Below are 112936 nucleotides of genomic sequence, written 5' to 3'. Positions count from 1 at the left end.
ACTGCAACTATAACGTGTCCCAGGAAGATGCCCTTGGTCTTCATTATATATGGGGACCGGCGCATCAGAATGTATGAGTATTATTCCTCGCTGAGGGGATGGTCCTTGATAGGGTCCATTTTCTTAGGAAGAGGGAAGGATGATATGGATTCCATCTGATGAAGAACACAAGTGTGATCTTGTGCAGCGGCTTCAATATACATTGTTGATTTGGTTGCTGTATATATATATATATTTTTTCCGTTCTTGAGTTTTTTGAGGTGGAATGGTTAGAATACTACTGTTGGATATTAGAGATCATAGAACTGGGGACTTGAGTTGCTATCCCCCATGGCGGGCTGAGGGTTGGCGGGTTTGGGTCCCGTATTTCCGCCTGCCTTCTCCAGTGCACCCTGGGGAATGATATTAGGTGTTGTTACTGGTTATTTTTTCTCTCCCCTTGGAGGGAATCTTTTTTTTTTTCTAATTATGGCTCCGGGAGGAGATGTACCTCATCGTAAGTAAATAGTATGTATTTTATCTTTGGAAACTTTGGGAATATTAGTTCATAATTTTGATATATCTTTATTGGGCCTAAGGGAAGGGAAAATGTATTATTGTTTGATGATGAAATTGTTAATAAAGCTTCTTTTTAAAAGAAAAAAATAAATAAATAAATAAAATAAATTGTCCCTTTCCCCAACTAAATAGGTATGGCCGCCATTCCCATTAGAGCCTTGCCATGATGCAATTAGAAAGCCTCTGTGCGGCCAGGACAGTATAATCCCCCACATGTGACCCCATTCTGGAAGCTACACCCCATAAGGAATCTAACAAGGGGGGCAGTGGGGATATGGCCCCCTGGTGACGGCCACATTTGGGACGTGAAAATGAAAAAAATTGTATTTTTTGTTTTCACACCACATATTCTACATGTGTGCCTGTTACCAGTGGGGTCCATATGCTCACTGCACCCCTTGTTAGATTCCTTATGGGGTGTAGTTTCCAGAATGGGGTCACTTGTGGGGGGTTTCTACTGTCCTGGCAGCACAGGAGCTTTGTAATTGCAACATGGCCTACATCCTCCATTCCAGCCTCTAAATGGCGCTCTGTCCTTATGGTGGCTTGCTCTGTGCCCATATGGCACATTATGTCCACATGTTGGGGATTTTCGTACTCAGGGGAAATTACCCTACACGTTCTGCGTTTATTTTCTTTTTTAACCCCTTGTGGAAATGGAAAAAAAATCAAGGCTAGACCAACATTTAGTGTAATTTTTTTAAAATTTTTACTCTAAATCATTGATCTTGTCTTGATTTTTTCATTTTCACAAGGGGCTAAAAGATTTAAAAAAACACAATGTGTAGAGCAATTTCCCCTGAGTACGGAAATACCCCACATGTGGACATAAAGTGCCATGCGAGTGCAGGGTAAGCCTCCAAAGGGAAGGAGCGCCATTTGGTTTTTGGAGGCTGGATTTGGCTGGAATGGATTTCGAGGGCCATGTTGCATTTAAAAGGCCCCTGTGTTGCCAAGACAGTTGAAACCCCCCACAAGTGACCCCTATTATGGAAACTACACCCCTCAAGGAATGTAACAAGGGGTGTAGTGAGCATATGGACCCCACTGGTGACGGGCACAAATGTGGAACAATGTGGCGTGAAAATGAAATATTACATTTTTTACACTATAATGTTGGTCTAGCCTTGAATTTATCATTTTCACAAGGGGTTAAAAGAGAAAAAAAAACACGAAATGTGTAGAGCAATTTCTCCCGAGTCCGTAAATACTCCACATGTGGACATAAAGCGCCATGTGGGTGCAGGGCAAGCCTCCGAAGGGAAGAAATGCCATTTGGATTTAGCTAGAATGGATGATGAACGCCATGTCGCATTTACAGAGCCCTCGTGCTGCCAAAACACTGTAAACCCCCCACAAGTGACTTCATTCTGAAAAAATATACCCCTCAAGGAATCTAACAAGGGGTGCAATGAGGATATGGACCCCTTGATGACGGGCACATTTGTGCCATGAAAGTGAAAAAATTAACATTTTCACTTTCACGTCACATTTTTCCACATTTGTGCCCGTCACCAGTGGGGTCCATATTCTCACTGCACCCCTTGTTAGATTCCTTGAGGGGTGTAGTTTCCAGAATGGAATCACTTGTGGGGGGTTTCCAGTGTTTTGGCAGCACGAGGGCTCTGTAAATGCGACATGGCCCTTGAAATCCATTCCAGTGAAATCCAGCTTCCAAAAGCCAATTGGCGCTCCTTCCCTTTGGAGGCTCGTCCTGCGCCCGCTTGGCACTTTATGTCCACATGTGGGGTATTTCCGTACATGGGAGAAACTGCGCTACATGTTTTGTGTTTTTTTTTTCCTTTTATCCCTTTGTGAAAATGAAAAATTGAAGGCTAGAACAACGTTTTAGTGTAAAAAATACTTTTGTCTTTTTTCACGCCATATTATTCGGAAAATCTGTGAAGCACCTGTGGGGTCCAGATGCTCACCGCACCCCTTGTTACATTCCTTGATGGGTGTAGTTTTCTAAATGATGTCCCTTTAGGGGTGTTTTTTAGGTTTTGGCACCCCAGAGCCTCTGCCAACCTAAAGTGGTACAGTCAGAAATGACCAAATATGAAATACAACAAGGAAAAGGGAGCTCACCTTAATTTGATATCAATGGGGGTGCGGCTTGGTGTTCAAATAAGTCAAACCAAAACACAGAAACAAGCTAAACATCATAATAGCGCACACCTCCAAAATAAAGTATTTAATCAAATTTTATTTATACATGATTCCAAAAAAAAACAGAAAGAAGCACCATAACAAACATGATTAAAAACAATAAAAAAAACCATATAGGTATATAAGCAATACAAAGAGTGAGAGGATATGATAGTCCTCTCACTACATCAGGACATCACCAGAAAAAACAAGTCCTTCCTCATGGTCAAAACAATATGTATGATAATATGCAAGGACTCTATCTTGTTGTGCAGTATAATAAAATACACAGACTGGCGTGGAAATGTTAGTAACAAAAATATAATGAAACCCAAACGTCACAACTAATTATCCAAAAATCTTCTAGTAATGTGTCAGTGATTATCACAGAAACCTCAGAACGACTGGGTGTAACAAAGTGCTAAACTATAAAGTGCTCAAGTGCTATAAACTAGGACATGGTATAAATATGCAAATGTAATAAAACGCCAGAAAGGTAAGCACAAGTATCAAGAAAGTACGTCTGATCACCCTATGACCATGAGATCCGGTGTCCTGTTGTTATTAACATTTCCACGCCAGTCTGTGTATTTTATTATACTGCACAATAAGATAGAGTCCTTGCATATTATCATACATATTGTTTTGACCATGAGGAAGGACTTGTTTTTTTCTGGTGATGTCCTGATGTAGTGAGAGGACTATCATACCCTCTCACTCTTTGTATTGCTTATATACCTATATGTTTAATGTTTAATTGTTTTTAATCATGTTTGTTATGGTGCTTCTTTCTGTTGTTTTTTTTTGGAATCATGTATAAATAAAATTTGATTATATACTTTATTTTGGAGGTGTGCGCTATTATGGTGTTTAGCTTGTTTTTGAAATGACCAAATATAACGGAGCTATTGAAATTCCCTGGGCGCTCCTTTATATCTGAGGCTTGTGGTTGCGTCAAATAGCGCAATAGGGCCACATATGGGGTATTTCTATAAACTGCAGAAATGGGGCAATAAATATTGGGGTGCATTTCTCTGCTAATAGGTTTATAATTATGAAAAATATTGGATTACAATAAAATCCCTGCACAGAAAATGTAAATTTTCAAATTTCTTACACACTTAGCTTTTATTTCTGTGACTCCCCTAAAGGGTTAAAACACTTTATGGATGTGCTTTTTCAGAGTGTGGGGGGTGCAGTTTCTGAAATGGGGTGCTTTGTGGGGCTTTCTAACATACAGTCCCCTAAAATACACTTAGCTATGTTCACACTACGTATATTTGAGGCTGTATTTGGTCCTCAAGTCAGATCCTCATAGCAACCAAAACCAGGAGTGGATTGAATACACAGGAAGGCTCTGTTCACACAATGTTGAAATTGAGTGGATGGCTGCCATTTAATGGCAAATATTTGCTGTTATTTTAAAACAACGGCTGTTATATTGAAATAATGGCAGTTATTTGCTGTTATATGGCAGCCATCCACGCAATTTCAACATTGTGTGAACAGATCCTTTCTGTGTTTTTAATCCACTTCTGGTTTTGGTTGCAATACTGCCCGTGGGTCTCCGTGCGCTCCAACTGATGCCCAAGAATAAGAGAAAGACCTGTCCATGAGTGTAATTTCGTCCCACAGTGTTGCTTTTAGATTGGAGGGTCATTTGTGACTTGTCTTGTAAGATACCACGTGGTGTCCTTGAATGTTTTTTTAATTCTATTTTGAATACCGGGGGGAAGTGTGGGGATAAAAGTTTACCAAACAGTGAAAAATTTTTTCTACTCTGCGTTCCTCAAGAATGGAGGCCTCCAGCCAGTCAATTTTAAATAAGAATAATAGTTTGTCTAGGAAAAGCCGACGTGAGGGAGGATGGGGAGATTTCCAAACTTGTAGAATGGCCTGGCGTGCAGCAGCAGCCAAATAATTTAAAAGCCTTCTTGCTCCCCAGTCACATTTATATTTAGCAGGGTCCATCCAGGCAAAAATCCCCCATAGGGCCTCAAAGGGTACAAAGGTTACCAGATATGACCTTGCAAATTTCTCCACCACCCTCTAAAAGGGTTGAATTACCGAACAGTGCCAGAGACAATGAGCTATATCCGCTCCAGAGTCCCCACATTTAAAACAGGTATCTGATTGCAGAATGCCCATCTTGAAACCCCTAGTGGGAGAAATATAGGTTCTGTGAAAGGTCCGCAAGGTCATCTCCATATAACGAGCAGAGGGGAGAGTCTTTATTGAATACTCCAAAATGGATAGAAGGTCAGGGATGTCTAGGTTCATGTTAGCTTGTGTCCAACAGGCTAAACCAGTAGTCACTGTAGGGTAGTCTATAGAAGGGGCGAAATAATGATAGGCAAGCGATATTTGATGCCTAGTGGAAATGGAAAGACGTATAGCCTTGTGCCTTGTGGAAGGTGGTATCCCACTCAGTGGGTGATAGTTTACAGATATACTTATTGATATAACTTCGAGTTTGTAGATGCAAAAAATAGAAAATGAAGTGTAGGGTAATTGACTTTTAGGGTTTGTAAATATAGGGGTTGTTTGGTGGTAGTATCTATGAAGTGTATGAGTAGACGGAGACCCCTTCCACGTCGAGATGAGAAGTGGATTATCTTTTGTCCATGAGGGTAAAGAAGAGTAGGGGGTGTGTAGTAGATTGGGCAGGGATAGTGTGGAGGCCAATTGGCAGTCCATTTTCGTGTCAGTGTGTATGTCAGTATGGTGGAACTGGGCCGCCAGCTTCAGGGAACGGATGTCTGGAAAATTGAGGCCGCCATGGTGTGTTGGAGGATTTTAAAGGAGATCTTGGATTTTTTTACCGTCCCAAATAAAGGATCTATAGAGATAATTAATTTTCCGCTCATCTTTCGGGCGCAGGTAGACCGGTAGCGTCTGTAGAAGATACAGGAGTTTTGGCACCTCGACCATTTTTAAGAGGCTAGCATGGCCCATGAACGTTATAGGGAGACATTTCCATAGCGTGAGAGAATGTTCCAAAGATCTGATGTATTTTGTCAATATTAGAAGAGTACAATTTAGCTGGTGATTTGGTGATCCCAATTCCCAGATATTTTATTTGAGAAGTGTTCCAGTGAATCGGAATGGACGTTGACCATAAGGGCCGGCTTGGACCTTTAAGAAGTAACGGCTCACATTTGGTCAGATTAAGGGTGAAACCTGAGAGGGCACCCCGAGCCTGAATGTCCTCCAACACCAGAGAAAGTGTGAGTCTTGGGGACGACAAGGCTAATAAGAGATCATCAGCGAATGCCATGATCCGGAGATCGGAATCACCAATTTTAACACCAGGGTATATCGGGGAGTTCTCAATGTGACGCAGGAGGGGATCTATGGAAATATTAAAGAGGAGGGGGGAGAGGGGACACCCCTGTCGTGTACCACGGAACAGGTCTATGAGTGGGGTGTTTTTGCCGTTTATGGTGAGGGCCGTCGCTGCCTGGCTATTATTATATGTTGCAGAAAAGAGAGGAAAGTATGGCCAAAGTTACGTTCGGAGAGGGTGGCGTAAAGAAACGGCCAGGAGACCTTATCAAAGGCCTTCTCCGCGTCCAGACTAAGTAGCATAGTAGGGGGAGCATTTTTATTTAAGGCGTGTACTGTGATCGCCACCGCTCTCTGAACGCTCCTGACCGAGTGTCTATTTAGGAGAAAGCCTTGCTGATTCAGGGAAAGAAGAAAAGGCAGAAAGGATTGAAGATGCAATGCCAAGATTTTTGTGAGTATTTTGTAATCCTGATTGAGGAGGGCTATCGGGCGATAGGATTGGGGGAGGTTCGGATCTTTATGGGGCTTGAGCAGTAGGATTGTTCGGGAATAGGCAAGATTGTTTAGTGGGGCACCCTCTTTATAAATAAGATTAAGGAGTTGGGTGAAGATAGGCATTTTTCATGATTTGAATAAGTAACAGGTGTTTTCAAAGGGTTAAATAAGTTCGGGCCACTGATCTCACACTGATAATACACAGAGAGGAAAGCCCCGCATCACATGCAAGAGAGTCCAGCCTGGCCCAAAGTGGTTCTGGGTATAAAAACTGGCAACAAAGTGGGCAGATGGGCATTTTTTCCTAGTTTGAATAAGTAACAGGTGTTTTCAAGGGGTTAAATGACTTTGGGCCACTGATCTCACACTGATAACACACAGAGAGGGATTCCCCGCATCATATCCAAGAGAGTCCAGCCTGGCCCAAAGTGGTTCTGGGTATAAAAACTGGAATCAAAGTGGGCAGACAGGCATTTTTCATGATTTCAATAAGTAACATGTGTTTTCAAAGGGTTAAATGAGTTGGGGCCACTGATCTCAAACTGATAACACACAGAGAGTAGCTCTAGTGCTCCTAAGGGTCTAACTATACATTGGAGTAAATGCCAAACTGCACCACAACAGCATCGAGGATGAAGATAAGAGACATACCTTCATCCATGGCGTCACCGCTGCAATAGGGACATATCAGCAGGTTAGATTACTCTCACCTCCAGATAGTTCCCCTTTAAGGCCAGTTCACGCAGAGTAAAATTGGCGCAAATCTGTGTCAGAACCCTCCGCTGCCTCAGTGATATACAGTCTGTCTATGCGAGGGATCGTGGGCCTCTGTTCTCCGCGTCTCTCACTCCCATAGACAGACTGTATATCACTGAGGCAGGCGGGATTCCGCAGCGGAGGGTTCCGACGCAGATTTGCGCCAATTTTACTCACCGTGAACTGGCCTTAAAGGGGAACTATCTCTAGGTGAGAGTAATGTAACCTGCTGATATGTCCCTATTGCAGCAGAGACGCCATGGATGAAGGTATGTCTCATCTTCATCCTCGATGCTGTTGTGGTGCAGTTTGGCATTTACTCCAATGTACAGTTAGACCCTTAGGAGCACTGGAGCCACTCTCTGTGTGTTATCAGTGTGAGATCAGTGGCCCGAAATCATTTAACCCTTTGAAAACACCTGTTACTTATTCAAACTAGGAAAAAATGCCTATCTGCCCACTTTAATGCCAGTTTTTATACCCAGAACCACTTTGGATCAGGCTGGACTCTCTTGGATGTGATGCGGTGCATCCCTCTCTGTGTGTTATTAGTGTGAGATCAATTTTATTTTTAAATCATAATTTTGTGTTTTCACTTTGATGCCCATTTTTATGCCAACTGTGGGGTCCTTTTGGCCATTTTTATCACCAATCTCCTTAGGGCACCTCACTTACGGTAGGTTATGAATATTATCAATTTTCTGTAAGAATAATAGCTAAAACAGGAAAAAGAAAAATCCTCTGAATAAGAAACTGCCGAATAAGAAACCAACTTCAGCCCCGAATAAGAAACTGTCCGAATAAGAAACCAACTTCAGCCTCGAGACATTGTCCCAGCTGAACAGGTCGCTGATGAAATTGCCCCAGCTCAGTGGGTTGATAAAGGGTTCAATCAAGATGACCGGGTGTCTGGTGGGAAGACAGGCCACCAGAATTGGAACCACATAGCACAAGAGGTTGCCAAAAATGGCAAGACCCATGTCAATCCTCTTCTCTCTATCCATGGACTGACGAAAATCAGAAACACTAGAAATAAACTGGCAGTATACGCAGGCAGAAAGCACAGGTAGTACAGACAGTGTGATTGCTTGTGAGACCTAAAAACAGAGAGTCTCGGGCTCTGCACCTTCTTTTCTAGGGCCCTGGGATGACTTCACCAATAATGTCACTTGATATCACTTCTTGTCGTGTTCTGATGTGATGCCATGAGCATGCCCTGACATGTTGCCATGCAACAGTGCAGAAATCTTGCCACAATCCCCCTTGCCTGCAAATGAAGTGAAAACCAACTGTCAGTACTAATGAGACAGATCATGTGACTGTGATTGAACTGAGCATGTGCGACACAAGAAAGAGGATGCCTGGTGGGCTGTCACCTAGGGTATCGGGTTATGAAACTAAGCAGCACATGGGGGATTACAGAGTCTATATCTCTGAAACAATACATTTTAAGTAATGCTTGTACATTGTAAATATGTTTCATTTAACATAATGCATCACTATAGACATGATTTTGACAAAACTCCTTTCAGGCTGCGTTCACACTACGTATATTTCAGTCAGTATTGCAACCAAAACCAGGAGTGGATTAAAAACACAGAAAGGATCTGTTCACACAATGTTGAAATTGAGTGGATGGCCGCCATATAACAGTAAATAACTGCCATTATTTCAATATAACAGCCGTTGTTTTAAAATAACAGCAAATATTTGCCATTAAATGGCAGCCATCCATTCAATTTCACCATTGTGTGAACAGATCCTTTCTGTGTTTTTAATCCACTCCTGGTTTTGGTTGCAATACTGACTGAAATATACATATACTGACTGAAATATACGTAGTGTGAACTCAGCCTAAATGAGTGAAGAGTGATCTCTAATGCTAATCAGTGATCAGTGACAGTGAACACACTCAAATTATATTATAGGTCAGGAAGGGTTAGATATCTGTGTAAGGGCTTGTATTTTTTTAAAGGAGTAAACCCATCAGGGGGAGGAGGCGGTGATCCCACAACTGCTATAAGCCACTCCCCGCGCCCCCCCCCCCCCCTTCGTCTACTACCCATGTGGCCAGAGACATAGCTATTGTCTCATGGGCCTTGGTTCAATGTCCCCTGCTGTTCCCCCCATATAGTACTAATGTCCCCCTGCTGTGCCCTTATATAGTAATAATGCCCCCTGCGGTGCCCCAATATAGTAATAATGCCCCCTGCTGTGCCCTCTATATAGTAATAATGCCCCCTGCTGTGCCCCATATAATAATGATGCTCCCTGCTGTGCCCCCATATAGTAATACCTCCTGCTGTACCCTCCATATAGTAATAATGCTCCCTACTGTGCCCTTCAATATAGTAATAATGCCCACTGCTTCTGACTGATATACACTAATTTAACAGGACACAATAGCACAGCATACCGCACTACTGAGTCCAGGTTAATTAGCATATATCAATGCAGAGTGGCCCAAACAATCTCTAGCTGACTACATTATGGCAAGTGAAGTAAATGGGGCCTTCTGCACTACACCACGCTATATGCATATCTTTGGTAGTGGCATGCTGAAAGTGTACCTGTCATTATAAAAAAAACAACAACATTTGACATGTCATAGAGACACCATAGAAACAACATCATAGAGACATGTCAAAAGTTTTTTATTCATGACAGGTACATTTAAAGGATAGCTCTGATGTGGATGGGCTGCTCTCACGTGTCTATGGTGTATGAGGGATACATAATACACACTTCCCTCTCTTCTCTGGCTGCATCTGTCTCCTTATCTGCAGCTTTTATTACAGCAAGTCAGACTCAACCCTTTGACTGCTTTCCTCCAGATGCTTATGTTAGATTAGCAGCAGAAGAGCAGTAGAAGGGTTAAACCTGCTGTAATAAATAAAGTTACAGATAAGAAGACAGGAACAGCTTGCCAGGCCCCCTGACTGGCGGCCAAGGCCATGGCTGTGACCTCTGCGATAGCTGTAGCTACACTACTGTGTGCCAAAACAGTCTCCAAACTGCATGAGCTTGCTCTGTCCTATTCCTCCTCACTCATCCTCCTTGGCCCCTCCCCCTCCATAGGTTATAATGGACACAGCAGAACCCGTATTTACTTTGCTTCCCTGCAATGTAAATGCCTGATAATGAGCAGATAAAAAGTGAGAGAGGGGGGGGGGGGAGGCTGAAAAACAGCTTTTTGAGTACAGAAGAAAACTTAAACTTAATAAAACCTATTAGAGCTTATTAAAATTGGTTATTTCTGCATGACTGCATGTAAGGCTTTATACACACATTCCGTGTTTTATGGTATATACTGCTGGGAGTTGAGAATGTCTTTGAATATTCGCTGCACTGAAATGAAGCAGCTGCACAGAACCTTACACAGAATGTGATAATTCGCCCAATCGATCATTTAACGATTTTGAAGCAACAATTTGGTTTTTATAACGATCAGCATTTAGACAAATAAATCGTTAGAAAAATCGTAAGAAAATTCGTAAGAAAAATCGTTATTGCAATCGTTTTTAAGATCGCTTAAGCCCATCTTTTACATAGGGTGAATCTTTGAAAGACTGTTTACACGAAGCGATCTGCAAATTTTTAGCAAACTATGAACGACAATTTGTGAACATGTTGAAAGATCAAAATGAACGATTTTTCGCTCGTCGCTTGATCGTTTGCTGTGTTCACACAGAACGATTATCTCTCAAATACGATCGTTATCTCTACTGTACTGTCTTCATGGAAAAGACTTTCCTTCCAGACACATTTTTAACTTCTACATCATGACGTGCAAAATCTGAACATTCAATTGAAGCTGGACAACGTATTTCTGCCTTAGAAGATTGTCCCCCTCAGCCCTAAATCCGAAGATCTGACATCTGAGTCTACTGCCTTGCAGGCTTAGGGTACCTCCACACTACAGAATATCCACAGAGACTTCAATTGGATTCCACCAGGCGGCCTCCCCTTTAAGTTCCGTCCCTTTCATAGACTCATTGATATTTGCCAGCGGATTTGCCAGCGCCCTTCGCCTAAAAAATTGACATTTCGGCAAATATCCTTGAGGCTTTGTAACAGGCGGAACTTAGGCGCCCGACACCCCGGTGGAGCAGCCATTCCCTATGGGCATTGGACTCTCTGCTGGGGATTCTTTAGTGAGCGCACGCACGACTTCTGCTGGGGATTTCTCAGCTCTGGGACCAGCACTTAGAGGAAGGGGTAAGTATAAGGGGCTACACCCCGGCAGCTGGGGTGACAGGTCCCCTTTAAAGCGGAGGCTACGCGTCGGAATCCGATTTAAGTCTCTGCAGATGTTCCATAGTGTGCACGTACCCTAAAGCAGCTGCCATGGAAAACCGCCTTTGCAGGTGAAATGTCCAATTTATGGGACTACTTGCTGGAGTGGAGAAACCTGGCATGGGTCATCCTTCCTTGTCAAGGCCTTGGTGGTTGGCAACCTAGTCAACAAGGGGAAGAACAACAGAACAAATCATTAGAAGGAGGCAGGTTTGCTAAATGATTGTATTTAGGAAAAAAAATGTGCCCTACATTTTTAACTGTATTTGTTAAAATAGGAAAACCCTGTTATCCAGGTAACAGAAAAGGTCCTACCTGGTCTGCTCTACTCCCAATCTTGTCCGGTATATTTCTGAGATGAGATCAGTAACATTTCCTGCAGGTGAAGCCGTGCCAGCACATGATGTTCAATAGCTGCCTGATGTTAGGAATGACACAGTGACATTGGGCAGCTATTGGACCTTGCATGCAGGCAGGGTGGGGGGGGGGGGTGGAGCGCCTGAGAGTGGGACAGGTAGGACCTTTTCTGCTCATGGGATAACCTAAGTCTATTAGGAAATGGCATTTATTACAGACGTTAATGTACAGACCAAAAAAACTTACTGAAGGTTTGAATGAAGCCTTAGGAAACAATAAAAGCTTATGCAATGTTATTATGCCATCTAGTGGTCACTAGTAGGTACTGATCTCTGATCACTAATGCTTAGGATCATGTGGCCATATGGATACTTCCGGGAACTGGTCACATGTGAGTGCGTCGGCGTAGGAAATGGCTGGTTGTGATGACGTCATCAATCTGCTCCTGGATTAGGGAGGCTCTAGAGTTTCGGTTTCCTGGTTATCGAGAGTACGGAGCTGCAGACCTGTCCGTCCTGGTGGATGTTACCGTGAGAACACGGGCAGACGAGGAGGGAGCGCCTGGCTGTAAGGGGGCGCCTTGTCGGCTCCTGCACTGTGATATTGTGTTGCGGTATGTAGCCGTGCACTGGTTATTACTTGTGGATAGCATGCATCTAGCTGGGACTGTGTAGACATGGCGTTCGTATATAGTAACGTATAGTGAGCTGTTCTCTACATAGTAGAGGGAAATGCTGATTTATCACGAGGCAGTGATCTGTACATTGCCATCTTACTGAGCCAATCCTTACAGAGTGCCCTGGTGACTTCCTGCTCCCCCTGTACCCACTGGCACCATATATGTCACACAACCCCTTTATATAGTCTCCCTGTTAGACGGGGGCTACACAGTCACTGGTCACATGACAAGAACATCCCAGGCTTCCATTGGACCTCACCACAGTCAGAAGGGGCATCGGACGTGCTGTTTTTTTTGTAGTAAGTCACATGTGCGCTTTTAATATTGTAGAGCGGTGACTTGCCTGCAGTCTGACTGCAATTCTTGTGTTCCAGCCAAATCACGAATTTAAAGGGGTTGGCGACTTTTGCACTACTCTTGTCTCCGGATTGGGTGGGGTTTGAAACTCAGTTCCATTGAAGTAAATGGAGTTTAAGGGGAATGTACCATCAGGCCCGGGCTGAAGCACTGGAGGCAGGCTGACCCACTCCCCGCCCCTCTATGACGCGGCTCTATTAGAATCAAAGGAGCTGTATCATAGAGGGGTGGGGATTTCCTCCCACAGGGGGTGGGTCAGCCTACCTCCAGTGCTTCAGCCCGGGCCTGATGGTACAGTCACTTTAATGGGGAACTCCGCATAAGAAAAACTTGTTTTCTATTAAAAGTACATTAAAGTTATATAGATGTGTCTATACAATGTATTACCATATCTGTACGGTTCTGCCACACTGGTAGCTGATAGAAATCCAGGATGTGAAAAAAAAATGGCCTCTGTGCCAATTCACATTGTCTCCTGCTCCTTCTGCTCTCCCCCCCTAGGAGGCAAATCTTCCATGCCTCTGTCTCACGTGTGTGTTTGCTGAGATCAGGCTGATGATGCAGACAGGGGGCAGGGCGTGATGTCCCAGGAGGCTTGGATAGATAACCCAATCCCCTGAGTGTGGTTCACCATCTCTGACCGAACAGAAGCAGCTGCTGCTATAATTTTACTCATTGTAATGGGTGGGGACTGTGATGATCACATGAGGGAAAGCATTGCATTCTGGGAAATGCCAAACCAGGAAGAAAAGAAACAAAAAACAGAGCTAACCCCCCCCAAACAAACGGATTTTTGGTAGTTTCAAAACTGGGATAGACAGGAAAGTAATGCGTTATGCTTCTGCAGAAGTTTCATTTTTTTTTAACCTCTACCTGAAGTTCCCCTTTAACCCTTTAAGTACTGGGCCAATTTTAGTTTTTTCCTCCTTGTGTTTAAAAGGCCATAGCACTTGCATTTTTCCACCTAGAGACCCACATGAGCCCTTATTTTTTGCGTCACTAATTGAACTTTGCAATGACAGGCTGAATTTTTGCATAAAGTATACTGCAAAACCAGAAAAAAATTGTGGTGAAATTGAAAAAAAACCCAAAACGCATTCTTTTATTTGGGGGGACTGTGTTTTTACAACATTCGCCCTGGGGTAAAACTGACTTGTTATATATGTTCCTCAAGTCGTTACGATTACAACGATATGTAACATGTATAACTTTTCTTTTATCTGATGGCCGGTAAAAAATTCAAACCATTGTTAACAAATATATGTTCCTTAAAATCGCTCCATTCCCATGCTTATAGCGCTTTTATCTATGGCCTTTGGTCTATGGGGCTGTGTGTGGTGTCATTTTTTGCGCCATGATGTGTTCTTTCTATCGGTACCTTGATTGCACTTATACGACTTCTTGATCGCTTTTTATAAAAATTTTTCTGGATTTAAACGACCAAAAATGCGCAATTTTGCACTTTGGGATTTTATTGCGCTTACGCCGTTTACCGTACGAGATCAGGAATGTGATTAATTAATAGTTTGAGCGATTACGCACGCAGCGATAGTAAACATGTTTGTTTATTTATTTACCTTTATTTAAAACCTGGGAAAAGGGGGGTGATTCAGACTTTTATTAGGGGAGGGTTTTTTTTTTACTAATAACAATCCTTTTTTTTTTTTTACACATATACTAGAAGCCCCCCTGGGGGACTTCTAGTATATACACTTTGATCTCTCATTGAGATCTTTGCTGTATAGTTATACAGCAAAGATCAATGAGATCGGCACTTGTTTGCTTTCGGCTGCTGCATCCGAAAACAAACGAGTGCCGAGTCGGGGACGGCGCCATCTTGGAGAGGTCCCCGGCCGGCAGCAGTAACGGAGATCGCTCCGTCTCATGTCTGACAGCTGCATCTGATTACTGTATTAGCGGGCACAGCGATCGGACCGTGCCCGCTAATACCTGCGGTCCTGGGCTACAAGCGGCACCCGGGACCGCCGCGGTTCAGAGCGGGGTTGCCGCACTGCCCTGCTCTGAACACCTTTCGGGCGCATGACGTACCGGTACGTCATGCGTCCTTAAGAGGTTAATTGCAAACCAGGCCTGAAGTGGAGACAAGAGTGGGGCAAAAGTGGCAATGTTTTTGCAGTGCTGGATAACCCCTTTAACCTCTTGCCTCTGCAGCCTGTTTTGGCCTTAATGTCCGGGGCCTATTTTTTAAATCTGACCTGTCTCTCTTTATTTAGTTATAACTCTGCTTTGCTTTTAACTATCGCGGTTATTCGAAGATTGTTTTCTTATGACATATTTCTCTTTGTTTGTGGGGTTAACTGCCCGGGGGCAGTGCGGCTCCCCTCCACGCAGGGGCAGCGGGACGAGGCTGTGTGACACAGCCTTCTCCTGCTGCCCGATCGCCGCTAGGGACAACGGGGGGGAGGCGGGGACAGCATGACATTCCGGGAACATAATTTTGTGGCAAGGGGTTAAACTAGTCATGTAACACCTAGCAGTGATAGGACAACTGTGAGGTCATGTGACTTGTCTGAGAGTTGATGACTGGCAGTCAAAGCCACCTAACCAAACTATATATGTTAGAACCAGCGTAGCTCAATGATACGTTTGTGTCTGCAATGAATATATTGCAGTTATTGTACATGAATCTAAGGCTATTGTGAATGAGGATAATGGAAGCTGCTGCCAGACAGATCTGGTGGCAGCTTACCTCACCATAGTTCCTTATTCACGGATTAAAGGAGTCACTGCCGTTTAGCATCATTTAATTGTGTTATGCTGCGTTTACACCAGGGCTGTGGAGTCGGTAAGCCGCAGCTCCGACTCCAACTCCTGAATTTTATAAAGACCAACTCCGACTCCTGCTCCTTCATAAATGGCCAGTCATATACCAGGGTAGTCATTTATCACACTGGCTCAGCAGCTTCTCCCTAATGTCCCATGATCCTGGGGCGACTTCTGAGTGAATTAAAGAATACGGTATATAAAGCAGATTCTCCTGTGTGTGCAGTGGATGCAGCCAGTCTCCAGCCTCCATGTCCTGAACTACTCAAAACTAGACTAGATAGAGCAGGTAGTCTTTTCCTGCTGACAATCTTCTATGTTTCTAACTAAATATTTGCTTAAAGTGACTGTACCACCAGGCCCAGGCTGAAGCACTGGAGGCGGCCGACCCACCCTTAGTGTGAGGAAACACTAGCCCCTCTATGATAGGATTCCATTGATTCTAATGGAGTCACGTCATGGAGGGGCTGAGGTTTCTTCCCACTGGGGGTGGGTCGGCCCGCCTCCAGTGCTTCAGCCTGAGCCTGGTGGTACAGTCACTTTAAAGAAACACTGCTAACAATGCCAGATGCCTGTAATATAGATGTCAGCCATAGTGATATAGAGAGGGGTCACACATAGTGATATAGAAGGTCACTTTGGGGGCACGCAATAGCACGCACGCACACACACAGCCTGCTGCAGCTATAGCACAGACACAGCCTGCTGCAGCCATAGCACACAGACACACACACAATCGGCTTGCTGCAGCCATAGCACACATACACATAGCCTGCAGCCATAGTGCACACACATACACAGTTTACTGCAGCCATAGTGCACACATACGGTTTGCTGCAGCCATAGTGCACACACACACACAAACACACACACACACACACACACACACACACACAGCTGCAGCCATAGAACACTGAAGAAAAACACACAATCTTCTCCCAGAGAGAAAACACCACGTTGAGGACAGAGGTTACTGCTACGCTACTTATGTCTTCTCCTCCTTCTCTATATTACACAGGATATCTTCATATTACACTGCTGCTCATATACAGTCATCCAGCATCCAGGAAGAGAACTGCACATATCTCCCCCCACACAATGGACTTTTCCAGCTCAGAAACAAACTGCCAAATAGTGACAGACAACATCTCCCCGACCACCCTAATGTAATAGGGCCAGTGTCCTATAAGAATGTTGCTCATAATATATATTCATGAGCAAAACTTGTAAAATTCATATCTAAATTAAATTCTACATTTTTTTTAAGATTCTTTTTAAAGCTGGAGTCGGTACATTTTTCTTCTGACTCCAGCCAAAACTAGCTCTGACTCCAAGACTCCTACTCCACAGCCCTGGTTTACACGGAGCTATAATTCGCCCAATCGAAGAATTAACGACTTCGAAGTAACAATGTGTTTTTTAGAATGATCAGCATTTAGACAATATATTATTTGGAAAATTCGTTATTACAATCGTTTTAACATCGCTTAAACCTATCTCACACAGGGTGAATCGGTAAAAGACTGTTTACTTGAAGCGATTTGCGAATTTTTAGCGAATGACCAATGACTATTTGAGAACATGTTGAGAGATGAAAATGAACAATCGCCACTTGATCGTTCGCTGTGTTTTCACGAGCCGATTATAGCTCAAATACGATCGTTATGGCGAAAATTTGAGCGATAATCGTTCCATGTAAGCACACCATTGCTGCATCATTTTTTTTAATACGCTGCAGTACTGTTGCAGCACCTGCTTCTGGCTGGTTAGAGATGGTGGATCACCTAGGAGATTAGGGATCCAGCTAAGCCTCCTGGGACATCACGCCCTGCCCCCTGTCTGCATCATCAGCCTGTGCTCAGCAAACACACACAATGTAAGACAGAGGTATGGAATATTTGACTCCTTAGAGGGGATAGCAGAAGGAGCAGGAGATCATGTGGATTGGCACAGAGGCCATTTTCTTCACTTCCTGGATTTCTATCAGCTACCAGTTTGGCAGAACCACACAGATATGGTAATACATTGTATAGACACATCTATATAACTTTTAATAGAAAACAAGTTTTTCTTACCTGGAGTTCCCCTGGAGTTTTTCAGTACTTATCAGCTGCTGTATGTCCTGCAGGAAGTGATGTATTCTTTCCAGTCTGACACAGTGCTCACTGCTGCCACCTCTGTCCATGTCAGGAACTGTCCAGCGCAGTAGCAAATCCCTCACCTGCTCTCCAGACTGGAAAGAATACACCACTTCCTGCAGCACATACAGAGCAAAGGTCAATCAGGGTATATTTCTGTCAGTTTGTTGATACCAGTTTTATTACCTGCAACCACTTTGGGTTAGACTGGACTCTTGGGTTTGATGCGGGGCATTCCACAAAGCATTTTGTGTTCCTGCTTTCCATGCCTATTTGTATACAAACAACTGGGGACTCCTGCCTGGTTTCAACTGCTTCACCCCAGGGCACTTACATTTTCTGGAAGAAAAAAAATTGCATAAAAAAAATCCGTAAAAATGCTGGAAATAAGAACCTGGGCTGTTTGCCTGTGGTAAACTTTCTTCCTTACGTCTGTGGCCCATTACAGCTCAGTACTTATCTGCTATGCTATGACAAAGTGCTGGTGATCATCTCTAGTACACTACCGCAGATGGCATGTGGAAGGAGAAAGGGGTACTGATGTGCTGGGTTTACAAGGTGCCATGCGAGTAGAAAGGGTGAAAGCAGCACAACAGCGCTGCTTCTTTGGCGGCAACCTTAATCTACCTTTCATTGACTGCACAGCAGGAAAATAATTTAAAGGGGTTGTCCAGCGGAAAACTTTTTTTTTTTTTTTTTTTTTTTTTTATCAAATCAACTGATATCAGAAAGTTAGATTTATAATTTACTTCTTTTAAAAAAAATCTCCATACTCCAAGTCTTCCCATACTTATTAGCTACTGTATGTCCTGCATGAAGTGGTGTTTTATTTTCAGTCTGACACAGTGCTCTCTGCTGACATCTCTGTCTGAGACAGGAACTATCCAGAGCAGGAGAGGTTTTCTATGAGGATTCATAGAAAACGGAGTTCCTGTCTCGGCCAGAGATGTCAGCAGAGAGCACTGTGTCAGACTAAAAATAAAACATTTCCTGCATGACATATAGTAGCTAATAAGTATGGGAAGATTTGACATTTTTTAATAGAAGTACATTACAAATCTATATAACGTATATATTCTGATATCAGTGAAAGAAATTTTTTTCGTTGGACAACCCCTTTAACTAAGAACTAGCCTGCTGCTGAGATCGAAGTGTAGCTTTGATTTACATTTTGTGGACAGGTGTATCCTCTGAATGACTGAGAAATACTTGGCCCAATGCAGACAGCCTTTGTATGTCTGCATTGGGCCAAATGCATGGCTAAAGTAGTTTCAAATTACATTGACCATTTAAATGGTTAAAAAGGGGCTTGTCTTAGTGAGACAAGCCGTAGGAAGGATTTCCAAAAATGTATTCAGTATGTAACACTGCAGCATGAGCTTTGTTCACATCTTGCTAAGAACTGCATTCATCCAATAGAGACCAAGTGAGTGTATATGTAGTCTACTACCGTCCTCATGTGTCTTTCCTACTGTGTTAACTTTATAACCTGCTGGGGCTGTGTTCACACTGATAAAGCAGAAAAGATTTGCACAGTTTCTGTGTTTTTAATCCACTCCTGGTTTTGATTGAAAAAAGTCTCACCAAGACTGATGGAAATACCTTATGGTGCTTTTACACAGAGAGATTTATCTGACAGATCTTTGAAGCCAAAGGCAGGAACAGACTATAAACAGAGAACAGGTAATAAAGGAAAGAATGAGATTTCTCCTCTTTTCAAATCCATTCCTGGCTTTGGCTTATAAAAATCTTTCAGATAAATCTCTCTGTGTCCACACGTATAGACTCGCAGCGGAAATCTCGCTGCGAGCTTAGCATTGAGATCCGCTACGAGTTAATTTCCTGACAGGTCCTTGACTGCTGCGAGTATGTAATACAGCCGTCCCCTTAACCCCTTCATCGGCTCCCGCTATCTGTATAAATTACCTCTCTCCTGCACGGGTCCCGGCGTCCTGCTCTCCCACCTAGCCAATCAGTGTGTTGCCCAGCCGCAGCCACTGATTAGCTGGGCGGCAGAGCAGGACGCCGGGACCTGTACAGGAGAGAGGTAATGTATACAGAGAGCGGGAGCTGGGCGGCAGCAGAAGGGGTTAAGGGGGCGGCTGCATTACATACAGACCGCTGCTAGTATGTGTTCACAGGACCTGCAAGGAAATTAACTCTTAGTGGATCTCGCTGCAAATCTCGCAGCGAAATTTCCGCTGCGAGTTGGTACATGTGGACGTACCCGAAGGGTATTTTTGGGGGGTAATAATGGATGTTATTTACATTTGTCATGTGTGAGAATATATATAATTCTTTGTAATTTCCTTTGGTTTTTCATGTCCTTTGCAGGTCCATATTGGTGCAATGAGTAGTGATCAAGAAGTCTCTCCTGAGACACAGAAGTCACATTTTTGTAAGGTAATATAAACTAGTAGTAATGGTTAGTCCTGGTTTTATTATACAACTGTACATTACTTTTTTTTTTTTTTTACGCGTTGACTTCAATAGGGAAGGGATATTATCTTTGACTCCCTGTAAGTTTTAATGTAGTATTGTAATTTTTCATTTTTGTTGCCACGTTAAAGAGTACTTGTCGTTATAATGTATATATTTAAAAAAAAAAAACAGATCCTGGGCTTACTGACAATCTTGGAATATACTGTAATTTAGGGCTGTGGAGTCGGTACACAGCTCCGACTCCTGAATTTAATCAGGACCGACTCCCACTCCCGACTCTTGCTCCTTCATAAATGGCCAGTCATATACCAGGGGAGTTATTTATCACACTGGCTCAGCAGCTTCTCCCTAATGTCCTACATGATCCTGGGGCGACTTCTGAGGGAATAAGGGAAGATATAAAGCAGCCAGTCTCCAGCCTCCATGTCCTGACCAACTCAGAACTAGATGGAGCAGTTGGTCTTTTCCTTCTGACAATCTTCTATGTTTCTAACTAAATATTCACCATACACAGAAACACTGCTTACAATGCCAGATCCCTGTGATATAGAGGTCAGCCATAGCTAAATAGAGGGGGTCAGTTATAGTGATATAGAGGGGGCACGCCATAGCACACACACACAGCCTACTGCAGCCATAGCGCGCGCACACAAACACACACACACACGGCCTACTGCACCCATAGCGCTCGTGCACACACACACACACAGCCTGCTCATATAGGCATGAGTACCTCCTCATATAGGCATCCCGGAGGAGAACAGCACAGATCCCCCCCCCCCCCCACACACACACACACAATGGACACTTCCAGCTCAGAAACAAACTGCCAAATAGTGACTGACTACTTTTCCCCAACCACCCTTATCTAATAGGGCCAGTGACCTATTAGGATGGTGCTCATAAAATGTATTGATGAGCAAAACTTAAAAAAAAATTAGAATTGAGTTTTGATATGAATTTTATAAGATTATTTTTTTTTTTTAAAGCTGGAGTCGGTACATTTTTTCTTTTTCTACATTACTTTTAAACTTGCAGCCCTGTGTCAAATTGGTGTGGCCTAGAGTGTTTATGCCCTAGGATTGCAACCCCCCTCTGTCCCTCCTCATCACTAGGAAAGCCCCCGGGCAGTATTTTTCCTCTTCAACTGTCTGAACACTGCACAGGTGCCCTAACAATCCAACAGCTGTGCAGTGTTCACACAGGTGATGAATAGGAGAAATAGTTTTAGAGGCATTCCTAATGATGAGGAGGGACAGAGAGGTGTCACAATCCTAGAGCATGGGTACTCTAGGCCACACCAGTTTAACAGAGAGTTTCAAGGATTAAAAGCAGCTGTCCAAAGGTACAAGCTGTTTGGGGGGGGGGCATATTGTGGGTACAGAGTCGCTTTAAAGGGGTTGGCTACTTTATAGTAAAATAGTTCAGTGTACAGTATTAGTAAGTGTACTCACTGCACTTACTGACAGCAGCTCTCTGTGTACCCCATAGAGCTAAAGTTGGACTGCCCTCCTCCATGCTGTGCTTTCCTGCTCTGTGGTGAATCTGTCCATAAGATGGCCGACATGGAAGCACATGTGACTATGCCCCGCCCCCTGTGTCCTCCATAGGATATACAGGCTCAGTGGTGGATACTGCAGGGCATGTTCATGTGCTCCTCCATGTTGCCCATCTTATGGACAGACCACAGCAGAGCAGGACAGCACAGCCTGGAGAAGGGGAGTTTGATTTTAGCTCTATGAGGTACACAGGGAGCTGCTGTCAGTAAGTAATGTTAATACACTTACTAATACTGTACACTAAACAATTTTATTATAACGTGGCCAACCCCTTTAAATATTTTGTCCATAGAGTGCTTTAAACCTAGCTTGTACTTTTTTACACCAGGGAGTGCTGTTTGCTTTATTTCTTATTCAATGTTATACTGGCTGAAATCATGACTTTTTTACTTGATTAGAAGAAAGAGTCGAGACACAGGAAGTCCTGGTCCCAAGTGTGTGCCCGAGCATGACAGTCATTTGATTGACAGCCCTGCCCAGTGCGCATAGTCTGTGAACTGCAGGTGCAGAAGCCCTTTCACAGACCAGAAGAAACAGCTCAGGGTGTGTGTGTTTTAAGGGGAAGGGGGGGTGGAGAGAGAGGGGAAGGGGTGTTACTGTTATTATTGAATCCCACAATGTATTGTCATTCTCTCTGCACTGAATTAGCTGCGTCATTTGATGAGTACATGACCCCCTCCCCTAGAGCTGCAGACTGCGTCGAAAATCTCCACACAGCAGAGGTAGCCCTAACTGCATGTTAACTTTAATTTTTTTAGTATCAAACAAGTCAAATTTATTAATTTGTGACAGATAGCAATGTACACAGCATACAGGACAATTTTCGGCCGTCAAATAAGAGAACAGTAAAAACAAAATATGGAAAATCACACAAATATGTCTAAATGCAGTATGACAAATAATTCACGTATAAGATACCCCAATAAATTTCAAAACATACAGAGCAATCAAGATGTGTAATAAGAAAGGTCCGTGGCGCCCAAGTCTCCTCAAATGCCTCCACCCCGTATCCCCCCCCCTAGGAGCAGCAGTCTTTTCCAACATTATACTACTAATTCGCTGAATCATGTTATCTAAATGCAATGAGGACTACTTCCAACGTGATCGAACATGTATTCTTGCTGCCAAGACAATATATTGTGGCAATTTAAAAAATTTTTTTAGGAAGTCTGGAAGGTTTAATCCCAAAGAAGCAGGCCTGAGGTAAGACTGGCCGATTACACTCCCCATTAGCTGAACAACCACAGTCCAAAAAGATTGGATTATTGGACAGAACCACCGTATGTGGTGCATTGTATCTATTGCTAAACAGCCCCTTAAACACAGCGGAGAAACTTCAGGGTTGATAGCGTGTAGTCTAGCAGGGACATAATATGCTCGATGTAAAACCTTAAGAGCTCACTACTTTTTCCATTGTAATGGAGACAGTGTAATGTGCAAATCAGATTTCCATTGGGTCATATAAGGAAGTTTCTGACTGCCTAGGGGTGAGATCAACAAAGTGGAGGGACTGTAGTGAAAATGCTATAATACATCTTATGACATACATTTATTAATGAACATACACATATGCATTAAACACAAACATAAATAATAGGTTTTTTGATTCTGCGCAAAGATTTGTGCTAGGTTACCCCTAACTGACCCTGCCTAGTGCTGAGGTGGGACCCCCTGGTTCAGGCTTCCCCAAACGACAGGATGGACTGATCCTGGGCTAGGGTTAAGTAGGTCTGTCCCGTCACAGATATTAGTCATCTTAGTACATTTAGATGAAGCAATATACAAGGTGTATAGCATAAACAAGGCAGGTATAGATGTTTTGGTTATGATTCAGATATCCCTTTTCCAACGCGTTTCCCTTGTTCTATGGCGACAAGTTCCTCAGGGAATTGTAAGAGTGTTGTAAAATAGTTTGGGATATACTTTAGTAAGAGTATCAGTCTAATCCGATGACGTTGTGGATGATAAAATGGGAGTGTCCCCTTAGTCAGCTTGTGGGGGATCACCGGTTATTACTCCAAGATTCGTCAGAGTATATGATCAATAAATCCAGGTTGGTGTATGATATAATGTGTTGTTGTTTCGATATGGCCAACTGCATATAGCAATTCTGCTGGAGTCAGACCCCAGATCGTGTTTGTAAATAGATGTAGCTTTATAGATGCTTGTAACTTCTTCTCCTGCAGAGTGATGCGCTGTGGAGCATTCACTGGGGCTGTTCTGTAGTCTCAAGGGTGCTGCTGTCTGAGAGTCAGTGCAGTCAGGCGCGTCCTAGTGTCTGGGCTTCTGTTAGTAAGTGTCGGCTCTGCCTAAGGGTCGGGTCAACAGTGAGTATAAAAGCAATAACATCCCTGTCCTGGGGAGGCGTTGTTCACTTTGTTGTTAGGAAGAAGCAGTGTGTGTTTTATGGCATAGAGCAGTGTTACCCAGCCTTTCCACATAGCTTTAGGGCTTTATCTAACTTCAGCAGCCCCCGCTAATCAAATGCTGAACGATCGGGTTCGGAATGAACTAGAGCATGCTCGAGGTTCGCTCATCTCTATCAAAGACCCTTCCCTGCTGTGTCCCCATAGTAATAATGTCCCCTGCCCAGTGTCTTGCTGTGCTTGCATAGTAATAATACCCCACTGTGCTGTTCCCCCATAGTAATATATGAGGGAACAATCTGCCGTGCATTTACCAGTGCAGGGAGGAAAGGCCCTCGGGTGTTGGCTGTATATTGCTACAACATTTAAGTATAATCTAGGTTCCATACTTACAGCCCCTAAGATTATGTAATTAGTTAAAGTGACACTGTCACCTCCTTTTTGCATTCTGACATCTCTACACAGGTGTAAAGGGTAAATTTAGCGGTTTTCATACCTTATTTTATATCATACGTCATGGTGCTTGTTCAAGTAAAAAGTAATCTTTTATCAACTGAAGATTGTGTTAAGTGGACGTGGCCTCGCGGCATTAGCGCCAATTAGCCCTGCCCACAACTGCACAGTTGGCCCCGCCCCCTTGCCGGCCATTGGAACAGGCTGGCCGAAAGGTCTAGACTCCACCCCCTTTACGGCGGTCAACCAATGGGCGTGGCCAACGGTGTTGTTGTGGGTGGGGCTAAGTGGCGCTAATGCCACACCCACTTAATACAATCTGCAGTTGATAAAAGGACACTTTTTACTTGAACAAACACCATGACGTATGATATGAAATAAGGTATGAAAAACACTAAATTTACCCTTTACACCTGTGTAGAGATGTCAAAATGCACAAAGGGGGTGACAGTATCACTTTAAAGAGAATCTGTTGACTGTAATTCATGTTATAAACTGCTGACCCTGTTAGATAACGGTTAGGTCAAGGAGACACAAGGTACCTTTCGTAGATCTGTCTGTGCTTCCAGGATGTTGAAAAATGCTTTTATTCTATGGTACAAAGAGTCAGAGGCTTTTCCAACTCCTTAAGTAGCTGCAACATGAATGTTTACTCTCTCCCCCTCCCTGCTTGATACCTGGAAACTGAGTCCTAAGCAGGGTCAGGTATGGGATGGGGGCAAACGTGCTAGGTGTCTCTCTGATCTAATAGTGTTTTTACACAGGCAGATTTATCTGACAGATTTTTGAAGCCAAAACCAGAAATGGATTTCAAAACAGCAGAAATCTTGTCTTAAAAAAAAAAAGAAAAGAAAACAAGTCCTTATACTTTACAGCTATGTCAAAGACTAGGGTTGTTGATTTATTTATTTCCCCCCCCCCTCGCTGAACAGGTTTGCCAGGTTGCTTGTCTAAATAGTGATGGTCTTCGCACTCACTACAGAGATGAAGAACATGAAAAGGTAATTTTTTTTGTTTGTTTTGTTTTGTTTTTTTTACTTTTTTTCCTTTATTTTTTATTATAATTTTCTTTTCATCACCACTTAATTTGATTTGGTGTATAGAATGTCATACAATGGCATTCTTCTCTCATAGCCTCCTTTGTAGTAGAAACGAGAAATAAAAAAGGTATACTACATGGTTGTTACTCTTTCTAGACTGTATATTTATTTTTGCTATATACTAACCTGGGGGGAGGCCAAAATGAAATTCTTTTGGCCTTAGTGGCACTAATAATGATCTTTGATGTTCCTGTTTTTTTTTTGTTTTTTACCCCTATTGCTTGTATAGGACTCTGGAATTAAGGGTGCTTTATAAATAAATAATAATAATAATAATATAACCATCTGGATATTTTCACCAAGCCTGTATACCTAGAGCTTTTCCTGGAGAACATAGGCAAATATTATAAACCTAATGTGAACATTGTATTTTCTCATAAGATTTGTTTGTTTTCCGATTGTTTTTTTTTTCCTACAAAATGTTTGAAGAAGAGTCTGGAGTTGGTAGGTCTCCCAGATAACTTTGGTATTCTTTGTCCATGTACTACGTGTGGCCCCCCGCTTGAAATTCCACCCGTCCCATAGACTCAGTGATATTCGCCAGCAAAGAATTGTCATGTCAAAAAAGTAACTGTTAATGTAGTTTGGAGTAACGTTTGAAATTTGGGTTGGGGGGAGAGTTAGTTGCAGCTCACGTTTCTCCACAAGTTGAAAGTTTTGTCGCTGGGAGCTGTATCTCTGGATTGCGACGGGTCTGAAAACACCTCAGATGTTACTGCAAATGACAGTAATGCTTTAATAGGTTTTCAAACTATGGACTTTGTAAGTCCTAGTATTACAAAGTCTCATTGCAAGTACAGCATATTCTCTATTGAACTGGTGAACAAGACCCCCGTTGTTCTTTCACCACGTAACTATCTGTCATCTGACTTTTATGAGGCCTCTTTCATGTCATAATTCTATTGTCAAAAAACCTTTAAACATATAAGAAGGATATTCACTGTGAAGGCTGTGACACCAATAATGTCAGTAGTGATATGTCCATTTTCTGTTCTGTTATCGATTTTATTTATCTTCTCTTTTATTTTCGGTGTTAATTGACTCTTTAAGAACGAAGAAGCTTTCTATGGTAAGTAAAATATATGTATATATAAAAAATTTAAGGTGTACAGTTCACTTAATGTTTTGCATATGATTTTATTTTTCTTACAGGCAAACCAGCTTTTTAAAGAATTTGGCCACTATAGTAAAATTAGTGTACAGTATTAGTGTACTTACTGTATATACTGACAGCAGCTGCCTGTGTACCTCATATAGCAAAAATCTGGCTCCCCTCCTCCAGGCTGTGGTGGTGATTCTGCCCATAAGATGGCTGACATAGAGAAGCATCTGAACACCCCCATGGTGGAGCATGGTCACCTATTCCTCCATGTCAGCCGGACACAATCATCGCAAAGCAGGACAGCCCTGGAGAAGGGGGGTCTGATATTAGCTTTATGAGGTACACAGGGAGCTGCTGTCAGTATACTTTACTAATACTGTACACTGAACTATTTTACCATAAAGTGGACAACCCTTTTAATACCTTGCCCCTGCAGCCTGTTTTGGCCTTAAAGGAGAAGTCCGGCAAAATTTTTTATTAAAGTATTGTATTGACCCCCAAAAGTTTTAAACGAACTAACAATATACACTTATTACAGGAAATGCTTAGAACATGTGTTTTTTTTTCCCTGCACTTAATACTGCATCAAGACTTCACTTTCTGGATAAAGTGGTGATGTCACGACCCAACTCCCAGAGCTGTGGCTCCTGGTCTGGCTCCCCTAATGCCCAGGGTCTATTTTTTTAAATCTACACAACCACTTAAACCTCACATAGGTAGGTCAGGGGTCACTTAACCAAATAAATTCCAAACCCACAGGCCGAAGCCCGGAGTACAAAAACCCCTTTAATTTATAACACCCCCTTTAAAATATAACTTTTATTATACACATTAAAGTAATTACGTGAACTGATTAAAACCACAGGACCCAGTATTTCCCACACTAGACTATGCTAGGTGATATCACGGGATATATCTATCCTCTTGCCTATCTCAATTACTATCACAGTCTGCAGTACTGCATAGATAAATAACTTGGAGATACTGGATACCTGCTATTTAAAATCACAATACATGCCCCCTCTCTACATGTTTTGTTGCCACAGTCATCAGGATGATATTATTGGTATAGCACAAGGAGTGTTTGGGGCGGTACTATGATGTCATTTATTGGCATATAGGTATAAATATCGGCCAGTACTAGTAGCAAGTGTTGCCTAATTTTTCCCCTGATGACGTTGCTGTGGCAACGAAACATGTAGAGAGGGGGCATGTATTGTGATTTTAAATAGCAGGCATCCAGTATCTCCAAGTCATTTATCTATGCAGTACTGCAGACTGTGATAGTAATTGAGATAGGCAAGAGGATAGATATATCCCGTGATATCACCTAGCATAGTCTAGTGTGGGAAATACTGGGTCCTGTGGTTTTAATCAGTTCACGTAATTACTTTAATGTGTATAATAAAAGTTATATTTTAAAGGGGGTGTTATAAATTAAAGGGGTTTTTGTACCCCGGGCTTCGGCCTGTGGGTTTGGAATTTATTTTTTAAATCTGACCCGTCTCTCTTAACCCCTTCCCCCAATATGACGTCCAGGGACGTCATGAAAAGCAGGGGCAGAACGCATCATGACGTCCCTGGACGTCATGCTTTCCCTGCCTCCCCCCTCTGTCCCTAGGTGAGATCGGGCAGCAGGAGGAGGCTGTGTCACACAGCCTCCTCCTGCTGCCACTGCCCGGAGGGGAGCCGCGCTCCCCCCCGGGCAGTTAACCCCATAAACGCCGCGGTCAATGCGACCGCAGCGTCTATGGGGAGATTCAGTGTCCCCCGCCGATCGGGCGGCGGGGGGAGGCTGCAGAACGCTGCCTCCCCCCACCGCCACTCAATGTGTGTCCCCTGGCCCCCTCCCCTCGTCCCCTGATACCGGCGGATCGCCGCTACTACCGTTTTAGCGGCGATCCGCCGGTACCGGGCATTACCGGTGCCGCTGATAGCTTTCATCTCCCCCCACCGTGAATCCACGGTGGGGGGAGATGAAAAATGTCCCCTCAGACCCCAGATCAGCCCCCCGATCACCCTACCCGGGCGGCCATCAGATCCAAGATGGCCGCCCCCATCCCTGCGAACAAACGATGTTTGTTCGCAGGGATGGAAATGAACTAGTGATCAAAGCCCCATGCTCTCCGCCACCGGAGGTAGCGGAGAGCATGGGGCAGTGATCGGGGACCCCCCCCCCCCATGTGGTCCCGGAGCAGGCGATCGGCGGTATATACTATATACCGCTGATCGCCTGTTCCCAGTGCTGATCAGCACTTTTTATCCCCTGTCACCATAAATCATTGGTGACAGGGGATAAAAAGTGTCACCGTGCCCCCCCCCAAGTCGCCCCCCACCCCCCAGTCACCCCCGTCCCCCAGTCACCCCCCCTTCCCCACATACGTTACCTGATCCACGGAGCTCCGTCCTCCTCGACGTCCAGGCTGATTCTGAAGTGCGCATGCGCTCCAGAATCAGTTATCTCAGAAAATGTAAAGTGACAGAGACCAATTTGGTCTCTGTCACTGAACTATGATTACTGTGATAGAAAATATCACAGTACTCATAGTAATACAGTGAAAATTAATGTATAAAGTACAAAAAGTGAAAAACATACAAAAAAATAAAACACACACTTTTTATTATAGTAATAATTGCAGTTTACTCCCAGATTACCCCTAGCCCCCCCCAAATTACCCGTAACCACCGCAGGTTGCCCATATCCGCCCCAGATTGCCCGTATCCGCCCCAGATTGCACGTAACCACCGCACGTTGCCCATAACCACCGCACGTTGCCACTAACCACCGCACGTTGCCACTAACCACCGCACGTTGCCACTAACCGCCGCACGCTGCCCATAACCGCCGCACGCTGCCCATAACCGCCGCACGCTGCCCATAACCGCCGCACGCTGCCCATAACCGCCGCACGCTGCCCATAACCGCCGCACGCTGCCCATAACCGCCGCACGCTGCCCATAACCGCCGCACGCTGCCCATAACCGCCGCACGCTGCCCATAACCGCCGCACGCTGCCCATAACCGCCGCACGCTGCCCATAACCGCCGCACGCTGCCTGTAACTACCCCAAATTGCCAGTGACCCCCTCCAGATGATCCGTAATCAGCCCCGATTGCCCGTAACCCCCCATATTGCACGTAACCACCGCACGTTGCCTCTAACCACTGCACGTTGCCTCTAACTCACACACGTTGCCAGTGACCCCCTCCAGATTGCCGTAACCAACTAAAATTACATGTACCCACCCCTGATTACCTATAAGCACTTCCGTTTATCCGTAACCACCCCTGATTGTCTGTAACCACCCCATGTTGCCCATAACCACCGCAGATTGTCTGTAACCCCCCCAGGTTGCCCCTAATCACATGTAATTCCCCCAAGATTGCCCCCGACCACCGCACGTTGCCCCCGACCACCGCACGTTGCCCCCGACCACCGCACGTTGCCCCCGACCACCGCACGTTGCCCCCGACCACCGCACGTTGCCCCCGACCACCGCACGTTGCCCCCGACCACCGCACGTTGCCCCCGACCACCGCACGTTGCCCCCGACCACCGCACGTTGCCCCCGACCACCGCACGTTGCCCCCGACCACCGCACGTTGCAGGTTCCCATCCCAGATTACCTATAAGCACTTCAGTTTATCCGTAACCACCACACGTTGCCCGTTACCACCCCATGTTGCCCGTTACCACCCCACGTTGCCCGTAACCACCCCACATTACCTGTAATCTCATTTTTTTTATTGTATTTTAGTAACTGCGCTATTCTAATAACCATTACTAGCTGCGGTTTTGCTCCAGCAAATTAGCGCTCCCTTCCTTCTGAGCCCTGCTGTGTGCCCATACAGTGGTTTATGCCCACATATGGGGTACCGTTGTACTCAGGAGAACCTGCGTTACAGATTTTGGGGTACATTTTTTCTCCCATTCCTCGTGAAATTGAGAAATTTTAAACTAAACGAACATATATTGGAAAAATTCGAGTTTTTCATTTTTACTGTCTTATTTTGAATACTTTCCTCTAATACTTGTGGGGTCAAACCGCTCACTGCACCCCAAGATGAATTCTTTGAGGGGTGCACTTTCCAAAATGGGGTGACTTTTGGGGGGGTTCTCTTCTGCGGACACTACAGGGGCACTGCAAACGCACCTGGGGCTCAGAAACTTCTTCAGCAAAATCTGAACTGAAAATGCTAATTGGCGCTCCCTTCCTTCTGAGCCCGGCTGTGTGCCCATACAGTGGTTTATGCCCCCATATGGGGTACCGTTGTACTCAGGAGAACCTGCGTTACAAATTTTGGGGTGCGGATTCTCTCATGTTCCTTGTGAAATTGAGAAATTTTAAACTAAACGAACATATTATTGGAAAAATTCGTGTTTTTCATTTTTACTGTCTAATTTTGAATACTTTCCTCTAATTTATGTGGGGTCAAAATGCTCATCCTACCCCAAGATGAATTCTTTGAGGGGTGTACTTTCGAAAATGGGGTGACTTTTGGTGGGATTCTATTCTGCTGACACTACAGGGGCACTGCAAACGCACCTGGCGCTCAAACTTTTTCAGAAAAATCTGCATTAAAAAAGCTAATTGGCGCTCCTTCCCTTCTGAGTCCGGCTGTGTGCCCATACAGTGGTTTACGCCCACATATGGGGTACCATTGTATTCAGGAGAACCTGTGTTACAAATTTTGGGGTGCAGATTCTCTCATGTTCCTTTTGGAAAGGAGAAACTTTAATCTAAACATATATATTATTGGAAAATTATATTAAAATGCTCATTATACCCCTTGATTAATTCTTTAAGGTGTCTAGTTTCCAAAATGGGGTCACTTATGGGGGTTTCCAGTATACAAGCCTCCTAAATCAACTTAAAAAAAGAACTGGTCCCTAAAAACAAATCAGTTTTGGAAACTTTCACAAAATGTGATAATTTGCTAATAAATTTCTAAGCCCCATAACAGCCTAAAAAAGTAAAATATGTTTCCCAAATTATGCCAGAATAAAGAGGACATATTGGTAATGTGATTTAGTAACTAATTTATGTGCTATGACTTCCTTTTTTAGAAGCAGAGAATTTCAGAAGTTCATAAAATGCAAAATTTTAAAATTTTTCATGATGTTTTGATGTTTTTCACAAAAAACACACAAAGTAGTGACCAAATTTTGCCACTAATATAAAGTGCCATATGTGACAAAAAAACAATCTCAGAATCGCTAGCATACGTTAAAGCATCACTGAGCTATAAGCGCATAAAGTGAGACAGGTCAGATTTTGAAAAATGAGCCTGGTCATTAAGGCCAAAACAGGCTGCGGAGGCAAGGGGTTAAAGTAGTTATAACTGTGCTGTGTTTTTAATTATTGTGGTTATTCTGAGATTGTTTGTTTTTTCGTGACATATTCCTTTTTATGTTTGTGGCATACTTTGGTTTTATATTCAAAATCCTCTTCTTAAAAAAAGATAGTCATGCCCCATAAACTAATTTATTAAAGAAACATCTACAACATGTCTACTTGTTGGTGATGACATTTCTTTTACTTTATAGGATGTTCGAGGGCTTCAATATTTTGCAGCGTTTTTTAAAATTGTCAGGAAAAATTAAAATTCGGATTTAAAGGGTTAGTGCAGCGCTAAGAAATTATTCACAAAATAACACACATTACAAAGTTATACAACTTTGTAATGTATGTTATGTATGTGAATGGCCCTTTTCCCGCGTTCCCCGCCCGTGTACCCGGAAGTGTAGTGCAGTATACATACCTGATCCGCGTCGACCGACCCCGTCTGTAATCTTGTCAAAGACGTCATCTTCGGGAGGCCGGCCGATCCACTCCTGCCGTCCCTCATGCCAGCCCCCCTCGGCCGCGTCATCAGCTGCTCAGCCGCGATTGGCTGAGCATAACTGTGCTCAGCCAATCACGGCTGAGCACAGTTATGACGCGTCAGAGGGGGGCCGGCGTGAGGGACGGCAGGAGCGGGTCGGCCGGCCTCCCGAAGATGACGTCTTTGACAAGATTACAGACTAGGTTGGTCGACACGGGTCAGGTATGTATACTGCACTACACTTCCGGGTACACGGGCGGGGGGGAGGGGGCGGGGAACACGGGAAGGGGGCCATTCACATACATAACATACATTACAAAGTTGTATAACTTTGTAATGTGTGTTTTTTTGTGAATAATTTCTTAGCGCTGCACTACCCCTTTAATTAGGGACCAGTTCTGTTCTGAAGTGGATTTGTGGGGCCTGTATGTTATCCCCATAAATCCCTCCACTGTAAAAACTGCACCCCTAAAAGTATTCAAAGTAATATTTCATAAGTTTATTAACCCTTTAGGTGTTTCACAGAAATTTAAGCAAGTTGGAGGGGAAATTTAAAATTTTACTTTTTTTAGGCAGATATTCCATTTTAATCAATTTTTTCCCTCTAACACACTAAATACTAACTGAGAAATGGAACTCAATATTCCGCTCATTTCATTGTTTCTAGAAATCCCCCATATGTGGCCGCAGTGCGTCACCTGACTCAACCACAGGTCTTAGACGTGACAGAGAATTTTGGGGCCTTTTTTATTTTATTTTATTTTAGCTATTATACCATTTCACAGAAGCCTTGCGGTGCCAGAATATTAGTGTAAGACAAGTTGACATTGGACATCTGTACCATTCTGGGGGACATGTGACACCCTGATCATTTTTATTTAAAGCGTAAATATAATTTCAGTAGCCAAAAAATGAAATTCCTCAAATGAAAAGCCCACGTGTTTCCCTTTAAAAAGAGCCCTAAACTGTGTTGATAGTGTGTACGCTCGCTGATATATCCCCAGTTGTTTGGCTTAGGAGAATAAATTAATTTTTCTCCTGGCTGAGAGAAAGTGGGCGTGGCCTATCCCTCATCTCCCTGGCTGGGTCCCTCCATCCACTAAGCAGCACCTTAGCAGATGTATCACACATAGCAGGATGAGATACAGCCCCAGCATACAGTATCACAATGGAAGATTAGATACAGAGCCCCAGCAGATGGTGTCACACACAGTGGGATTAGATACAGTCATCTGCTCTCATAACACTGTAGGGTAATGTCAGCCATGGAGGTGGGGGCACCTGCTGCAGACATTTGATAGTGAATCTTATATGTACTAGGGAAGGACTACAGCTGTGTTGTGCTGGGACTTTTAGTCCTCCCCTCAGTGACTCACCCACTCTCCCTCATGCAGTACATTGGACTCATGGTGGCACTGGATACACTTGTCCCTCCATCCATCTCCTTTCCTGTGCTGCTCCTCACACAACACCCTCAGCTCTGCTTAGCGACCTCTGTGAGGGGAGGGGGAGGAACGTGCTGCTAGGAGGTGGGGGAGGAGGTTTTGTTTGTTTCTTTCTCTCTGTGTCAGGGCTGTTATCTGATGCTGCTGTCAGAGTCCGTACACTAAGTACGGATCTGCAGCGAGGGAGCGTGTCCAGCAGGAATGCAGAAATAACTCAAGAGGCAAAGAGAGCTAAGAGGGGACTTTTGGCTTTATGTATTTAAAAAACAGTTCATTTTAGGTTATTAATGTATATTGCAAAAATTCTTATCATGCCATAAAACATCATGCTAAGTAAAACTGAAAGGTCAAAATATTTTATAGTTACTTTTAATTTTTTTGTGAGGTGGTACGAATAAAAAAACACAACTTAGCAGCTGTTTTTCCTTTTTCTTTTTCTTTTTTTTGTACACAGTTTACCATACATTACATATGACATGTTATCGTTACTAGTCAGGTCGGTACGATTACAGTGATATCCATTTTATATAGATTTTATTATAGTTTATGGCATTTATACTATAAAAGCTGTGTCTTGCATATTGTAAGAGCAGTAGTTATGAGCGAGCATGCTCATCCGAGCTTGGTACTCGATCATTAGGGTACTCGTTACTCGGACGAGCATCTCGCGATACTCGAGGAAATCATCAGTTTCCTGTAAGTTTGGGCGCTATTTCTCAGCCAATAAACATGCAGGAGACTCTTTGATACATCCTGCGATAACGTGGGACCCATACATGTCGATAGCGATTGGTTGGCCAGATCAGATGACCCTGCCATATAAAACGCGCAGCCGGCAGTACTCTCTTCAGACGCATGCTTTTTTCAGGGCTTCAAATCGTTTTTTTAATACTATTACTACAGACTACTGGCTGGGACAATTTCAGCAGCACACTGTGGTGGTCGGGTGCTGGCAGAAAGGGGACATCAGGTGTTACAGACCCTTAAGATGTGCTCAGTGTACTTTTTTTTTTTTTTGGGGGGGGGGGGGGGCTGGTGGTCCTGCTGTACTACATTGGATTGGTTGGATTTGTAGTACACCTGCATAGAACTTTACTGCTCATTGGACGGGTGATGTCAGAGAGTGTGTCTATGTCTAGCCACTACCAGATTGCACCGTACAGCCCCCCTAAACTAGTGGGTACTACACTGTATTTCTGGGATTTGTAGTACACCTGCATAAAACTTCACTGCTCATTGTAAGGGGGTATCCCAGCGTGTGTCTAGGTCCAGCCACTACCAGATTGTACCGTACAGCCCCCCCAAAACTTGTGGGAGCAAGGCCTATCTAATTTCAATCACATCACAAGTGCTTTCACAGAGTAACGGGTGTGCCTGCCCTTGCCTCCATGTTGGCTACTGCTGGGCCTTCACTGGCATCCATGTTGACTACTGCTGGGCCTTTACTGGCATCCATGTTGACTACTGCTGGGCCTTTACTGGCATCCATGTTGACTACTGCTGGGCCTGCCCTTACCTTCCTTGTCTTGTCCATTTCAAAACATAATATCTGTGGATGTCATTTTATCTTACGGGTGTCCTATGCCATTCTTTCACCAGTACCTTCTACCTTTTTTCAATGTTTTAGCCATTTTTAAGGCAGGATTGACCAGAGCAGTAATAGACATCCATGTTGACTACTGCTGTGCCAGCCCTTGCCTCCATGTTGACTACTGCTGGGCCTTTACTGGCATCCATGTTGACTACTGCTGTGCCTGCCCTTGCTTCCATGTTGGCTACTGCTGGGCCTTCACTGGCATCCATGTTGACTACTGCTGTGCTTGCCCTTACCTTCCTTGTCTTGTCCATTCCGAACCATATTTTCTGTGGATGTCATCTTATCTTAGGGGTGTCCTCTGCCATCCTTTCACCAGTATCTTCTACCTTTTTTCGATGTTGTAGCCTTTTTGAAGGCAGGATTGACCAGGTCTTTTTAATACACAGGCTGTCTCTTAGAGACTCTTTAAAGAATTGAAAGTGTATTTGATCAAATTCCGTGGCCTCTGAAGCAGACTGTATTGTTCTCTGTGTCCTCACTGCCATGCTCTGACGCCACACTACGTCTGTGGAGGAGCGGGACTGGTTGCCGGGGGCCCTCCGATCGCGCCCTCGCCAACCAGCCAGCTGTTTTTTTTATTTATTTTTTTTGTCTAGCCGTGGCCTCACCTTTTCCCGGTTGAGAGGCATCAGGTGTACCCTTGATGGTGACTGACAGCTGGCCTAGCCAGTTAACTGTCAGCACCTAGGTTTGTGTCCACTAAAAATCCCAGCCTCTGGACTCACTCCAATTTTTGGGTGGGCTCACTTGCTTCCTCACTCACTTTTAATGGTTCTCTGTGTGCTCAATGCAGTGCTGTGTCTGGCCTAATTTTTGGGAGGCTCACTTGCTTCCTCACTCACTTTTAATGGTTCTCTGTGTGCTCAATGCCATGCTGTGTCTGGTATAATTTTTGGAAGGCTCACTGGCTACCGCTTCTACCTTGTTCACTCTGTCCTTACCGCCATGCTGTGTCAGGCTAAATTTTGGGGTGTTTCATCATATGCTACCTCTGTTTTAATGGTTCCCTGTGTTCTCACTGCCATGCTGTGTCAGGCTGAGTTTTTCAGTGGTCCATATGCCTCCCTCTGTTTTAACCAGGCTGTTGCATAGAATTAGGCATAATGGTGCCATTAGGCAGCCTCAGAGGCATGCATACATGCTGAGCTTGCTGTTTCCTGTCCATTTCCGTTGTGTTTCTATCAATTTCTGAGGTTGACAGGGTTCACACAACCTTCCCTCTACCGAACTTGAGTCTCCTGCAAAAATGCTCGAGTCTCCCATTGACTTCAATGGGGTTCGTTACTTGAAACAAGCACTCTAGTATCGGGAAATACTCATCTTGAGTAACTAGCACCCGAGGATTTTAGTACTCGCTCATCACTAAAGAGCAGTAATTTTATTTTTTCGCCAATGGAGTTATGTGTATGTAATAGTTCCCTAAGAGGACTATAAAAGTGTAAAAAAAAAAAAAAAATCAAAGTTTTAAATGTCCCGAAGCCCCTTTCCTGTTGTTTAAAATAAATAAATAAATGAAAATCGAAATGAAAATACATCTGATCTAGAAAAAAATACTAATAAAAACTAGAGATCATGGCGCAAAAAATGATGCCCTATATGACCCCGTAGGTGAAAATAAAAGCGCTATAAGAGTCACAATAGGGCCATTTTAAATATACCTATTTGCAAAATAGTAAACCGTAAGAAAACCTAGTAAACATGCATATCGCTGTGTTCAGACCAACCTATAGAATAAAGAAAGAATATAGAAGATGTTATTACAAAGTACACCTGTTCCTAAAAAAAACAAGCCCTCACATGGCCTTGTAGGTGGAAAAAGAAGAGTTATGAGTCTTAGAAGGCGAGGAGGAAAAACAAAAACGCAAAAGTGACAATTGTCCATTTCAGGCCTGATCCTTAAGGGGTTAAAAATGTATGAACTGGGCTATAGTATATTCTTTCCAATAATATGGAATGAACATTATATGCCGTGTAAGTGAACAGTAAAATGATTTTTACTTTATTTATTGATTTATCAATTTTATTTCCCCCATTTTTGAGGCAATGTGGATACAGTCATGTTTAAAGGGGTATTCCAGGGAAAATCAATAATTTAGCAAAGGAAAGGGTTAACCAAGGTTAACCCTTTCCTAATATACTTACCTGTTGTTTATTGCCCCCCCCCCAAGGAGATCTCCGGTCCGGTCACGTGATCTTGCAGCTTGTGGCTCGGATCCTCTTCTCTTTCCGGTTCGGTGACGTCACCCGGCCGGCGTCGCTCTCCGTCTCCTTAGCAGCAGAGCACTGAACCCTGACTGGCTTGGTAGCGTGTAGCCAATCAGGGTTCAGTGCTCTGCATCCCCACCACGCTTCAGAGTGGGGGTCCCCTGAGGCTGCAGTAAATTATCAGGGGTCGTCGGGCTCAGTGCCGGTCGACAGTTACATGGGCCGGCACTGCACTACAGCAGGTAAATGCGGGGTCTAGCATCCATCATCACTCCGCAGAACCCCCCCCCCCCCCCCCCCCCCGTCCGAGTCCCGGGAGGGGATGCGGCGGGCGGCATTACTTCATTCATAGCTACCAGACACCCAGCTGCCCGCCGCATCCCTTCCCCCCAGGGACTCAGGGTCGGCGTCGGTGGGGAAGTAATGTGTATCGGCTGCTGATCCCCCCCCGGCCCCCCTCACTGTGTCCCTGTCAGAGATCGCTCACCCCCACCCCCGGAGCGTGCTGCTGGCCCCGATCTCAGCACTGGTCTGAAGCACCTGTACTCAGCTGACAGGCGCTGTGTACAGAGCAAGACAGAAATCTCTCCTGCCTCACTCACACAGAGCCTGTCAGCTGAGTACAGGTGCTTCAGACCAGTGCTGAGATCGGGGCCAGCAGCACGCTCCGGTGGTGGGGGTGAGCGATCTCTGACAGGGACACTGCGGAGTGATGATGGACGCTAGACCCCGCATTTACCTGCTGTAGTGCAGTGCCGGCCCATGTAACTGGTGACCGGCACTGAGCTTGACGACCCCTGATAATTTACTGCCGCCTCGGGGGACCCCCACTCTGAAGCGTGTGGGGATGCAGAGCACTGAACCCTGCTTGGCTACACGCTACCAAGCCAGTCAGGGTTCAGTGCTCTGCTGCTAATGAGACGGAGAGCGACGCCGGCCGGGTGACGTCACCGAACCGGAAGGAGAAGAGGATCCGAGCCACAAGCTGGAAGATCACGTGACCGGACCAGAGATCTCCTTGGGGGGCCAATAAACAACAGGTAAGTATATTAGGAAAGGGTTAACTTTGGTTAACCCTTTCCTTTGCTAAATTATTGATTTTCCCTGGAATACCCCTTTAATTTATGTTCATTACTTAGCAGTCTTATTGGTGGGTCATGAGTTGCTTTAGCACAGGGAGCCAGAAATACGCAGAAGATCTTACTGAACAGCACTTTGATTAAGTTGGTGGTAAAGTCTGCATTTGAGGAGTTAAATTTATACATCATCTTACAGTATTCAAGGGCACTGAAGCATTGCCTCTGAAATGTTACAGAATAGTGAGTCCTTTTAATATGCCACCTTCAGTGCACTGATCATCCCCAGCCAGTCCGTCCATCTAAAGAGTATTTGCAGAGCGCCAATCCAATGGTCACTAGGAGGGACATGCCAGCTTGGCAGTAGTTGCACCAAGGGATGTAGCGCGACACCAGTGCACCAAATTGCCTTATTAGCATTTAAATTAAACTGTTAATATCCTGAAAACAGCACCAATGGTCTATGAAGAAAGAATGCAAGTGCAGCGCATGTTAAGCCAATGCATAATGCATGCAGTACTGTTGTATGATGCACTACGATGACTAAAACCTGCCTAGCTCTGCTCAGACTGCCAGTATGGGAGCCGAACAGTTTTTCTCCCATGCGTTACATCCTATATACTGTACCTTAGTAATACGTAATATTTTGGAGAATTTGTTGTTTTGTTTTTTTTTGTGTGCAGAGCTGTATTCCTTTTGACAGCTGGCAACATTCATCACATATTACTGGTACTTTTAAAATACATTTTTGTAATTACTCTATTTTCATCCTATTTAACCGATGTGATCTTTTTTTTGTTTATATAGGCAAGTCTTAATGATGAAAAAACGTAAGTTGTTTTTGATATCTATAAATATTAATATAGTGTCTGTGTTTTAGGCAAGAAGTACGGAAAATATTTTTTTGACCGCTTGCAAGATTATATTTCATGGCCAATGCGAAAAGAACCACTCATTGGTAAGTTAATGGATTTAATATCTATTCTAATTACCGTGACTAGGCAAGAAAAAAAAACACCTACCCCTAGACCTTTTATAACAACCAGAAAAACACTTTCTTACATATATTTAGTTTCCTTCATAGATCTGTAATAAAGCACTGGCACTATTAGATGAGGGTGGTCGGGGAGAGGTTGTCGGTCACTATTTGGCAGTTGGTTTCTGAGCTGGATGAGTCCATTGTGTGGGGGGAGATCTGTGCTGTCCTCTTCCTGGATGCTGGATGATTGTATATGAGCAGCAGTGTAATATGGAGATAGCCTGTGTAATATAGAGAAGGAGGAGGAGAAACCAAGTAGTGTAGCAGTAACACCTGTCCTCATTGTATGCATACAGGAGATTCTGCCTTATATCTTTGCCTTATTACTCAGAAGTCACCCAAGGATCAAGTGGGACATTAGAAATAAGCTGCTGGGCCAGATCTTCACTGTTCAAAAAAATAAAAAAGAGCACTCAAAAAACACATTCTAGGTCTGAATGAAACATTCTCATAAGCATATTCGGTATTGCCACATGCGTAGTCGCCCAATCCTGATTTCACACCGTAAATGCGTGAGAGCAAAAAAATTCTAAAGTGCACATTTTTGATTACATCAAATCTAGAAAATATGTGATAAAAAGTGATAAAAAAGTCTCATATAAGCAAGTAAGGTACAGATCATGGTGAAAAAAATTACATCTTACTCAGACCAAAAAAATAAAGGCGTTATTAGGATGAGAATAGAGCAATTTTAAAGTTTAGTTTTTTTTTTTTTTAGTTTTAATTTTTTAAAAGCCATCAAATATGGGTAACATATCAGTTTTACCATAGGATGAATCGTGTAAACACAAAACCACCCCAAATAAAAAAATATATATATTGCGTTTTATTTTAAATTTCACTGCGCATATAAAAAAAATTTCTGGCTTTGCAGCATATTTTATGCAGAAATGAAGTCTGTCATTGCAAAGTACAATTAGTGGCGCAAAAAATAAGGGCAAACCTAGAAAAAAAGAAAAAGAAATGGCTGCACCTTACACCCATGGCTGACACTAATGCCTCTCGGCTACATTTAAAAACCAACACCAGGATATGTTGGTATATAATTTGATCAAACCATATTGCCTTATGTACCACGTGCAGGTCTTCTGGGCCATATGAGTCCCTACACTAAACCAATACCGTGTTGGTCAGTGACCGCCAACCCAAGCAAAAATAGGGGAGTGCCAGGCCTCAGAATAGCCAAGCCCACACACACACACACACACACACCCCTACCTCACCGTCGACGGAATAGGCGCCGCCAAACAACACAGGTGTGAACAAGGTGTTACCACTCACCATTGCACGAGCAGGTAGAATGGGAGAAAGAGGAGGTACTTACCATATGAGCACAGGTGCTTCCTGCTAATTGGGGTCACATGGGTCTTACAAGGAGGAGTGCTAGCCACAAAGAGAAAAGAGAACATATAAAATGCAAACCTAGAAAAAAAAGAAATGGCTGCACCTCAGACCCATGGCTGACACTAATGCCTCTCGGCTACATTTAAAAAACCAACGCATGAACGTTGGTATGTAATTTGATCAAACCATATTGCCTCATGTACCACGTGTAGGTCTTCTGGCCCACATGAATCACATGAGGGCGCCTGTGGGTCTGTAGGTGAAAAAATGCAATCGCTATGCCCTTTTAAACATGAGGTTCAAAAAAACAGAGAAATGAAAATTGGCCTGCTAGGGAAGGGGTTAAACCCTGGTTTCTGACTTGCCATTTATAAAGTCAGGAGTCTGAGTCAGTCCCTGACAAAATTCAGGAGTCTAAATCTGAGCTGAGGCTTACCGACTCCACAGCCCTGTCTATCCCCTGGACTGGGATGTGTCCCTTCATGAGAAAAAGAGCCCCTTTAGTTGATTTGTCGATGGTAGTCATACACGCATGCTGCTGCTCTATGAAACTTTCTCCTGATGAAGAAAGCTAGGCACTGTACTTTTTTTTTTTTTTTCCTCATCATAAGGCACAGTAAAAGTTATCTCTTTTCAAAAGAGCAGCAACAGTATGGCCATAAAAGTGGCCTTTTTTAAGTCAACATGACAAGTAAAAATAAAAGAAAGTCCTAGTTAGTAGTGGACACCTTTCTCTATGCTGTCTGCTCAGCTCCTCCTGCTCTATACCATAATGCCTACAGATTGAGCCATATTTTCAAGCCATGCCATTCTCAAGCCATAATAGCATGAAGCACGGCACAGAGGATGAGGTAAAGGAAGTCTGTCACCAGTATTAAACATACACACCTTTTATTCTGTGACCATGGCTACCGCCATTCTGAACCCAGTAATGCTTTGGTTATGTTAATCCAATGTGCTGTTCAAGGGAGATGCTTTCAAAAAACAATATGCTCATTAGTTCTGCTGCCACAGAGGTGGCCAGAGCCCTTGGTGCACCACCACAGTCTCCCAGCATGGGTCCCAGTAAAAGTCTTTTATGGTATGCTCACACTGAGTAAATTAGGCGGAAAGAAATCCCGTCTGTCTCAGTGTGTCATTGCCTTCTATGGGAGAGCGCACGCTCCTCCGCTGCCGTCTCCGCTCCGCTCTCCCATAGACCTGCAATGACAGGCGGGATTCTGCGGCAGAATTCCGTCTGATTTGCTCAGTGTGGACATACCCTTACAGTGGTTGAAGGCTCTTGCTGTGCAAATGCAGGATGGAAGGCAGTGGGATCTATATCAGCAGGGGGGCTCCCCATAAGCCACTGGGTTCAGGATGGCAGCAGGTATCATCACATACTAAATTTGATAGGGCAAAATTAATATAGTATTATCGCCAATACCAATAGTAATAAATTCTCTTTAAAGGGGTTGTACAGTTTAAAACATTTTTCTCCCATTCTGATCCTTTTGGCAAAGTTATACATACCACTCATGTGCTTCCAGTATAAGAATGGTCATTTTCCCTGACTTTAACTCTCTCTCCAGCTGCACAGGAAGTTCTGTAGCTCTAAAAATTTCTGAGTGTCGTCGCATACATTTCTCTGTCCTCCATTTTGTGCCAACACGTCAGAGAAGTTGTAATGTGACTGGGTGGTCTCGGCAGTTATAGTCTTTCCTAATTGGTCCCCTTCCTCAGGGCTAATTTAAATATGTAGGTGTATGAATTCCTATTGGTCTTGTAGACTTGTGTGAGCAGCAGGCAGATTCTAACCAATGTAGAATAGCTGACTACAACTGTAATGCCTGTACTGTGATCTCCCTGTATATACATACAAGCTCTAGTGGATTACAGCGTCTTCCTGATGTAGCAGAGCTGAGTTTCACTACGGTGCTGCCATGTTCCTGGAGGTAATTTTGCTCCAGGAACATGGCAGCTCCTTAGTGGAACTCAGCTCTGCTACATCAGGAAGATGATGTAATCCAGCAGAGCTTATATGTAGATTCAGGGACCTCACTCTGCCCGCTGCCACCTTCCCCTGGATGCCGCCATCCCCCAGAGCCCCCGCTGGCCGGGACATCATCCTGCCCCCCACCACTGCCCTCTCCGGACGCCCACCGTGCCCCGTACAACCCCTTTAAGACACTGGGAACCTTTTGTTACTTGGGCAAAGTTTCCATGACGAAGACTTTTACAGTTCGTCAACCTGAGCGGAAAGCCACTGCAATTGGTTAGCAACACTCTCTCTCTGTACTCACGTTGCTGCCTGAGCTGTGCTTAGGCAAAACATTTAATATTTCCTCCTTGTGTCTGCGCACAAATCGGGATAATCAGTAGGATTGGTCGCTTTTTTGCTTTTTGTGCTCATCATTTGCATACACTTCCCTAGGTTCTGGATTAGGTATTCCTCTCCTTTTGGAGTTTTGCAATATTGTGCGGTCAGTGTTTTGCAGGTGGCCTTGAATGCCATGATAATGTGCTACAAATGCTAGGACCAATTCTTGGCCTTTTAGTCAACGTGTCCTTATAAACAGGGCCAAAGTTTGTGCACTTGGTTGAATGGTGGTCTAGAAGTAAGTGTTCTTTCTAAAAGTGTAATCTAAAGACCTGGAAGATCATGATTGGTTTTGTTTTCTATTTTACTTGTAGCATTAAAGTAGATCAATTAATGACAAAAAATGTAGAAACTACAGTGATCATTTTCTGTTAAAAACTTTTTTTTTTTTTTAGGTTTGCAATACATAGTTCAGCTATATCCTGAAGTTAATTGCGAGGATGCTTTCAAGTGCAGTCTCTGCAGAGTGATAGGTCCCCTGTATTTTATTATAAAACATATAGAAAGCTTTAAGCACAGAAGAAATTATTTGGTGAGTATTATGAGTTTTGTTATTTCTCTTATTAAAATTTAAATCTTAAATGCACTACACTTGGTCTGATATGGTTCCCTCGGCGGGATGTCTGACAAAGAGATAGGCCAGTAACAGGCCTCCCTGCCTTTCAATCATCCCCTCCGAGCGCGCTGACAGGCAGTAAGCGGCAACTAGACACTGGCCCAAATGACTACCTCCCCACCTCTGCCTGCTGCGCGCCCAGGTAATAAAACTTCTTTTTCTTCCGTATAAAGCTTCTTTTGCAGCCACGGCCAGTGCGTGCCGCAGGCCGGTCAGGAGTTTTATACTTTGCTCCAGGGAACCATATCAGCCCAGTTGGGCTGATTGGTTCCCTTTAAAGGAGACCTGTCACCCCCTGTGCCGGGGTGACAGGCTCCCGACCCCCAGCTAGATCCCCTTATACAGACCTCATCTGGCCGAGTCCCGCTCCCGGAGCCAGTCCCGGGACTGAGATAACCCAGTCAGAAGCCGGCGCGCGCGCTGTGGAGACAGGTACGGTGTCCATAGAGAATGAATGGAGCCGGACTTATCTCTGCAGTGCGTGCACGGCTCCATTCATTCTCTATGGACGCTGGACCTGTCTCCACAGCGCACGCTGGCTTCTGGCCAGGATATCTCCGTCCCTGGACCGGGAGCGGGACGTGGCCAGACTAGGTCTGTATAAGGGGATCTAGCTGGGGGTCAGGAGCCTGTCACCTCGGCACGTCCGTGACAGGTCCTCCTCTTCTTTTTTTTCTTTTTTTTTTTTTATCCAAACTTATTTTATTGAAAAGGTTAGTTAAACATAAACAATAAGCATTAAGGAACACGTAGGTCCTTGCTCTGAGATACAATCAGTTTGATATATAGAGTGACCTCATTTTTTGAAAATTTTCTGCTATAACAAGTTATGATACATGTACTTAAAGAAAAATTACAGAGACCACGTACATTCCCAATGTTCTAAATGAACTAAATAAAGGCGACCAGTTGGGAAAAAGCAGAAAAAGTGTAATAAAACAAATTAACATAAGGTATTTGAATAAAAATGAAAGTGTACCAATAGCCCCTACGTTTTGTACTATAACGGAATGACCATATGGCATAAAATAGAGAGAAGAATATTTGTTGGCTCTCAATACGAGCATTCTAAGTCCTGTCTAGGTAGAGGTGGAGGATTGTAGATATTTTTTGTAATATATGTTCCACTGTTCCCACATAGTGAGGTACTTCTCATGTGTGCCAGATTCCCAGCTGCATAACTCTTCTAATCTTGGTATGAGTTGAACTTTTTCAATCCATTCGTTTAGGGTGGGTGGAATATCTTCTCTCCAGTGCAGTGGGATTAGCAGAGTTGGAAGGTGGTTTTTAGATGGTGTAAACCTCTGGTTGGGGACCCATAGGAGTATTAGTAATGGGTCTAAGGGTATATCGCTTCCACAAATTACCAATATTTGTCGGGTAATTGTCTGCCAAAAATTTGTTAATTTAGGGCAATTAAGCCATATATGAGAAAGCTTACCTGAGCTTGTCATGCTAAGTCACAACAAGATGTTAATTGTTTAAACCAGTGCTTCTCAAACTTTTCCTACTGGAGCCTCACCCAACAGACCAAGGCAATGTCTGGGCCTCACCAGACTGACCAAGAGGGTGCCTGGGCCTCACTATCTGTGGTGAAAGTCCATTTAAAAGCTGAAAATAATGCTAGGGCTACCTTTTACCCATCTCCCAAGCTCTATATACTAATAAAGTAAGTACAAAATAAATTAATAATTTTGCTAAAATGGAGATTTTTGCAAACAGCAAAAGGACTGTGCAGATGATAGTTACTTTTGTGAAAACTGGCTCCCCAGCTGGGCCTCACCAACAACTAGGGGGCGCCTCAGTGGTGAGGCCCGCCTCACAATTTGAGAAGCACTGGTTTAAACTACAATATGTATTAGAAAAAACATGCAAGCACCACATTAATACAACCAAAGTTCTCTACGGAGATTCAAACCACTAGGGACAGTAGTGTTTAGATGAAAAATCCAATACGCTTCTTTTTTAAAGAGAGCGTGTCTAATATCGCCCCCTATGGGTGATGGATGAACACGATCTATGGCAAAAGCCCCGAATGAGTCACTATTACTGTCTAGGAGAGCCTCCACCTTGAGTGACGCTCTCTCTCCTTCGAGCCCTAGACACAAACGTTCTTCTACATGGCTGAGCTGTAAGGGCTTCTACAGGTGTGGGCAACATCCTTGCTGCACCTGCACTGTGGCCTTGCCGAGCAAATCTTTCACTAGTAGCTCAGGAAAGGAATTTCGGATAGGCTGCTACTTAAACTGTGATAGCACTAATGTAGTCTACATCATACTGTGTACTACATGCAACCTCATGTATATAGGTTGCGCCACACGAAAACTTCGTGTTGTGGAACACATATATGATGTGGGACATCACTCTAATCGCAGCATATCTGGAGCTTCCAGTCATTTTGTCAATACACATGGCAGTAATATTGACTCATTCAGGGCTTTTGCCATAGATCGTGTTCATCCATCACCCAGAGGGGGCGATATCAGACACGCTCTCTTTAAAAAAGAAGCGTACTGGATTTTTCATCTAAACACTACTGTCCCTAGTGGTTTGAATCTCCGTAGAGAACTTTTGTTGTATTATTAATGTAGTGCTTGCATGTTTTTTCTAATACATATTGTAGTTTAAACAATTAACATCTTGTTGTGACTTAGCATGTTGTAACTCACACATAGCAGGTTTGTATGCATGATTAGATTTTAGCTATGCCATTGTTTTTTAGTGGGTGTTTTTTTTTATATGTAAAAATCTGACACCATCACGCTTCTGAGCGCAAGTCGGGTTACCTATTTATACACACCTGTATGGCTAGTCCTCAGCCATGATTAAGGGTACGTGATGTACCGGAAACGCGTTGGAGTGGGTCTGAGAGAGCGTACAGATTGTCTCCGTTGTTTCATGGATCACTAAAATAAAGCAAGTAATTCGAGCACCGCATCGCTGAGCCAAGGTGAATTTCTTTGAACCTACACGCTGTTGGAGTGGGGGGGCTCATGCGGAGCGGTTTGCTGTGCGGTGCTGAGCTGGCTATACCACATGAACTGATTCTATGATGTGTCCCAGGCCAGAGGTATAGATAGAGAAGAGGCCTGAGTACAGAACCTTGGGGGACACCAACAGTGAGGGGATAAGGAGAGGAGGCGGTGTGGGAGACAATAAAAGTGCAGTTGGAGAAGTAAGAGGAGATCCAGGAAAGAGGGCTGAGCAAGTAACGCCAAGGGATGAAAGAGTTTGTAGGAGGAGAGAATGGTCAGTCGAAGGCAGAAGATAGGTCAATGAGAAGGAGCACTGAGTATTGGCGTGAGTCTTTGGCTATTAGCAGGTCGTTGGCCACTTTGGTGAGGGCAGGTTCTGTGGAGTGGTGGAGGCGGAAGCTAGATTGCAAAGGGTTGAAAACTGAGTTAGATGTTGGAGAAAATTTTGCGGTAGACTTGTTGTTCTAGGTGTTTCAAGGCAAAGGGGAGAAGTGATATGGAGGTGGTCGCTGGATAAGGAGGTGGGGTCAATGGATGGCTTTTTAAGGGTGGGTGTGATGGTTGCATGTTTATATGGATATGCCAGTAGTCCGTGATTGAAAAGATGAGTTAGTGCTGGGACAAGTGCTGAGGTAAGGCTTGGGATAGGTTGGGATGGGATGGGGCAAGTGCATAGGTGGTGAGGTGTGATGTGGAGAGTAGTTTTGAGAGGCATTCTTCAATGATGGTGAAAAGGTTAGTGGGGAGAAGTACTGAACAAGTATAAGAGGGAGAGCTGAGGGGACTGTAAGGGGAAACTTGATTTGTCATGAATTTTTGGTTTTAGGAATGTGGCAAAGTCCTTACGCCGAAATAAGAGATATGGGGTGGCAGCGGGGGACGGAGAAGGGAGTTGAAGGTGGTAAACAGTTGCCTAGGGTTGTGAGATAAGGAAGATATGAAGGAAATAAAGTAGTCCTGTTTAGCAGAGGTGAGGGCAGATTTAACCCCTTAACGACATCGGGCGTAAACTTACGCCCTCGCGCCCTGGTACTTGGCGCATCAGGGCGTAAATTTACGCCCGATGTTTCCCCGATCGCTGCGTGTTCACACACAGCGGTCGGGGAAGATGGCCTGCTATAAATCATAGCAGGCCATCTTAGCTTCACGGCACGGGGGGTGGTTAACACCCCCCGTGCTTACGATCGCCGCTATAGGCTGATCAATTCAGATCAGCCAATAGCGGCGATCGGAACCTTTCCGGAAAAAAATGGCGGTCGGTGCTGTCCGAGGACGGCACCGACCGCCATTACTGTAAAAAGTAATGGTGATCGCCGTGCCACCGGCCCGATCGCCGTGAACGGCCGGCTGGCCGTTCACGACGATCGGGCTGGTGGCACGGCGATCAGAGTCCCACAAAATAGTAAATACCTGCCCTGGACCCCTCAGCTAGGTAGCCGAGGGGTCCAGAGCAGGTATTTGTACATTACTCACCTGTCCCGGGCTCCTGATCGGCGTCTTCCGGGTTCGCGGCATCCTCGTCTTCGTTCGGGTCTTCGGCTTCTTCCGTGACGTCACGTTCGGCTTCTCTCGGCTATTTTCGGCTCCAGCGTCGGCTCTTTCCGTATTTTGCGCTCTGCTGCCCTCTAGCGGCTGATATGTGTAATACACTTATCAGCAGCTACAGGGATGTTCAGAATGTAGAAATTTTTTTTTTTTTTTTTCACATTTTTTTTTCTTCTATTTTCCGCACCCTATCGCCGCTGAGTGTTGATCAGCATCGCACGAAAGTGCGCTGCTAATCAGCAACTCCTCCTTTTTGGCGTAGGGTGTTTTTTTTCTATATTCTACTGCCACGGTCTGCTGATAAGTGCCGCGCATAAGTGCGGCATTTATCAGCAACTCCTTTGTTGGCGTAGGTTTTTTTTTTTATACTTACTGTAAAAAAACACGTAAAAAACACTACATTACACCACACTACATTGAATAAAGTTTGACACTACACCACTACATACCCCATATACCAATCCCCGTATAAAGATGGCCCCCAGGGTGTTTTCGGCGTCAGAGGGATACGTTATTATTGCCTCCGACACCGAAACAGCCAGTGAGGATGAATGGGGGGGATCCTTCTTTCCTCCATTCATCCTCATCCTCATCATCCAGTGACGTGTCTGGGGGTAGCGTAGCGTACGCTGCCCCCCAGACACGTCTTTTCCGCCAGTACCGTCCCAATAAGAGATGACGGTATGGCGTGAAATTCTACAAACTGTGTGAGCGTACCTCAGGGTACACTTACAGATTTCGGGTACGTGCACACTGCGGAATGGCGAAGGATAACCCTTTGTGCATTCCACAGCTGGCACCCGCCGGCGGACTGATGCGGGCGCGCGTCTCCATCCGTGTCATAGACTCCATTCTATGCACGGGCGGAATCCGTCATCCATCCAAAGAATGAACACGTTGAACGGAGAGCGGAATCCGCCCGTGCATAGAATGGAGTCTATGACACGGATGGAGACGTGCGCCCGCATCAGTCCGCCGGTGGGTGCCAACTGCGGAATGCACGAAGGGTTATCTGTCGCGATTCCGCAGTGTGCACGTACCCTTAGAGTGTATGAAGGAAGGGACACCCGAATGCAGCCCCCAGATGCCCCCTCCCCCCCCATCCTCGGAGTTAGTGGGGACATCGTCCGGGAACTGATCTTCCCACTGCTGGATAAAGGTTACCACCTGTACGGGGATAACTTTTATACCAGCACCCCCTCTTCCGGTCCCTCGCTGCCTGAGCTACTGTAGCTTGCGGCACCATCCGAACATATCAGAAGCAGTAATACCAGCCCTAATATTTAGCAGCCATGGAGCGGACCCAGCGCTTCTGGATATGAAGGACCCCGTACCGCACCAGGACAACATTTTCCAGGTGACGTCCCCCACACTGGAGAAAGGGAGACCCCAGAAGAAGTGCAGAGTGTGGCGTAACAGGGGGATCAGGAAGGACACCATTTTCCAGTGTGACGCCTGTCCTGATCCCCCCGGCCTCTGCATACTGGATCGCTCCAAGGCGTACCACACGTCATTGGGGTTCTACATTATCTAAATTCTGTCCCTTATTCCTATTTCAGGGGTCACGTTGATCCAGGGATTATTCTGATCGCCATTATGGAGTCAGGAAGGAATTTTTTCCCTGTGATGAGGCTACTGTCGTCTGCCTTACGAGGGTTTTTTTTTGCCTTCCTCTGGATCAACACAGGTTGAGTTTGATGGACACCTGTCATTTTCAACCTTATAAACCAATAATTGGCCTAATACCCCCAAATAAATTAGAATTGTCCCTTTTCCCCATCTAAGTAGGTATGGCCGCCATTCCCATTAGAGGAGGCCATGATGCAATTACAAAGCCTCTATGCGGCCAGGACAGTAGAAACCCCCCACAAGTGACCCCATTCTGGAAACTACACCCCATAAGGAATCTAAGAAGGGGGGCAGCGGGGATATGGCCCCCTGGTGACAGCCACATTTGGGACGTGAACATGAAAAAAATGGTATTTTTTATTTTCTCGGCACATGTTCTATGTAAGTGCCCGTCACCAGTGGGGTCCATATGCTCACTGCACCCCTTGTTAGATTCCTTATGGGGTGTAGTTTCCAGAATGGGGTCACTTGTCGGGGGTTTCTACTGTCCTGGCAGCACAGGAGCTCCATCCTCCATTCCAGCCTCTAAATGGCGCTCTGTCCCTTTGGTGACTTGCCCTGTGCCCATATGGCACATTATGCCCACATGTGGGGTATTTTCGTACTCAGGGGACACTACCCTACACGTTTTGTGTTCATTTTCTTTTTTAACCCCTTGTGGAAATGGAAAAAAAATCAAGGCTAGACCAACATTTAGTGTAATTTTTGTAAAATTTTTACTCTAAATCATTAATCTTGTCATGTTTTTTCATTTTCACAAGGGGTTAAAAGATAAAAAAAAACATTTAATGTGTAGAGCAATTTCCCCTGAGTACGGAAATACCCCACATGTGGACATAAAGCGCCATGCGGGTGCAGGGTAAGCCTCCGAAGGGAAGAAGCGCCATTTGGTTTTTGAAGGCTGGATTTGGATGGAATGGATTTCGAGGGGCCATGTTGCATTCAAAAGGCCCCTGTGTTGCCAAGACAGTTGAAACCCCCCACAAGTGACCCCATTATGGAAACTGCACCCCTCAAGGAATGTAACAAGGGGTGTAGTGAGCATATGGACCCCACTGGTGACGGACACAAATGTGGAACAATGTGGCGTGAAAATGAAATATTACATTTTTTACACTATAATGTTGGTTTAGCCTTGAATATATCATTTTCACAAGGGGTTAAAAGAGAAAAAAACACACAATATGTGTAGAGCAATTTCCCCCGAGTCCGTAAATACCCCACATGTGGACATAAAGCGCCATGTGGGTGCAGGGCAAGCCTCCGAAGGGAAGGAGCGCCATTTGGATTTTGGAGGTTGGATTTGGCTAGAATGGATGATGAACGCCATGTCGCATTTACAGAGCCCTCGTGCTGCCAAAACACTGGAAACCCCCCACAAGTGACCCCATTCTGGAAACTGCAGCCCTCAGGGAATCTAAAAAGGGGTGCAGTGAGGATATGGACCCCTTGATGACGGGCACATTTGTGCCATGAAAGTGAAAAAATTAAATTTTTCCCTTTCACGTCACATTGTTCCACATTTGTGCCCGTCACCAGTGGGGTCCATATGCTCACTGCACCCCTTGTTAGATTCCTTGAGGGGTGTAGTTTCCAGAATGGAATCACTTGTGCGGGGTTTCCAGTGTCTTGGCAGCACGAGGGCTCTGTAAATGCGACATGGCCCTTGAAATCCTTTCCAGTGAAATTCAGCTTCCAAAAGCCAATTGGCGCTCCTTCCCTTTGGAGGCTCGTCCTGCGCCCCCTTGGCACTCTATCGCCACATGTGGGGTATTTCTGTACTCGGGAGAAACTGCGCTACACATTTTTTGTCTTTTTTTGCCTCTTATCCCTTTAAGAAAATGAAAAATTGAAGGCTAGAACAACGTTTTAGTGTAAAAAATAAATTTTTCTTTTTTCACGCCATATTGTTCGGAAAATCTGTGAAGCACCTGTGGGGTGCAGATGCTCACCGCACCCCTTGTTACATTCCTTGAGGGGTGTAGTTTTCTAAATGGTGTCCCTTTAGGGGTGTTTTTTAGGTTTTGACACCCCAGAGCCTCTGCCAACCTGAAGTGGTACAGTCAAAAATGACCAAATATAACGGAGGCGTTGAAATTCACTAGGCGCTCCCTTATATCTGAGGCTTGTGGTTGCGTCAAATAGCTCAATAGGGCCACATATGGGGTATTTCTATAAACTGCAGAAACGGGGCAATAATTATTGGGGTGCATTTCTCTGGTAATAGGTTTATAATTATGAAAAATATTGGATTACAATAAAATCTCTGCACAGAAAATTAAAATTTTCAAATTCCTTACACACTTAGCTTTTATTTCTGTGACTCCCCTAAAGGGTTAAAACACTTTCTGGATGTGCTTTTGCAGAGTTTGGGGGGTGCAGTTTCTGAAATGGGGTGCTTTGTGGGGCTTTCTTTTTTTTTTTTATAAATTCTTTATTTAACAAACACCTCTGGCAGGCCAGCATAGGGGACGCAGCCCCGGACAAAGTGCAGTAAAACCAAACATTGGACAAATAGCTCGAATATCCACTATGAATAGGCAGGAAAATAATGCACGAGCAAACAGCTTATAACAGACATTATAAGAAAATGAGAATACCGGGGCATCCCGTTACTGGCCCCCACATCCATTTTCTCAATCAGTGTAATTAAGGAAAGAAGGAGTAAGTCCACTCCAAGGCCCAGCGGGGCAGCGTGGAGTGGTCGGGGTAGGGAAAAGAAGGGGGCAGGACAGAAGAGGGGAGGGGGGGACGACGTAAGACAGGACACAACAAGGGGGAAAACAGGTAGACACACAGAGGGCCCAGAGTTTGCCATGATCGAACCCCTCACTCCGCAGGAAGTGTGGGCTCACTGAGGAGCATAGCGTAATCTGCGGACTGTTGAAAGTCCGTCCAAGGGAGCCAAGTCCGGTAAAACCGAGAATTGGAGTTTTGGAGGGAGGCAGTCAAATCCTCCATTCTCATTACCTCATTCATTTTCCGTATCCAGAGAGGAATAGGGGGAGCCTCCACCCGTTTCCAATATAGGGGAATACAGGCCCTCGCCGTCATCACAAGAAAGCGAAGGATAGACCGGCGGTATTTTTTGGAGGACATGTCGCTGTGATGAAGCAGGAAGAGTGCAGGCGAGAAGTCCACAGTGGCCCCGGACACCTTTCGGGCCACCTCCTGGACTGTGGTCCAGAACTGGGTTAAGGAGGGACAGGACCAAAAAATATGTAGGAACGTGCCCTCCGCAGTTCCGCATCTCCAACAGGTGGGATCGGCCTCCGGCCAGATTGCGTGTAGTTTAACGGGGACCCTGTACCAGCGCGAGACTATTTTATATCCAGCTTCCTGGAAGCGGGAACTGATAGAGCATTTATGAGCCATTGTGAGGATGTCAGAGCGCTGGGCCGGGGTCAGCGTCAACTGCAGCTCCTCTTCCCACTTGACCAAGAAGGGAGGGGGCTCAGAATCCGGTGGAACCAACAGTTCCCTATAAATCAGGGAAAGGGAGTGCCGGAGAGGACCCTCTCCATCACACAGTGTCTCGAAGTACGTCCTCGAGGAGGGAATCTGATCAGGGGACGGCAACGTGCGGAGATAATGGGAGAGCTGGTTAGCTCGCCAGAACCCCAGAGGGACTGGGTCAGACCTGGCAGCAAGGTCCGCAATAGGCGCCCAGACCGCGCCAACCCTAAATTCCGAGGCCGTGCCCCTCCCCTCCCGGGCCCAGACACGAAATACTGGATCCGAGAGGCCAGGTGCAAAGGCGGGATGGCCCAACACGGGCAGCATTGGGGAAAGGAATGGAGCGAGGCGAGCTCGAGTCTCAGCCTCGTTGCATGCCGCGATCAGAGGGCCAATAGACGGATGGGGCACCAGGTCGGTTAGATAGCGGCGCGGCAGCCAAGGAATGTGTCGCAGGGGGATGCCGGTGAAGGATTGCTCAATGCCCACCCACTGTTTGACATGCCCATGGCGAAACCAGTCGATCACCCTCACCAAGGAGGACGCCAGATGGTAGCTCTGTATATCAGGTAAAGCCACTCCGCCATGTGTCTTGGCCCTGCACAGCAGTGATCTCTTCAGTCTCGCCGGTTTGGAGCCCCAGATGAACTTGATTTGTATGGAGGAGAGGGCCTTAAAGAAGGCCTTCGGGATCTTTGCTGGCACACACTGGAAAGCATAGAGGAGCTTGGGTAAGAGGGACATTTTAAAAATGGAGCACCTGCCAAACCAAGTGAAGGTACCTGAGCCCCATGACTGGCAGCAGGCCTGGATGTGGGCCAATATGGGGGGGAAGTTGAGCCGAAACAGATCAGCGAGGTTAGATGGAAGGGAGATGCCCAGGTATTTTATGGATCCAACTGCCCACCTGAACCCGAACGAGGACCGGAGGAGGGAGACCACGCCAGACGGCAGGGAGACGCTGAGGGCCACCGACTTGGAATAATTTACTTTGAAATTGGAAAGAGAGGCAAACGTCTCCAACTCACGCATCAAGACAGGCAAGGATGTGGCAGGATTGGACACAAAAAACAGCAGGTCGTCTGCGTACGCCGCCACCTTGTGCATGGTCTCCCCCGCCCGGATCCCCCCCAGGTCCCGCAAGGCCCGGATTCTGGATAAGAAGGGCTCCAGTGACAGAACGAAGATGAGTGGGGAGAGGGGACACCCCTGACGGGTACCGTTGGCAATGGGAAAGCTCTCAGATAGGACTCCATTCACCCGGACCACCGCAGACGGATTAGAGTAAAGGGCCAAGACCCAAGACAGGAAGGTAGAGCCGAGGCCCAAGGCCCGGAGAGTCTCCTCCATGAACACCCAGCTGACTCGATCGAAGGCCTTCTCTGCATCAGTTGATAGTTGTGGGGCTTTCTAACATACAGGCCCCTCAAATACACTTTAAACCTGAACAGGTCCCCAAAAATATCTGATTTTGAAATTTTACTGAAAATTTGGAAATTTGCTGCTAATGTTTTAAGCTTCCTATCGTCTAAAAAAAATGAAAGATAGTTTAATAAATGCTGCCAACATAAAGTAGACATGTTGCTAATGCTATTTAATATATAATTTATGTGGTATAACCACTTTCTGTATACGCAAAAAAGTTTCAAAGTTGGAAAAATGCATTTTTTCACATTTTTTCACATTATTTGGGTTTTTTTCATAAAGATTTGTTATGAGTATCGACTCCAATTTACCAGAAATGTAAAGTACAATATGTCACGAGAAAACAGTCTCAGAATCAGCCGGATAGGTAAAAGCATCCCGAAGTTATTAATGACTAAAGTGACACTGGTCATATTCATAAAATTTGTCTCTGTCATTAAGGCCATTTCAGGCTCTGTCCTTAAGGGGTTAAAGTTGAGGAGTGCTTGCTGCTGTATGTCTGGAAGTAGGTTTTCTTCCAAATCTGCTCAGCAGCTCTGGACATGTAGTTTTTACTTTTTACTTTAGCTTCTCTTTTGCTCTTCAATTGGCTTAATTTTTTAGGTTTTTGTAGTGTCCTATATCCCTGCCCACATTTAGGGGTTTAGGCCCTGCCCCTCTGTGACATCACCAACAGTAACATGCGTTTTTGAGGGGAGAGACCACAAAGAAATCCCTTATACAGTAATATATGAAATGTGCAGAATATCAGCTTAAAGCAACTCTGTACCCACAATCTGTCCCCCCCAAACCACTTGTACCTTTTGGATAGCTGCTTTTAATCAAAGATCTGTCCTGGGATCCGTTTGGCAGGTGATACAGCTATTGTCCAAAAAAAAAACAAAAAAACTTTTAAACTAGCAGCCCTGTGTCAAACTGCCGTGGCCTAGAGTATCTGTGCCCTAACCTTGCACCACCCCTCCGTCCCTCCTCCCCACCCTCTTCATCATTAGAAATGCCACTGACAGGATTTTTCCTATTCCTCTGCAGTGAACACTGCACAGGTGTCTTAATGATCCAGCCCATGTGTAGTGTTCACACAGCTAATGAATAGGAGAATACCTGCCTGGGGCATTCCTAATGTTGAAGAGGGTGGGGAGGAGGGACAGAGAGGGTGTGCCAGCCTAATGCATACACAATCTAGGCCACGGCCGTTTGACATAGGGCTGCAAGTTTAAAAGTTGTTTTTTTTTTTACAATAACTGCATCACCTGCCGAACGGACACCAGGACAGATCTTGGATTAAAAGCAGCTATCCAAAGGTACAAGCGGTTTGGGGTGGGCAGATTGTGGGTACAGAGTCACTTTAAGAATAGTGTTGAGAACTCCGTATTTGGAAAGGGGGTGACAATATCACTTTAATAAATTGACAGCTGGGCAGTCTATTCTGGTGTCATAGAAGAGTGAATGTGAATAACTTGGACACTATCCAGTCAGCAGGTACAATGCCCGAGCAACTCAAGCTGTGGGATCTCACAAGACTATTTCATGAAGTGAAGGAGGCGGGATCCGTTTGAAGTTCGCTCGGATCCCGCCTCCTTCACTGAGTGGCTAAGCGGCCCTGAGACGTAGCGTCTCGGGCGGCGTCAGACACCAGGAAGCGGCCGGGAACCGGGTAACGGAGCGCCGCGATGAGTGACCCGCCGCTGGAACCGGGGAGGTGAGTGGACGTCTTTTATTTCAGCCACCTCCTCCCCGGTCCCCCCCAGAAAGTGCCCCCATGCTGGAGCACCCCTTTAACTGCTACGATCTGAGCGGGTTGCGGCAGGTGCCCGGCTATCACTGATAGCCGGGACCTGCCGCGGGATGACAGACGCAGCTCCTTTGCCCGTTTCATCCCAGGAAGTAACTGTACAACCTTGAGTGGGAAAACCCCGCAAAAAAGGACATACAGTTATGTCCACGGTCCTAAAGGGGTGCTCCAGCATGGGGGCACTTTCTGGGGGGGATCGGGGAGGAGGTGGCTGAAATAAGACGTCCACTCACCTCCCCGGTTCCAGCTGCGGGTCACTCATCGCGGCGCTCCGGTACCCGGTTCCCGGCCGCTTCCTGGTATCTGACCCCCGAGACGCTACGTTTTAGGGCCGCTCAGCCACTCAGTGAAGGAGACTGGATCCGAGCGGACTTCAAACAAATCCCGCCTCCTTCACTGAGTGGCTGAGCGGCCCTAAGACGGCCGGGAACAGGGTACCGGAGCACCGCGTTGAGTGACCAGCCGCTGGAACCGGGGAGGTGAGTGGACGTCTTTTATTTCAGCCACCTCCTCCCCGTTCCCCCCCAAAAAGTGCCCCCACACTGGATAACCGCTTTAACACTATAGGTGCTACCATCATGCCGATCACAGCATCTATAGTGTTGAAGAGAGGGAGAATCGCACGGCCCCGATGGTTCCTATGACACAGGAGGCTTCCCTGGTGCATCTCTGGTAATAGGTTTGTAATTATGAAAGATATTGGATTACAATAAAGTGTTTGCACAGAAAATCTAAATTTTCAATTTTCTTACACACTTAGCTTTTATTTCTGTGACTCACCTAAAGGGTTAAATTCTGGATGCGCTTTTGCAGAGTTTGGGGGGTGCAGTTTCTGAAATGGGGTGCTTTGTGGGTCTCTCTAACCTATAGTCCCCTCAAATACACTTTAAGGCTAGGTTCACACTACGTATATTTCAGTCAGTATTGTGGTCCTCACATTGCAACTAAAACCAGGAGTGGATTAAAAACACAGAAAGGATCTGTTCACACAATGTTAAAATTGAGTGGATGGCCGCCATATAACAGTAAATAACTGCCATTATTTCAATACAACGGCCGTTGTTTTAAAATAACAGCAAATATTTGCCATTAAATGGCGGCCATCCACTCAATTTCAACATTGTGTGAACATATCCTTTTTGTGTTTTTAATTCACTCCTGGTTTTGGTTGCAATATGAGGACCACAATACTGACTGAAATATATGTAGTGTGAACCAAGCCTTAACCTTAACAGGTGCCTAAAAAAAAATCTGATTTTAAAATTTAGAAAATTTGGAAAATTGCCGCTAACGTTTTAAGCTACATATTGTTTAAAAAAAATGGAAGGAAAGTTTAATAAATGCTGCCAACATGAAGTAGACATATTTCTAATGCTATTTAATATTTAAAGGGGTATTCCCCCCCCCCCAGAGCTAAAAAAATAAAATACTCCTAGACCTACTCCCCCGTCTTTCTAGCTGCTTCTGTTCCATAGTTACAAGTTTTTTAAAAAGCCAAACTATATGCAACATGGCGCCGGCCAGAAAACTACATCTCCCATCATGCAATGCTTATCCCTGATTGGTCCACGATGTAGCAGAGCTGATATATTTACAAGGTAGTGAAATAGCAGAGTTGAGTGAGTTGCAGAGTTGAGCAAGTTGTGCCGCGGGTGACTCTTCCCCTGGCCTCCTTAGACTAGAGAGCAGCAGCTGTGGTAGTGGCTGTTTATCTGATGCTGGGGCCTGTGCCCGGGGTGTGATTTAACCCCGGAGACGCTATGAGGCTGCTGGCCAGTGTCGGTCTGTGCCCCGTCCTGTTCGCCCTGCCCCAATCACTGGTATGAGGCGGATGCTCAGAGACACCGGGACCGTTCCGGGGGGGTTAGTCGTGGGGGGAGCACAATGGGCAGTTGAGCTGCAGGGGGGGCAATTTCAGGGGGCACAGTGTGGAGGGCTCAGGGGCAGGGGCACACAGGTGACCTGGGGGGAGGGAGTCGGGAGACACTGATTGGTAGCAGCTGTCAGTGTCCTCCCTCACTTCAATGGGCAGGGTTAGAAGCCAGCCCATTGAAGAGACGGAGGACACGGGATCCTGACACAGAGGGTGGGGGCCAGGAGCAGGGAGCAGTGTCAGGTTGGACTGAGATTTAATAATTTTATGCCTTTGGTGGGGGTGAATGCATCTAGATAACAGCAAAACTGTGCAGAATCCATAATAAACAGAATCAGCAGGATAGGTAAAAGCACTCCCAAGTTATTAATGAATAAAGTAGGCTAAAAGGAAGAGAGAGGCGCCATAGGGTAATAACATCAATACTCGGGTGGGAAGGGGGAGCACATATGGTTATGCTCACCTTTTTGTGTTGTACAAAGAGTACAACACCTTGTAGCGCTATCAACGAAGACAGACGGAGTAGCCGCAGCAGCCAGTCCAAGAGTTTGCTGTCGAGGATCCTGAGCCACGAGATCCCGATGCCGGAGAATAGAGATGTGTCACAGCCTCAGAGTTATGACGGGCTAGAGTAAAAGGACCTTGTTCGGCGCTGAACGGTACTTTAGTTCAAACAGGTATATTGAAGAGATGATTTATTGTCTCAGAAACAACGCGTTTCGAGGTGTAATACCTCTTTATCAAGTTAAAAGAGACATATAAGAGCATACAGAGTAGTCTCAGATAAATAGGCAACTGATTGCAGTTTGGTGGGAGGGGAATACACCAGTACCGCCCTCAACCTGATGACACTATTTAGATTAAAAAGAATATTGTTAAACATACTACACAATAAATATATGCAATAAAATAACTAGTATAAAATAAGATTAATACTATTAGATGCAGCATAAAACCAAAAAAAGATGATTGGCAAAGACTTGACAGTGTGTCTGATCATGTGATTCCGATCATGTGATCGGCTTTTTTTCAGTATGAAAGAACTTAATTTAGATGAGCAGTCTTTTTTTTTTTTTTTTTTTCCTATGAAGGAACTTTATTAGGCGAGCAGTCGGGGAGCGCATCACTAGAAGTGAGATGAAACATTTCGTTAGTGCCGGAGACCAGGCTGCTAAAATGTGACTCTACCATCGCAGATTTTGAGCGCACAGAAAAAAGGGATAAGATAAAATCAAAATCAAATGTGCGCCGCTAAGGGTTATTGATGATCTAACGGCGGCGGGATTAGTGAACTGAGAAGATAACAGTTAGGAGAGGGAGATTGAGACTACCCTAAGAGAAAATAATTAGAAAAAAAATATATATAAATTATTAATTAAGAATAAGGACTTTAGTATAATAGAACTATTAGGATATAAATACATATGTTGTGGATATAAATACATATGTTGGCTACGTGTGATTAGGATAAAAAATGCATAAATTAATAAAGAATGATAGGTAATAAATAGATAAATGAATAAATAGATTGGTATAAATATATAAAATTGGTATTGTGATAAACCGGTACTTAGATAATAAGATTTTATTAGATATTTATTTCGAATGCCTCATTGAGACCACCGGGCAACAGTGTATGCAGTTTATAAATCCAAAACATTTCCCGTCGTTTGAGTGTTTGGAAACGATTTTGCGTATTAGGAGGTATATGGTCAATGGGACAAAGTAGAAACCCTTTAAAGCTGCTCTGATGATGTAGTGCGGAGTGTCTTGATACACTGTGTTTCATGAAGCCAGTATTAACGTTATGTCTGTGCTTATTTATTCTCATTCTTAGGGTCATGGTGGTTCTTCCTATGTATTGTAGACCACATGGACAGGTGAGTAGATATATAACGTATTCAGTTCCGCAGGTCATCTGTTGTTTGATACAGAATTTTTCTTTTGTAGTTTTACTACTGAAAATGTTCGTTACAGATAGATTCTCACAACATTTACATTTATTACTCTCACATCTGAAAGATCCACCTACGGTTTTATTTGAGGTGATACTGTTTGTTCCTTCTTCTACAGATTTTAGCTTGCTGGGGGCCAGGTGACTTTTTAGAGTTCTTGCTCTTCTGTAGATGCATTTTGGCATCAAAGGGAGTTCATCTTTTAGAAGTGGGTCATTTAGAAGAATCACCCAATGTTTGTTGAGAATATTTTCTATTAGTTTAAAGTTGGAGTTATAGGTAGTGATAAAAGAAACCATATGTTTTTTGTTATTGTTACCTTGTGATTCATGAGGGAGTCTGGGTTTCAGACAGTCTTCTTGTGTGAGACTGTTGGCTCTATTGTATGCTGCATTTATCACTCTTCTGGGGTATCCTTTTGCGGAAAACCTATTACTAAGTACTCTGCTTTGGGTCTTGAAGTCGATATCTTTTGAGCAGTTTTTCCTAATTCTTTTGAACTGACTAAAAGGTATATTATCTTTCCACTTCCTGTGATGTGCACTCTTGTAGTCCAGATAGCTATTGCGATCGACTTTCTTGAAGTGGGTACTCGTAGTGATGGTTCCACTTTCGGAACTGAGTATTACATCTAGGTATTCTACTTTGCAGGTGGAGTAATTGGCTGTAAAGGAAAGGCCCCACAAGTTCTCATTAAGGTAAGATACAAAATTTTTCGCCTCATTTAAGGTACCATCCCAGATGAAGATGAGGTCATCAATATATCGTTTAAAAAGGTGAATTTTTTGTGACCAAGCAGAGTTTTGATGTATAAATAATTCTTCAAAGCAGCCCATATAGAGGTTGGCATAACTGGGGGCAAATCTAGTCCCCATTGCCGTACCTCTAATTTGTCTATAGATTAACCCTTCAAATTCAAAATAGTTATGAGTGAGAATAAACTTAATACTGTCCAGAATAAATTGTTTTTGTCCAGTAGGGATGGTGGGGTCTTTGTCCAATACGCTCGAAACACAGTTCATGCCTTTATTATGAGGGATATTTGAGTATAGCGATGAAACATCTAGCGTGATCCATAGGTAATTTGAAGACCAAGTGATATCTTTAAGGAGATTTATAAGGGTAGTGGAATCCTTTAGGTAAGAATTTAGAGTTATAACATATTTTTGTAGCATTAAGTCTACATAGTGAGAAAGGTTGCTACTTTTAGAGGATACTCCCGAGATGATGGGTCTGCCAGGAGGTTTCTTAGGGTCTTTGTGTACTTTAGGTAAATGGTAAAAGACTGCTAGAGACGGATTATGTGGTATGATGTATTTCTTTTCTTTTTCAGATAATATACCCATAGTGAACGCCGCATCCACCAAGGATTTTAATTCAGCCAGGTGAGTATATGTGGGATCACCATTAAGTATTTCATAGTAATCCGTATCAGAAAGTATGTTGGATGCTTCTTCCAGGTAATCTTCAAGTTTTTGGATGACTATTCCTCCTCCTTTGTCCGCGCTCCTTAGGACAATGTTCCTGTTTTTGGTTAAAGAGATAAGAGCATTTCTTTCTTGTGTAGTCAGGTTGGATGGGAGTTTGGGTAGAGTGTTGATCTTCCGAAACTCTGAAGCTATAGTGTTAGCAAAGGTTTCAATATAGCTTCCTTTGTGTTGTACAGGATAGAAGGTGGACTCTGGACAGAGGGAAGTATGACAAGGGGGAGGGGAGGAGCTGGGGTGGAGGCCCAGATCAGTAGTGAGATGAGACATCTCCATGGGGGGTATCTGATCCATATCAGTAATGAGAAAATGTCTGCGCAATGTTAATTTCCTGGTAAAAGCATGTAGATCTAGGAACAATTGTAATTCATCAAAATTACCAGTAGGGCAAAAGGATAATCCTTTACTTAAAAGGGATATCTCTTTTCTTCTGAGTAAGTAGTCAGAGAGATTAAAAATCTTCACTTTTACATCCTGTTCCTCTTTGGGGTTTGTAACCCTGGAACGCTTTCTTCTGTATTCATGTCGTCCTCCTCTGCATCCTCTTTTTGTGGGAGGAAAAAATTTGTAATTTTCATAGTGGTAGGACTATGCCTGACAGTGTAGGAAGCCACTTGGTTGATAGTATTTGGTAATGGAAGGAAGGAAACTGTATGATTGAACGTTTGAAGTGTGGTATTCTGAGTCGCTCCTCCCCTCCCCCTTGTCATACTTCCCTCCGTCCAGAGTCCACCTTCTATCCCGTACAACACAAAGGAAGCTATATTGAAACCTTTGCTAACACTATAGCTTCAGAGTTTCGGAAGATCAACACTCTACCCAAACTCCCATCCAACCTGACTACACAAGAAAGAAATGCTCTTATCTCTTTAACCAAAAACAGGAACATTGTCCTAAGGAGCGCGGACAAAGGAGGAGGAATAGTCATCCAAAAACGTGAAGATTACCTGGAAGAAGCATCCAACATACTTTCTGATATGGATTACTATGAAATACTTAATGGTGATCCCACATATACTCACCTGGCTGAATTAAAATCCTTGGTGGACGCGGCGTTCACTATGGGTATATTATCTGAAAAAGAAAAGAAATACATCATACCACATAATCCGTCTCTAGCAGTCTTTTACCATTTACCTAAAGTACACAAAGACCCTAAGAAACCTCCTGGCAGACCCATCATCTCGGGAGTATCCTCTATAAGTAGCAACCTTTCTCACTATGTAGACTTAATGCTACAAAAATATGTTATAACTCTAAATTCTTACCTAAAGGATTCCACTACCCTTATAAATCTCCTTAAAGATATCACTTGGTCTTCAAATTACCTATGGATCACGCTAGATGTTTCATCGCTATACTCAAATATCCCTCATAATAAAGGCATGAACTGTGTTTCGAGCGTATTGGACAAAGACCCCACCATCCCTACTGGACAAAAACAATTTATTCTGGACAGTATTAAGTTTATTCTCACTCATAACTATTTTGAATTTGAAGGGTTAATCTATAGACAAATTAGAGGTACGGCAATGGGGACTAGATTTGCCCCCAGTTATGCCAACCTCTATATGGGCTGCTTTGAAGAATTATTTATACATCAAAACTCTGCTTGGTCACAAAAAATTCACCTTTTTAAACGATATATTGATGACCTCATCTTCATCTGGGATGGTACCTTAAATGAGGCGAAAAATTTTGTATCTTACCTTAATGAGAACTTGTGGGGCCTTTCCTTTACAGCCAATTACTCCACCTGCAAAGTAGAATACCTAGATGTAATACTCAGTTCCGAAAGTGGAACCATCACTACGAGTACCCACTTCAAGAAAGTCGATCGCAATAGCTATCTGGACTACAAGAGTGCACATCACAGGAAGTGGAAAGATAATATACCTTTTAGTCAGTTCAAAAGGATTAGGAAAAACTGCTCAAAAGATATCGACTTCAAGACCCAAAGCAGAGTACTTAGTAATAGGTTTTCCGCAAAAGGATACCCCAGAAGAGTGATAAATGCAGCATACAATAGAGCCAACAGTCTCACACAAGAAGACTGTCTGAAACCCAGACTCCCTCAAGAATCACAAGGTAACAATAACAAAAAACATATGGTTTCTTTTATCACTACCTATAACTCCAACTTTAAACTAATAGAAAATATTCTCAACAAACATTGGGTGATTCTTCTAAATGACCCACTTCTAAAAGATGAACTCCCTTTGATGCCAAAATGCATCTACAGAAGAGCAAGAACTCTAAAAAGTCACCTGGCCCCCAGCAAGCTAAAATCTGTAGAAGAAGGAACAAACAGTATCACCTCAAATAAAACCGTAGGTGGATCTTTCAGATGTGAGAGTAATAAATGTAAATGTTGTGAGAATCTATCTGTAACGAACATTTTCAGTAGTAAAACTACAAAAGAAAAATTCTGTATCAAACAACAGATGACCTGCGGAACTGAATACGTTATATATCTACTCACCTGTCCATGTGGTCTACAATACATAGGAAGAACCACCATGACCCTAAGAATGAGAATAAATAAGCACAGACATAACGTTAATACTGGCTTCATGAAACACAGTGTATCAAGACACTCCGCACTACATCATCAGAGCAGCTTTAAAGGGTTTCTACCCTTCTACGCAAAATCGTTTCCAAACACTCAAACGACGGGAAATGTTTTGGATTTATAAACTGCATACACTGTCGCCCGGTGGTCTCAATGAGGCATTCGAAATAAATATCTAATAAAATCTTATTATCTAAGTACCGGTTTATCACAATACCAATTTTATATATTTATACCAATCTATTTATTCATTTATCTATTTATTACCTATCATTCTTTATTAATTTATGCATTTTTTATCCTAATCACACGTAGCCAACATATGTATTTATATCCACAACATATATATTTATATCCTAATAGTTCTATTATACTAAAGTCCTTATTCTTAATTAATAATTTATATATATTTTTTTTCTAATTATTTTCTCTTAGGGTAGTCTCAATCTCCCTCTCCTAACTGTTATCTTCTCAGTTCAGTAATCCCGCCGCCGTTAGATCATCAATAACCCTTAGCGGTTATTTGATTTTGATTTTATCTTATCCCTTTTTTCTGTGCGCTCAAAATCTGCGATGGTAGAGTCACATTTTAGCAGCCCGGTCTCCGGCACTAACGAAATGTTTCATCTCACTTCTCACTTCTAGTGATGCGCTCCCCGACTGCTCGCCTAATAAAGTTCCTTCATAGGAAAAAAAAAAAAAAAAAGACTGCTCATCTAAATTAAGTTCTTTCATACTGAAAAAAAGCCGATCACATGATCGGAATCACATGATCGGAATCACATGATCGGAATCACATGATCGGAATCACATGATCGGAATCACATGATCGGAATCACATGATCGGAATCACATGATCAGACACACTGTCAAGTCTTTGCTAATCATCTTTTTTTGGTTTTATGCTGCATGTAATAGTATTAATCTTATTTTATACTAGTTATTTTATTGCATATATTTATTGTGTAGTATGTTTAACAATATTCTTTTTAATCTAAATAGTGTCATCAGGTTGAGGGCGGTACTGGTGTATCCCCCTCCCACCAAACTGCAATCAGTTGCCTATTTATCTGAGACTACTCTGTATGCTCTTATATGTCTCTTTTAGCTTGATAAAGAGGTATTACACCTCGAAACGCGTTGTTTCTGAGACAATAAATCATCTCTTCAATATACCTGTTTGAACTAAAGTACCGTTCAGCGCCGAACAAGGTCCTTTTACTCTAGCCCGGCATAACTCTGAGGCTGTGACACATCTCTATTAATGAATAAAGTGACACAGGTCATATTCATAAAATTTGCCTTGGTCCTTAAAGTGACAGTCACCCCTTTTTTGCATTCTGAATTCTCTACACAGGTGTAAAGGGTAAATTCTGCAGTTTTCATATCTTATTTTATATCATACGTCATGGTGCTTGTTCAAGTAAAAAGTGATATTTTATCAACTGCAGATTGTGCTAAGTGTGCGGCCCCCTCGACACCCATTAGTATGGGTCGACCTTGAGGCGGTGGAGCCTTTAGGTCAGCCCGTTACAATGGCCATGAGGGGGTGGGGCCTATGTGACTCTGGGACCGGGCTAAGTGGTGTGGTTGCCATGAAGCCCCGCCCACTTAGCACAATGTGCAGATGATAAAAGATCACTTTTTACTTGAATAAGCACCATGATGTATGATATAAAATAAGTTATGAAAACTTCTAAATTTACTTTTTACACCTGTGTAGAGAAGTCAGAATGCAAAAAGAGGGTGACAGTGTCACTTTAAGGGGTTAAAGTAAATGCAACAAAAGAATGTTTCAGCATTCCCCATTCCATTTCCCGTATTTATTTAAAAGGTCTAGTTGGGGTGTGGGCGTTCAGAACTCCAGATTATGAGAATGAGCCTGGAGAGACTTTATATTAGCTGCTACTTCAGTGCTGCACTATAGACATACAGCTGGAACACATGTATTTACACAAAAGGCAGCTGCTCAGAGCTGTATGGGTTTTCAGAGATAAGTCTTGATTTTACTTTTGTGGACCATCTTCAGCAGGTACACAGAAATTTGTCTCAGTTTGCATTTACACAACCCAGGCTTTCTCATCAGATTGCCAAGAAGAGAGACACTCAGTGGCTAAGACTTTAGGGCTTTTTTTTCTATGGTAAGGATGGTAAGGATTGATTTTTGATAAGTGAAGTGATTTACAAATATGTTAGGAATCACATAGGCTATTACATGGAGGGAAGTTGTTTGAAATTGCATGACCATCTAAACAATTTTACCAGTGTGTTTCATTTTTATTTTTAGAGCATTGCATACAAACACCTGTTCCCTTTATATACAAAACGGCAGTCATACTATGAAAGAAATTGGGCGGTCAAGCAACATGCTGTTAAAGTGGAACAACAAGAGAGAACACTCACTGTAAATGTAAGTTATTTATCTTGATTGATCAAATAATATATTAATAAAAGGATTCTTCCAAAGATAGACCCTTATCACCATAGAAAAATCCTATTGATTAGCAGCAGTATAAGGCGTACGGCAGCCTCCCGACTCTCCAGTGCCGAACAAGTTTTTTTCTGACACTTATTTAAGATGTATGACTAATTTATGAAGAGGTGCAAAAATAAAAACAGAAAAAAGTTGTACTCACTGGGTGCCAGCGCTACCCCCAATAAAGTGGTCTCAAGACGTACTTGGAAATAAATAAAAGCGATTTATTAAATGCACATATGACGCGTTTCAGGAAACTGGTTCCCTTCCTCAGATAAAGTGCATGGGGTCTTACAGTCAGACCCTGGAGCCTGGAGCCTGTTAGGAAAGCTGGAGCACAGCCAGGTAACATATTAGCCGGTTAGCTGTGAGTTTAGCAGGAAGGAGCTTTACATACTCACCATAGAATGAAAAATTTGCTGTAAGTATGTAAACCCATTGAAAATGACAGGACACTGGATTACGGCAGATTCGTCTTTGAAGAAGAAAGGGGGATGGGTGCAAAGTTTGCTGTGTCTTCAGGAAAAAGCAGCAGGCTCAGAACTGGGGGAAAGAAACTGAAAATATAATAATTATGGAAGTAATTGTTAGCCTTCAGGAGGGGGGGATGATTTAACATGTATTTTACCTGACCAGATAACTCCTTTTATTCTCCTTTTATAAAAAAGGTCAAGTACAGGCAACTTAAGCCTCTATGCGCACAGCCACAACACCAATATAAATAGAAACTAGGGCTGGGCGATAATGGCCTAAATCAATATCGCGGTTTATCGCACATGTAGCCACGGTAACGATAATTGAACAATAATTATGACACACCCCTTTTTGCATACCACACCCACTTGCCATGCCTAACTGGCGATATTTTGATTCAAAAAAGTAAAAAAAGAATTCACTGAGCAGCAACAGTGTTTAGTCTATTATCATTATTATTATTTGTCATTAGGGGGTCTCAGCAGAGACCTGGACATGTGCATACAGGTATACAGCCTCTACAGGATGTATGTACGCAGGGGGTCACATAGTGATAGGTGTGTATGACTATATGAGGGGGATGGATTGGGGTATATTACTATATAGGAGGTTGGGATGGGGTTACAGGACTATACAGGGGGCACATGGGATAGGGAATGGATAGGGGTGGGGTACGGATAGTGGTGTATGTCTATGCATAGGGGGGCGGATAGGGGTGTATGACTATACGGGGCGGGGGCGGACAGGGGTGTATGACTATACGGGGCGGGGGCGGACAGGGGTGTATGACTATACGGGGCGGGGCAGACAGGGGTGTATGACTATACGGGCGGGGCGGACAGGGGTGTATGACTATACGGGGGGGGGGGGCGCGGACAGGGGTGTATGACTTTACAGGGGTACATAGGTATGGCAGGTGGATAGAGGTGTATTGCTATACAGGGGGGGGCAGATAGGGGTGTATTACTATACAGGGAGGTGCATGCTGGGACCAGTAGTCCCCTCAGTAATAGTACAAGGCTGTAACATAGGAGGAATGAATGTGCTGCAGCAGGCAGGATGCCATACACAGCAATAACTTATCCTGCCTACTGCAGCACATCTATTCCTCCTATGTTACAGCCCTGTAGTGTTACTGAGGGAACTACAGGGCAGCTGCTCCTCCAGCTGTGACATGCTGGCATCCCTGCATACACAACACATTAACATGTGCAGCGCTCGCCGGCCGGGTGTGAGGGGGACCGACACCAGTCCCGACCTAACGCCGACGCTTTGACAGGACAGGTGCAGCGGGAAGGGGCCTCGGACTTGACGAGGGAGGGAGCTCGGACAGGTGGGTGGGCGCTTAGACTTGATGGCTGCGGGGGCTGGGAAGGATGGTGCATTCGGGCATTCTCATCTGGGCCCTGCTGCTCCTCCACCTCCCGCTCTGATATCCGCACGTGGCCCGGCGTGAGCGCTGCACGTTATGTGTGCGGGGGCGCTCTGACAGGGATATAAAATACAAAAATACCGCAGATACCGTCCTGGCTAAGTTGAGGTCGGTTAACCGACGCCAGTGACAGTATCGGTATTTTTGCGGTATACCGCCCAGCCCTAATAGAAACTATTCCAGACCTAAAAATGTATTGAAAATAGTCAATATGCCTTCAAAAGGATGGGTAATCAGGAAGTACCCAGTGGGAAAAAATAAATTGTGCAAACTGTAATGTTTGTTGTTTTAGTTTTTATGCACTGCAGACTGGTTGCCCATGTACCCCTCTATATAAATAATCACTCTGCTGAGCAGCCGGAGTGACATCGCTTTAGAGCACCACCTCAATATTCATTGAGGCAGGCAAGTGGAACAGTGAACCAAGGGTTATAGTACCGCCCCCAGTCCACTAAACCACCTAATTGACATAATAAAACTGGGGGTCTAATAAAGCGGAGGATGAAGGTAAGAAAATTGCCACCTTCCTTAGCGTTTTCTGCGTTTTGGGGACATAACAGCAGGTTAGAATCTTCTCTAATGCCTTATCTTTTAGAATCACAAGCAAGACAGCCACCCTCATAATCATGTACATATAATAAATAAAAAGTCTATGACAGCAAAAAAAGTCTTGAAAACAAATAACACATAAACACATAACACAAAAATATATAGATGCACAGTAATATAGATATTTTATTTGATCCTTTGCCTGGAAACAAGGTCATTTAGTGTTTCAATTACCTTTTTTACTTACTGTCTACGTTGCTATCTAGTAAGGCTATTTCTAGCAATCATTTTCTTAGTGTTTTTCTCTCTCTCTAATAGGATTTTAAAAGCTGCAACTCTCGAATTGGTGTTAAAAGTGGTATGTAAATAAAATTAGAGTAACTTCTGACATCTTCATCATTGTACTCACGATAGGATGCCTCTAAGTGTTATGCCACAAAGCATAATATAGTGCAACATAGTGCTGAGATCAAGAGATTGCAAGTTGCAAAAAAAAAAGTAAAAGGTTGAAGCTTAAAGTGACTCTGTACCCACAGTCTGTCCCCCCCAAACCACTTATACCTTCAGATAGCTGCTTTTAATCCAAGATCTGTCCTGGGGTCCGTTCGGCTGGTGATGCAGTTATTGTCCAAAAAACAACTTTTAAACTTACAACCCGTGCCCTACGGGAGTATCTGTGCCCTAACTTTGCACCACCCCTCCTCCGCTCCTCCCCACCCTCTTCATCATTAGGAATGCCACTGGAACATTTTCTCCATGCTGAACATTGCGCAGGTCCTTAACGATCCAGCCCATGTGCCGGGCTGCCACAGGTGGGAATAGTAGGCAATCTGCCTGGAGCATTCCTAATGAGGAGGAGGGTGGGGAGGAGGGACAGAGAGGTTGTGCCAGCCTAATGCATACGCAATCTAGGCCACTCCCGTAGGGCAACAGGGCTGCCAGTTTAAAAGTTGTTTTCTAGCACAATAACTGCATCACCTGCCGAACGATCCACAGGACAGATCTTGGATTAAAAGCAGCTATCCGAAGGTACAAGTGGTTTAAGGTGGTCAGATTGTGGGTACAGAGTCGCTTTAGAAAATAAGATTATAAAATGTTTTCTTAATTAACCCAGTGGTAGAGTCGCACGCAGCACAACTCAACTCTGCTATGCAACTCATATGGCTATATACATTCCTACTGCCAATGCCTTGTGCAATAGGAATGTTTATATACGTTCCTCTTTTAAAGGGGCTTTAATGTGTGCTGAGCTCCTTCAATGTGAGCAGCCCCACACACACACTAGTTTTCCAGGAGCCAGGGTCAATGACAAGCGGCTGCAATCACGCAGCTTCCTGCCATCTATAGAGATTGTGGCATTTAAGGGCGTTGGTGACGTACAGTAAATGTCACTGACCAGGATGTCTGCAGCGTGACTGCGGGGTTTCGAATCAGTTTCCCTGACAAGCAGAGAAGAATACTTGCCTCCATCCTATCGGATTGGCTATCTTTTTATAGAGTCTTCCTTACACAGAATATATTAGAAGAGCGCATATAATACTGATCAATGCTATGCAATGGCATAGCATTGATCAGTGTAAGACGTTTAATGATTGCTTATATAACTCCCCTAGGGGGGGACTTGTAAAGGGCAAAAAAAAAATCCCTCCCCTAGTAAGACCAAAAAAAAATCCCTCCCCTAGTAAAACCTGTAGCCTTGTCTGACCTTTCACTTTTTACCTAATAAGGGTATGTTCACACTGAGTAAAACAGCCGGAATTCCCGTCTATGGGAGAGCGCGCTCCTCCGCAGCCGCCACTCTCCGCTTAAAGAAGTGACTTGTTGCAGAGGAGTGCGCGCCCTCTCATTCACTCACAGCGCGAAAGTAAGCGCAGCGGATTCCGCTGTATTTGTTCAGTGTGAACATACCCTAATGGGAATTGCATGAAATATCAATTCTGGAACATTATTACTTATAGTGCTGTTTTGTTAATTCCTCTGTCATCCCTACATTGGGGAAGGTAATCAAAACTGTCTGTGTTGCCTATAGCATTCAATCAGAGCTCAGATTTTGTTTTTACCAGGGTTGCTTCAGAAATGTGAAGATGTAAACATTATTGACAGTAAGACTCTTTTATTACCACTTTACTAATGTTTTTGATTTCACTTTTTATTTTTCAGACTTTTGGAAGTATAATATGAGAAGGCACGAAAAGTAAGTTGCTGAATTTTCATACATTCATTTGTTTTTCAATTAATGAAAAACTACTCTGATGCTAAATATTAACCCATAATTTATTTAATTCCTGTTGACTATTTATCCCAGGGGATTCACAAAATGTTGTATATATTTCATTTTAATGACTTGAAAGTTGACAATAGCTCGAAGCTGGAAAACCTCCAGTTGCATTGGAAATAAGGTGCCCATACACCTTCAATTACTGACAGCAGCCAGTTATTCTTCTGCCCACTACTTGTCCTCCCCATACACAGGAATATTTGACACGGCCAAGTGATCTTGTGTTCTCTATGGGGAGAGGTAAGCTACAGGGAAAGAGCTCTGGCCATTATTATTATTCAATAGTAAAGCATACAAACGACATTTTGACTTCTCAATTGACGTCTTTTTCAAGCATGCTTGAAAAAGACTCCGATTGTGACGTCGAAACGTCTCTTGTATGCTTAACCTAGATAAGAGGAGGAGGCAAGTTTGCTGAATAAATGTTTTTACAAAAATGAACTTGACGAGTCAAGTTTTAGCTGTAAGTTGAGATGGAAATACCCCTATAATGGTTTTTATGGCTAAAAGTTTTGTTTTTTTACTTTTCAACTATGGACAGCCCCTGTAACTATGGCTTTTAAATTCCATTGTAACTCCTAACAAATTTTATTGATGTTAAAAGTGTTCCTTTTTTTTCTAGGTTGGATGAGTATAGGGAAAAGGTAAGTTGTTGTTGTTTGTTTACTATTCTTCTGTTATGTATACTATAATTTATAGATAGAACTACTTCTATTATAAATAATAGTGTAATGATTAAATGATTTCCTTCTTCAGGTACAAGTATTTCAGGGTAGTAGATTGCAGAAAAGCAAAATGTTACTAAAACGATCAGCTAAAACTTATTTTCATTTAAGGTCCTAGTTATGTTATTTAATTTCATAAAATAACAGACCATATAAGAGAATAAATATTTAGGCTAGATTCACACATACCGTATCCACAGCAGATTTCATGCTGCGAGTTCTCAGGGAAATCTGCTGAGGATACCTTCCCTGTCAGTTTCAATGTGATTTGCATACTCGCAGCAGGATTTACATCTCTTTACTTCTGTTCTGGACAGTTCTTGTCTGGGCCAGAGATATCAGCAGAGAGCACTGTATTAGACTGAAAATAAAACATTTCCTGTAGGACATACAGTAGCCAATAAGTATGGGAAAACTTTTTTTTTTTAAAAGAAGTAAATGACAAATTTATATAACTTTCTGACAGCAGTTGATTTGAAAGAAAAAGATTTTCACTGGATAACCCCTTAAGGTCAAAGCCAATTTTCGTTTTTGCGCTTTTGCTTTTTCCACTTTATGTTTAAAAGGCCATAGCACTTGCATTTTTTCACCCAGAGACCCACATGAGCCCTTATTTTTTGCAACACCAATTGTACTTTGCAATGACAGACTTTTTTACCATAAAATCTGCTGCAAAACCGGAAATCATTTGCGCTGTCAAATTGAAAAAAAAAAAAAAAAGAAATTTGTTTTAATTTCAGGGAGTTTCGTGTTTACGCCGTTCACCCTGGGGTAAAACTTGTTATATATGTTCCTCAAGTCGTTACGATTAAAACAAAATGTATAACCTTTCTTTTATGTCATGGCTTGTAAAAAATTCAAATCATTGTTAACTAATATATGTTCCTTAACCCCTTCACGTCAGCCATCTGTATATATACGTTCCTATTGCACATGCCCCGTGCAGTAGGAATGTACATATACGTTCCTGACTTGTGGGGGCTTTGTGATGAGAACGGGATCGCTGCAGGGACAGCGATCCCGCTCTCATCTGTGTACAGCACCGGAGATAATGAGGATCAGCTGCGATTCCGCAGCTGACCCCCATTAACCCCTTAGTGACCGCCGGAACGGCGGTCACTAATAGGCCGGTGCCGCCGCTGTATTTCATCTCCCCCCACCGTGAATCCACGGTGGGGGGAGATGAAATAAGTAAAAATCAGACCCCAGATCAGCCCCTAGTGCCCCAGTCACTAACCCCCCTCCCGCGGCGGCCATCGGATCCAAGATGGCCGCCGCGATCACTGTGAACAGACTAATGTCTGTTCACAGTGATCAAAAAAGAAAAATGAATGAAAGCCCCATGCTCTCCGCCACCGGAGGTAGCGGAGAGCATGGGGCAGTCATCGGGACCCCCCCTGTGGGGTCCCGGTTCAAGCGATCAGCGGTATATACTATATACCGCTGATCGCTTGTGCCATGTGCCGCCGGCAATTTTTATCCCCTGTCACCATGAATGATTGGTGACAGGGGATAAAAAGTGATGTCCCCCCATTCCCCAAGTCGCCCCCCACCCTTCCCCATATACTCACCTGCTCCTGGAGCTCCTTCCTCTTCCGTGTCCTGGCTGGTTATGAAGTGCGCATGCGCTCCACAACCAGCCAAGCTCTGAAAATTTAAAGTGACAGAGACCAATTTGGTCTCTGTCACTGAACTATGATTACTGTGATAGAAAATATCACAGTAATCATAGTAATACAGTGAAAATGAATGTATAAAGTACAAAAAGTGACAAACATACAAAAAAATAAAACACACACTTTTTATAGTAATAATTGCAGTTTAGTCCCAAATTACCCCTAACCCCCCCCCCCCCAGATTACCCGTAACCACCGCAGGTTGCCCGTAACCACCCCAGGTTGTCCGTAATCACGTCAGATTGCAAGTAACCCCCCAGATTGCCCGTAACCACCGCACGTTGCCCGTAACCACCGCACGTTGCCCGTAACCACCGCACGTTGCCCGTAACCACCGCACGTTGCCCGTAACCACCGCACGTTGCCCGTAACCACCGCACGTTGCCCGTAACCACCGCACGTTGCCCGTAACCACCGCACGTTGCCCGTAACCACCGCACGTTGCCCGTGACCCCCTCCAGATTGTCCGTAATCACCCCAGATTGCCTGTAACCACCCCAGATTAGCTATAAGCACTTCACTCTATCCGTAACAATTCTAGATTGTCTGTAACCCCTCCAGGTTGCCCGTAACCACCGCAGGTTGGGCATAACCACCCCAGATTGCCCGTAATCATGCCAGATTACATGTAACCCCCCAGATTGCACGCAACCACCGCACGTCGCCTCTGACCGCCGCACGTCGCCTCTGACCGCCGCACGTCGCCTCTGACCGCCGCACGTCGCCTCTGACCGCCGCACGTCGCCTCTGACCGCCGCACGTCGCCTCTGACCGCCGCACGTCGCCTCTGACCGCCGCACGTCGCCTCTGACCACCGCACGTCGCCTCTGACCACCGCACGTCGCCTCTGACCACCGCACGTCGCCAGTGACCCCCTCCAGATTGCCCGTAACCACGCCAGATTGCCCGTAACCACGCCAGATTACAGGTACCCACCTCAGATTACCTATTAGCACTTCAGTTTATCCGTAACCACCCCACGTTGCCCGTAATCACCCCACGTTGCCCGTAACCACTCCACGTTGCCCGTAACCACCCCACGTTGCCCGTAACCACCTCAGACTGTCCGTAACCACCCCACATTGCCCGTAACCACCTCAGACTGTCCGTAACCACCCCACATTACCTGTAATCTAATTTTTTTATTGTATTTTAGTAACTGCGTTATTCTAATAACTGTTACTAGCTGCGGTTTTGCTCCAGCAAATTGGCGCTCCTTCCCTTCTGAGCCCTGCTGTGTGCCCATACAGTGGTTTATGCCCACATATGGGGTACCGTTGTATTCAGGAGAACCTGCGTTACAGATTTTGGGGTACATTTTTTCTCCTGTTCCTTGTGAAATTTAGAAATTTCAAACTAAACCAACATATTATTGGAAAAATTCAAGTTTTTCATTTTTACTGGCCAATTTTGAATACTTTCCTCTAATACCTGTGGGGCCAAAATGCTCATCCTACCCCAAGATGAATTCTTTGAGGGGTGTACTTTCCGAAATGGAGTGACTTTTGGGGGGATTCTATTCTGTAGACATTACAGGGGCACTGCAAATGCACCTGGCGCTCAGAAACTTCTTCAGAAAAATCTGCACGGAAAATGCTAATTGGCGCTCCTTCCCTTCTGAGCCCGGCTGTGTGCCCATACAGTGGTTTATGCCCACATATGGGGTACCGTTCTACTCAGGAGACCCTGCGTTACAGATTTTGGGGTGAATTTTCTCTCCTGTTCCTCGTGAAATTGAGAAATTTCAAACTAAAGGAACATATTATTGGAAAAATTCGAGTTTTTAATTTTTACTGTCTATTTTTGAATACTTTCCTCTAATACCTGTGGGGTCAAAATGCTCACCACACACCAAGATGAATTCTTTGAGGGGTGCACTTTCCAAAATGGGGTGACTTATGGCGAGATTTTACTCCGCTGGCACTACAGGGGCAGTGCAAACCCACCTGGCGCTCAGAAACTTCTTCAGCAAAATCTGCATTGAAAAAGCTAATTGGCGCTCCTTCCCTTCTGAGCCCCGCTGTGTGCCCATACAGTGGGTTATACCGACATATGATGTACCTTTTTACTCAGGAGAACCTGCGTTACAAATTTTGGGGTACTTTTTTTCTCTTGTTCCTCGTGAAATTGAGAAATTTCAAACTAAACGAACATATTATTGGAAAAATTTGAGTTTTTCATTTTTACTGTCTACTTTTAAATACTTTCCTCTAATACCTGTGGGGTCAAAATGCTCACCACACCCCAAAATGAATTCTTTAAGGGGTGCACTTTCCAAAATGGGGTGACTTATGGCGAGATTTTACTCCGCTGGCACTACAGGGGCTCTGCAAACACACCTGGCGCTCAGAAACTTCTTCAGCAAAATCTGCATTGAAAAAGCTAATTGGCGCTCCTTCCCTTCTGAGCCCCGCTGTGTGCCCATGCAGTGGTTTATGCTCACATATGAGGTACCGTTGTACTCATGAGAACCTGCGTTACAAATTTTGGGGTACTTTTTTTCTCTTGTTCCTCGTGAAATTTAAAAATTTCAAACTAAAGGAACATATTATTGGAAAAAATTTGAGTTTTTCATTTTTCCTGTCTAATTTTGAATACTTTCCTCTAACACCTGTGGGGTCAAATTGCTCATCCTACCCCAAGATGAATTCTTTGAGGGGTGTACATTCCAAAATGGGGTGACTTATGGGTTTTTTTTTTTCTCTGCTGACACTACAGGGGCACTGCAAATGCACCTGGCGCTCGGAAACTTCTTCAGCAAAATCTGCAATGGAAAAGCTAATTGGCGCTCCTTCCCTTCTGAGCCCCGCTGTGTGCCCATGCAGTGGTTTACGCCCACATATGGGGTACCGTAGTACTCAAGAGAACATGTGTTACAAATTTTGGGGTGCTTTTTCTCTCATGTTCCTTTTGAAAATGAGAAACTTTAATCTAAATGTATATATTATTGGAAAATTTTAATTTTTCATTTTTTTTACGGCCTAATGGTGAATACTTTCCTCCAGCCCCTGTAGGGTTAAAATGCTCATTATACCCCTAGATTAATTCTTTAAGGTGTCTAGTTTCCAAAATGGGGTCACTTATGGGGGTTTCCAGTATACAAACCTCCTAAATCAACTTAAAATAAGAACTGGTCCCTAAAAAAATCAGTTTTGGAAACTTTCACGAAAATGTGGTAATTTGCTGATACATTTCTAACCCCCGTAACACCCTAAAAAAGTAAAATATGTTTATGAAATGAAGCCAGAATAAAGAGGACATATTGGTAATGTGACTTAGTAACTAATTTATGTAATACAACTTTCTTTTTTAGAAGCAGAGAATTTCAAAGTTCATAAAATGCAAATTTTTTCAATTTTTCATGATATTTTGATGTTTTTCACAAAAAACACACAAAGTAGTGATCAAATTTTGCCACTAATATAAAGTGCCATATGTGACGAAAAAACAATCTCAGAATCGCTAGCATACGTTAAAGCATCACTGAGCTATAAGCGCATAAAGTGAGACAGGTCAGATTTTGAAAAATGAGCCTGATCTTTTAGGTGCAAATAGGCTTGGTCTTGAAGGGGTTAAAATCGCTCTATTCTCAAGCTTTTAGCGCTTTTATCCTTCGGTCTATGGGGCTGATTGAGGTGTCATTTTTTGCGCCATGATGTGTTCCTTCTATCGGTACCTTGATTGCTCACATGTGACTTTTTTATCGCTTTTTATTACATAAAAAAAAACATTTTTACTTTTTTTTTTTTACACAATAACAAGAAGTCCCCCTGGGATATACACAGCACTGATCTCTCGAAGAGATACGTCGCTAAGGGGTTAAAAAACAAAAGTTAGAAAATGAAAATCACTGTGAGGAAAAAGTAAGGAATCATCAAACCTGCTGATATGTCACTATAGCATGTGAAGCGCTGAGAATAAAGGTAATTTTCTAACCTTGAACCTCAGTGCAGTTTTTGGGAACTTAAATTTTTTTTACTTTTTAGATCTTTCTGGTCTACTACCCATTTCCCCGTTAGCCAGAATTCTACTCCACACTGATGAGGGGCAATACCCCAAAACAGCTGTCTGTGGATGGATGCCTGGCCTTGGTTGGAAAAATGTTTACCTCCAGGCACCCTTACCAAATAATAATCAACAAAATACAAAAATCCCTTCTCCTCTCCATCCTGCTCAGACCTCCCATGATGGTTTTTTACAGCTACAGTTCATCTCTTCAGAACCTGTCAGACAAATACCTTAGGCTCCGCACTTTTCCAACAACTTCCTTTGTTCCCTGGCTCTGCTGTGTACCAATTTAAAAAAAGCCACAGGGATGGATCCTCCACTGGGCGCAAAAATTTCATATCGCTAGAGAGAACCATTTTGTTCACTTTAATGTTTAGCCAGCTCATCATGTGTTACAGTTAAACCAATTATATGTAATTAAAGCAATTAATTGTATTTTTCTTTCAGCTATCTGCATATGAAACACAGAAAAACAACATTTTGCAATACATGGTAAGGACCTTTTCTAGCATTGTCCAGCTGTGATTTCCAACTAGCTGTAGTAAACACTGTATGAGATTATTTGGCGTGGGGGGGGGGGGGAGTTGACCCCTATCACCACCAACATATATCGGTGGTTGTTCTAGACACCTTATACGAGGGGATAATCCAGATGGCCTAAAACTAAGCTGAAACGATGTGTAGCAGACGGGATTTGTGTAGTGGTGGTGGTCGAGGCAATGGATATTCAGGCAAAATAGTAGAGAAGACCAGGCACTCACCAATATTACTTGCTTATTTATTGTAAGGGCCAGTTCACACCGATCAAAGACGACATAATTCCACCGCTCTCAGTGTACTGCTTTGTGTGAGTGAGAGGGCACGCGCTCATCTGCTTCCTCTCCTCTCCGCTCAAAGAACTAACATGTTAGCTCTTTGAGGGGAGAGCGGCGACAGCGGAAGAGTGCGCGCCCTCTCATTCACTCAAAGCAGCACACTGAGCGTGTTGGGATTCCGCGGCGGAAATCTCTGCCACGGAATTCCAACAATCTTGCTCAGTGTGAACTGGCCCTAATGCAAGAGGCTTCAGGTACAAAGAGGACCCGTTTTGGCCAAGTACGGCCTTCATCAGCTTAAGACTATTTTGCCTAAAACTAAGCTGAGACTTCCTGTTCTGTGTGTGGTGGTAAGGAGGGCACTGCTGTAAGGTGAACTGTACAGCTTTACAGAGAAATGTAACACCAGGAGGTTACATAAGTATAAGACCTCATCCACGGATCAGTTCTTTCTATCCGCTGTTTTGAAAACTGATCTGTGTGTGGCTGCCCATCCATTCTGCAAAAAAAGTAGGATTAGCACTTATATATTCTGGTTTGCAGTCGAGGCTCCATTGACTTTATTACAAGCGTGTAGTTTGACTGGCAAGCTGTCTTTACATTGCAGAATTATTTATTTATTTTAAAATTGTAAATAGAATTTATTTTTTATATTATGATCTGTTTTTAATTCAAAGGAAACACTTGTCATTACATCCCTGGAAGAGGCAGAAGTCGTGCAGAAGCTGACTGAGGAATTGGAAGCTGCAGTGAATGTGTTTCATCTGAACGCTATGCCAATTCAGGTATGTTTGACTTTACTTTATTTTCTCTATAATTCATTGTTTTCATAAAAGAAAATCAGCTTGCACTGTGGACACAGGCTGTGTATAAGGAATAGATTTCCTTTCTGAGAGACCTGTGCACCACATTTGGATTCTGATGCATCATCATCACTCTGGCTTTATTCTTCACCTTGCTTTTATTCTTCACATGTCTCCTGTCTCAGAAGGGAGGGACAGGACAGAGGAGTGAAGACCAGGAGTGTACCAGGCTGTGACAAATGGCCCAGTTCATGAAATAGGAGCCTATTACAAACCAGCTTAGATTATGGGTGGTGATTGATCAGTTTTTACTCTTTCTTAATTGCAGTATCCCTTTAAGAAATACAGGTGGAGAGTTATCAAGCTGTCTCATAGTATGATTTTTGTTGCTTATAGCAACCAATCAGAGCTCAGGTTTCATTTCACTTAAATGTGAATCCATGTTAGTAATATTGTGGATATCCTAATCAATCCTGTCTGATTTATCCCTAGTGCCCTGTAAAGCACTTGCCAAAATATCCAATTCATCTTGTCAGAGTTAAGACCTTGCTCAATCATTGCTAGTAATGCTGATTCGGACGATAATCAGCTCATGTAAATGTTGACGATCAGCCTAGCTGCGATCTTCCCTTGGTGATGTGGCTGGGCTTGATGGTAATGGAGGCATGTCACCAAGGGGAGGGGGGATATCATTACACTGGGGGTGCCGGCTGGCCTCCAGTGCATATAGTGGGTCGGTGCACATGAGTAATACAGGCACTAAGTGTGGGAACCGCTGGCGCCACCAAGTCAGTTAAAAAAATAAAATAAAAATGATTCATTTGCTTTAAGAATGCATGTAGCTGCTTGTAATTTATTGATTTAAAAAACATCTGAATTCGTATTATTCATATTATACATATAGTTCTCCATTTTTACTCTGGGCCCTTTGCCAGTGTACTACTGTGCTAGCCTTAAAGGGGTTATCCAACATTAGAAAACTTTTGCTATATACTTGCCATTTTTTCTGGAAAAACTGTGAATGTCGCACAGCTGGCCCGCCAACGTTTTCTATTGTCATTCATAATGTAAAACAAGAATCTATTGGCCGGCCACCCAGCCCACCACCAGTTGTCAACTGTTGCCCTTCTTTTGCCTTCCTCCTATGCTGTGATTAGTGGTTGTGGTCATAACTGTCAGGAGTGCAGGAGTCCAGGACAGGTAATTGTGTTGTGTACCGTCGGTAATCTTGTGGAAACTATGCCTCTGCAACATGTGCGGTCACGGGAGGACTGTGTGCGCCGCTGGTAGCCCTTTACATGCTGCCTCAAGTGCTAAGGGCGGCAGCGCCACCATGCATATAAAGAGCTACTGCTAGAGATGAACACTGAGCAGGAGACAATGTGAATTGGCACAGAGGATTTCCTGGATTTCTATCATCTACCAGTGTGGCAGAACAGTACAGTAATACAGTAATATATTGTATAGACAAATCTATATAACTTTTAATGTACTTTTTTTTTTTTTTTTTTTTTATAGAAAACAAGTTTTAGTTATCCGGAGTTCCCCTTTAAAATATATTTTCAGTATTGAGCATTAGAGCTTAAAATTATAATGCGGTTTTACCAGTATAAATACTTTTCATTTTTAGGAAAGTTATTGTAAACGTAAACGTGAGCAAAGTACTGAGGACACTGAAAGAAGATATTCAAGACAGTCAGGTATTTGGATCTCTAAACGCATACAGCTTTTCTTTTTTATTGTCAAGCAATGGCAGTTTGTCTCCATTGAGCCTGCAAACAAGGGTAATTGTGGGAAGGTGTGTACTGTTGCATGGCAACAGCCTGGTCACCAGGAAGTGATTGAACCCATGGGGAACAAAAATGGTACAGTGATGTAAGTTACTGTACTGATAATCACTAAACCTAGTCTGTCTGTTATTACATTCACACTAAGAAATATAAAAGTATTGTTTTTATGTGTATTGAGAGATCCCTCTCAGAAATCTATAGAACGGGCTGCTTTTATTTGTATAGCACCAACTTTACATAGTTTGTCAATTTTGGTTCTTGTCCCCATCAGGGCTCACAATTTAAAGCAACTCTGTACCCACAATCTGTCGCACCCAAACCACTTTTAATCCAAGATCTGTCCTGGGGTCCGTTCGGCCGGCCAATGGGACAATGATGTAATCTTCCGGAGGCCGGCCGGACCACTCCACCCGTCCTTTATGCCGGCCCCCTCTCCCGCGTTATCAGCGGCTCAGCCAATGCTTAGCCAATCGCGGCTGAGCAGCTGATGACGCGGTATAGGGGGGTTGGCATGAGGGACGGATGGAGTGGTTCGGCCGGCCTCCCGAAGATGACATTATTGTCCCAAGATGGCGGACGGGGATCGACGCGAATCGGGTGAGTATAGTGCATCACACTCCCGGGTCTAGCGTGGGTGGGTGGAAGGCGGGGGACCATTCACTAACATAACATACATTACAAAGTTGTATAACTTTGTAATGTGTGTTATTTAGTGAATAATTTTTAAACGCTGCACTACCCCTTTAACGATCCAGCCCATGTGCCGTGGTGACACAGGTGAGGAATAGGAGATAATCTGCCTGGAACATTCCTAATTATGCGGTGGGCGGGGAGGAGTGTGGTGCAAAGTTAGGGCACAGATATTCTAGGCCACTGCAGTTTTGACACAGGGCTGACAGTTTAAAAGTTGTTTTTTAGAACAATAACTGCATCACCTGCCGAACAGACCCCAGGACAGATCTTTGATTTAAAGCAGCTATCTGAAGGTACAAGCGGTTTGGGGGGGGGGGGGGGAGGGGTCAGATTGTGGGTACAGTTGCTTTAAATTTGCCCATCTGTATGTTTTGGGTATGGGAAGAAACCGGATTCTTCTCCCCAAAATGTCTAAAAAGACTTGTAGGATAACAGAACAGGCAAATAATGGTATCATTTTTAAATTTAAAACTTACCAATTGTAACTGTTGGTGGTTGACAAGTGTGAGCAGGCTTTTCATATTGTAGAGAGGAGTCATGTGTTTAGTATGGTTTTGTCTTTTATGTTTACTGGGTCATGTTGTTTTTTTGTTTTTGTTTTTTTATTCTAGATTTTCATCACGATAAAAGGAGGTCTATATGGTATGAAGAAGATCATAAACCATCTACTTCTATATACAAAGATGATGTGCAGTCCATATCAGATAAACACTCTCCCACAGAGGAAGATAGTACAGGGAAGCGATCAAGGAGTTCCTCCAAAGACATGTTGCTAAGAGTTACCTTTTCCACAGGTAACTGTCCCTCAGATAAGTTTTGCACAGCACTCTTCCTTCATGCAACTGTTCCAACACTGTTTTTGTGTGTGTGTTTTGAGCATTGACATCTGTGGAATGTATTTAGCTTGAAGAATAGTTGTGGGGAAAAAAGAACAAAAATAGGGCTGATTTTAGAAAGGGTTACTGTGCAAAAATTTATAAAACTCTGCATGTAACACAATCTATTTGGTGCACTTGCTCGACATGGTATGTCACCTTAAGTCTGACTTTCTTCATTATTTTGCACCAAAAGGGCACACACAATGGATAATTGTGGCACATTTTAAACCTTCTTACCTGTGCCACTTTATATTTTTTAAAAGTGTGAGGTCATAGTCTAAAACCTACACCTGAAAGCACACAACATATGTAAAGCACTGCCAGAGTAACCACTTCGTCCACCCACTAATGACAGATTTGTCCCAGTCGCGTACATGGTGGGAGTTCTGTCAGTCATCGGGAAGGTGTAGCTGTAACGCCTGATCTACTTTATGTAACATCATAAGAGACAGATCACTGTCTGTAAAAAAAGAAACATTTCCATGGATATAAATAGGTAACTTTGTGAGGTGTTTTGTACTAGACTATGTTCAAAAGTGAAAACTGTCTAATTGTCGGAATCAGGCTGATTATTGCTCCGTGTAATAGAGACAACGATAATTGGCTGATTCTTTAGGTCCAAACCTAAAATCGTCAGGCACGCATTGCTACGTGCAATAGCTATACACGGCCGACAGCTGGTGAATGTAAAAAAAATAAACTCCTACAAACCTCTCCAGGCTCCCTGACACCAGGTTAGCTTAGGTCTGCTCCTGGCACTGTCTGAAGTGACAGGCCGTTGAGCCTATCACCGGGACAGCGTTGCCGCACTGTCCTGGTGATTGGCAGAGCGACCTGTGACTTCACAGTGCAAGGAGGTGGCCAAAGCTAACAGGATGTCAGAGGTTACTGGGCAGTGTATGGGCTCAGTAAGCGAGCGTTGACCTAAAAGATTGGCATTCGCTTACAGAAAAACATTGGGCCGTGTAATAGGGCCCTTAAGGTGTGTGCACACTACAGAATCCGCGTGGCATCACTTGTAACCACACGCTACGGATTACGTCACTTGTACCCCCACACGCGGTGGCGTGCATCTCCGCCCGTGCCATAGAGCCTATTCTATGCAGGGGCGCATTCCGACGAAAGAACTGACTTGTCAATTCTTTCAGCGGAATCCGCCCGTGTGTAGAATAGTGTCTATGGCACGGGCGGAGATGAGTGTCGCGTGCAACTACGAGCGACTGAGGCTGTCGCGGGTCATACGTTAGGGTGCGCGCACATTACGGAATCCTAACAGTAGGAATGTTCTCACAACTCTGCTTTCATTTATTCAAATTAAAGATGAGCTGTGATTGGCTGCTATAGGCAACAAAGAACATTGCTACTGTTAAGACTGCTTGATGAATCTCCCTTTTAAATCCTTTAGAAGAGCTTGTGCTCTCATCCTTGACCACACAACATTTTAAACAAATCTAAATGTTTTTTTCCCCCCTGTTCCATTACCCTGTCCTTAAACGCTGTTGTTTTGTAAGTATTAAACTGTTTATTTTAATAAGGTTCTGAGGGTGAAACAAAGAATGCAGTTCCACAAGAAGAACAAGAATCACCCACCACTTTCCCAGACAAAAAAAAGTTTGTAGTGCCCAGTGACAATTTATGGGAGAACACAGCAGTACCGTGGCACAATCCGTGTGTCGATAACATTTTTCAAGAGATCCGAGCCAAACGTGTTAGGAAGTATAGCACAGGTATGTATAACGACCTAGACCTTTTTATAATGATAATGTTTAAAGATCAGCCTTTGCTTATATGCTTTTCTTTAGTACCCTACAAATGCACCCACCCCCCTGTTGGGCCTGCCATTCATGCCTACAAAATGGGTGTTGTTCTTAATCAGTCTTCCTTTTCCAGTAGTTTTAAAAAAATATATATTTACACACACAGAAGCCAGGACTAGCAAAAGCACTTAAAAAGAAAATAAAGCTATCTGTCTTAATTCTCCACTCTAGCATCACCACCTTATCCATATCCTCCCGCCAGAAGTACTGCAGTGACATTGCATATTGTGCGTATGTGTAGTGTCCTGTACACAAAGCTGTTGGGGGGACACTGAAGTGGTGACAACTTCTAGGAGATGTCCGGCAAAAACTTTTATTAAAGTATTGTATTGCCCCCCAAAAGTTATACAAATCCCCAATATACACTTATTATGGGAAATGCTTATAAAGTGCTTTTTTCCCTGCTCTTACTACTGCATCAAGGCTTCACTTCCTGGATAAAATGGTGATGTCACGACTCCCAGAGCTGTGCGGGCTGTGGCTGCTGGAGAGGATGATGGCAGAGGGATGCTAAGTGTCCCTCCAGTGCCCTGTGTGCCTCAGTGTCCCCCTGCCATCATCCTCTCCAGAAGCTACAGCCCGCACAGCTCTGGGAGTCTGGTCGTGACATCACCATTTTATCCAGGAAGTGAAGCCTTGATGCAGCAGTAAGTGCAAGAAACAAAACTGTTAATGTGCATTTCCCCTAATAAGTGTATATTGGCAATACAATACTTTAGTTAAAAATTCCTCCTTTTTTTTACGTTTTTAATTTTTATTTTTTTAAAATTCTAATCCTGTATACAATTTTGCATTCATCAAATTATTAGTTTAACTTCCGTTTTAAAGTAATACCACAAATCATCAGCAATCAAACATTATCCTTCTTTAGCTGTTCTGGTAAAAGGGTTGCCCCAATTTGCTAATTTGTCATGAGAGTAGTGGGATAACTATTTGATCACAGGGGTCTGACTGCCGGGACCACCTATGATCTCCGGTACAGAGACTCGAGTCTTCTTTTGGAATGGAGCACTGGAACACACATGCACATCTCAGCTCATTCTGTATTTGAGCCATGGTGGTAGCTAAACACCATACTTACATAAGGGAAATACTTATCAGAAGATGATAGTTTAATAAATAAAAAAGAGCGCCCAGCTCACATTGTTACTGCAACCTGTTCTTTAGGAATTCAAGGGGTATTCTCATCACAGACAAATATAAAACTGTAGGACATTTAAGGTTATGAAACTTTGCCATTGGTTATATTTACACTTTTTCTTTTTTTGGTAGGCATTCTGAGCGGTATGTATTGTTCATAGCTCTTTGCCTAGGTTTTTTACCACCTCTCTGGGTTAGCAGCAGTGGCCGGGCTGGTGACACTCCCTTTACTGCTATGATGGGAAGGGTGGTCTTCACTGACAGCTTCCAGCACTCTGAATTTCTAAGAGCTGTTAGATCTCACTTTGGGACATTGTATAGCAGAGCTGGGCATAGCACAACAGAGTGCATGGCAGAGGACCACAAATTCCTCCTATTCTGCAGTGATAAGAGCTTCCACAGTGGCAGCTCAGGGCATACTGTTAGCTTTGTGTAAATATGCAAAGATAGCACTGGGCCTTTAAGGCCCCGTTGACACAACGGAAACAACGTCAGGATTCCGTGCAGAACATCCCCGCCCCCCACCCCCACCAAAGGGACTCGGCGCCAAATCCTGCCTTCCATCAGTCTGAATAGGAGAAGTTGGCGCGCCTCCGCTCTCCATGCCTCTCCGCTCACAGAATTGACATGTCAATTCTTTGAATGGAAGGGCTTGCACGCCTCCGCTCAAACTGGTAAAAGGCAGGATTCAGTGCCGGTCTGCGCCGGGGGGTTCTGCTCGGAATCTTGATGCCGATTTATTCTATAGAGCATTGAAAGTGTTGCCTAAATAAAACAACCTAACCTCAAGCAACATAGAAAAATATTGAAGGTGAAAAGTTGCTTTTACTGATGAAACTGTACCATACCAAGGATGTTTGTAATAGACAGGCTTATATTTGATAACACCTAGTTGTTGAATTTGTACTCATTTCCTAGTCATACTTTTGCTTAAGGTTTCTGTATATTGTCTTTTATTTTCAGGCCGTACAAAGAAGAAAATTTGTGACCATTGTGTTTTAGAGAAAATATTTTATGCATATTGTATTCAAAAAGATAATCTCCTAGAACAATGCTTTCACACATGCTGTATCGCAGCGGATTTCATGCTGAGGGTTTCACAGTAAAATCCGCTGCAATACTGATTTCCAATTTAGTTTGGCACTCCATTCTCGCAGTCAGGGCCGGGACAAGGAGTTTTGGTGCCCTAGGCGGAGAAGGCAAATGGCGCCCCCCCCCTCCTAAAAGAAAATGATACATATAGATATATATATATATATAATATACACATACACCTAGGGGGGGAATTATCAAACTCCATACACCCCTCACATAGTATATCCCCCACAGTGTATAGCCAGTGTATATACAGTCTCCATACACCCCCACAGTGTATAGCCAGTGTATATACAGTCTCCATACACCACCTCACATAGTATAGCCCCCAGTGTATATACATCTCCATACACCCCCTCAGTGTAGCCCCCAGTGTATATACAGTCTCCATACACCCCCTACATAGTATAGCCCCCACAGTGTATAGCCAGTGTATATACAGTCTCCATACACCCCCTCAGATAGTATATAGCCCCCACAGTGTATAGCCAGTACATATACTGTCTCCATACACCCCCTCAGTGTAGCCCCCAGTGTATATACATCTCCATACAACCCCTCAGTGTAGCCCCCAGTGTATATACATCTCCATACAACCCCTCAGTGTAGCCCCCAGTGTATATACATCTCCATACAACCCCTCAGTGTAGCCCCAGTGTATATACATCTCCACACACCCCCTCACATAGTATAGCCCCCAGTGTAAATACATCTCCATACACCCCCTCAGTGTAGCCCCAGTGTATATACATCTCCACACACCCCCTCACAAAGTATAGCTCCCAGTGTAAATACATCTCCATACAACCCCTCAGTGTAGCCCCCAGTGTATATACATCTCCATAAAACCCCTCACTGTAGCCCCCAGTGTATATACATCTCCATACACCCCCTCACATAGTATAGCCCCCAGTGTATATACATCTCCATACACCCCCTCAGTGTAGCCCCAGTGTATATACATCTCCATACACCCCTTCACATAGTATAGCCCCCAAAGTGTATAGCCAGTGTATATACATCTCCATACGCCCCCTCACATAGTATAGCGCCCAGTGTATATACATCTCCATACACCCCCTCAGTGTAGCCCCCAGTGTATATACATCTCCATACAACCCCTCAGTGTAGACCCCAGTGTATATACATCTCCATACACCTACTCAGTGTAGCCTCCAGTGTATATACATCTCCATACACCTACTCAGTGTAGCCTCCAGTGTATATACATCTCCATACAACCCCTCACATAGTGTAGCCCCCAGTGTATATACATCTCCATACACCCCCTCAGTGTAGCCCCCAGTGTATATACATCTCCATACACCCCCTCAGTGTAGCCCCCAGTGTATATACATCTCCATACACCCCCTCAGTGTAGCCCCCAGTGTATATACATCTCCATACAACCCCTCACATAGTATAGCCCCCAGTGTATATATATCTCCATACACCCCCTCACATAGTATAGCCCCCAGTGTATATACATCTCCATACACCCCCTCAGTGTAGCCCTCACTGCCTAATCTAGAAGCAGTTTACCGGGTTACTACCATGCCACACTCCTCTTCTCTCCTCCTTGGCTCCAGAAATCATGTGACATATAAGTAAGAAGCTCATTGGTCAGACGGTACAGAGCCAAGTTGAGGGAGGAGAAGTGTGTAGATGTCTGCCACCGCGGGACTAGAGCCCGCAGCTGTGGAGAAGGGATGCAGTGCCACGGGTGAGGTCGGGTGGGGGGGATATACTGTCTGCCTGGGGGAGGGGGGGAGAGAAAGTGAGGACAGGTGCTGACACTGCTGATGCAATGTGAGGTGGAGGGTGGCGCTCGGCAGCGCAGGGCTGGAGCCTGCAGCTGCTTTAGGGCAGAGCAGAGGAGCGATCACTGTCTGCCCGGGGGGAGGGAGAGAGTGAGGACAGGCGCTGGAGGAATGTGAGGCGGAGGGGCATCAGAAGTACAGTAGCCTAGTAAAAAAAAATTTTAAGGACATTCAAATTGCGCCCCCTGTAATTTACCACTAGATGGCGCCCTAGGCCTTGGCCTATGCCTGCCTACCCTTTGTCCCGGCCCTGCTCGCAGTTGATTTTTATTCCACTGTGAGAAAGGAGTCCATAGGCTTGTAAATCCTAAGGTATCTTGCTGCTGCTGGGGGAGTGCAGACAGGTAAGAATAGCTGCCTTTTTATTGTTTTGTTTGTTTTTTATAACATCACAGCTGCAAGATATCTTGGGTATTAAAAGCCTTTGGACTCCATTCTCGCAGTGGAATGAAAATAAAGAATGGAGTGTCAGGCTTTAATGGTAATCATTATCACAGCGAATTTTACTGTGAGACACTCGCAATGTGAAATCTACAACAATACAGTATGTGTAAAGGTACCCTAAAAATGATTTTTCTATAATATATCCAATATGTTCCAGATGTTGAAAAATGGGAGTCACTTTTTGCAAGTCATCGTCCTGAAAAAAGTAATTCTGTCTTCTGGAATCCAAAATCACCATCATTGAATAATACAGAAGTATCTTCATCAGAAGAAAAAAAAGAGAATCCTAGAAGAGCTTCTTTAGATGCATTGTCTTCATTCACCTTGTTCTCTCAGGAGGAACATGAACATGGCCCTGCTAGCTGTCAGTCCAGTTCATCATTCCAAGGTCAAGCCTTCAAATTTTCCAAAGGCAATGTGTTTAAAGGTGAACCAAAGATTGAGAGGGACAAGAATGAAGAATTACCTTGTTCTTCAAATACAGTTTGTAATGAAGCTGGGACTGCAGATGATGTAGACATGCCTAATAAAGCAGAACCATGTGATGATGAATGTATACTGAAAGCTGAAACCGGTTGTGACCAGTTAACTGATGTCAATGCCAATGCGACCCAGCAACCCAAATCCTCTCGAGCTCTTGATGTCAGCTCTGTGTGTTCCAATGTAAAAGCATGTGGAAGTAGGCACGTGGATGCCAAAACTGATAGCCAAGATTCAAAGTCCAGTGTTGTGGGTAATACTTTGACATCAAGCAAGTTACATGCATCTAGGAGGCAGCTTAGTCCAGAGGTTCTTCAGCTTTTTAAAGGAAAAGATACTAACAGTATTATTCATATACTGAAGACGCTGTCCCCATTTTACCCAGCACTTCAAGGTATGCTTTTTTTTGTCTACGTTATAGAAAATTTGTTAACTGCATAGTTGTAATGCCTTGTATATTGAACCATTTAATTAAAAAATTGATTGCAAAAACATGAGAAAATAATAGTCTTTTAAGTGATCTTTTTGGTGGTGGCAGTGCAAACAAAAATAGCAGAACCCTTTTGTAAAAGAAACTTACAATGATTTCCATTTTTCATTAAAAAAAATGACTACACAGTTTTGAATTATGAACAGTTCACTATAAGTTCTCACAGCAGATTTTGGTTGTACCCACATTTTGTAGTGTGCTGCTCAGATGAAAGACAATTGGAACACTGGAATGGCATATTGAGGGAAAATGCCATGCTTTTGTCTTCTATGGTTCTCTTACATGTTTATTGACAATTTACATTGGTACTAGAAATTGATGGCTCATTTGTGATTTTTATAGGGAGTTATGTGTTATGCACGTGCTTGTTGTGCCTTGGGTTGTTTTTCTGTCCTTGGCAATGCAACAGTAAAATCTCAGATCAGCATGTGCACAAGGCAATGTATATTGGACATTTTATTTTCTGTGTTAAATGAAGAGTAAATAAAGTTTATCTTCACCAGTAAACAGCCATACCTTTCCAAATATCATTCCACAAAGGGCTCTTACACTTGAAAGAATTTAGGTGATGAGTATTGGTTTCGTATGTATATGGTCTTGGTTCGCAAAGGCTATTTTTTAGCTTTTTCTCATGTACACTTTTGACATGCTATTATAATGAGTAAAACATCAAATTATGAAAATGGTACATTTACTTTGTGTGTTTGTTTTTTTTCTTTCCCTTTCTAGAGGTGGATCTTGAAACATTTGCTGAAGTGCTGAGCAAGACTGGAACCATATCGGAGTGAAAAACATTGGGCTGGCACACTGAGATCAAGCAGATATTTAGCAAGATGACTTAACTTAATAAACATGTTCTTTAACATGAAACTTATTAGTACTTCTGTACTGAATGTTTAAAAATAATTTTTCAAAAGTATTTGTTAGTGTTGAGCCAAACATTTTCTTTTTAAATCCATATAACCCTTGTGTGATATATAAAACTTTAAGAAGTTATTAGGCCTTCAAAACAATGGGCACTACTCATATCCTCAGTTTGGGTGTAGTTTTGCAACTCAGTTCCATTTAAGTTAATAGAGCTGAATTGCTGAAGATCCTCTCTGATCCTGAGAACGGAGGTAAATTGTCCTCTGAATGAATAGAGCTGCAGTGCCCAAGCAAGGTTGGGAAGCCCTATAGCGAAGAAATGGAGTTTGAGCTGTGCATGCGCATTAACACTGCATTCATTTGTGGGACTTCCAACTTCCATTCTCGTGATCGGTGGGGACACAGTGGTCATTATCTCGTTGTTAGGGATAGCCCCTTTAAAGCTGTAGAGTTACCTAATACAATTGCGAGAAGTTGATAATGGTGAAATTGTTGTTTCATGTAAATTTTTAGGTAAATATATCAGTCATGTTGCATAAATTATATCTGTTACTTTCCTAAACCTCCTATATTTTAGGATCAAGTCGCTGAGAAAGGGTATATGTTGCTGTGCCTTTAATTTTGCCCAGTATTACTGTGAAAAAAAAAGTTTGTTTTATCATTGAAAAATGTTAACAAAAAAAGTCAGACATTTTTCATTACTGTAAATGAGCCTTATTCAATGTATTCCACTTTATAGTACAATATATTGGTACATTTCATTTACTTTAAGCATATATTTTGTAACTGTTGAAAATGTCTAAGATTTGTCTGCGACGGACGAAGAGAAAACTAAAAGTGGACACGTATTCAACAAAAAATGTAAAAGTAGTAAAGGCGTGATTGCATCAAAATAAAGGTAAGTTGCAAATTCAAACAGGCAATGACATAAAGGTACATTTTTTGCAAACATTAGAGGGGACTCTTGTGAGTGTATTTCCTTAGAGAGCGTTTCCTATTTAAATTTCATGCTCTTGTAATAAAGTTGTAAGTTATGGTAATTTCTTATTGTAAAATAAATATTTTGATTCTCGTGTGGTTATCACAGTGTATTTTAAGTGTATTAATACACCGAACGATCACTGCATCAGAAACACTTAATCAATAATGAGTTATTTCACCTTTTTCAATCACCACGGTCTGCAGACATTGGGGATCAGATTCCACATTCTGGTGAACATCTTCACTACTTAACCCATACCAGTTGTAGCAGCTGTGTCAGTCTGTTACATTTTTTCTGAGGAGTCATGGCAAATTAAACTGCTGTGTTCAGCATATGGATAACACTCTGGTTGGGGTCAAGTCAGCGTGGAGAATTATGATCCTCCAACTACTCCCTGTTGATTTGAACCTAAAGACTGTCCTGTTGAATGATGGTACTGTGGTTGGAAAAGACATGAAGATATTGGTGCTGGTGGGCAACTAACAGCATTCACCGTTCAATGATTGCGGTATAATGACCAACAGTCCTAGGGTATGCCAGGCAAATGTAACCCAGGCCTTGACACCACCACCACTGACCTGTTAAACCTCAATGGTGCACCCACTGGGTATGGCTTCATCCAGTTAATGCCTGTTGGGAAATCAACCATTCAGATGATTTAACAAGAAATGGAATTTGTCACCCCAGATGACCACCTGCCATGTGTCCAAGGTCCATTGATTTCTTTTCCTGACCTGTGGCAAATGATTGCAATGTGGCAACGTCGTCCAGGAAACCATTGTTGTTGTTTGGCTATTGTACCCTAGGAAACACAAGGTACACTGTATTGTTACTATGAATAATTCTTACTTGCCTGTTGTACTGTTGGGTCAGTTGTTCCACTATGGTATGTTGTTGCTAAGACCACCCAACCCTTGCCTCTTGGATCAACCACATGTAGCCTCCTGCTGTATGTCTGTCCGGGGTTCATCCAGACTTCATTCCAACGTTTGGGAGCAGATAACAAGTGCGGCTGTTTCAGATATATTGGCACAACATCTCCGAGGACCCAACAATCTGTCTGTAAACTCAAGTCGTTTACCTATGACTGGCAAATGTGGCCTTTTGCAGTGCAGAGAAGTCAGCACATCTGCGAGCTAATTGTAATGCAGCCACAATGTCATGTGCCAGCTATTCCTAATGCAGTGATAGTTCAGTGTAGTTATTACACTTTCAAAGTTTGAAATGGTGAAATTCTATGCCAAATAATCACAATATAACACTTATAGTGGATGCTTTGTAATTAGATTATGCTCTATACTGTGATACAAAATCCCCCAAAATCTGCAGTGAACCAAGACTAACGCATAAGAATATTAAGAACTGCAACATAAATAGTTTATGGTGCATCTCTGAAAAAGTGGTTAGATTTAAACTTTTCCTACTGAGTAAAGTCAAAGCTAAAAAATAGTTTTTATATGGAAACTATTTGCTTTTTGAGATCTCTACTTGCTGTGGAAAAATATAAAGAACTGCATCAAAAAGTATTTTACTTAATTTCCTTTGCTTAAATAGACATCCTGGTAATTATTGAGAAAAGGGATAGTTTATCACAGTGCTTCTCAATTCCAGTGCTCAGGCCTCACCATCAGGTCACATTTTGAGGATATCCTATACAAAGAACACCTGTGATAATACCTGATAATTATATCACCTGTGAAATACTAAGGAAATCCTCAAAACATGACCTGTTGGTGAGGACTGGAATTCAGAAGCACTGGTTTAGAGAATGCTTGCTCAAGCACCCTATAAGCCCATTAGGGTAAGGTTAAAAAGTGTGGGGGGGTCTGGTAGTCTTGTTTTGATTACTTTGACTTTTGCATTACTGAATTGCTTTGTCTTGCACAAGGTCCTGTTGTGATGCCAGCTTTGTAACATGTGGAAAAATTAATAAAGCTTTGCACATCTGTACATAGTATGATTTTCCTCTTTTTATATTGCATCCTGATTCTTTTCAGGTAAGTGACGTACACACCCATCCATCCATTGATGTAAAAGAAATCATGAAATATCAAAGTAGGCCACTGTTTTCAGTTACTTAATGGGCCAGTTCTCATGCTTGTGTGTCCTTGTTATGCTCTTTCAACAGTAGGCACGGGTTAGCATTGGCTCTCTTTTGTGGCTGCACAACCCAATAAGTCATGTGATACAGTTGACCTAGCAATGTTGAATTTGTCTTTGTCAGGTCTTCAAATTCTTACATTTGTCCATTTTTGTAGCTTGAACATTTCAACATTACTAACTGTGTTGTATACATAGTCTACATTACTGATTTATGCAAGGGGCATATAGCACATGAAGTGTATCAGTACTGGGGCCCAAGTAGTAATAGGCAAATCTATCCAGCGGTGCCACCAGCTCAGTCTGTGGTCAAGGGGTCACAGATTTACTTTAAATGCGGCTTGTTTGAAATAATAGCAGTAAGGAGTTAAATTGGTGAAGGCATTCATTCTGTGAAATAAGGGTCCATTTACACAAAGATTTGACAGATTATCTGCCAAAGATTTATAGCCAAAGCCAGAAACTGACTATAAACAGAGATCAGGTCATAAAGGAAAGCCTGAGATTTTTCCTCTCTTCAAATCCATTCCTGGTTTTGGCTTCAAATCTTTGGCAGATAATCTTTCTGTGTAAATGGACCCTAAAAGATTGTCTGTTTTGCCCCTTATTTAAGGGAGGATGAGGTTAATTTCGGAGAGAAAAACAGAAAAGTGCTGCAGTCTGAAGGCTTCTCAGCTAAAATTTTTAGGGGACATCCCTTCAGTGAACTGATTGGCAGGGTAGATCACCGATCCAGGGGATCGATGAACAGTATGTTCTCAAGTCAGTATGATACACTATCCAATTTATATAACTTATTATACCACATTAAAACCATTAAACCTATCTGATCCTTCTAACGTTATTTATTTTTGTCTATGGGGATATTTGAGGGCTTATTTTTTGTGCTATAATCTACTTTGTATCAGTACTATACTTGCTTACATATGACTTTTTGATTACTTTTTATGACTTTTTTCTGGATGTGACGTGACTAAAAAAAATCTACAATTTTGCACTTTTGGTTGGTGTTTGTGCTTATGCAGTTAATCGTGTGAGATCAGGAATGTAATCATTTAATAGTTTGGGCTATTTCACAAGCAATTTTTTAAATTGAAAAAAAAAAAAAAAAAATAGGAAAAAGGGGTGATTTAACCTTTTTAATATTGGATGGGATAGATATATATATTTATAACGTTTTAACACACTTGTGGTCTCCCCTCAGAGACGTCATTGAGCAATACTATGATTGCACATAGAGATTAATGCAGTACCTATGTACTGCATTGATCAGTGCTCTCACTTGATTGCTACAAAGGGTGTAGGCTGAACTGCAGCACCCCAGGCCTAGCAGAGACTTGGGGCTGTCTGGCGGGAAGTTGATAACCCATCAGCCCACCATTTAAATGCTGTTGTCAGTTTTGACAGTGGCAACTAAATACTTAAATAGCTTACATGGAGGATCGCTTTGTGTCAGCTAGTAGCTATGATCCCCGGTGGCTGTTAGCGAACAGCAGAGTGCCATGGTATAAAAAGTGGTCACATTGTGTGTTCTTTCTGTACCCCCTTATCGGCATCATGTTGGGTAGACCTGTCATGAAGCCTTAAGAGGCTAAAACTCTGGCTTTACCCTACACACTCCATCCATTCCGTTATGGAGGTGATTTGGGAAATTTGTCAAGATATCTGGGCCACCCTGGTATTTCCCAACTTATGTTCCAATACTCACACCCGATTGGGACTTAAGGGGCTGTGTATCAGGGTGGTTTGGTGAACCTCCCCGGTGGGAGGCACCCGTTGGCAATAGGTTTTCCTTCCCTAGAGGGATATCTGACTATTCCTGTGTTTTAAGATCCCCCTTTCTTAGACTATCAGCAGTATGGAACTTGAATTGAACCTGACAGATTTTTTTTTTTATTGGACTTTTTCACAGTAAAATTGGTCTTTTTACACCCCACACACAACCCAACCCATCCCATCCACATGTTCCTAGAACATATCGTATTACAGAAACAGTACAAGAAGACAAAAAGGGGTAAAATAATAATTAACCAAGACAGTAGGCTGATGATCACAAAAAAAACAGAATTACTTACGGTAATGATGTTTTCATAAGCCCATGACAGCACCCCTGGAGAGGACCTCCCACTGCTTGACAGGAAACCTGAGAAGATAAAAGCTGACACACCTCTCCACACCTTCAGTTCATATAAAAGTACTCCAGCGGAGCAAACATATCGTATGATAATTGATAGAAAAATAGAAGAAAAAAATAGAAAGAGAAATCCGTAAGGATAGGTAAGATTAATAGGGTGGGTATACCGGAGGGGTGCTGTCATGGGCTTATGAAAACATCATTACCGTAAGTAATTCTGGTTTTACCCAGACGCCCTATGACAGCACCCCTGGAGGATAAGCAAGTAAATATACGAATTAGGGTGGGACAACAGCAGAAAGAACCTTGCGCCCAAAGGATAGGTCAGAAAGTGGATTCAGTTGGAGTCTGTAGTGACGAAGAAAAGTGTGAGGAGAAGACCATGTTGCGGCCCTACAGATCTGATCTAGAGAGGCGTCTGCTCTCTCTGCCCAAGATGTGGCTACTGCCCTAGTGGAATGTGCGGAAAAGTATGTAGGCGGGTCTTTCCCCTGAGAAGTGTAGGCTAGTGAAATCGTATCCTTAATCCACCTACTAATAGTAGGTTTGGAAGCTAAAGTCCCTCTGTTTTTGCCTGAGAACTGAACTAGTAGGTTCTCTGATTTTCTAAAGTCCTTGGTAGACTCTAAGTAATGTATCAAGCATCTCCTGACATCTAAATTGTGAAAGTTCCTTTCTCCATCATTCTTGGGTCTGTCACAGAAAGACGGGAGAACAATATTCTGTTTTTTATGGAATTCAGATACCACCTTAGGAAGAAAGGATGGAAGGGTCTTCATTGTTACTCTATCCTCCAGGATAATGGTGTGAGGAGGAAAGGCTGATAATGCCTGGAGTTCACTAACTCTCCTAGCAGACGTAATAGCTAAAAGAAAGGTGAGTTTGAGAGATAGCATTTTTAGTGATAAAGACTCTAAAGGTTCAAACGGAGGTTTAGTTAAGGCCTCTAGGACCAGGTTTAGATCCCATGGGGGAATAGTGACTCTAACTGATGGATTTAACCTGAGCGCCCCTGTGATAAACCTTTTAATTAGTAGGTTATCTGCTAGTTTATGGTTTAGGAATGTACTTAGGGCTGAAATCTGAACCTTGAGGGTGCTAGGTTTTAAATTTTTATCCAGCCCTGTCTGCAGAAAGCTAAGAATTAATGGGATGTTAGGTTCCCCTAAAGGGTCTTGTTTTCCCTGAGAAAATTTTAGAAAGGCCCTCCATGTTCTTAAATAGATTGACGTGACTTCTTTTCTACTTGCTAGCATAGTATTTATGACATCGTCTGTGAGGCCCCTACCTCTGAGGATTAGCCTTTCAGCATCCATGCAGTCAAGTGCAAGTGTGGACAGGTCGGGTGCTGTACTGGGCCCTGGGAGAGAAGATTCTTCTCCGGGAGAATCCATGGTTGGGCGACCGACAGCCTTCTCAGCAGCGTGAACCAGGGTCTCTTTGGCCAAAACGGAGCTATGAGAATGACCTGAGCTCTGTCTTCTATTATCTTTCTCAGAACTCTGGGAATCAGGTTGAGGGGGGGGAAGGCATAAGCTATCTCTCCTTTCCAACTCTGAGAAAGTGCGTCTACCGCCGCTGGGCAGTCTCCTGGCCTGAGGGAGTAGAACTTCTTGACTTTTCTGTTCGCCCTGGTCGCAAATAGGTCGACTGTTGGAGGCATGAATCTGCTGGTGATCTGCTGAAACACCTCCTCGCTGAGAGACCACTCTGATTGGGTTATTTTCACCCTGCTTAGGAAGTCCGCCTGGATGTTTTGGTCCCCCCTGAGATGCACTGCTGTTAGTGACAGTAGATGTTGCTCTGCGAACAGGAAAATTTGGGCTGATAGTTGCAGGAGAGTCTGGCAGCGTGTCCCCCCTTGTTTGTTTATGTAAGAGACAGCTGTGGTGTTGTCTGAGTATACTAAGACATCCTTTGAGGACACTAAAGGCTCTAGGTCTTGTAGGGCTTGAAAGATCGCATACAGTTCTTTGAAATTGGAAGTCTGCTGTCTGAGATGAGGAGGCCAAGTGCCCTGGGTAAAGGTATTGCCCAGGTGAGCTCCCCAGCCCCAGGGGCTGGCGTCCGTTGTTAGATTTAGTTGTTGTGCAGGTGACCATCTTACCCCCCTCCCCAGATTTTTGGGGTCCATCCACCAACGGAGACTTATCCTTGCTCTGGAGGATAAATGGAAGGTCTTGTTTAGCGTTTGCTGAATGCCATTCCAATGCTGAAGAATGTCCCATTGTAAGGCTCTGGTTCTGGACTGAGCCCAGAGTACTGATTGGATACAGGATGTAAGTAGCCCCAACACCGACATTGCATGTCTCAACACCGGTTTGGGGCAGAGAAAGAGTTTTTCTGCTCTCCTGATAACTACCTCTCTCTTTGGGGGAGGGAGAAGGGATAATAGTCTCTCTGAGTCCAGTAGAGTGCCCAGAAATACACAATGCCTGGAGGGACATAGGTTTGATTTTTTCAGATTTATGTTCCACCCTAATCTCCTGACAATGTCCGATACTAGCTGGATCTGGGCTTGAAGATGCGGGATTGAATCTGCTACCAGCAGGAAGTCGTCCAGGTATGGTATTATGAGGATATCTTGTTTTCTGATATAAGATGTCATATCTGCCACAATCTTTGTGAAGGCTCTTGGCGCCTGAGATACTCCGAATGGCAGGGCTCTGTACTGGAGGTGAGTCCACTTTCCCGCTATACATACTGCCACTCTGAGAAACCTTTGATGTATCGGATGGATGGGAACGTGATAGTATGCGTCCTCCAGATCTATTGACGCCATGACGCAGTGTGGGGACAACAAATTTATTGTGGACTTCAAGGTCTCCATGCGGAATCTTTTGTATAGGAGGAACTTGTTGAGACCCTTTAGGTTTATGATGACTCTGTAAGAGCCATTTGGCTTTTTTACCAAGAACAGTGGGGAATAGAACCCCTGCTGGTGTTGTAATGGAGGAACTGGGATCAAAACATTCTTGTTGATCATAGACAAAACCTCTTCCTCTATAATCATTTGTTTTGCCCGATCTGACAGGATTCTGGTGGGGAGGAATCTGTCTACTGGTGGGCTTCTGAACTCCAGAAGCAGACCAGAAGAGATTGTATTTAGAACCCAAGGACTGGGAGAAATTTCCCTCCAGGCCTGGGCAAAAAAAGACAGGCGCCCCCCCCCCACCTGCATCCCGTCATTGTTGAGGGGGTTTAGGTTTATCGTCCTTGGAGTTGAACAGGAATCCTCTGCCTTTCCCTGGCACTCTGAACTTCCTGTTGTCCTGGTTGGGACGAAAGGACCTTCTGGTTTGTCTTCTGCCACGAAAGGACTCCTGCTGTTTGGGGGGAGCGGGAAATTTTTTCTTGTCTGATGCCTTCTCTAGGAGAGAATCTAGAACAGGACCAAATAGCAAATCTCCATTACATGGAATACCACATAATTTTCCCTTTGCGGCTACATCCCCTTTCCATGCTTTGAGCCAAAGTGCTCTTCTTGCGGAATTAGACAGCGCTGCTGCCCTTGCTGACATCTTTATGGTGTCTGTAGAGGCGTCTGCTAGGAAGTCTACCGCTTTGGATATCACAGGTAAGTCATCCAGTACCTTAGTGGTATCCTGATCATTAGTTAACTGAGTCTTTAATTTAGTTAGCCACATTCTTAAGGGTCTTGTCACGCAGGTAGCTGCGATACTGGTCCTTAATGCACCTGTAGCTGCCTCCCAAGTTCTCTTGGAAAAATAGTCAGACTTTCTGTCCATGGGATCAGAAAGAGACCCGAGATCATCAAAGGGAAGGCTATTTTTTCTCGCAATCTTTGCCACAGGTGCATCAATAGCCGGGGCCTTATTCCATGAGCTACATTCGCCCTCCTCAAAGGGATATTTCCTCTTATAATACCTGGGAATAAAAAATTTTCGGTCTGGGTTTTGCCACTCGTTGTCAATTAATGCCTTAATACTTTTGTGAACAGAGAAGTTATGCATCTTTTTGGGAGCTAACCCCTCATATAACGCATCCTCAGGTGACACCGTCACCTCCTCCTCCACTATATTCATCGAGGATCTGATTGCTTTAATAAGCTGTTCAGTATCTTCTGTAGGACAGAGAGCTCTAGAAGTGGAAGGCTGCTCCTGATCTTCATTAGAAGAAATTAAATACACTTCTCCTTCTTCCTGATCCTCACTTGGAGCTATTGGAGGTTCAGAGGTTACTGAAAATCCAGGAGCAATGAGTGGGGTTTCTGCAGCTGGCCTATCAAATCCTAGATTTCTTAGGGAAAGCTGCACTTCGTCCCTGACCACTTGTTTTAAGTTATCCGCCAGGGAAGAGGCCTCCTGAGCCACTAACTTATCCACACAGTATTGGCAAAGTGACCTGGAATAATCATCTGGCAGTAAATTTCCACATTCCCCACATTCTTTATGGTGGTGTTTAGATGATCTCTTCCTATGGGATCTATCAGATGCCTATAAAGCAATAATTTAACGCCAAATTAGCAATATAAGACAAAGAGGAGGGAATACTCTCACCAACATGCCCCTCGTCCCACTGGTACCGTGTCACGGTCTCTCGAAGATTTGGACGATCTCTCATGGCGTTCCCGATCTCTCCTGCCCGAACTTTCAGACATAATGTCGGCAAGGCAGGTTGTTATCTCCTGATAACTGTAGGCTGGCTGGGTGAGTCCCTCTCCTGGACGCCTAGGAGTATGGACGAAGTGCTGGAGTGCCCCTGGCCCTATAAGCACCTGGACCGCCTCCTCCACAGCTGCTGGATGCGGCGTCCCGGCGTGTGACGTCATCAGCCAGCGCCGCGCAGCCCCGCGTCACTTCGGGCGGGTACGCGGCGTCTGACGTCACCACGCGTGCGTACGCACGCACGTCACGTGACCCGGAAGTGCCGCGCCAACAGCGGCACTCCGGGCATGCGCAAATGCGCTCCGTGAGTGAGCTGGCGGGACGGACACGGCCTACCCAAACTACAGCCCCTGGAAGACCCCCGCCCGGGAGCGGAGATCCCCCAGGAACCGCAGGAGCCTGCAGCACCCTCCAGGGACCTCAGCCCAGGCTTATCCGGCTGCTGTCCGCAGACAGGCTTCTGCCTCCAGGGAGCCCCACTACTAAGATTCAACTACGGGGGACCTGCAGCCAAGAAGGTATGGAGTTCTGTGCCATCTTCACCCAGGATGGGCTCTTCTGAGGCCTCCTATCCGCAGGACAGGAAACCTGAACTGAAGGTGTGGAGAGGTGTGTCAGCTTTTATCTTCTCAGGTTTCCTGTCAAGCGGTGGGAGGTCCTCTCCAGGGGTGCTGTCATAGGGCGTCTGGGTAAATCTCAAATAACCTATTTGTATAGGCATTCTGGGACAATGGGTCTTACACTGTATACATAAAGGAGCTAAGACTATTAACAGGCTAGTGCTAATGTAGCGCAGGGTCACTAAATATAATTATACATCACTAAATTACATTGCTACTTTCCATTGTTATTAAGTAGCCTGTCTGTGAAGGATGGCAATCCAGGAGAATCTATCAAAGGGCCCCATATTGTTTCAAACTAAGACATAGCCTTATAGTCTTGTACACAGCTTTTTCTAATTTAATGACAGTGTTTAGCCTAGCCATCAATTCCCGTACCATGGGTACTACAGTTTGTATCCAGTATCACACAATTAACTTCCAAGATTACAAGATCATAGCTATTTCAATACCCAATGGCTCAGTACCTGTTGTAACTAGACCCAATATGTATTCCAGGGTTTCAGCAGGAATTTTGACACCATACACTTGTCTAATCAACCCCACAACTTCCCTCCAAAACTCTTCCAGGGCTGTACAGCTTCACATCATATGAAGAATATGAGCATCTCGGGTACACAGAATCAGGGCATGCCCATATCCTACATAAAAATCTAGGCGTACGGTACACCCTATGAAGGATAAACAGTTGCGACATTCTTTGTGCCTCAGATACGGCCAGCTTAGGCGTCAGTGCCAAAATGTCTAATCATTGGTCAGACATAATAGGACCCACATCACTTACCCACTGCTCCTGCACCGTCAGTGGTCTACAAGCATGAAAGGATGCCAATAACTCACTGTACAGTATTGAAATGAAACCTTTTAATGTCAGTGGATTTAAGGAGAGAATTTAATGCAGCATGGAGTGAGAATCATGGTGGCGTTCTGAACTTCGATTCCAAGGCATGGCGTAACTGGAGATAGTGGAAGAACATGGAATGTGGCAACTCAAATTCCAACTGCAACTGGGCATATGGTTTAAAGGGAACCAATCAGCCCGTTTGAGCTGATATGGTTCCCTTGAGCATTGTATAAAGCACCTGGAGCGGCCCCTGCTTGTACCGGCCGCAGCAGGTGCTTTATAACGGAGAAAATGACTTTTATTAGTATTAGTATTTAGTAGTCATGGTGGGCGGCAAAAAGTTTAGCAGTGTAGAGTGAGAGATTAGCTCAGGGCTCTCCATCACGCGGAGCCTGAAAATCAAAATAGAGCCACCTTATGTTATCAGATGTAGACTTACTGTGCATGAAGCCTGTCTGATCACAATGGAGCAAACAGGAGATAACATTTAAGAGCCTGTTGGCCAGGGTCTAAGCAAGTACATTTACATCCACACATTACAGCCGACATTAACTCTACCCTCCTCATAGGCCCCCAATTTAGGCAACAAGCATTTAACATACTGCTTGAAAAATTTAGAAGGTAAGCCATCTTTACCAGGAAAGGCTTTCAACGCTAATGCCAGCTCTTCCACAGACAGGGGAGAGTCCACCGAAGCTTTAATTTCAGTAAACGTGATGCGGTGGATCGGCATACTGACTCCCCTAACGTGAAGAGTATGTAGCATAATAGGCATGTCCCACCTACAGTTTATTAAGTATTTACTATCGTCTGTAAGATGCGTCTCAGAAAGGCAAAGGATGGCTGGTTGGAGATGTCTCAGATACTGAAATTCTGCCAGCCTCTTCACAGGTGAACCCATTTCCCTGACATTTCAGGAAACCACATTTACCGTTGATACCATTATTAAATATAATCACGTTCAGAAGACCAGGATGCCGTCCGAGATGCATTATACAATAGACCCCTCCACACTAGCTGAAGAAAATAAGACAATGAAATAGCACAGAAGACCCCCCAGCCTGTCATTACCCCTTTAAGGACGGGGCCAATTTTCGTTTTTGCGTTTTCGGTTTTTCCTCCTTGTGTTTAAAAGGCCATAGCACTTGCATTTTTTCACCTAGAAACCCACATGAGCCCTTATTTTTTGCATCACTAATTGTACTTTGCAATGACAGGCTGAATTTTTGTATAAAGTACGCTGCAAAACCAGAAAAAAATTCAAAGTGTGGTGAAATTGAAAAAAAAGACTCCATATACGGCAAGTCTCTGCTTTGTAGTAGCTGGCATGGAGCGAACAACATGCTAGCCATTTAACCATTTAGACAGCACTGACAGCTGCATTTAAATTGCCTAACTGTAGGACATTGGTTTGAATTGGCTAAAGGTCTGACTGTCCTGGTATGACAGGAATTGTAGTTTTGAACTAGTTGGAAGCATGAAGGTTCCCCATCTCTGCTTTATTAAATTTGTGCACTGTGACATTATTATCTTTATCTTGTGTAATTAAGTAAATTAGGGCATTTGGTGCACTGGGCGCATTCCTTTAGCCTTCACTGCACCATTCCACCTGCATGCGTCTGAAAAACACCTATGGATATTTAGCTGATACTCGGCAGTGACATCACTTTAGGCTGCTGTTCACTGTAGAGTCAGTAGGAGGGTGGATCAGTGAGCGGGTGCAGAGATTTAAGACTGCCATCCAGGGCTGTGGAGTCGGTAAGCCGCGACTCTAACTCCTGCTCCTTCATAAATGCCCAGTCAGATACCAGGGAAATTATCACACTGGCTCAGCAACTTCTCCCTAATGTCCTACATGATCCTGGGGCGAATAAAGAAAGATATAAAGCAGCTTCTTCTGTGTGTGCAGTGGATGCAGCCAGTCTCCAGCCTCCATGTCCTGAACTACTCACAACTAGACTAGATGGAGCAGGTGATCTTTTCCTGCTGACAGTCTTTTATGTTTCTGACTAAATATTTACCTTTCACAAAGATACACTGCTAACAATGCCAGATACCTGTGATACAGAGGTCATCCATAGTAATATAGAGGAGTCAGCCATAGTGATAGAGAGGGGGTCACACATAATGATATAGAATGGTCACTGTGGGGGCATGGGGACAGGTAAATTGAACGTCTTTATAATGATCCCACCATCCCCTGTCCCCACTGAATTGTTGGCCAGAATACCCCTTTAATTTATGCCTCTTTCTCTCACACAAAGCCTGCTTCAGCCATAGCATACATACACAGCCTGCTGCAACCATAGCGCGCGCGCACACACACACACAGCCTGCTGCAGGCATAGCATGCATACACACACAGCTTGCTGCAGCAGTAGCACACACACACACACACACACACACACAGCATGCTGCATCAATAGCGTGCGCATACACACAGCCTGCTGCAGCCATAGCATACACATATAGCCTGCTGCAGCCATAGCATACACATATAGCCTGCTGCAGCCATAGCATACACACACAGCCTGCTGCAGCCATAGTAGACACATTCACAGCTTACTGCAGCAATAGCACACACACGGAAATAAAATTTGTCACCTGTAATTTTCTTTTTCTGTTTCTGGAGTCCGAAGGCAGCACAACAATGGGTTAAGTTCAGGTTCCCTGGAACAAGTCAGAAGAGACTAATTAGCAGTAATTAACAATCAAAGATAATTAAGCTCCTATAAGACTGCAGAGAGACCACCAACACACTGAGTAGTATGCAGCAAAAAACAACTTTATTGGGGGGGCCTTTGTGCTGCCTTCGGACTCCAGGAAAAGAAAATTACAGGTGACAAATTTTAATTTCCTTCCTGGACGTCCTCCGGCAGCACAACAATGGGATTTGTGAAGCCTTTTAAGGGGGGGAAATACTCTCTGCAGCCCCTTGTAGCACTTTTTTGCCGAAGGCTGAGTAGGTAGACATGTCTAATCTGTAATGTCGGATGAAGGTGGCCGGACTTGCCCACGTCGCCGCTCTGCAGATTTCTTCCAGCAGAACGCATCTGGATTCGGCCCAAGAGGTGGCAGTAGATCTCGTCGAATGAGCTCGGAGATGACTTGGAATCTCAAGACCTTCTTTATTGTAGCTATAGTGTCTCTAATCCACCTGGACAGGGTGGGCTTGGATGCTTTATTACCTTCTGTTGATGAAGAAAAAAGGAGGAAGAGGTGTTCAGATTTTCTTACTGCACTGACTCTGCTCAGATAGCATAAGACTGATCTCCTCACATCCAGTAGTGCCACTGCAGGATCCGTAGAGTCAAGGGAAGGCAGGACGATCTCCTGATTCATGTTGAAGGATGATACTTTGGGGCGAAACCCCGGAAGGGTACGTAGTACTAAGCAGTCACCTAGGTCTCTCAGGTAAGGTTCCCTCAATGACCGCGCCTGGAGTTCGCTCACCCTTCTTGCTGAAGCCATAGCGACCAGAAAAAGTGTTTTCCATGACACATATTTTATGTCTGCCGTCTCAAGTGGTTCAAATGGTTCTTGAACCAGATGCTTTAACACCAGAAGTAGATCCCAGGAAGGCAAGGGACTTCTTACTGCAGGTACTATATTCTTCACAGCTTTGAAGAAAGTCTTGACCATCGGATTATTAGAAAATTTCCCATTAAGATGTGCATTAATTGCTGTGAATTGCAGCTTCAAAGTATTTAGTTTCAGACCTTTTTTCAATCCTTCTTGCAAGAAGTGTAGAACTGAAGGGAGGGAAACTTCTGAGGTAGAAGGGCTGATGGTAGACTTAAAGACCTTCCAGATTCTTTCATATGTCTTGAGTGTGTTTGGTTTCCTGGCTTTCGCTAAGGTTTGTATGACTTCTTCTGAGAAACCTTCTTGGCGAAGTTGATCTAGTTCACCAACCAGGCTGTTAAGTGGAGTCTCTCGAGATCTGGGTGGTATAGTCCCCTCTGGGAAAGGAGGTCGGGACGAGGTGGTAGCTTCCAGAATCTTCCTCTCGAGAGTGACCAGACGAGCAAAAACCAGGCCCTGCGAGGCCAGAACGGGAGAATTAAGATGGCTTTGGCCCTCTCTTGTTTGACTTTTTCTAGAACCTTCTGAATCAGAGGAACCGGAGGGTAGGCGTAGACAAAAGTTGTCTTCCAAGACATAGACATCCCATCCAGCACGTAGGGGTTCTGATGACAGACCAGGGAACAAAACTTCTTGAGTTTTGCATTCTGACTGGTGGCCATCACGTCTACTTCTGGGAGACCAAACTTTTGGGTTATTTCCCTGAAGATCTTGGGGTTCAGGCTCCATTCGCCCGGCATCAGGCGATGCCTGCTGAGGGCATCTGCTGTCACATTCAGGACCCCTCTTATGTGAACTGCTGAAATGGCAAGAATGTTCTCTGCCCACTGGAATAGTAGTCTGCATTCCGACATCAAGGAGTCGGATCTCGTTCCCCCTTGCTTCTTCAAATAGAAGACTGTTGCCATGTTGTCTGACTGCACCAAGACCTCTTTGTAGCGAATCAGAGGAAGAAAATGCTGTAACGCCAATCTGACTGCGTGCAGCTCTTTCCAGTTTGATGTCATCATCCTCTCTTGTGGGGACCAAGCATTCTGGATCCACCTTTTCCCTACATGGGCACCCCAAGCCCAGAAAGAGGCATCCGTGGTGACGGTCACTTTCGGACGAGGTAAGAGAGACACTCCTGTCTCTAGACGGCCTGGATGCAACCACCATGTCAGGTCTTGTCTTGTGAGAAATGAATAGTGGCTTGTCTTGTGAGAAATGAATAGTGGCTTGTCTAAGGTTGAAGAAGTCCTCTTCCATGACGTCAGGATGTCCTCCTGAAGAGCTCTCGTGTGTGCCCGCGCCCAGTTCACAGCGTCTATAGATGATGTTAGGCAGCCTAGAGTCCTCATCGCTCGTCTTACTGAAGAATGAGGATGGACTATTACATTTCGGACTTCTGCTCTCAGTTTTCGGATTCTTTCGGTTGAAAGAGTAAGAGTCATTTGGTGCGAATCCAGAACAAATCCTAGATATTGGACCCTTTGTGCGGGAACCAGTTGAGACTTTTCTCCGTTTATGATAAACCCGTGTTCTTGAAGAAAGCTTAGAGTGGTGGCCAGCTGAGAGCGAAGGAGAGACTCTGACTGTGCTTTGATGAGCCAATCGTCTAAGTACGGTATTACGGTTATTCCCTGTAGACGAAGAGCTGCTGTTAGAACTACGGCCACTTTTGTAAATACCCTTGGCGCAGAGGACAGGCCGAAGGGAAGGCATGTAAACTGGTAGTGATTCTGAGTCTGATGATCGAGGATAGCTACTCGCAGAAACTTCCTGTGAGCTGGAATCACTGGAATATGCAGGTATGCATCTGCTAAGTCTATTAATGCAAAAAAATCGTTTGGCTGCAGACAGGCGATGACTGATTTTATATTTTCCATTTTGAAGTGTTTGGATACCAGGTGCCTGTTTAGGTAGGTTAGGTCTATTACTAGCCGGAACTTTTTGTTTGGCTTTGGCACGGTGAATAGTCTGGAATATACCCCTCGGCCTCTTTGACTGAATGGAACCTCTTCCAGGGCACCTTTCAACAGGAACAGCTGGACCAGGGGGGGGGAAGGTGAGGATCGGATGAGGTGATAGCCTGGCGTCATTGCTCTTTAGATCTTTTGGACTGCGGCTTTTCCTTTTTAGGATTGTATGTTGTCGAGTCTCTGGTCTGTCGGGAATTGCGAAAGCGAAAAGGCCTATAGTTTTTCTTATATTTTGGTGAGGTGCGTCTCCGATGAAACGGTTTCCCAGGTTGTTTCTTCACAGATTAAGGAAACACCGCCCCCTTGTCTTCATTGATATCTTTTAGAATTGGGTGAAGTTGGGGTCCGAACAGGCTTTCTGGATCAAAGGGGAGAGAGCAGAAATTATTCTTAGAGGAGAGATCACCTGACCATTGTTTAATCCAGAGACACCTGCGTATGGAATTCGTTAATGCCAGAGTGCGAGAACTCAAACGGAGAACATCAACCGGATAGTCACATAAAAATTCAGCGGCTCTTTTCATCTGAGGGATTTTATTAATCATATCCTCACGTGGTATTCCTTCTTCCAGATCTCTGGTCAGATGACTGAGCCAGGTGCGGAGAGCTCGGGCGACTGGCACTGCTGCAAGTGAAGCCTTAGCTGTAAAGGAAGCAGAGGAATAAGCTTTTTTAGACAGCGTATCTGCTTTCTTATCCATAGCATCCTTCAGTAATGTTGCTTCATCAGAAGGATAAACCGAGTTCTTGGATAGCTTAGCTACAGCTAGGTTTATTTTAGGGGGCAACTCCCATGCTTCACACTCTGTAGCGTCTATTTTATACAGATTTTTGAACCTGGCCCAGGGTCAACCCTTTTCTCTGTTTTTTTTCCAGTCTGCTTCAAACAAGGTTTTTAACAGTGGATGACTCGGAAAAACTTTTTCTTCCCCGCAGGATAGTAATATAAAGCCTCTTTCTTGGGTCTCTTAGGAAGGGGCTTTTCTGATTCCACTGTAGTTTTCACCGCTTTAATCAATTTATTTAAGTCCTGCTTATTAAATAAATAATAATCCTCAGAACCTCCCTCATGCGGATCATCAGAAGACGAATCAGAGGAAGCAGCAGAGGAGCGTGCTGGAGGAGAGGGGGATCTATCAGACCTTGACCTCTTAGCTGGTTGCTGAGAACCCATAATGTTGCCACACTGATCTTTAAACCAGGTGAAGAAATCTTGTGCCTGAGACTGGAAATAATTGACAGCAGGAGGGGCTAAACAGGCATCACAAGTGTCATCCCGGGCATCATCAGGCATAGGTTGCCGGCAGGATCTACAACTCCTGTGCCTCGCTTTCCTGCCTCTTTTCCCAGAGTAACCAGACTCAGACATCTAGGGAGAAAAATGTATGGCATTAATATGCTGGAATGGGCGACATACAATCTGGCCCCAGCACACAGTACTTACTATTGGCGTCTAAATACTCGGCTGCCTGGCAAGTGCTAGAGCACTGCCAGCAAGCCAGACGCCAACTAAATACCTTTCCAGCGCTTTGCGCATGCTCCGTCGGGCCGCGCGTCACTTCCGGATTTCCTGGCGCGCGCAATTGGTCCGCAATTTTTGTGCCTCCTGCCGGAAGCACGTCATCCCCGGCCGTAACATCACATCCGGTCTGACCTCGGATCCTGGAAACGCCAACTTGACACGTGGAGGACGCCGGAGGAACCTAACTTCAGCAGAAACACCGGGGATATGCGGGACCGCACACAGCATAGAGTTATTGCAGGTACTCGCTGCATGGAACTCTAAAATAAACCTTCCTTAACAGGAACCCTCGCTGCTATATTTAGGAAGGTTTAAGCCCACAATAGTGTTCTGAAACAAATAAAACATAATATTAGTATAAGACAAAAGGAAAAATATATAAATATAATAAAAAACCTGACTCCTAAGAGTCCACAGTCTCTTCTAAGATGTTTGCAAAAGAAATAAAACTCAGTGTGTTGGTGGTCTCTCTGCAGTCTTATAGGAGCTTAATTAGCTTTGATTGTTAATTACTGCTAATTAGTCTCTTCTGACTTGTTCCAGGGAACCTGAACTTAACCCATTGTTATGCTGCCGGAGGACGTCCAGGAAAGCCTGCTGCAGCCATAGCACACACACACTGAAGGAAAACACACAATCTTCTCCCAGAGAGAAAACACTACATTGAGGACAGAGGTACGGCTACCTTCACTATGGCTTTTCCTCCTGCTTCTCTACATTACACAGGGTATCTTTATATTACACTGCTGCTCAATACTCAATGCTCAAATAGTGACCAACAACTTTTCCCCAACCCCTGTTATCTAATAGGGCCAGTGTCCTATTAGAATGTTGCTCATAAAATATGTTTATGAGCAAAACTTAAGAAATTCATATCAAAACTCATTTCTAAATTTTTCAAAGATTTTTTTTAAAGCTGGAGTCGGAGTCAGTACATTTTTTGCTGACTCCACCTCTAGCCAAAACTAGTTTCGACTCAGACTCCACAGACCTGCTGCCATCAGTGCACTCTATCCTGCTGCTATGTTTCCATAGAGCTGTGTGTGCTGAGAATTAAAGTAACTTTCTTACATTTCATCTTCAGTGCAATTTTCTGGCCGATAATCAGTTGGTGTAACAGAACATGTTTTAAGATATATGTTTTAAGAAAATGTCATAATGTCGACTAATCGTCTTAAAACATGTTCTATTTAAAGGACGATTTCAGTGGTCTGCTGGCCATCGCTCCATGCAATAGGTGTAGCGAACCACATCAACCACAGAAGAAAGGCAATTCAGCTTCACCACAGCTTCTCAAGTGCACAGAGGTGTGAGCCTCACCAGTAATTCAGCAACAAGGAAAATGCAGCACTTGTATCTTCCATATCCAATTCTTTATTGAAGCATAGAAAAACAATAAAATCTGAAAGAAAGCCTTCAGACATCAAAGCCAGCTATGCACACAGGCCCAAAACCTAAAGGTCTCGGGTACCTAGAGCTAATGAATTAGAGATAGAAACTCTTCTACGTTCATGAACTTGCGCCAAGGAAACCACACTTTGTCAAATTTGTCGGATCGGTCATGGGCCTCAGCAACCAATTCCTCCATTCTGCCAAGTTTTCTAAGTTCCCCTAGTTTGTCAGGTTTTATTGTTTTGCTATGCTTCAATAAAGAATTCAAGTTGCTTACAAGTAACTACCCCTTTATGAGACTATGCATAGAGTGGTTAAAAGAGACAATTCCAGAATGTGAATTCATCTTCAGAGTATTAGAGTCAATAGAGTCAAATACTTAGTCATAAGAATGTATGTATGGAGTCCTCCAGATGATGGTTGCTTTAGATAATATCATCCTGTAGAGCAGGGGCTAAGATAAAGACTTGTGAGCCCTGGTGAAAAATTTCAATTTACCCCATCCCCCATAGGTTATCATGACAGCTGATGCCTAATAAAGGACCAAAGGTCTGCCATCTTACTCTATTGGCCTAAAAGTATGCCTGTTTGAAGCATATGTACTCCAAAAATGCTACCATAGAAATTGCTACCCCATCAAGCAAAAAAAAAAAATTTACCCAGTTCTGTTGAAGGAAAAAAATTAAAAAGTTACGGGTCTTGGAATATGGTGATATAAAAGCATTTGTTTTTAAATGCAGTCAACATTGTTAAATCCCACATAATGTACATTAGGGAGGTTCTCATTATATAATAAAATAGATAGTTTATTCACATAACAAACCTCCCCCCCACACACACACACACACACACACACAAAAAACAGCCACACCCAAAAATGTGATGTCAGAGAAACAAACACCTGTTTAAAAAACAAAAACATCTGAAATCATACTTTATTTTCACTTACAAATGATGACTATTTTCATTTGCGCAATACAGTTAACACTAGACTGGTGACTGACTACACATTTTACACACTAAATAAATCAGTCTTTCCCCCACATAACTTTCTTTTCTATTTGGTTTCTTTTGTTTTACCCTATAACAATAAAGTGTTTAAAAGTGGGTTTATCTGGTCATTTTAAAATGATTGAATATCTGCAGGATAAGTAATGATTAATCATAATAGGATCGGGGGGGGGGGGGGGTTCTGTCTCAGGAAACCTGCGAAACAGCTGCTTATAGGGAATGTATTGTTTGGGCAAAAACTGCAGCCTCTTTATTGTTTAAGGGTATATTCACACGGGCGGGCTCGCAGCGAGATTCTCGCTGCGAGCCTGGC

General features: G+C 43.8%; 1 protein-coding gene across 3 annotated transcripts; it reads left to right on the top strand.

Annotated features, from left to right (window-relative positions):
* Window positions 1–12300: 12300 nt before the first annotated feature.
* On the top strand, window positions 12301–94769 carry LOC138783461 (uncharacterized). Of its 3 annotated transcripts, none has more exons than XM_069958179.1 (17): window positions 12301–12511; window positions 20191–20259; window positions 25609–25677; window positions 26827–26845; window positions 39908–39985; window positions 44165–44301; window positions 67382–67504; window positions 70344–70383; window positions 72186–72219; window positions 72926–72947; window positions 79160–79204; window positions 80205–80312; window positions 81961–82030; window positions 83425–83607; window positions 85227–85418; window positions 90165–90881; window positions 91707–94769. In XM_069958179.1, the coding sequence occupies exons 2-17, from the start codon at window positions 20206–20208 to the stop codon at window positions 91763–91765; spliced, it is 1950 nt and encodes a 649-aa protein (XP_069814280.1). In that variant the 5' UTR covers window positions 12301–12511; window positions 20191–20205; the 3' UTR covers window positions 91766–94769. The 3 variants fall into 3 exon arrangements, with proteins under 3 accessions (XP_069814280.1, XP_069814281.1, XP_069814282.1); XM_069958180.1 differs by lacking the exon at window positions 12301–12511 and adding an exon at window positions 12619–12876; XM_069958181.1 differs by lacking the exon at window positions 12301–12511 and adding an exon at window positions 22256–22400.
* The last annotated feature ends 18167 nt before the right edge of the window (window positions 94770–112936 follow it).

Source organism: Dendropsophus ebraccatus, chromosome 2 (genome assembly GCF_027789765.1).
Source record: "Dendropsophus ebraccatus isolate aDenEbr1 chromosome 2, aDenEbr1.pat, whole genome shotgun sequence".
Lineage (NCBI taxonomy): Eukaryota > Metazoa > Chordata > Amphibia > Anura > Hylidae > Dendropsophus > Dendropsophus ebraccatus.
Note: the sequence above shows the minus strand (reverse complement) of the source record. Positions and strands in the feature narration are given on the sequence as shown.

Bases quoted from the DNA above. Each gene is read 5' to 3' on its own strand.
- LOC138783461 (XM_069958179.1), top strand. From the start codon at position 20,206: ATGAGTAGTGATCAAGAAGTCTCTCCTGAGACACAGAAGTCACATTTT. The intron at 80,313-81,960 runs GTATGTTTGACT...TTTCATTTTTAG, and splicing joins TGAACGCTATGCCAATTCAG to GAAAGTTATTGTAAACGTAA. The intron at 83,608-85,226 runs GTAACTGTCCCT...TATTTTAATAAG, and splicing joins AAGAGTTACCTTTTCCACAG to GTTCTGAGGGTGAAACAAAG.